General features: G+C 37.7%; 3 protein-coding genes, 1 long non-coding RNA gene and 2 pseudogenes across 16 annotated transcripts, besides 108 other annotated features; 4 read left to right on the forward strand and 2 right to left on the reverse strand.

The window, feature by feature from the left end:
- Positions 1-128: part of a mobile genetic element that runs on past the window's edge.
- A 152-nt stretch (positions 129-280) lies between these two features.
- Positions 281-1,869: a mobile genetic element.
- Positions 1,870-1,872: 3 nt separating this feature from the next.
- Positions 1,873-1,947: a mobile genetic element.
- Positions 1,948-1,982: 35 nt separating this feature from the next.
- Positions 1,983-3,078: a mobile genetic element.
- Positions 2,102-2,854: a mobile genetic element.
- Positions 3,079-3,673: 595 nt separating the features above from the next.
- Positions 3,674-4,049: a mobile genetic element.
- A 327-nt stretch (positions 4,050-4,376) lies between these two features.
- Positions 4,377-5,045: a mobile genetic element.
- Positions 5,046-5,289: a mobile genetic element.
- A 2,535-nt stretch (positions 5,290-7,824) lies between these two features.
- Positions 7,825-8,035: a mobile genetic element.
- Positions 8,036-8,099: 64 nt separating this feature from the next.
- Positions 8,100-11,988: a mobile genetic element.
- A 661-nt stretch (positions 11,989-12,649) lies between these two features.
- Positions 12,650-12,749: a mobile genetic element.
- A 251-nt stretch (positions 12,750-13,000) lies between these two features.
- Positions 13,001-13,064: a mobile genetic element.
- Positions 13,065-13,067: 3 nt separating this feature from the next.
- Positions 13,068-13,144: a mobile genetic element.
- Positions 13,145-13,319: 175 nt separating this feature from the next.
- Positions 13,320-13,371: a mobile genetic element.
- Positions 13,372-14,786: 1,415 nt separating this feature from the next.
- Positions 14,787-15,106: a mobile genetic element.
- Positions 15,107-15,202: a mobile genetic element.
- A 95-nt stretch (positions 15,203-15,297) lies between these two features.
- Positions 15,298-16,730: a mobile genetic element.
- Positions 16,731-16,995: 265 nt separating this feature from the next.
- Positions 16,996-17,143: a mobile genetic element.
- A 234-nt stretch (positions 17,144-17,377) lies between these two features.
- Positions 17,378-19,020: a mobile genetic element.
- Positions 19,021-19,418: 398 nt separating this feature from the next.
- Positions 19,419-19,694: a mobile genetic element.
- Positions 19,695-20,550: 856 nt separating this feature from the next.
- On the forward strand, positions 20,551-22,337 carry CG17883 (uncharacterized protein). Of its 4 annotated transcripts, none has more exons than NM_001042983.2 (4): positions 20,551-20,917; positions 20,976-21,760; positions 21,812-21,921; positions 21,975-22,337. In NM_001042983.2, the coding sequence occupies exons 1-4, from the start codon at positions 20,878-20,880 to the stop codon at positions 22,174-22,176; spliced, it is 1,137 nt and encodes a 378-aa protein (NP_001036448.1). In that variant the 5' UTR covers positions 20,551-20,877; the 3' UTR covers positions 22,177-22,337. The 4 variants fall into 4 exon arrangements, with proteins under 4 accessions (NP_001036448.1, NP_001260701.1, NP_001260702.1 ...); NM_001273772.1 differs by having other exon boundaries at positions 20,976-21,757; positions 21,978-22,337; NM_001273773.1 differs by having other exon boundaries at positions 20,976-21,739.
- A 2,001-nt stretch (positions 22,338-24,338) lies between these two features.
- Positions 24,339-24,895: a mobile genetic element.
- A 552-nt stretch (positions 24,896-25,447) lies between these two features.
- Positions 25,448-25,731: a mobile genetic element.
- A 181-nt stretch (positions 25,732-25,912) lies between these two features.
- Positions 25,913-26,049: a mobile genetic element.
- Positions 26,050-26,346: 297 nt separating this feature from the next.
- Positions 26,347-27,257: a mobile genetic element.
- Positions 26,759-27,181: a mobile genetic element.
- Positions 27,258-27,388: 131 nt separating the features above from the next.
- Positions 27,389-27,480: a mobile genetic element.
- Positions 27,481-29,804: 2,324 nt separating this feature from the next.
- Positions 29,805-29,932: a mobile genetic element.
- A 1,553-nt stretch (positions 29,933-31,485) lies between these two features.
- Positions 31,486-33,576: a mobile genetic element.
- Positions 31,976-32,158: a mobile genetic element.
- Positions 32,227-32,640: a mobile genetic element.
- Positions 33,577-36,225: 2,649 nt separating the features above from the next.
- Positions 36,226-36,348: a mobile genetic element.
- Positions 36,349-36,669: 321 nt separating this feature from the next.
- Positions 36,670-36,754: a mobile genetic element.
- A 411-nt stretch (positions 36,755-37,165) lies between these two features.
- Positions 37,166-38,105: a mobile genetic element.
- Positions 38,106-39,054: a mobile genetic element.
- A 459-nt stretch (positions 39,055-39,513) lies between these two features.
- Positions 39,514-39,723: a mobile genetic element.
- A 646-nt stretch (positions 39,724-40,369) lies between these two features.
- On the reverse strand, positions 40,370-77,715 carry Nipped-B. 6 transcript variants are annotated; one of them, NM_001169581.2, is made up of 24 exons: positions 77,512-77,715; positions 77,131-77,249; positions 76,878-77,049; positions 76,707-76,822; positions 76,492-76,651; positions 75,856-76,432; positions 75,546-75,783; positions 75,322-75,486; positions 70,845-71,023; positions 68,468-68,908; positions 60,799-61,473; positions 60,512-60,743; positions 49,638-49,959; positions 49,342-49,570; positions 49,087-49,281; positions 47,757-47,849; positions 47,201-47,694; positions 44,160-44,308; positions 43,817-44,104; positions 41,946-42,181; positions 41,709-41,866; positions 40,994-41,648; positions 40,777-40,944; positions 40,370-40,708 (listed from the first exon to the last, which is right to left on the reverse strand). In NM_001169581.2, exons 2-24 carry the CDS (start codon positions 77,195-77,197, stop codon positions 40,556-40,558), a joined length of 6,162 nt encoding a protein of 2,053 aa, NP_001163052.1. In that variant the 5' UTR covers positions 77,198-77,249; positions 77,512-77,715; the 3' UTR covers positions 40,370-40,555. The 6 variants fall into 6 exon arrangements, with proteins under 6 accessions (NP_001163052.1, NP_001163054.1, NP_001163053.1 ...); NM_001169583.2 differs by having other exon boundaries at positions 77,505-77,715; NM_001169582.2 differs by having other exon boundaries at positions 77,477-77,715.
- Positions 42,348-42,735: a mobile genetic element.
- Positions 44,665-45,210: a mobile genetic element.
- Positions 45,229-46,290: a mobile genetic element.
- Positions 48,125-48,713: a mobile genetic element.
- Positions 48,897-49,035: a mobile genetic element.
- Positions 50,014-50,537: a mobile genetic element.
- Positions 52,315-52,405: a mobile genetic element.
- Positions 52,416-52,492: a mobile genetic element.
- Positions 54,089-54,763: a mobile genetic element.
- Positions 55,029-55,508: a mobile genetic element.
- Positions 55,547-55,614: a mobile genetic element.
- Positions 55,872-55,926: a mobile genetic element.
- Positions 56,392-57,285: a mobile genetic element.
- Positions 56,690-57,037: a mobile genetic element.
- Positions 57,363-57,803: a mobile genetic element.
- Positions 57,804-57,991: a mobile genetic element.
- Positions 58,316-58,353: a mobile genetic element.
- Positions 58,354-58,491: a mobile genetic element.
- Positions 58,670-59,574: a mobile genetic element.
- Positions 58,871-59,411: a mobile genetic element.
- Positions 59,584-59,935: a mobile genetic element.
- Positions 61,536-63,621: a mobile genetic element.
- Positions 61,738-63,272: a mobile genetic element.
- Positions 62,975-63,048: a mobile genetic element.
- Positions 63,632-63,680: a mobile genetic element.
- Positions 63,738-64,924: a mobile genetic element.
- Positions 63,923-64,080: a mobile genetic element.
- Positions 64,081-64,214: a mobile genetic element.
- Positions 64,237-64,467: a mobile genetic element.
- Positions 65,482-68,023: a mobile genetic element.
- Positions 65,601-67,678: a mobile genetic element.
- Positions 65,663-67,249: a mobile genetic element.
- Positions 68,131-68,199: a mobile genetic element.
- Positions 68,306-68,359: a mobile genetic element.
- Positions 69,053-69,170: a mobile genetic element.
- Positions 70,331-70,462: a mobile genetic element.
- Positions 71,414-74,680: a mobile genetic element.
- Positions 71,623-71,774: a mobile genetic element.
- Positions 71,785-72,245: a mobile genetic element.
- Positions 74,761-74,864: a mobile genetic element.
- Positions 74,993-75,192: a mobile genetic element.
- A 1,421-nt stretch (positions 77,716-79,136) lies between the features above and the next one.
- Positions 79,137-79,939, reverse strand: CR40282 (annotated as a pseudogene).
- On the forward strand, positions 79,179-80,093 carry lncRNA:CR45471 (long non-coding RNA:CR45471). Its single transcript, NR_124439.1, has 2 exons — positions 79,179-79,443; positions 79,495-80,093. It is a non-coding gene; the product is annotated as a long non-coding RNA:CR45471 (long non-coding RNA).
- Positions 80,094-80,211: 118 nt separating this feature from the next.
- Positions 80,212-81,041, forward strand: CR41440 (annotated as a pseudogene).
- A 307-nt stretch (positions 81,042-81,348) lies between these two features.
- Positions 81,349-81,610: a mobile genetic element.
- Positions 81,611-84,632: a mobile genetic element.
- Positions 84,633-84,711: 79 nt separating this feature from the next.
- Positions 84,712-84,975: a mobile genetic element.
- Positions 84,976-85,955: 980 nt separating this feature from the next.
- Positions 85,956-86,947: a mobile genetic element.
- Positions 86,948-87,150: a mobile genetic element.
- A 1,170-nt stretch (positions 87,151-88,320) lies between these two features.
- Positions 88,321-88,568: a mobile genetic element.
- Positions 88,569-88,598: 30 nt separating this feature from the next.
- Positions 88,599-91,980: a mobile genetic element.
- A 469-nt stretch (positions 91,981-92,449) lies between these two features.
- Positions 92,450-92,496: a mobile genetic element.
- Positions 92,497-93,045: 549 nt separating this feature from the next.
- Positions 93,046-106,746, forward strand: conu (conundrum). 5 transcript variants are annotated; one of them, NM_001042992.2, is made up of 9 exons: positions 93,046-93,099; positions 97,920-98,084; positions 98,144-98,211; positions 103,198-103,368; positions 104,869-104,957; positions 105,014-105,286; positions 105,353-105,863; positions 105,934-106,446; positions 106,500-106,746. In NM_001042992.2, exons 2-9 carry the CDS (start codon positions 97,970-97,972, stop codon positions 106,647-106,649), a joined length of 1,890 nt encoding a protein of 629 aa, NP_001036457.1. In that variant the 5' UTR covers positions 93,046-93,099; positions 97,920-97,969; the 3' UTR covers positions 106,650-106,746. The 5 variants fall into 5 exon arrangements, with proteins under 5 accessions (NP_001036457.1, NP_001036455.2, NP_001036454.1 ...); NM_001042990.3 differs by lacking the exon at positions 93,046-93,099 and adding an exon at positions 93,103-93,163; NM_001042989.3 differs by lacking the exon at positions 93,046-93,099 and adding an exon at positions 93,163-93,335.
- Positions 93,560-93,688: a mobile genetic element.
- Positions 96,200-96,266: a mobile genetic element.
- Positions 97,200-97,275: a mobile genetic element.
- Positions 98,524-98,745: a mobile genetic element.
- Positions 99,097-100,193: a mobile genetic element.
- Positions 100,285-100,340: a mobile genetic element.
- Positions 100,611-100,733: a mobile genetic element.
- Positions 101,104-102,172: a mobile genetic element.
- Positions 103,631-104,060: a mobile genetic element.
- Positions 104,061-104,163: a mobile genetic element.
- Positions 104,394-104,449: a mobile genetic element.
- A 62-nt stretch (positions 106,747-106,808) lies between the features above and the next one.
- Positions 106,809-106,879: a mobile genetic element.
- Positions 106,880-106,963: 84 nt separating this feature from the next.
- Positions 106,964-108,238: a mobile genetic element.
- Positions 108,239-109,799: a mobile genetic element.
- Positions 109,800-110,048: 249 nt separating this feature from the next.
- Positions 110,049-110,611: a mobile genetic element.
- Positions 110,612-110,656: 45 nt separating this feature from the next.
- Positions 110,657-112,476: a mobile genetic element.
- Positions 110,698-112,188: a mobile genetic element.
- Positions 112,477-112,674: 198 nt separating the features above from the next.
- Positions 112,675-112,812: a mobile genetic element.
- Positions 112,813-113,301: 489 nt separating this feature from the next.
- Positions 113,302-113,395: a mobile genetic element.
- Positions 113,396-113,431: 36 nt separating this feature from the next.
- Positions 113,432-113,499: a mobile genetic element.
- A 320-nt stretch (positions 113,500-113,819) lies between these two features.
- Positions 113,820-118,102: a mobile genetic element.
- Positions 118,103-118,206: 104 nt separating this feature from the next.
- Positions 118,207-123,428: a mobile genetic element.
- Positions 123,429-123,546: 118 nt separating this feature from the next.
- Positions 123,547-124,105: a mobile genetic element.
- Positions 124,106-124,198: 93 nt separating this feature from the next.
- Positions 124,199-125,614: part of a mobile genetic element that runs on past the window's edge.

Here is a 125,614-nt window from a genome sequence, read left to right on the forward strand (position 1 = left end):
TTTAGATTTCTTATGCTCTTAGCGGGAGCGAGCGGAAAGAGAGCAATTTTGGCCGTTACTAAAAAATTGGCTGCATAGTGCCAAACCATTGTATGGCCGTTACGCATCTTGTTTTTCTAGTGTCTTTGATTGAACTATAAAGACAGACCTAGTTTGTTCGTTCAGTTTGGTTAATAGTTCAATTTAGTTCTTTCGTTCACGAACGACACAACACTACACAGTACATAAACACGTTTGACTTAAATACAAGTTCGTACAACTCGAAAAAGCTAGGGTATTATTCATGCTTGGCCTATTTATTGAATCTTCCCTTTTACTTAAAAGACTAACAATAAGTTTTCAAGGCATATTCTAAACTAACGAAATATCATTTTATGAAATGATTCGAGCTGTGTGGCCTAACAAATTTAACGCTGGGCTGGTTGGTCGTTCCAGTGCAGTCGACTTTGGCTGCATACTCGAATAAGTTTTCTTGCAAGAGGATTTGGATGTGAGGCTAGTTTTTCATTGTATTTTACTTTCTTCTCTGCTATTGTCTCAATGACAAGTTTTATTTGTAAGTCTCTATGTATATTCTCGTTCCGAAGATACCATGGAGCTCCAGTAATGATTCTCAGAATCCTAGACTGTGCTTGCTGTACTATGTCGATGTTGCTTCTCGATGCGTTGCCCCATAGCTCGGAGCCATAGGTCCATATGGGTTTTAAAGCGGAGTTACTTTGTACTTCAGACTTAGGGGAGAGCGAACGTTTATAAGCCTGTGTATATCCCTTGCTTTTAGTCTGAGGTGCATCGTCTTGGCTTGTGCAAAGTATAAGAATAGAGCTGTGCAGTATTCATGGTGTTCAAAGGCATTGCGAATTTGTGATGCGGTTAACCTGTTCAATGGCTCCATGTTTTGCCCGAAACCCAAATTGGTGCGATGGGAGTGTGTTGTGTGTTTTGAGGTGGGGGCTGATGTGTATCAGCAGCACTTTTTCAAATATCTTGAATAGACAAGTAAGTAAGCCTGTACGATGATGGCTGTGTTTTGTCTCTCCCAGGCTTAGGGATCATGATTATAATTGATTTCTTCCACTTTTAAGGGAAGTATCCAATTTTAGTAAGCAGATTCAACTGCACACATTGGGAGCTCAATGATCATTTTCGGGGTTATTATGTCGTAGCCAGGCGATTTTCCAGTCTGACTTTTGTTATCTCGCTTGGCCGAAATTCTACAGGATCTTGTGGTGCTAAGTCAGATGCAGTTAAAGGCGGGAGAGTAAATGAGTTAGTGGCTGGATTTGGTTGAAATCATTTTTTAAGATGATCAGCGAAGACTCTTGCTCTGTCCGTGTCACTGCGAGACCAGTTTCCGGTAGAGTTACGGAGAGGTACAACCGTTTCTGTTGGTCCTTGTACGTTCCTGTGGTCTTTCCACAACGAGTTCTTTGTGCCTGTGGGGGTGAGATTCTTGATGTACCTTAGTTGTGCGTCCGCTTCTTCTTTCTTAAGCGCTTTGGTAAGCGAGAAGCTGCTTTTAATTTACTAATTTACTCTTTGCGTTAGGTGATCTGTGCTCCTGCCACTCCCTTCGATGTCGTCGTTTTTCAAGCACAAGCAGTTCAATATCTCTACTTGTCTTGTTAAACTTTATACTGCATACATGGTTGTCTTGTGGTGTTGACGCTTTTGCTGCTGCGACAAGTATTGATTCTATATCACCAGCAAACTGATCAATGTCTTGCTAGGTTTCCATGGGGCTAGAAAAGCCGGTATGGGAACAAACATATTTTTTGTACCTCGCCCAGTTGGTCATATTGCTTGTAAGCCTTCACGGTCGCTCGATGTCTTGTAGTTGGTACAAAAGGTGAAAAGCACCGGACAGTGCTTACTGGGCCAGATTCCCTTTTTTTTTTTGGAATAAAGTCGAAAAGTTTTGTAAATTGTATTTTGAATTTAACTATACTAGTTAAAAGAAAATATTTACAATATGACAATTATTATACCCGTTACTCGTAGAGTAAAAGGGTATTCTAGATTCGTTGAAAAGTATTCAACAGGCAGAAGAACGCGTTTCCGACTATATAAAGTATATATCAAAGAGCTGCAGCAAGCCACAGGCACTCTAAGTGCACCCGCTCTTTGACACTCTATTTGCGGCAATAACAAACACCCAAGTGTTTTACCAACCGGGTGTTTTTTGTTACTTGCAAAATATCACCCGGGTGCCTGCTGCGCAATAACGCTTACAGTGAGCGACTTATTGCGCTTCAATCAAACTGCATCAGTCAGCAAATTTGAATTTCACAATGCTGTGAAATAATTTCAGTGTAAAGCTTTTATCCCAAACATATTTGAAAGCTCAAGAAAATCCTGAAGAAACGCTTCTGGCCAAGGTTGAGTAGATTAGGATTATGATTTAGAAGATCCGCCTGAATCGGGACGAGATCGTGAACAGATTCAAATCAAAGATAAGCTTGTAATAAAGTGTCTTGTAATAGTATAAGTGAAAAAGTCAATCACCGACTAAATATTGAATTTAATTTTTTTTTTTATTTTATTTATTTATTTTTATTAAATAGTTAGAATTAGTAAAAAAAAAAACAAAAAATGTTTATACTTAATTCAATTTCTGTTATTTATTATTTTAAAAAGAAAAATTATACATTTATGAATTTACATTTTGGAAACAAATAATATTAACTTATAATACAAGTATAACAAGAAAATGTCTATTTTGTGTTTTTTAAATTTTTGTAAAAAGAGTCCAAAAAGGAGTCTATATACAGATTTCGGTCATAATCTATTCGTTTTTCAGTAAGTAGCAGGTAACAGCTAAGTAAAGACTCTCCCAGCTGCTGTGCCACTGGTTTTTTTTTCACAGTTTTATTAGTATTGTAAATTTTTATTGATTTGCAAAAAAACTTTTTGCCACGCCAACTCTAACGCCCTAAAGCCGCCAAATTATTCACGCCAACACTTTTGAACTATACATTTTTTCCCATTTTATTCCCCAATATCTATCGATATCCCAGATAATTTATAAAATGTCGCGTTTGCATTCACACTAGCAGAGTAAAGGGTATCTGATAGTCGAAAGCACGTCTGCACCTATCGGCGCCCAGAAGCCAGGACTCCAGCGACTCCTCAACGACGATTGGATCGGCCCGTCCGTCATGGTTCCGGGGGACGTCGGCGTCGGAGCTCCAACGATGGGCTTTGATTTCCGACGCGGACTGGCGCCAAAAGTACAGGATATACATGACATGACACATAAGAACATCGAGTGACTTATCTGAAGTTTCTTTTCTGTTCAACTAGGGTGCGCCCAATTACGATGATATCATCTTGGTAAGTAAGACATGTGGTCCACATCAGGTCTAGTCCCCTGGAACAGTGGAACGGCATCACTCGCCACCGGAATAGGCATTTTCCTGAACCCGTGATTGCCGTGAACCCTCGATTTGCTTCTTCCAAAAGTATTTGCCACTCCCTGAAGACTGGACCGCTTAGAAAGCGCGCGTCCCTTAAAGGGTCGATGATATAATTTATCCGTGGTATTGGGTATAAATCCATCCAGAATTCCACTCACAGTCTCCCTTTGCCAGTTTTTTTCTTTTTTTTTGTAGTGCGAGTCCCATGTCCGAACTATTGGCGCTGCCCTTTATCGTACTGCTGTAATAGCGAGAATCGAGTAAATAAATATAATATAAAAAATATAATATATATAAAAATTAGAAATCTAAATTTCTATTAGAATTGATTGCTTTAAGAGCTGCAGACAGTCAAGATTGCAGATAAAAGGAAAAGTTCTATTATAGTCAGTAAGGGTCATGCAACCAATAGTTATTTCTGCAATGATTTAATGTTAGGGGTATGTAGTTTCTAGCGAATCTACTTAGAACAGTGAAGCTTAGAATATCCATTTCGGGACTATAAACTTTACCACGAATAAACTTACAAATAAAATTGGTTCCAAGCATCGTTATACGGTTAGCTAAGGAAGGTAAATTAATTAAAAGAAGTCTACTGGAATAAGGAGGTAATATAAGGTTGGCATCCCAATTCAATGAGGTCTTAGTGAACTACATATTGTGTTTTCGGACCGTCCGGGATTAGGATGTTATGAGGCAAGGTGTATCGTCCACGGGCGAGGCAACGCTCGGCCTGGGACTACCTGTACCGACCACTGACTCCACTGACCCTTACTAACACGCCCAGTTCTTGCTTTCCCTTCTGAAGGACCCTCTGCCGGCCGGAACGGGTTTAGGATGTTATAGTGCAGGGTGTATCGTCCACGGGCGAGGCAACGCTCGGCCTGGGACCACCTTTGCTGGCCACTGACTCCACTGCGCCTTTCAGACACGCCAGATCCTTCTCCTCCACTCCCGGGATCTCTACTCGCTTGTAGTGATCGTCCTTCCGTGTCCTTCGGGTTTCTTGGCGCCCGACGTTTCCACTGTTTATTATTTCCGACTTGACCGCGCGTTCTCACTCCCGAACTCCTTCCTTTAACGCTCCGACGCACTATCTTCTTCCACGTGCGATCTTGCTGTCTCACTGACTGCCTCCTACTCCTCCGCCTTCAGACTTCAGACGCTGACCGCGCGACTCGCGCCGGTACTCTCCTCGACTATCCTCGCGTACGTACTCCTCGCGTGTTGAGACTGAATGCCTCGAGCTGCACTTGCACCGCCCCTTTATAGGCCGCGGGGATCCCGGTCTTTCCCCTTTTACGCAAGGCCCGCTCGGGTGCACTGTCCAACAGTTGTACCGTTAGTTCACGGTGCGTCCTCTGTGTGCACCTCTGTGCCCTTGGTCAACTCGAGTCCAAGGCCCAGAGCGGTACCATTAGTTTATTAGTTCACGGTGCGTCTTCTTTGTGCCTGCCGACGTCCGCACCGTTACCGTTCGACCCCTGTGCCCTTGACCCGCTCGAGTCCAAGACCTAACGGGGAACCGTTAATTCACGGTCTCTCCGCTTTGCCCTGGCCACCTTGCATCGTGGCTGTTGCTAGGCCACTCCCCTACACGAGATTTGTGGGGAGTTTTAGGACTCCCCACAACACATTTCAAAAGTGTGGGCGTGGAAGTAATGAGCTTTAGAAAGTGACAGCATAGGTCAACAAACTATGTGTATCTGTATGATTAATCTCAACCGTTTAGCTTTCATAGTTCCCTAGATTTCGACAGTCATACGGACGGACAGGGTCCGATTGCATAGTCGATTCTGATCAGGAAAATATAAACTTTATATGGTCGGAAACGCTTCCTTCTATCTGTTACATACTTTTCAACGAATGTAGTTTAACCTCTTACTCTACGACAAAAAAAATAAAATTAAGGGAGATAACGGTAGATAAGGCAGGCAAACTTTTGAAAGCCAAAACCTCTCCCTTGATGCATTCAACAGCATCGTGGACGATGCAATATTCGAGGTCGCAGCAACGTCGTGGTCTGAGGGGACTTTAACGCGTGGGCACTAGATTGGCGCTCCCCCACACATCTCCCAAAGACAGATCAATTCTCGAAGCATTCGCTAAGCTGGACTTAGCCGATGCAAGGTTAATTATCACGTTCGTAAGCAGTCCAGTGGCACGCTTCTCCCGTTGGGTTGTCAAGGAGGTGTACACAGGCAGTGACCACGACGCGATCCAGGTGGAATTAGGCGCATGACCACCCGATTAGCAGTGCTACCACGCAGAAAACTAGGCCTACCGACAGGACACCATAAGTCTAGAGGAGCTCGCCGGCAGGGAGGGTGGTGGAGACATGTGACCGAAGCATGCAAATGAGGAAGACGTACCTAAGGCATCACACCCCCGTTTTCTTGTGGAGCGAGGAGATCGCGGCACAGCGCGGCACCTGCCTACGCGACAGGAGGCTCGACAAAAGAGGTCGTGGCACCACGCGTCTGGACGCATGCGATGCGATTAGAGCCAGCAAGCGTGAGTGCTTTCTGATACTCAGCAACGCAGCGGAAAGCCGGGGCGGTGCTCACAGGATGGTAGTTAAGCGCGTCCATAGCGCCATCCAGGCTCCATCCGACCCAATTGCGCTGGATAACAGCTTGAGATCCTGGCGTCGCTGGTGGGAGTCACAAAACCAAAAAGGCAAAACGCAAGGCAACCAAGGCGAAGGCGTTTCATTGTGTCGTGAAACATAAATGTGAGGCGGTGACCCTTGGCACTCCACGCGCTGCACGGTCTTTGCGAGATGTGAGAGCTTTAACCAATGGTGATAGCTAGCCCAGTTGAGTTTTTGGGAAAATGCGCGAATACGTTCGGAAGTCCACCGGCGATGATCAGTTCCATCTCCCTAGGTTAAATTTATAAAGGAAAAACTTTAATTGGTTATGCGCGAAGTAGGGGCCAGGAAATTTTGTTCAGAGCTCTGTTGTTTTTCATTCACCTGCTTTCTTTTGTTTTTGTGGCATCTTAATTATTTCCATATATATTCAATTCAATAATTAAATTTATTTAGGCGTTTTTCTTTACTTATTCATTTATTTATTTATTTTATTTAGTTATTCACATTGAATTATTTCATTAGGTATTTTACTTAGGCAAATCTATTTATTTATTAATATTAGCTATTAAAAATTGAATTAGTTAAAAGTAATGTCGACGAATGATGGCTCGGGGGCTGGGCACGGCCACCATTTGAGGTCGAAAGGTGCTTCTGTTGTCAATAGGTTCCACGTCAGGATCTTTCTCCAATGAATATAAATTATCAAGCCATTTTAAAAGAGATAGGTGAGCCGCAAGAGAGGAAAAGTCAGCGGAGTCGGCGGTAAACGCAGCTCTGGCACAAGAGCGCACACATACCGCGCATCGCAGAAGTTTGGAGTTGGGAGTTGTTGAGGGAAGAGAACCGAAACTGTTTCCTCGACATAATTCGGATGCTAACAGAATGTACCGGAGTAGACCGCCGAAATTGCCGCCCAGACAGCGTCATCGTCCACTAGTTAAGCTCTACGAATGTTGAGAGCAGCGGGATGGACGACCCGGAGTACCAGATGGCCGGAAGAAAGACCACGAGATCTTGAGGAACTTCCATGTCCGCCTATTGGAAAGAGCGATGGAGTTGTATTGGGTCCATTATCGCCAGTCCAAATAAGACACCTAAGCCCGGTTGCGCAGGACGCTGATGGAACGGTTCCGGAGTCACCAGACGAAGCACGAACGGATGCACGAGCTGCCTCAGTGCGAAGAAAAGCGAGGGGAAAGCTCCGACGATTACATCCATTCCATGCAGCAACTCGCCTAACGCCTAAAAAAACAATGCCGGCAAGGCCATTGGTAAAGGTGGCGGTGAAGGTTTTCACCATAGATAAGCTTCGTGAGGAGTGAACAGTCGATGTATACAGGACTAGTGACCACATCATCATCATCAGCGGAAACGAACAGGAAGGCAGCGAGCCATGTTTGAAATACCTACCCAATACTCCCTACATAGGTAGGGAAGCGCCGAAACACTAAGGGAAAGAAAGGCTAAACGAACTTTTTTTTCGTTTTGATCTTCGTTTCTCTAAATCGCAAGCATTGGTTTCTTACTGAACTGACCCCATGGTAAAAGAACGCCGAGCCACCAAGCGATAGAAAGCGTAAACGAAATTGAGTGGTTATGGGACTTCCTAACAATTACACTTTGTGTTTATGTTTGTTTTTACAGTATTTGACAACGGTTCTACTTCGTTTCGCATTCTGCAAATGTTTTCGGCAGTAGTGAATAATGGAAGTGTAATACATTCACATAGGGCAAGTGGCATTAAAATCGAACAACAGACTTAACATAATTGAAATAACAGAATGGTAATTATTATTAATAATTTAATATGTACAGTTTGTCAAGAAACTGTTTACACACTGTGAAATAAGTTGAATTTTTGACTTTAAAGCTAAAAATAAAGGGGTTTTTGCTTAATTAAACGCAATTTTTTTATAAAATATAATTAAACAATATTTATTTTACTTATAAATCAAAAAACAAATTAAAAATATTAAATATACAAGAAAATAAACAACAAATTCCAAGTTTACACACTTTTAAGGTACATCCCCAAACCATCAGTGACATTTTTCAAAACTTTATCGTTTATTAATTTTAATAAACTTTTAGTTTATTAATTTCTTCCACTCTAGTTCTGACGAATTTATCTTTGCTGCGCTTGTTCTGTATCCAAGCAATAGTAATTTGCGAATCACTTCATGCATGCGATGTGATCTTGTTGCTCCATATAGCCTGCACCATCGCTAATAACTTTGCTAATAAATGCGCAGCACATAATTCCAACTTTGAAATTGTTTTCCTGCTTTTTTATAGGATATACTTTGCTTTTTGCTGCTAGCAAAGTAACTCTGCCGCCTACTTTTGTATAAACAGCCGCTGCATATGCTTTCTCTGATGCATCGCAGAATCCATGTAGCTCCATACCTTTGGAGCATCCAGTCCAGCGTGAAATGCTAATTTCTTCTAAATATGATAGACCTTTAGCATCCACCATCTACCAGTTAGCTAAGTTGGATTCCAATTCAACGTCCCAAGTCATCGGTAACTTCCACAGTTCCTGAATGAAACATTTGCCTTGAATTGTTACAGGTGCCAACCATCCTAGTGGGTCGAAAATTCTGGACAACTGTGATAACACTAACCGCTTTGTTATGCGTGTTAGCATTGGGTTTTCTGCCGAATACGTTTTATTCGATTCATTCTCCTCAATGCTGATTTTTCTCCTTCTCCATCACATGTCTCAATTTCCATTGAAGTTCATAGCACTCGTTGACTGTGTCTCCACCAGCTATGAGGTCATCCATATAAAAGTCGTCTCTAATTGTTTCTGCTAAGACGCTATCCTCTTGGCAAAAGCGATCTGCCAACTCTCGTAGACATCGGACTGCTTAGAAAGGTGCTGCCGATGTGTCATAAGTTTCGGTTGTTAACTTAAACTGACTGATCGGCAATTTTGGATCATCTCTCCATTGGATATATTGGTATTCTTGGTATTTCTCAGCAACCTTAATTTGGCGATACATTTTTCAATGTCAGCTACCATAACATATTGCCACTTGCGCCATTTAATTAGAATATCGAATATATCCTTTTGAATCTTAGGACCAGCTATAATAACGTCATTTAGGCTTAGTCCATTTGTCGTCTTTGCGGATGCGTCAAAAACTACTCGTAGCTTCGTAGTTAAGCTTCCAGGCCTGATGATTGCTTGATGGGGTAAATAGTATTTACCTTGACCCGTAGTCTTTACAGATTCCATATGTCCCATCTTAAGGTATTCTTTCATGAATTCGTTGTATGCAGCCCGGTTCTTCTTTTCCATTTGCATAAGCCTTGCCATTGCTCCCAGCTTTGCAACCACAAATCTGCCTTCCTCGTTGGTGACAGTTGTTTCTTGGAATATTCTTTCGCGTTCTGCATTGTCTTTAATCGTCTCATCGGCTTCATCTTCCAATTCCCAAAAGCGTTCCAGGTCCTTTAGATTTATTGTTGTAGTGGCACTTATAATTTTTTGCTTTGCTGCTCGAGTTATATTTCCGGACACAATCCATCCAAATATGGTTTTTTGTCCCAATATTCCATTCCCGGATTTTATTTTCTCCATTATAATCAGGGGAAATAGATCCACACCTATCACCATGTCAATTCCGCTTGGCTCGTTGAATCGTGGATCTGCTAGCCTGTAGCCCTTCCACTCTTTGTTGATATCAATATCAAACTTGTTGCTGGGAAGGGCTCTATGGAGTGTTGGTAAACCCAATGCTTCCGTTGATGTTTTGAAGCTGCTTGGAATTTTTGGTTTGATCGTCAGGTGGAACCTATTTTTTGATAATTGAGTAGTCTGGGAGATACCTTCGACCTCTATAGTACTCCTTATTCTGGGAATCCTTAATATTTGTGCTGCTTCCTCTGATCAGCGTCTTCTGGGATCCACCGTCAATAAGCGTCCTCAACTCGTTGTAACCTCCAGCTTTGTTCTTCACTAAAACAACAGCTGTAGCCAATAGTGTGTCTTGGCCTTGCTTGAGGTCATTGCTGTTGATACTGCGTTTTGTGTCTTCATGAAGAAGGCTGTTGTATCCTTTGGAGCATCGATTGCATGTAATTTCCTTTCTGCAGTCGATAGCATTATGCTTTCCAAAGCATCTTAAGCACATACTGTTCTTTTGAACGAATTCTTTTCTTTTTTCGATTGATTGTGCTTTGAATTTGAGACACTTTATCATATCGTGGCCATCCCTAGAGCAAATGGCTCACGATCTAACTTGCACTTTTCTTGTAGCAAGCTGAGCGGTATTTTTGGTAATGGCATTTACTGAGTTGTATTGTTGCTCAATAAACTCCAGTACGTCTTGGACTGTATAGCTCTTGCCTTTTTTACATGCTGTACATACAGCTGTAAGGCTTCTGGCGAAAAATACTGCTAAAATTACGTCAGCAGAGCTTTCTATTTTTCCTTTTTTCTTTATGATGAATATGCTCTCAGTCGCAGTATCCAAAAACTTCCTTAAATTTTTCTCATCATGGGGCAGCAAGCACTCCAGTTCCATTAATTTGTTAAGGTGTTGGGAGAATATTTTTCTGCTATTCTCATAGCGTTTGCAGATAAGCTCCCACGCTGCTGTATAGCTAGCCGATGATCCCGTTAACCACCATTTGAGCTTTTCCTTTTAAGCAGGCTCTTAAATATCCCAGCTTCCTTGTGTTGCTGAGATCCTTCCTGTTCTCTATTAGCTCAGAGAACCGCTCGTTAAATGTTGGCCATTCCTTGGCATTTCCATTGAACGTTGGAAGGTCCACTTTTGGGAGTTCTGGCACGTCGTAGTTGGAACTTTTGAACTGTTCCAACTTCATTTGAAGTACCATCTCTAGTGCGGCAACTTCAGATTGCAGAATGTCTGCCTCATCTTGATCAAAGTCAGTTCTGTCATACTTGTTTTCAAGCAGTTTCAGTGTGTCCGTCACGTTGGACCAATGACTTTTCATCATTGCCAGCTGATTGACTAGTTCAATCTCACTTGTACTATCTAGGGTTTCGTAGATTAAGCTCATCTGTTGCCTTACCCTGTCCGCTCTTCTATCCACCAGTTGAACCAGATTATCAACTGGACTGGAGCTCCGAGCTAAAGCGGTATCAGATAATTTTGATCCGCTTGGTATATTTATTTCTTCAAGTGTTTCTACCTTTCATAGTAGTATCCATAGTTTTAATAAATATTTTATCATTAAAATATTTATGATCGCCAACTCCCAATTTTACCAGCGCATTGTTGTTAGTAGTAAATCGGACTACCAATACTTCTATTGCTGGTGTAGATGACTGTTCCTTGATGGCTTGCAGTTTTTTGCTCTGCAGCTCTTCTTGGTCTTGCATCAATTTCACAGATCTTTTCGACAACATCTTGGGAAAACAATCACTGTGACTTTTTTGTGCTTTCTGCTTGTATTCTTCGGCGTGATCCGTTGGAGGATTTTTTGATTGGTCGCCCAGTTGACCTAGCTGTGCCTCGACTCACAGCTGATTGATCAGCGAAGGAAAAGCAAGAACACAATGTTTCACCCTATAGTCCTAGTACTTTAAGGCGTGGTCTTTTATTCTGTGTTTTTTACCACTGGTGGGGGAAACAACAGAATCGCTCGAATAACCTTGCTCTTTTTACTTTGAAGCGCTGTTTTTTTCTTCTGTGTTTCTTACCATTGGCGGGGGAAACAACAGAATCACTCTTATAACCTTGCTCTTTTTACTTTGAAGCGCTAGTTTTTTCTTCTGTGTTTATTACCACTGGTGGGGGAAAACAACAGAATTTCTCGAAGTACCAAAATGTTCACACTATAAACTTGTGCGTACACTTAATGAGTTCAATTCGGGTGTTTGAATCTAACTGACTCGCTACTGCGAGGGCTTCGCCTTTTATTCATTCTAACATAGGTTCTTATCATCTAATTATATAATGCAGCGCTTGTAAGACGCAGCAGTCTGCGTTCGTAAATGCATGTCTAAACAAATATTTAGACACAGACTGACTTCCAATGAATAACGATTTCAGGGATTTTACCATTTGACGATCATTGGAGATCCACTGGAAATCCGTGTTTATTTTGGGACCGAAGTTACTCGCACTAGCCGTGACCCATCACCAAATTATAAATTCGATATTCTCTAAAATAGACGACAAAAGAACTAACAGATCGCATAAAAACTATGCAAAACTTGGAAATAAGAGCAGCTCCAGAGCTTTCAGAACAACACCAACTAACAAAGCTAAAAATTGAATCGCAAATAACCCATATGAAAAGCAGGAGACAATTCATGACACAAACTTTCCAGCAAAATCCTACTCTCCTACGACGCTTACCTTAAACACTATAGACCGAATAAACATGCCATTAGGTCAATGACCACTTTTCACCGACAAAAGCCATCCCAAGTAAAAAATTCAACTCCGGAATCATACATAAAGCTACCAACACATCCCTATCAAAATACAACAAATCCTGCGCACCCTCCAAAACTTTCAAACTACTTCCAATCCCTAAAAACTTCTATTCCCAACCTCGAATTTTTTGCACAGATGGCTCGAGGGCCAATGGAATAGTAAGCTTTAGTGTAACAACAGTAATCAGAAAAATTAAATTTCATTTTCTCCGACCCTTCTCATCAGTCCTCCTTTCAAGAGAAATAATAGCCATAAACGAAGCAGTTAAGATTGCAATAAAAACCCAGGTAAACATGCTATCTGCTCCGATTCCCTGTCCATCATAAAATCCCTCACCAATACCAACAACAACTCATACTATCCATCAACCATAAGAAACCGTGTCTTTAACCACCACTTCGCAAAAATTAAACTTGTATAGATCCCCCAGTCACATTGCCATAATACGCCTTACCAATGCCCACTACATGAACAGATCTCTTCCCAGTTTGACGTTTGTGAACGCTGTCTTGATCAATCTTCCTTTATTCGACCTTTCCGTTCAAGTACACGCTACCGAACGTATGTGTGAGTGAGCTGGATACACATTCTTATTGCTTAATGCTAGCTTATGAGAAAGAGCCAGATTGCAATAGAAAAAATTATGAAATCTCGCATTCCCACTAGTAATGGGTATCTAGATGTCGGGAAACTCGACTATAGCATTCTCCCTTGTTTAATTTTATTATTTTTATTTCAAATTTCTATCGTGGTACCATACATTTTTTGCCACTCGAACTCCTACTCACCGCCCATAAACCCCGCGACCACACTTTTGATTTCTTTTTCATATTTTTCAACATTATTTTTTTGTGCTAATTTCTATCGAAATGCCAACAAGAATAGTGTTAGTTGCGTAACAGGTAATTGATAGTCGAGAAACTCGACTATAGCGTTCTCTGTGGTTTTTCTTTTTAATTCTAAATCAGTTCTAAATCATTCCTATAACGGTTAACATAAAAATTTCACCCAAAAAAGCATCCATAGAATTATTGTATTGTATATTGCTTTAATAAAATCGCTTACTTCAAATAAGTCAACCGGGACCTCATTTTTTAATAAATATTTTTGTACACTCGCAACAGCATGTTTGGAGTATTCCTATAAATATAAGTTGAGAAATTAAACTTGCGCAATTTTGATTATTGGTTACTTGCATAGGTGTGGGACAACATTTCCTCCATTATAAAATTGTCATAAATATCCCTTGCCATTTTTTTCCGCTCATCATAACATTCTGTTTTTTCAAAGAGTTTTATCTAAATAAAACAAAAGTTAACACAAGTTTAAATATGAAAAAGATACCGTACCTGTTCAAAAAACTTAAGTTGCTGTATAGGTTCTTCTGAGTCGTTTTCACAAAAGTCTTTAAACAACAAATAGCCTGAGAATAATTTAATATAGTTAGAAATATTTTGAAATACATATGTACATGCATACTTACCCAAAACTTCGTTAAATATTTTATGAAAATTCAATTCGCCTTCTTTTTCCAAATATTTATACATAACACTTCTAACACTGAAATAAAAAATATGATGATTAACACTCAAATTAGGAAAGATAAAATCCTCGTTTGCCTACAAAAATGTTGTATGTTTTTTTAATAAGCGGTAGCAATTTAAAAAAAAATTCGAATATTCAAAGGTTTTCTACTTCCTGCCTCCCTATAATTTCGAAATCGCAAAGCTTTCGACAACGAAATTGCCACGTCGGTTATATCAGTGCGCCCGCCAGACTGAAGAGACCCATTACAATAGGATAAACCAACAATTTTCGAACCAAAATATATAATAATTTCCCGAACAGAAAATCAAAGTATCCCCCTTTATTATTAAAAAAAAAAAGACAACGATTTCTAATGCACTGGTAAAGTGAAAAAAACCAAGAGATGGAAAATTATTAGTGAAAACAAAAGGCCTAGCCGAAGCTCAAAGGCTGCTAAAACTCTCACAATTTCACGACTCCCTTTTCAACACATCAGAACACATAGCACATTAGTGTTTTCAAAGGACTAAAATATTCTAACGACCTACGTAATATCGAAAATGATGAAATATTAAAGGAAAGTATCCGATATTAAAAAAATCATGCAATTTAGAAACAATATCCTCCAATAATCCGGACTGATTATCGCTTATTAAAATATCAAACCTCCCAAGATTTTCAATGATACGAACGCGATAATTTATGGCCCCACATCACCCGACCACTTAAATACAGAAATTGCCAAAAATTCGGACACCTAACTAAATTCTGCAAAGGCCCGAAAATATGCACGATTGCACGACTGTTGCAACAATCGAAATTTTACTCAAATGACACTTCTGGGCAGTCACCTCATCTTAATGCAAAAGTTATTTGCGCAGATTTCAGGGCGTTGACTTTAATTTTTCAAAGAAGAAACCACCTTTCAATAAGGCGTAGCTCTGCTAGCAGGAGTTGTGAAGCTTCCTCTTTAAATGAGCTGTTAGCTATTGTAATATAGCTGTATCATCCGCGTATGTTGCCACAGTGCAAGCATTTGCTACCGGCATATAGGCGGTGTACAGGGTGTATAAGACAGGTCCTAAGACGCTTCCTTGTGGGACTCCAGCTTTTATAAAATGCAAAGGCGAGTATTCATTTTTTTGTTGGCGTGTGGACTCCACAATTAGTAACTAAACACAAAAATGTTGGAAGTATGAAACGGAAAATTTAAAAGTAAGGATTGAAGTTATTATTTCGAGAGCGGGCGCCACTTTTTCTTTTTTATTATTATGCTGAACTAAGCTGTAAAGAAATAAATTAATGGAAGGCAAGGGAACCTGTACTTGCTGGTGCATGTATATACAGCTGTGTTCATAAAAACAGCAGTGCTTGGGACCTGCGAGTTTAAGATAAAAAAAATCCTATGATTTAAAGTTTTAATGGGATATATTTTTTTGTAACATCATTAGGTATTTAATTTGAAACAATTCAACAAATGTTTCACTTTTATTTCTTCAATAGTTTCGAAAATATTCTTGGTTGGATAGCCTTTTTTACCCAGCACAACCTTACACCCACGCGGCATGGAGTCCACCAAGTCCTGGCAACGTTTGAGAGGAATTTTAGAACATGCATCTGCACAACTTGCCAAAGCTGAGCCTTAGATGTCCTGGAGTTCTTTGTCACATTATTGTTTTATGTCCCCCACAGGTTTTCAATCGGGTTTAAATTGAAAGATGGTGCTGGCCACGGCATTATTTTATTTTGGGTGAACCAATTCTTAGCCGATTTGCTTGTGTGTTTCGGATCATTATCCTGTTGGATTGTCCATTTGAATGGCATATTCTATTCACTAAGTATACTTACATGTGCGTTTTGGTCTATAATACCATAAAACATATGTTTTAGACTCCTACAATTGTAAAAAAAAAACAGGCCCATACCAGGATTTTAGGTCCACCATGATTGAATTACGATTTTAGGTCCACCAAAAGTCTTGAGTGTGTGTTTTGGATGGTACTCTGTGTTTGGAGGTCGACGGACATACTGTCGTGAACCAATTCGACCAAATAGCACTATTTTTGACCCATCAGTCCAAAGGATATTCCGCAATTGGGAGTCTGGCCAGTTTAGGTAGGTTTTAGCGAAGCTTAACCTTGCCTTAATATAGGGGAACCTTTCGTGGTCGTTTCCAAATTGTATTGTCGCCAATTCCCAAGTTCAGCTCAGACTTTATGTCCTTAAAGGATTCAAAACGATTGACTTTGCTGTAACGAACTATGCGTCCATCCTCCATATCTGTGGTTTTACGTATGGTACCACGGTTTTCGGGCTTCCATTGGATACCATTTTGGCAGAACATTCAAGGGTTTTTGGAATGTGCTAATATGTTTTTTCTTTCTTTCTTAGCTTAAAATTGACATTTTTCTCCTGGGAGCAGTGCTGTCCTCTAGCCACTAAAATATTTTTTTTAATGTATTGTCTTTTAAGTATACAAAATAACTTAACCACAATTTTTACACACTTTTTAGAAAATATTAATAATTTCGGGAGTATACGTTGGACAAAACCAGACACTGCTTTTCTTATGAACAGCCTAGAGGTTTTGAATTTGCTCAAGAATGTAAATAAAAATAGGATAACATGAAAAACTAACTGGGTTTTCTTGTTTTTTTATCTACACATTCCATTTTACAAAAATAAGTGGAACAAAAATTCGATTCCGAAAAGGAACATGGTATTTTGTATAGTTTAGTTTCCCTCGCACTGCTATTTCATTGAACACAGCTGAATATTCTTTAAATAGTCGGAAATGCTTCTTTCTGTCTGTTACATATGTACTTTTCGACGAATCTTTTATACCCTTTTAATCTATGAGTAACGGGTATAAATCTGTGTTGATATTTAAAAAAAATTTTATTAGTCTTGTAAAGGTATGTAAACTTGCAAGAAAGCTTTTTGCCACTCCAACTCTTACGCCCCAAAAGCAACTTTTTGACTTGCCTCGTCTAACGGTTTAAAGCCACCAACCCGGTTTCCCCACATTTTTTTTTAAATTTTAAATTTTTTTCTTGTTTTATTCCCCATATCCATCGATATCCCAGAAAAATGATAACATTTCGCGTATGCATTTACACAAGCTGAGTAACGGGTACCTGATAGTCGGGAACTCGACTACAGCAATCTCTCTTGTTTTTAATTGCACTTTTATGATAAATAATTTACAACGTAACAGTGCCAGATTTAAAAAAAATTCACAAATAGGACAGCTTGAAATTGAAGCCGTTCTGTTTGCAATGGTTTCGCAAGAGTATTTTTAAATATGTAAATATGTATACTGTTTTTTAATGTATTAACGATTTTGGTATACAAAATTATCCATCATTCCTAAGATTCCTAAGATCTTCCTAAGAATATAGTTTGTCAAAATATAGGTTGTCAAAATTAAGGGTTTTTTTGCTTAATTAAACGCAATTTTTTTTATAAAATATAATTAAAAAATATTTATTTTACTTATAAATCAAAAAACAAATTAAAAATATTAAATATACAAGAAAATAAACAACAAATTCCAAGTTTACACACTTTTGAGACTGTCAAGAAACTCTTTACACATTTTGTTTTCCTACTTTGTTTTGTTCTTTTTCTTAGAACGAACTCGATTTTTCCGTTATTTTTTGCTTTGCATTGCTTTTTACAACGCTTCTATTGAAATTTGTTGACTTTGCTTGTGAAATTTTGCTGATCAAACGTGCTTAAAGCGAATTATTAAATTTAATAAAATGCCTGGAAAGAGATTAACTTTTGAAGTTACCCAATTAATAAACTATAACCACCAGTTGGCAAAATCTTTTCCAGAATTAGTATAAATGTTTTCTGTATCCCGTAAGACCGTCTACAATGTTTTAAAAGGCTCGGAAAAAGAGGGCAGCCTTAAACCTAAGAGTGGTGGTAGGCGGAAAAATAAAATTAAAAAGCGTGTAGACCGCTTTATTATGCGAATAGTGATTGCGAACCCCCGAATCTCGGTCAGATCATTTGCTCTGGATATCAGGCAAGAATGTCACCTAACTGTGTCACACGAAACTGTGCGCCAAGTCATCCTACGCCATAGGTACTCTTCAAGAGTTGCAAGGAAAAACCCTTTGCTATCAGATGCCAATATTGAAAAGCGTCATTTATTCGCAGTGAGCATGATGGATCATGCGGAAGAGTACTGGGATGACGTCATATTTGGTGACGAAACAAAAATGATGCTCTTTTATAACGACGGGCCAAGCAGAGTATGGCGCAAACCGTTGAGTGCGCTAGAAAAACAAAATATCATTCCAACGATAAAATTTGGAAAAATGTCACTGATGGTTTGGGGCTGTATCACCAGCCGTAGAGTGGGAAAACTAGCCTTAATTGAGGGCACAATAATTGCCGTGCAATATCTAGGAATTTTAAAAAACAAATTTGAAGGCCAGTGCAGAAAAATTTGGTCTAGTTAGCAACAACAAGCCAAATTTAAAGTTTTACCAGGACATGATCAGAAACATAAAGAGTGCAATGTAATGATACGCCCCCTCAGAGTCCTGATCTGAACCCCATTGAAAATTTGTGGACCTACTTAAAGAAGAAGGTGGCAAAAAGGGACCTAAAACACAACAACAGCTTATGACTCTAATAGTCGAAGAGTGTGAAAAGATCCCGTTTGAATATGACCTGCAAAAACTTGTCCAATCCATGAAAAAAAGGCTTCAACTTGTAGCTAAAGCCAATGGGGAACATACTACATACCAAAACTTTTAAAATTTTAATAAAATAATTTAAAAATTTAGGATTAAACTTCGATTTAGTGTTTTGTGTAAAGAGTTTCTTGACAGTCTCAAAAGTGTGTAAACTTGGAATTTGTTGTTTGTTTTCTTGTATATTTAATATTTTTAATTTGTTTTTTGATTTATAAGTAAAATAAATATTGTTTAATTATATTTTATAAAAAAATTGCGTTTAATTAAGCAAAAAACCCTTTATTTTTAGCTTTAAAGTCAAAAATTCAACTTATCTTACAGTGTGTAAACAGTTTCTTGACAAACTGTATATATTTACGCAGAAAAGGCAAACTTATATTCAGCTGGCCAAAATGTCGTTTTGTAAGAAACCACAGAGCAGACAGCAACAATATAAGGCATGACGAAGCAGCAAGGACAGGAGCAAAAAAAACATACAAAAGGAAATGAAACAAACCAAGAGTTTTATGTAGGTAGAATATACAGTTAAAATTTGGACATGTTTACAAATTATCTTTATTTTCTACAGACAGATGCAATCTAAAACATAAAAATTCTGCAAATGCTGCTTTAAAACATGAATCAGTTTTTATGGCGCCTCAGGTAAGTATTATTGAATTCCTTACTAAGCATAGTTCGCAGCATTTAAATTTATTAAAATTGTAATTGTATTCAAAATTTGTAATCGACAATACAATACAATACAAATGTGAAAAAATATCAATCAATTTATCAAAGGTGCGCGTGGAAGCTTGGAAGATGTGCGGTTTGCGGACGTTAGAGTAATTCGTCTACAATCTTGCGCTGCGCCTATGTCTTTACAATCTATATGGTGAATCTCAACCCTTTAGTTTTTATAGTTCCTGAGATCTCGACGTTCATACGGACATGGCTAGATCGACTCGGCTATTGATCCTGATCAAGAACATATATACTTTATTCCGTCGACAACGCTTCCTTCTGCCTGTTTCATACTTTTCAAAAAAATTTCCATATCCTTTTACTCTACGAATAACTGGTATGAAAATAGCAATGGTGAGGAACTACTCGGAATGGATGTGCTACAAGTTAGCGTCGATGGTGGACTTTTTGAACATGGGGGAAAAACCTTATTTATTTATTTTTTCGTTATTTATTGGTGAATTCTAAAAAATTAAAATGCAAATATGTTAAGAAAAGAAAGAACTAACTATTTATGTACGACCAAGATTGTAGGACTCAAGAAAGTGCATGAAATATGCAATTGGAAAATGGCTCTCCACTCCTTGGGGAATATCTCTACTCGCAGAGCGTGTTCCAAAATGCACCCTAGAGCATCTTAAAAGACATTTCTTAAAGTACATTTAGGAAAAATGTCTAAAAAAATTACCCACAGTTTTTGAGATAATTGCATAATAGTTGGTCAACATATGAACACTCTGTGTGCAGTTGCGAATTTCGGCCCCTATCATAACTCAAATCAGCTTATTGGAACATCGCTTCCCAGTTCAACACATTATTGTCGCCAACGACGGCTACACCACGAAAATTGCAATTCGCAATTACAACAGCAATTAAAATTCTATAATTTTCATGCCATCATTAAACGAAAATGATTGCCTGATAGTTATTTTAGCACGGCATTCTGTCAGCTGCGACATATTATGTATATACATAAATGTTCAGCATATAAACTGTTTTTATGTTTCTGGTACACTTATTATTTTGCATATAAAGGTGAGTAATGGTGATAATGGTGATACATTGCAAGCTCACTATATGCATAATTCACATTCCGCTGTTCCTAAACTGTTGATAATTCTTTGAAGCTGTTTTGATGCAAATGGAATTTTAATGATTTACAGATTCGATATTTACTAGAAATTCAACATTGATGTTTCTTTAAATCTTGTGTTTCAGCAAATATTAGGGTTTTATTGTAGACGCTAAAATACATCTTTAAGATATTGGCTATTTTGTGAATAGTCTCAGTTTCGTGCATTGGGAAGCCTTTTTAAGAAATATCACGTTTTATTTGGATTTAAAATGAAAACATTGAGTGATTATAATAGCAAAAATAAATTGTGCTGACGTGCAAACACAAAGCATTTCAGCTCAAGCGTTCCGACAGCCTCCATTTTGACCGAAATAACATAATTCTTAATTGTTTTCTTATATTGAGCAATATGATCAAAAATGAACAACGTCCCCTTAATTTTGAAAAATGTATGGAAGAATAAAAATGGTCGTGAATGTTAGAATCTTACTAACATTTTATTTGTAGGTCCGGAATCTGATGATGAGCTCAAGAAACGGTTGGAGATAGAAAAATTAATTAATAAAAACATCGACAAAAATATTAGTTTTGATGTACTTGTGAAGTTATCCCTGGCGCCTTACGGATTGGTTAATGACGATTTTAGAAGGATTTTATGGCCTCAGTTGGCAGGAGTCGACATTAACCATTTAGGACAAGCTCCAACGCTCGATAAGTTCCAGTGCCATCCAGAATACAATCAAGTGGTGTTAGATGTTAATCGTTCTTTAAAACGATTTCCACCAGGAATTCCGTACGAGCAACGAATTGCACTGCAAGACCAACTTACTGTTCTGATTTTGCGAGTAATTCAAAAGTATCCTAACTTGAGGTATTATCAAGGCTACCATGACGTGGCTGTAACATTTCTGTTAGTGGTTGGCGAAGAAATCGCATTTGCAATAATGGAACAGCTCTCTACAACACATTTTTCTGAATGTATGCAGGAGACTATGGAGGCCACGCAAAGGCGACTTATGTTTATTTGGCCTATCATTAAGTTTGAAAACCCAGAACTTTATCAGTTCTTGCAAAACTCGACTGTGGGAACTTTGTTCTCTTTGCCGTGGTATTTGACTTGGTTCGGACATAGTTTAACATCTTATAGAACCGTAGTCCGCTTGTATGACTATTTCCTTGCATCGCCTATTTATACATCAATCTTTGTAACAGCAGCGATTTTACTTTATCGATCAGATGAAATTCTAAAGGAGGACTGTGATATGGCATCGGTGCATTGTCTCTTATCAGTGGTATCTTATAGCTTAAAATATTAATACATATTTTAAAAACATATTTTGTAGATACCAGAAGATTTACCATTTGAGGACCTTTTGAAAACATCCAGTTCGCTTTTAAATAAATATAGCCTAACACTTATAGAGAAAGATGTTGAAGAACTTATTTGTCAAGAGTAAGTAAAAAATTTCGTTAGTACTCTCAAAAATAATTTGTTTCTTGTAATAGAAGGAGGAAAAGGAAAACCGATGAAGCTTTAATCGTAAAAAGACGTCAACCGGCCACATCGAATAGAATTCCTATCATAACGAAATGGCTTCCAAATATTTTAACAGCAAAGCCGGTGATATTGACAACAGCAATTTCTATTGTAGTGGGTGTATGTGCCTATTATTACAATAACCAGTATTTGGCGGCAGGTATAAGCTGATTATAAAAGTAACTGAGTATATCGACATTTAAATTTGTTCCTTATACCGCGGTATAATCACATTCTCCCGAAATTCTGTGTTTTGGTGAAGACCTTATTTTAATACATTGTACAATTCTACTGTCACCAAATACTTGAAATATATATATATATATATCTTTAGATTTACTTAGTATTGTTTCAAATCTAGCGAGAAAAACAAGAGAGAATGCTATTCAGCTAGTGGGAACACAAACGCGAAATATCATTTTTCTGGGATATCGCTATATATTAGGGAATATATTAAAAAAAAAATATACAAATTGCTTAAAAGTGCGGGAGTGACCGTTTGTGGGCGTTTTGTAGGTGAAAGGATGGCCACATTGTTTTGGCATACAGATAAAAATAGGCAAGACAAACAATAAAACGAACATTTTTCAAAAGTGTGGGCTTGGCAGTTTCCCTAAGAAGTTTTTGAAAACATATTGCATTGACTTGTTTAGTCAATCTGGGTAAGCTTCAATCGTAACTCTTATAACGCGATGTTTGGTAAGAGATCTTCCGACGTTAAGAGCTCAACAGAAAACCAACGCAAGTTTGCATGCGTTGTTTCGGCTGCTCTCAAAAATTTCAGTCTACGTATGTATATGTACATCCACCGCGTTGAGGGAATACAAATTAAAATCTTACGCAAATATAGGTATCATAGGTATATATCAACCCAAATGTTGATAATATAACGAAATTGTTACAAAATTCTCGAAACCGGACGCAGCAACAAACGTTTTGAAACTTAAACCTATCCGTTTGCAATAGTTTAGTGAGACCTAAGACAACGCTCCCAAACTGTTCATGATTCAAAATTAAAGTTCTACCGAAGTGCAAAGTGTGGATACCGAAGTGCTTGGCACATGTATAATATGTTCTCCTTGTATTTTCGTACCAATTAAGGATCTTGTCAACAATTTAAATACAAAATTGGCAAGTAAACTCTAGTTATTGTTTTGTTTGAAGCATTAAACCAAGTTCTAGTTTTAAAGAAGTTTTTGATAAACTTGTTAACAAGGATTGACGTTACGGATCGTCACGAGGCTAGCTCAATAGCAACTTGATATCACTTTCCGACCTCGGAAATGGTTGCTTACCTAGGTACTGCCACTGTCACGCGTAATTGGTTACGAGAAGAGTACTGTCGGGCTTAGGGAAGTGTAACCTTCCCAGACGGTGATTACCAGGTGCTAAATTCTTAATGCGAAAGCCGTGCTTTCCGCAAGCTCATGTCCCTTTCTCGGTCCCGACAGACGCGCCGTGAAATCGCCCGGTTTACGCCGCAGGCCTTGTAGCTAGACGCCTACGAAAAGACGATCGTTGCTCAAGCTGGATGGGCTCGTTTCCACTGTCCTGCCGATCCCAGATGGTCCAGACTGCGCTGCCGTGTGCTAGAATTTTCTGTCCGCCTTCCGAAACGACAACTTGTAAACCTCACGTCTGCTCTGACCAGTCGAGCTGGCCTGCACGGTTCCTACAAAGGGCACACGCCTGGTGTACGCAAACTCCGTCGCATTCGCCCGGGGGTTCACCACAACCCCGCCATGCACGGGCCCCTCCTAGGATTGGGCCCGCCTTTTCAATCAGTATCGGACTCGCCGGGCCAGGGTCTGGTTTCGATTTGTGGCGTAGCGTAGCCGTGCTTTTTCTTAAAGGACCTTAGCTACCTCTTTCTCAATTTGGTGACTTTTGTCGTCTCGAACTTCTCGACGTATCGAACTTTTTCCTTGTTGACTTTTACGGCTATAGCTCCCTTGCCGCTTACGTTGCTTTGCCTTGTTCACTCGTATGCTCATTCTCCTCTACTGTGTCCCGGTTTCAGCGCTTGGCCTGCTTAAATAGGCCTCCTTTAACCGTTATTCCAGATCCAAAGTCCACTGTTTTACTGTTAGCGTGGTTCAAAGTCCAGCTTGATACCGATGCTTTCTATAAATCGCCGATACTCTTTGTTCTACTGTTGCCAAGATCTAATTCGTGCAGTTCCGCTCACTGCAAACCACACTCTCTTTTTTCACGCTCCAGACTTCGTTTCTCCAAACTCTCTTTCTACATGCGCTGTCTCTCCAAACAGTTTCGCACTGCCGTTACTACGCTCTGATTTATTGTTATCTAAGGCCCGCAATAGGGATCCTTTGAAATGCAACGTATGTGTTTTTTTTGCTTTGCAACCAAGGCGATACATTGGGAGCTTATCAAAGACTTCTCTACAGTTGCTTTCTTGCATGCCCTAAAACGGTGTATATGCACAAGAAGAAGGCCACGAGAAATTTGGTCTGACTAACTTTGTTGGCGCGAAGAACCAGTTGCTTGATCTGAGACCGCAACTCCTCAGCGACGACCACACTAAATCAGTGTGGGATTTTTGCCTGGCGGACAAAATCGAGGGTCGTTTAAATTCTCCTCGATCACCTTACTTTGGTGATATTTGGGAAGCTGCAGTGAAGGCAGCAAAGCATGACCTTACCAAAGACACTAGAATAATTCTTATTCTAGTTATTCTAGTGTCTTTGACCTTACCGTGATGTGAACTCCTTCAATTTTATCCTTCGATAAGCTGAGAACCCTTCTTTACCACAAGCCTGCGGTATTTAATTCTCGATCTTGATGTTTTACCTCCAGCGCTTTGCTCAGTTTTTTAAGGAAGAGTATTTAGCCTTACTAAAGCAGCGATCTAAGTGGCGCACTCCCAAGCGTAGGTAAGTTGCAAACTTCTCTAAAACAAATAAACCATAATCGTTCGAAAATATTGTACGTCTTTTTAGTTGGCAAAAATAAATAAAAAATAAATAAAATAAAAAAATAAAAAAACTTATTAGCTTAATATTATTCCCGAAGTGATTTGTGCATCAAATCAAACAAAGCAAATCATTAAAGCTTTAACTTCAATTAATTCGCTGTAACAAAAGATGCCAGGAATTCTTCTTTGCGCTCATCTTCCCGCTAGATCCGATTTTCGAGTCGGTATTTCTGCCGTTTCGTTGTTGTTGCTGTCGCCATGGCTGCTGAAAATTCGGAAAACGTTAACGTTAACGCTGATGCAAACAATGTGACATTTGTAAGGCGCATAGCACTTGCAATATATTATATAGTGGAACGATTATCGTTTTCTTTGTCATGTTCTGCAATAACTTTGCTTGACAATTTCGTTCTTCATGTGTTATTGGCGGACCCAGTCTTCAAATCCATCGCATCGTTTCTGGCAAGCTATGCGCCAGGCAGTCAGGTGGGATGTAATAGAACATCAACAGCGATCAGCTCAGCTCAGCCTACGCATACAAAGACAGCAGACAACTGTATGTATGCACACTTATGCTCATGCATTGTAAATTTGACAAAATGTGCCCTTCACCTTAGAAGTTCTTAGACTTTAAATCTAAATTATTTTTGATCATGAGTACCAGAGTATTCAGCTTGCGATGTGTGAGAAATTTATAAGGCAATGATTGTTGAGTGCTTCTGTCCGCACTTCGTGCCTCAAGATATGACTTTTGCAATAAACAGTTTTCAAATTTTTATTTATTTTATAAATGTTTATTTTCTACTACGTAATATTTCTATGAAATATTTTTTTCTTAATGTAAAGACTTCTTTTTGGAAGATTTATGTTTTAAATTACAGTAGGTATAATAATTTCCTTTGTATTTTGTTGCAATAGTAAAGTACGGAAATATAAGCGCAAATAGTAACTGCGATAAGTGGTGAAAAATAAACTCGAAGGTCATATAAAAAAGGACAGCATTACAATTGTAATGGCCTCCCCGTGTTGTTCCCTGAGTACCGATTATTATATATATAACATAAAAATAATTATTAACATAAATATAAATATGTAAACTGCACCTAATTGATACGAAATTGGCCACATCTGAACTGAAGATGTTATGCTCCTAGAAGCGTTCTTGGTCTTTGGTCTTTGTTCCTTGCCGGGCTCTGCTCGATTTTAACTGCAGCTCATAACATTCCGATTCGCAAATCAGTTTCTTCTTGTAACGAACTTATTTTCTTAGTTCTGCTCGCTACGAGTTGCAGCGGCTACTCACTGAGTTTGTGTGTTCGTCCCACCAAATTTATGATTTGTGTGATTGCCCGACGAAGGACAAAAGAGTTTCAGATAGTATTTTACATCTGACGTTGCTCCAGCTCCTGCGCGAAATTCGACATATCTACGAGTCCGGTCAGCCATAATTAATAATCCACACTGGGGTTTGTGCCGCGGTTCTGAGCGTCACGGTGTCGTTTCGGAATTCACCGAGAGATCCAGCAAATTGGTAAATAATCAGATCAGCTGCATTAGGTAAGACAGCTGATAGCGTTGCCAACCTATCGCAGTGGACAATCTGGTAAGTCTGCCGTTGCCAGATCAGCGGTGCGATCATCCAATCTGTCGCGCGTTCGATGGGCGCGAATTTTAAATTCAAATTTGAATAAATTAATTTGAATTAAAATTTAAATCTTAATCAAGAATTGAAACTAGTTATAATTCCCTCGGAGAGCTGGTGACCAACAAGCCGTAGTCCGCCCATTATATCAGTTGTGGGGGGGGGGGGGGGGTGGCGGCTCTTAAGGCCTGTGGGGCTTTCAGTGATTAGCTCAATGCGCGCGTACAGTATGGGCTCTAGGTGCTTGCCAACAATATCCAATTGATTCATTCATTTGCGGGCCCCTTGCCTTTCGGCAGAAAGACCAGCTTCATCTTTTTCCAGCGCTTGGGGAACACTCCGTCCAGCAGACACTGTTGGAATGTATCCCTGAAGACCTCAGGTCTTGCGGTGGCGGTTGATTTGACGATTACGCCCGGGTTACCATCAATGCCCGGAGCTTTGTTCGGTCTGATCCTCTTTGCTGCTTTGTTGACTTCGTCAACAGCGGGTTGCCATAACGTGTGTTGGCTTGGAAATAGCTCCGACACGATTTTAGCCAGGGCGGATAGGTCCTGCGGAGATCCTGCTCTAACGGAATTGAGTTTTTTTCCTAGCGAGAAAGGGGCTTACCCAGTTATAGATTTGAGAGTGGATTCTAGGAGTTTGGCAGACCAGGAGGCAAGAGTCGCAACGATTCCATGATTTTGACGGAATCCAAATTGATACGATGGAACTGTATTACGAGTTTGCAGGTGTGCTTTTTTTTTATAATTATGGTGGATTTTTCCCTTTGGTTGGAAAAACAGTGTTCTGATATATCGTACAGAACAGTTTGGTGGCTCCATAATCATTTTTGGAGATATTAAGTCATGGCCAGGTAAATTTTTTTGGATTAAGTTGTTCTTTGATAACTTTTTCAATTTCGTTCGGAGGAAAATTCAGTGGATCAGTCTATTGGGACGTGACTTCTTAAATGACATCCATATGCAAAAAGGGCATTCTCAGAATTGGAGGTAGAACAGGAAACTCGCAGGCAACTCAGATGTCAAACATCCTATCTTCCTGCCAAAGTCACATCGCATCACAAAAATTATTCTAGAGCGAACACTGTACAGTACATACAGCACATCAATTCATGGCTGATCACAGAGGCATTGCTATTTCAACCCTCAGAATGTGATTACACTGACCATATATGCTAAAGCAACGAACAGGACTTAACACCCGAAGATCAAAGGGATGTCTGACTGACGTCAAATCAGCCATACATCTGAAATTGGCCACGGATCTCAGCACAGAAACTTTCTTAAGATGTGATGCCTTCGTCGTTTTATGGCACTTCGAGGGAAATGCTCTTCAATCTTCAACGACAATAGCACACATTTTTTGGGTGCACAAGCGCGTTTCAGATGAAATGCATTATCTTTACGCGTCGTAGCAATATAAACATATTCATCCCCATATTCACCACATTGGGGAAGAAAATGAAAGTTACTATACACTCAGTCAAACTGCATCCTCGTCGTGTCGTAAAAAAGACGACCTTAACCTTTGAACATATGCAAGTTATCCAACCCATAAACATAGCACCCTTCCACAGTTTATAAACAAATTTCAATTCTCAATCTCGAGTTATCCAACCCATAAACATAGCACCCTTCCACAGTTTATAAACAAATTTCAATTCTCAATCTCGTCGGCATTTCCTTTGTCTTTGTTTTTGTCATTGCCTTTGCCAGCGCTTAGCTACCCGCTAAAGTAAATAACCCAAACTTAACGTAAACACAGCTTCCGCTTGGAGACCAAACCACGGCCAACTTATTACGCTTCAATCAAAAACTGCATCGATCAGCATAATTGAATTTCACAATGCAGTGGAATAATTTCAGCATAAAGCTTTTATCAAAAGTTCAGAAAGTGTCAAAGAAAAGCTTCTGGCCGAGGTTGATTGGATTAGGATTCAGAATTTGAAGATCAGTCTGATTCGGGAGGATTAAAAGAACGGTTTATAAATGTATAAATAGATAACAATAAGTGTCTTTTAATAAAGTGATAAGTTGAAAAGTTTAACACCAATAAAAATATTAAAAAATAAAAAATTATTTTTTTTAATAATTTATACCGCAAAAAGTTAATTGGCGCCCAACGTTGGGCGGCGTACTTAAAAGTTCTAAATAAATATTAACGAAAATAAGTTAATTACAAAACGGAACTCGCGCCGCCAACAACTCATATTTTTAGTGGAAAAATTAAAACATCCAAAACAATCCAACGACACCTAACTACTGTGACAGTGATCGTGAATAAACTTAATTGGAAATCAATACATGCAATAATTCAATTAAGAATTTAATATAAAAGGTGGACTGAATACTTAACACTAATTACGAGAACACAATAATAAAAAATCAGAACTCAACTACAAACACAATTAAAACAAAAAAAAAAAACAAACGTAAAAATCAACACCAAGAAGGAAGGAAGAGCTGAAGGCAACCCCCCGCCACAGCTAGATACAAAACTGAAGGAAGACCCCAATAAAAAATAATTAAGACAAACCTATTGAAGGAAGACCCCAACAGAAGATAATCAGGACAACTACATTGAAGGAAGAACTCCCACGGAAAGTATCGTGAGCAGATAAAAAATAACACTAAGCCTTTAAATAGAATCTAAAAATTAAGATCAAGATACCGAGAGTACTACAAGCTTTAAAATTAAACATTACAATATTTATTTTAAAACAATCTGGAAGGTTTAATAAATAGTTTTGAAAATTTAAAATTAATAATGGCAACCGGAGGTTCAGTACCAACCCTTTCTGCGGGCGGGATATCCAGCGCCAGTAACCTGACAATGGAATTAATAAATAGATTAATAAATGTACAGTTGAGTGAAGTGGCCAGAAAAATTGAAGGGATAGAAGGGCAGTTAACCGCTAACAGAAATGAAGTGGAAGACTATAAGATCCAAACAATTGACCGAACCATAAAATGCGAAACAACATTAGAGGTAATTAAATCCTTACCTAAGTTCACAGGTGAAATAACACAATATGTAGGCTGGAGGGAAGCTGCAGAAACCGCAATGAGTCTATATAAAATTGAAAGTGAACAATATTTTATCGCCTTAACAATACTACGTAATAAAATCATGGGAGCAGCACACGATGCTCTAACCAACCATGGTACCGTTTTAAACTTTCAAGCAATTCTTTCAAGATTGGATTTTATTTATAGCGATAAAAGACCAATCCATATACTCGAATCAGAATTAAGCATCCTTAGACAGGGACGTATGACCATTACAGAATTTTACAACGAAGTAAACAAGAAAATGACTTTACTCATAAATAAAACTATAATGACTTATGGAAAGGACAACGTTATGACCAAGGAAACAAATAAAACAATAAGAAGCAATGCTCTTAGAATTTTTATTTCTGGATTAAACGGTTCAATCTCAGAAACACTCTTCTCTCTTAACCCACCAGACTTGCCAAATGCTTTGGCAAAGTGTCAGGAACTAGAGTCTAACAAATAGGTATAATGGATTTAGGAATGAAAATAAAAATCAAGGAAACAACCTTAGATTTGCCAAATAGAATAAATAATAATTGGCCACAAAACGAGAACTTGGGAACGAACAACAATTGGAACTTTAACAATAATTCCAAAGTTCAACCACCACCAGAACCTATGGAAGTAGACAACTCCATAAGAGTTCAAAATCGTCCGTATAAAAATTATAACCGTCCTAGGAATAATAACAGCCAGTGGAATTATAATAACAACCGACACAATTTTAATAATAATTACCAAGGCACGACAGGTAAATCAGTCCGAAACACACCCCCCGATTAAACGGGAATCAACGGGAACAGTCAACCAGCCAGCTCAAAAAACAATGAGAGTAAATAATATCAACGAAGGCCATTTTTTAGATCAGCACCCTACAGAGGAATGCCTCATATAACAAGGGTAGACAGAAAAACTAAAAGACCACTTAAAATATTAATAGATACAGGAGCCACCGCGTGCTATATAAAAAAGGGTATTTACGAGAATAAAAAAGAATTATCAATACACAAAAGAGTATCTACTGTTCATGGATATTCAATCATAAAATATTATCATTTGATAAACATATTTGGGGAACAACATTTATTTTATGAAATTGAGGGTCTAGAATCTGATCTTTTAGTTGGATTCAATCTGTTAAGAAAGATTGGAGCTAAATTAGATATCGAGAAAGGAATCATGGAGTATAAGGGAAATAAAGAGAAACTCGAATATTTTGACGAGGAAAAAAATGATTTATGTTTAATTGAAGGAAAAAATATTCTTCCATTGAAGGAATATATTATCAAAAAATACTTTGATGAGCAAAAGGTATTTAAAACCGAAACGGTTATTGCTGAAGGCAGTTTATATAGTTCGGGATCTGAAAATCCTGAACACGCCGACGTTGAATTATCCGTCATTAATAAAACTAATAGTTCGGGATCTGAAAATCCTGAGCACGCAAGCGTGCTAATAAACAATATATCAGTTTGGGATCAAAAAATCCTGAACAAGCCGACGATGTTAATTCCGTCATTTTTAAATCAAATAGTTTAGGATCCACAAATCCTGAGCACGCCGTCGTTGAGTGGTCCGACAAAGAAAAAATTCATAACCTAAATATAACTTCAAATCAAATAAAAGATCTTGAAAATAAAGTTATGAATAAAATTGAAAAGGAGCATTCTAAAATAAATATACAAATTCCTTTTCGTACCGATATTCGAGGAGAAATAAATACTGACAATGACAGGGCAATTCATAGCAAACAATATCCATATGCTATATGGGTCTCAGATTTCGTTAATAATGAAATCGATAGAATGCTAAAAGAACAAATTATAAGACCAAGTAGAAGCCCTTACAATTCACCAGTCTTAGTAGTGTCCAAAAAAGGTCGAAACGAAGATGGGTCCCCAAAACATCGACTAGTTATTGACTATAAAAAATTAAACGAAAGCACAATACCTGACAGATACCCGATGCAAGATCCGTCTGTAATATTATCTAACTTAGGGAAGTCAAAATATTTCTCAATAATTGATCTGGAATCAGGATTCCACCAAATTTTAATGAAAAATTCAGATATTGAAAAAACCGCTTTCTCTATAAATAACGGAAAATTCGAATTCTTACGAATGCCATTTGGGTTAACAAACGCCCCTAGAATATTTCAAAGAGCAATGGATGACATATTGAGAGAACAAGTCGGATGATAATATCTTTATAATCTTTTCTAACACATTTGAACAACATTACACTGATTTAATTCAAATAATTAATATTTTACAAAAAGCACATTTGAAAATTTCTCTAGAAAAATCTAAATTCTTTAAATTATAGACAGCATTTCTTGGTTATATTGTTTCTCACAATGTAATTAAAACAGATCCTGAGAAAATTTCCACAATTATGAAGTATCCGATTCCACAAAACATTAGAGAGCTTCGAAGTTTTCTAGGCCTCACCGGCTACTACCGTAAATTTGTCCGAAATTATGCAAAAATTGCCAAACCTCTAACCAAATACTTAGGAGGAAATAATGGAAAAAGTTCTAGGAGAATGTCTACAAAAATTAAAATACAGTTAGATGACCCAGCTGTTGAAGCTTTTAACGAACTTAAAGATAATTTAATAGCACAAGTGGAATTAGTTCAACCTGATTATAACAAAAAATTCACTTTAACGACAGACGCATCAGATATAGCTATCGGAGCAGTTTTATCACAAGATAATAAACCAATTACTTTCATATCCAAAACATTAAATAAAACCGAACAACTTTATGCCACAAATAAAAAGGAATTGTTGGCAATAGTTTGGGCTCTTAAAAATCTCAGGAATTACTTATATGGTGTTGTTGGTATAGAAATACAAACAGACCACCAATCTTTATCATTCACAATCTCAGATAAAAACCCGAACGTGGAAATGAAAAGATGGTACTCTTTCATAGAAAGCTTCACCCCGAAAATAATATATAAACCCGGAACATCTAATGTCGTAGCCGACGCATTATCTCGAATAAAAATAAATAATATCACTAACAGCGATATAGAACAATCAAGCTCAGATCAAAATACACAGCATTCTGCCGAAAGTAGTTTTGAAAATGTAATACAAGAGACCCGAAAACCGTTAAATCAGTTTCAACAACAACTGTTATTAACAAAGGGGAGGTATACAATACATGAGTCATTGAACGTTTTTGATAAGACACGACATATAATTGAATATGACACGCCAAAAAACTTAATAGAAATACTAAGGGAGTATATATATCTAAAACCAAACATAACGGTAGGAATTCATTGCACTTTAGAAGATCTTTATCATATTCAATTACCATTAACAAATAATTTTACCAACAAATTTCTTTATACTAAAATATTTCTACAAGACGTGGAAAATAATGAAGATAAAGCTATTATAATTGAAGAGACACATAGTCGAGCTCATAGAGGTTTAGATGAAAATTACAAACAAATCAATAGATTATATTATTGGCCAAATTTATTTATCAAATTAAAAGAATACATAAAAAATTGTACAATTTGCAACGAAAATAAATACAACAGGCATCCTATTAAAATTCCTATTGGGGAAGCCCCTATTCCAACTAAAGAAGGAGAAAATTTACACATCGACATTTATTACGCGCAAAGTCTTATTTTCTTAACTTGTATTGACGCGTATTCAAAATTCCTGGTTGTAAAAGAAATACAAAACAAACTAAACATCGAGAATAAAGTAATGGAACTACTCCAACAATTTCCCCACGCCAAAGTAATTATGACTGATAATGAACCAAGCTTTACCTCTGTCCAATTTAAATCCTTTGCACAAAGATGTGGTTTAACTCTACATTTCGCAGACCCCAGACACAGTACCTCGAACGGACAAGTAGAAAGGGCACATTCAACATTAACAGAATTGGCTCGTTGTATAAAGGAAGAATTTAATCTTAATGACTATTCTGAAATAATTATTAGAGCCGCAAAAGAATTCAATCAGAGCATCCGTTCTACAACAAACCAAAAACCTTTTGATATTCTTTATAATAAAATTGATCACGAAAACATTTCAATATCATGTAGGTGAAGTTGTTTATAAAAAGAAACACGGAGAAGGAAATAAGCTATAAAATAGATTAAAAAAACAGGTTGTTAAGGAAAACTTACCTAACAAAGTTATAATTAATAATAGAAACAGAACTATTCACAAAGACAACATTAAGTTTTACCAAATACCATATATTTTTTTTTATTTTATTAAATTACAGAAAATGCATTTCTTATTACTTTTAATACCATTCGTAATGATAACCACTTCAGAAATAATTGATTACTCCAATCACGAATTTTTCCTGTTCAAAGACAAAAAGGATGTCCTTACCTATGAATCATATGCCGACTTATTCCACGTAACTAACTTAAGTTTTTATAAAGAAATAATCAATCTAGAATCAGGATATGTTAGAAAAGATACAAATATTCGGACAAAATGGGAAATTACTTACGAAATACAGATACTGAAATTAATTCTGTCACAATTGATACCAACTAGATCAAAAAGGGGAATAAATGAGTTAGGCACTGTTTGGAAATGGTTAGCTGGAACTCCGGATCACGATGATTTCATTAAAATACAGAATAAAATAAATGATTTAATTGAAAACAATAACCAACAATTAATTATTAATTCCAAATTGTTTAAGGAGATAAAATCACTTTCCGATCACTTTAAAAACATTTTTATTGATCAAGAATTGCCGTTACGAAAACATCGTTACGTTTATTAACATTTGACTTACAAAACCTTATTGATACTATCACACTAGCCAAAATTGATTTATTCAACACACAAATTTTAAATAATGAAGACATTAAAGAAATATTAGATCACGAACAACAACCTGTAATTATTGCAGACCTAATGGACATCTCCATATTCAAAATTGTATTGCATAAAGAACTCTTAATTATTTATATAAAATACCCCGTTATAACAAACAGATGCAAAATTTACTATGCCAGATCAATTTCACATAATGATGGAAAATTACTAATAAGTAATAAGGTCGCAAAATGCGAAAATACCTTTTATGAAATATCTAATTTTAAGAACGCACTTTTTAACAACTATTGTATTATAAGTAAAGATAAGACCAGTTTTACCCGTTTACTAAATGGAGAAAAATCAATTTGCCCTAAAATTCTAGAAAAAAATAAGAATATAGATATCATTCAAGAAGGTGCCATTCTAATAAATGGAAATAATATTGTGAACGATTCTCATTTAAACGGGTCATATTTAATAACATTTAACAGCACAACTACAATAAATAATATTTCATACACCAACTCAGAAAACAAAATACTTGAGTACATTACTACCAACCATTTTAAAAACCTGGAAATATCAGAATATATAAAATCCAACAATTCAGAACTTTCTCTTGACAACATTAATATTTTAAACCCATTTATTGAAATTTACAATTGTAAAATTTCAATTTCATTTATATTACTAATTTTAATCATTTTGTACATTATTACTATGTTATTATTAAAATTCAGAAATTATATATTTGTAACCAAACAAAAACGGCCAGAACTAGAAAAACCAAATATACTTCATTATTTTTTAACAGAATTGAATGAGCGTTTAAACGAAATTAATAATGAAGCGGGACGCGTCATTTTAGAAGGGGGAGAGTTATCCAACCAATAAACATAGCACCCTTCCACAGTTTATAAACAAATTTCAATTCTCAATCTCGTCGGCATTTCCTTTGTCTTTGTTTTTGTCATTGCCTTTGCCAGCGCTTAGCTACCCGCTAAAGTAAATAACCCAAACTTAACGTAAACACAGCTTCCGCTTGGAGACCAAACCACGGCCAACTTATTACGCTTCAATCAAAAACTGCATCGATCAGCATAATTGAATTTCACAATGCAGTGGAATAATTTCAGCATAAAGCTTTTATCAAAAGTTCAGAAAGTGTCAAAGAAAAGCTTCTGGCCGAGGTTGATTGGATTAGGATTCAGAATTTGAAGATCAGTCTGATTCGGGTGGATTAAAAGAACGGTTTATAAATGTATAAATAGATAACAATAAGTGTCTTGTAATAAAGTGATAAGTTGAAAAGTTTAACACCAATAAAAATATTAAAAAATAAAAAATTATTTTTTTAAATAATTTATACCGTAAAACGTTAATTTGCACACTCCTTTGGCTCAGATAGGCGCAGTGGTTAATTCTCGACCGTTACCATACCTGTCTCCAGTGTTCCAGAAGGAGATCAAAGTCATTTGCCAATTAATCGCTTGGACTATTTGAAGCATTTTAACGATTTTGGAAAAGATGGCACCAAGAATATTTAGCAATATTTATATCTGCCGATAACCTGAAACTGGTCAAGGATTTCAAACAGCCACCAGCCACTTGGCTCTTGGCACGCGTAGTTGAAACTTAGACTGGGCCAGATGGACTCGTAAGCGTTCATAAGGCTAAAGACAGCAACTGGAGAGATAACTCGTTCGATAACGAAGTTAGGATTTGTAACGTGTAACGAAATAAATTGATGGAGGGCAAGGGATCCTTTTTCGCTAAAGACATTAATGAATAAGATCAAGAATTGAGCGTGCTTGCGACAAAAGAATATAGGAGCTAGTATACAAAATCGTAGGAAGCAAATTAATATATTCGGAAGAAGACAGCGAAGTATCATTTGAATCAGGATATACTAGATTCGTTCGTTATAACAGGTTAAAGAAGCGTTTCCGACCATATAAAGAATTTATATGTCGCATCGCTGCACTAGCTGCAAGGTTATATGCATATTTTATATGCTGCCTTTGACTATCTAAGTGCAAACCCAATATGAGAATCAAAACAATGTAAAAAATTGTTAGAAGCGTTATGCTGTTGACCGTTAAATGGGCTTTTTCAGCGTGTAAAGGTAGGAGTATTGTTTTGGCGCCAAAGGAATCTGAGGTTGCGGTGCTCGACTTAGACTCCGGCTCTCGCTCGTCGACAATGGGGGTGGTGGTCTTGCGTACACAGTTCTTATCACTACTATACATTAATTATATCAAAGACAAGAATTTAGCGAGCTTGCGACAAAAGAGAATAAGTTTACGAAACCGGAAGCAAGATAATAGATAAACACAGGAAAGAACTTATAGAATTTTTCCGCCCAACCTATGATCACCTTCCTTGGAGGCGGTTCTACGGTGACCCATCAGGGATACCCTACGATCACGGGTACATCATCAGGGTTCTATTGTTTGGCTCTTAGGTAGGTAGTCATGGTTTTAATCTTCTCTTTCATAATTCTTAGCGATAGTATAGCTTAAGAACATAGGTAAAGTAGGTAAATAATTTAATATAAGCCCTACTCATCATATCTAAGAAATATTTCTAAGTGTAGCAAACGTAAGAATGCTAAGTTTGAAGATATCCAATCTCTATAATGAGATAAACTTTTTTTAATTTCCATTAATTAAGAATATATTTTGATTAACTAAAATTTTTTGATTTAAGATAAGGGGTATATAGTTTCTAGTGAATCTACTTGGAATAGAGAAGTTATGCCGATTAACCAAGTCGGGCTCTCAACTTAACCACGAATAAGCTTACAAACAAAGACTGTTCGAAGCATCGTTCTATCGATAGCTAGGGTAGGGAAATTAATTAAAAGTGATCTAAAAGGTAATATACGGTTTGCATCCCAATTTAGGCGCCGCAAGGCAAAAAGTAAGAAGTTTATTTGGACCGATTCAATGCGGTCTGAGTGGACTACGTATTGTGGACTTCAAACAGGTGATTCATACTCAAGAATCGGACGGACTAGTCATGTCAAGATCATCAAATTCCACCTTTTTATAAAACCAAGAACCCCCCTGGCCTGATTGACAATAGTCGAAATATGGTCAGAAAATTTAATTTAGGGTCCAGAAGAACACCAAGAACATCCACCCGTGTTATTGTGTCCAAAGGCCACCCACTTAGAGTGTAAGTCGCGCGTATTGGTTTGGCACGACAAAAGGTCATAACTTTACACTTGGAGCCATTTAAGTCTAATACGTTATCAGTTATAGTAAGTCCAAATGGCACGAAATATTCTTGTGCTGGAGGCATAATTTAACATCATCTGCGTACAACGTACACGCGAATGTTTTATTATTAAGGGGAGGTCGTTAATGAATAAGGTAAAAAGAAGCGGACCAAGATGGCTCCCTTGTGCGACACCTGATGTGATTTGGAGAATACAAGATAAAGAATTTTTAAAGAGGACTTGTTGCGTCCTGCCATTCAGATAGCTTGAAATCCAATTTAGAAGATCAACAGGGAAACTTAAAAGATCAAGTTTTCTTACTAGAAGGTAAGAGTCTAATGCATTACTAAAGTCAGTGTAGATGACATCTGTGTGAAGATTATTTTTGAAGCCCTGTATTACGAAAGAAGTTAGCTCAACCTAAAGAGCGAGCCCAAAAGAACCTATGAGCCACCATAATGAACGTTCATACTAACATAATCCAGCTTAATGTTTACCATTGCGCAGCTGCTCAGAACCTGCCGGCTCAGACTGCGGCGGATCGCAATATAAACATCATGCGAACCTTACGTCACTGGATGGGGACAATCATCCATAATCCTAGAAGAGTCGGGTAATGCAGCTATCAACTGTTGCGGCCCTCTCCTCGTTCAGGATCTGGCTGTCTCACCTATGCGGGTACGTCATTTGTTGACGTTACCTTTATCAGCAGAGGGCTAACACTAACTGGATGGTCTATGACGTTGTAACGCTGAGCGACCACGCTCTGATTTCCTTCTGTCTCTCCCCGGAGGGTACGTCTTGGAGGCAAGCATGGGACACCAGGAAGATCGTTGAGGACATCTCACCAAATCAATTTCCCGGTAATTCCAAATGGGGATGCTGAGAGTATGGCGGCTGACCTCAAGAATATGCTTGCTAGAATTTGCGATGCAAACTGTCTGAATGCCTCAGGGCTAAAAGAACCAGAGATAGCACACAGCACGTGGATCTCATGGAGGCTTTTAGAAGAAAACGCTTAGAATTGAAGCACGGCATTGAGGCTGCCAAAGCGCGGGCCCATAAGGAACTGCTGGGAATCGTTGACAATAGTACCTGGTCGTAACCAACAAACTAAGGAAGAGATCGGACCCTGGTGTCCTGGCTAATGTTGTAGGGGAACTATTCCCAATGCAGACGACATTATGGCGGCCAACAGCAGTATTTCCCGTGCGTCACAGAATTTGAATTCGTCGTGGCTGCCAAGTGGAGCAATTGTTGAAGCAGAGGCGGTAGGTAGACTTGACATCTTCAGTGGCCCGGTCATCGCCAAGACCGCCCTTGGTGGCCGATCCGACGAGATGGCCAACAGAGTGGGTGGCCTAAGGCTTTTTTGCGTCGGCGTATTAGTGTCCTTGTCCCCGGAAAGAATTAGAATTTACCACCGGGCAACGGTGCACTACATATGGTGGATTCTTAAATCCCCGGATTTTGTGCAGGACCTCTCTCTATAATAGTTGGACTTCTATAACTATAACCCCTTCACCCTGGACACGAAATCTTTATCTATAGTGGGCTGAGGTTTTTTATACCGGGCTAGGGCTTTCTCTGGACTACTTCGGTCATTTCTCCAATTTTGGAAGTCAATGCCCAACCGATGAACTTTGCCAATTACTGGAGTAGAATTTTCATTTGCACAATTACAACCGCTGTCGAACTGCATTTTCTTTGTTGCATTCAGTCTGACTTAAATGGGAAGTGCCCCTCCTTTTGCATCAGACTCTGGCTGTTTCATAGGTGAATTTTCAAAATCTAATGATCTTAACACAGCGGGTGTACGGAAGAGCTTGTAGAAATATGGTCCACTAAAGTCGGTGCCAGTAACTTCAAACGCATGAGATCCATCGAGACCCTCTTAGACCAATAGGACAATATTGGAATCGAGCTAAGCTAAGAGCGTGGCCATATTGATTGGCTGACCCTTCGGTGAGATGATCGGGTGGCGGCCATTGAAATCCAACGAAGAGTTCTTTAGCCGACCGACCATCTACTTTAACGATAATCTGTCGCGACTGCGGTGTCACTGTGGCTGCAGTGACACTAATTCCTAATGATTAATATCATTAGGAATATTATTATTATATTAATATCATTATTAATATTATTATTTGGAATATCATTATTATATTATGATATATATATATAAAGATTTGTAGCAATTCACGTGCGTTTTATGGATGTAATTAGTGCTTTCGGGTTCCGCCAAATAGTCGGTGGATTGAAATTTTTTGAAATTGAAGCGCAAGTGCATTCTGTGGCACCCCTGCTTATATTTTTTGCTTTTTTATGAATTATTTTAATAATTTTATTAATTTAGGTCTTAAAAAACCTAAATGCTCATTTCGTTTTATATACATGAAGTTTTCTCAAAACCACATTTATAAATTTTAAATTACTTTGAATTTATTATAATTGGACAAATCATTGGACAATAGCCAAGCGTTTTTTTTTACCTTATTTGATTGTGTATAAATATATATGGGATTGGTCTTTGTCTGTTTACCCACTCCCCACTAGTATGAAACAGAAGAGAAGAGCGACAAGACGATGGTGTTCTTAAATAATTGATCCATAAACACTTAAAAGTATTAATAATAAAAACCCACATATATATTTTTTTCTTATATAAAAACATATTGTATGGCATAGAAGAGGAATAATTATTTTATTCATCAAGTTATTACAAACTAATGCAATTCATTTTTATCTTTTTTGTTTTTGTCTTGTAATATACATGTAATTTTATTGTTGCTTAGCTTCGACTTCTTCTTATGTACTAAAAAGAAAATTTTAAATGTTATTCAATACACAAAATTATAATTGTTCACTCAGGCATATTCCGCATCACTGGTTTCATCATCCGTAGAATCAATTTTTCTTCTTTTTTTTTTAGTTCGCACAGGATTTGTTTTGCGACCACTAGGTTTTGAAGTCAACATAGATGCCTTCGCAATATGAGACATTGGGACATCAACCACATCCTAAAAAAAGAACGAGATATTTTGGAAAATAAATTCTAAGTAAGAGCGTTTTCTTGTTTGGGACTTACCGTGACTGTTAGTGAGTATCCATCACAAGCGGAGTGAGAATTTTTTGCTGAACTAGAGAATGCCACTCCATCCGAAGAAGCAGAGATATTTAACATTGTTTTGTCGCGGGATTCATCAGCATCGGAGTCTCCATCATCCGGATCCAATTTAAGCATCAGTTGCTTAAACTAAAATTAAATTAGAAAATATTGGAAAGTTATTTGTGTTGATACTTACATCAAGGTATTTAACAACAAGGTCCAATTTCTCCTCTTTAGTCAGTGTAAAATTAATGTCCGTACTCAATTTCTCTTGCGACATTTGTTTCTTTATAACATCAATAGTCGTTTTTGGGTTAAAATCATTAACACTTTTACGTGTTACGGCTTTTTCATATAATTTTTGTTCGGAAGGTGAATATCTTGAAATTTTACTGTCAGTAATCGCATACATTTCCTTCAGATGATCTTTCAGTATTAAAAGAAGCATACATGCTTGAGCAGATGTTATACATTTAATAATTTCCGTCAAATCTTCGGGCAATCTATTAAACAACACCTCTGGATCTTCTACGTCATCATCATCTTCTAAAACATCTCCTTCCTTGTCGCTTGGTTTTATATGTTCCTTGAATGTAGCAAGTAAATGTGTTCCAGCCATAGAAATTAGAAGATCTATTTGATGGATTAGATATAAAGGTTCATCTTGAACTACATATGGAAAGTAAGCCAGGTTATCTGCAATATATAACATTTGTTGTAATGATGTTTTCTGATCGTCAAACTGTTTTGTAACTGTTTGCACCAAAGCACGCCTTTGCGGTTTAGTAGTGCGAAGAAGTGTATACAGAAAATCGTTTAAAGCGGTAGTTGTATTATCTGGTCCACGACTCCTTAAATTGTATAATATTTAATAAGTATAAAGATTCAGAAATATTTTATGAATAACTTACGCATAACCTCTAATTATTTCCAGTTTCCCTCTGTTGTTTATTTGTAAAATTTTTTGTAGCTTAAAGCAAAGCTGTAGCCCGAATTGCACTTTCATATTAACAAATCCAGAGTATGTTTTATCAATATCTTTCAACAGGGCATCAGCTCGATGAGCAGACTACAAATATTTATTTAAGATTTTAGAATTAAAAACTAAGGTAAGAATTTAGAGTTAAAAAACTAAGTTTCGTACTAACCTCTATCCTATGATCAGTACTCAGGCAAATTAAATACGGAACCATTCTAACAGGGTGAACCAAACCTTGACGGAGGACAATCTGTATTACTTTGACAGCCCATAACCGAACTGTGTCATCCCGATTAAGAAAGCATTCAAGAATTTCTTCTAAATATAGTTGAATTATTCGACTTGCCATGCCAGACGAAACGTCGTTCATTTCCTTAAGATCTTCGTGTTTTGATTGTTTTTCCCCTGTAATCATTAAATATGAAAGTTTATTTATACAAAAGATTTTCTATATAATATTATTCTTAATAACGTAGAACTCCATAGATTGTAAGATTTTATTGTTTCCGTATGCGTACAGTAGATTCGTTGAAATATATGTATGTACGTAAAAAATTTACGAAACTAACATAGTTTTGGTCGGTTTTAGGGCGTTAAAGCGGGTGTGGCAAAAACTTTGTTCTTACAAATCGATATAAATTTTCAATACTAATAAAAGTGAGAAAAAATATCAACACAGTTTTGTGCGATTTGTGGGTGCTAGTGGTTGTGGCACTATGGGTCAACAAACTTGCGCTGCGTCTTTGTCTCTAGAATCTGTATGTTGAATCTCAACCTTTTTTATAGTTCCTGAGATGTTGACTTTCATACGGACAGACGGACATGACTAGATCGACACGGCTATTGATCCTGATCAAGAATACATATACTTTTTATAGTCGGATACGCTTCCTTCTGCTGTTACATACTTTTCAACGAATCTAGTATACCCCTTTACTCTACGAGTAACGGGTATAAAAATTCATTAAAAAAAACTTCACGAAAACTATCGCCGAAGAGTGGTCATTTAATAGCTGATTTATTTGATTTATGTAATTAAGTCTTAAAAAGTTTTAATGCTTGAAAATGTTAAATTTTGTATGTCAATAATATTGCCCGTCTCATTTTCTCGTCTTTAATTAGTTCTTGACTATATATATATATATATATATATATTCTTGAATATACAGACTTGGATCATTTATATCTGAATGGATAGATGAATATAAAAATCAAAAATATGTTTATTTAACAACATTTAACAAGATTAAAATTAAAATATGCCAGTAGCATATACGAATTTTATGGCTACTAGAAAATCGGTAATGGAAATTCTGCCCAAGTCATCAACAATCCTACTGTTTCCAAGGGGTATAAGGTGATCCTAAGCTTAGACACCACTGCTGTTAAGGGGAAAAAGCAGATCCGTACAGTCGAGAATTGTAAAACCCTTGCTTGACCAAATAAAAGACTAAAAAAATATTTGATTCTAATGAAAAACAAAATGTAAGTCAAAATCCTGTAATATTAAAATATTCCATCCCACAGAAAAATAGAAAAATATAAAATAGTTAAGCTATAATCTTATTGTTATTATTATCGTATTAATGTTCAATAATTTTTAATCAGAATCCCTGGAGAAGATGATCATTCCACGTCGGTTATTATACTTCTTGTTACATTTGTTATTAATTTTAAAACATGAGAGAACCATATAGTAGAAGTGGTAGAAAAAATGTTAAAATTTTGCTGGGTTGGGGCTATGCCTCTTAAATTAGCATGCTTATTTTCAACTTTATATCTCTTAAAGCTCCTGATATCGAGGCATTTAAACGGAAAGACGGACATGACCTGATCGACTGATCACAAGTATATATACTTTTTAGGGAGAAGCTCTTTTCTTCCTGTTACATCCTTTTAAACGGATCACCCTTGTACTCTACGAGTAACGGTAATAAAATTTAAGTTTTTATATTAGATTTATTGGACTTACTTATTGTTTAATAAGTCCAAGTCATGTGTCAGCGGATAAATTAAATAAAAAAAATTGAATATACTAACATTCTTTTTCCTTATTGTGCATAAACATTTCAGATTCCGTTAGATAAATCCAAATATTTCGCATGCAGATTATTTTAAAGCCGGCGTCGTTGGCTATTGAACTTAAAATTTCGCAATACAAATTTTTAAGTTCGGATCTTGTAAGGTAGCCATCGTTTAGTACACAAAATGATCCAAGCGAAATAAGTGCTTGCTTTCGAATTTCTTGATTAGTACAACGGCAGAAGAACATCAAGCAATGGAATACATCCTCACATATAGAAACAGGAAGTCCATCATTTGTTTCACCTAAAAAAAATATACATATAAAATTATCCGAAATTAATAAAAAAAATTTACATACCTAACGCAATAGGAGACTTAAAGTCGAAATATCGCATTAGTATTCCGATCGTAAACAAACTTCGCCGAAAGCTGGGAGTGTATATATTATCTACGCTGTTATTTCCTTGTATTACTTGACTTCGAGACACATCAAGAACCCGATAAAATCTACAAAAAATAAATTGATGTAAACATTTTAATAATTTTAAATAAAAACAGAAGGCACATTTCGGTTTTATAATTTCATTACTTAATTATCTACATTAATTGTAAGGATACCAAAACTATCATGGAGCATCCCCAGTCTTTAAATCATTACAGATTTTACAATTCCCTTCTTCTTATTCCTTCTTATAGTATAGTCCTTCTTATTTTATAATTTACACCAGCTTTTCATAAATGATATTAATGTTATAGATAAGTCCGTAATCGCAATACTCTATATATAAATATATATGTTGCCGGTTGCTATATATGTAATACAATAATTAAAACTTAATTTATATAATAAATGGAAGCTAAACAAGGGAGAATGCTATAGTCGAGTCGCCCGAATATCAGATACTCGTTACTCAGCTAGTGTGAATGCGTACGCGAAATTTCATTATTTTTCTGGGATATCGATAGATATTGGGGAATGAAATGAGAAAAAAATTAAAAACTGGTCCAAGGTGGGCTTTACCGGTTCGGCGGATAAAGGGAGTTAGAGTGGGCGTGGCAACATGATTTTTGGCAATTCGCTAGAAATTTAAGAAACTAATAGAATTCTGAAAAATTATACAACAATTTTTAAAAAATGCGGGCGTGGTAGTTTTTGGCTCTTTTAATTTGGGTGGCCGTGATAACATGGGTGGCCGTGGTAACATGGGTGTACCAACTTGCGCCGCGGCTTTGTCTCTAGAATCTGTATGCTGAATGTTTACCCATTAGCTTTTATAGTTCTTTAGATCTCGACTTTCATATGGACAGAGTGACATGGCTAGATCGATTGGGCTATTGAACATGATCAAGAATATATTCACTTTATATAGTCGGAAACGCTTCCTTCTGTCTGTTAAATACTTTTCAACAGCAGTATACCCTTTTACCAAAGACCCTAGAATAACAAGATGCGTAACGCCATATGATTTTTTGGCACACGATTTTTTGGCCGTGGCGCTAGAGGTGGCTCCAGGCTCTCTCGAATTTTTGTTAGAGAGCGAGAGAGCGAAGAGCGCTACAGCGAACAGCTCTTTTCAACGCACAAAGTGATAGCAGACAACTGTATGTGTGCATACGTATGCTCATGCATTGTAAATTTGACAAAATATGCCCTTCACCTTAGAAGTTCTTGGACTTTATATCTATATTATTTTTGATCAATTGGCACCATGCGAAAAATTCTTGTTTTGCATTGCCTTAACGTTATTATTATATGAAAATAGATTAGAAATAGCCAAATCTATGTACATATTATCACAAAAATAAATTTCAAAAATGACTTTATATAAGAATATTTGTCATTAGAGTTATTCAACTTGCGGCGTGTGAAAAATTAATAAGGCAATGATTGTTGAGTGCTTGTGTCCGCACTTCGTGCCTCAAGATATGAACAAAGCAAAGACACTAGAATAAATCTAGTGTCTTTGATATTACTTTTGCAATAAACAGTTATCATATTTAATTATTTAGTATATTTATTAAATCATTTGACTTAATATGATGTAACATTAACATTAAAAGTGTTTCAAAAAAAATATTTTGCTTTTAAGAAATTTTCAGATGAGAGACAAATTAGAATTAAACATAACAAATTTTAACAAACAAATTTAAAAAGCTTTAAAATTATAATAGTCAGGGCGCGAATTTTTAAAAATTATTTTATTTTATCATATTGCTACGAAATTGGCAAAAACTACCCTAATATGTACAATGTAAATTCGTTTTTTCGATCATAATTGATTTCGGCCCGAAAATCGTCTTCTAGCACAACACGCACACATATACGCGTTCTCGTCTCTTGTTTTTACTCACACAAGCGAGCAAATTATATTTTTAGATTTCTTATGCTCTCAGCGGGAGCGAGCGGAAACGGCCGTCACCAAAAAAGTGGCTGCATAGTGCCAAACCAATGTATGGCCGTTACGCATCTTGTTATTCTAGTGTCTTTGCTTTTACTCTACGAGTTACAGGTGTAAAAGGTATCATATAACGGTATATACAAAATATGATCAACACATGTTCCATAATTGTGGGCTTGACAGCTTTTTGTAGTATAAGGGCGTTAGAATGGGTGTATGTAATGATTTTCAAATTTAGATAAATATTTGAAAGACTAATAAAAAATAAACAACTATTTCAAAAGTAAAAGTTACACTCACTTTGGCCACACTGCCCAAACTGTGTTCGGCATTTCGATAGCAATTAGCAAGATAAAAAAATGTAATAAAATAAAATATTATATAAAAGTTAAGTGGGAGCGTGGCTGTTTTTAGTGTTAGATGGGGTTGACTTGCACGTATAATAAGTGGAATGCCAGAAAGATAAATAATGGGACAGACGGACAAACCCAGATCGGCACGCTTTTATAAGTATTGCTTTTATAAGAGGTATATTGAAAATTATTTGCGACATTTGGTGGCATGCGCCCGGGTGGATCAGTTTCAAAATATTGTTACAAAAATTGTTTGTATTCGTAAGTATGTATGTTAAGAATGGTTATTACAGACAAAATCGTCGTAGACTGTATTAGACATTGCCCTCGAGAAGAGAGAAATTCGTATTTGCTGAATTGAAGTTTAGTGTTAGTTAGTAATTGTATTGATATACAATGTAGTCATGCCATCAATCGGATGCTTACTTATCTTAATAATATTAAGATATCTATATTATACAGACTGAATCGTTTCTTAATATTTTATAATCGTAATTACGATCGCCGTTTTATTTTTAACCGGCCCGCACTATATTTTAAGCTAGCTCTATAATGCTGAAGATTATTGAAATAGGATTAACAAAGCATAGACAAATATTTTAAAAATTTAAAAATTAAACGTAAAAGGTATAAAGATTAATACCTACTTTTGAAAACAGTCGCGGATCAATTTAAAGTTATGTGTAATCTTATTCACAAGTGCTCCCAAGCAAGAAACACAGCTAGTAACTTCGGCTTGATTTCGTGAAACAACCAATAACATTAAATGCTCTTCCAACGATGCTAAAAAGGATTCACTGGCATTATTAACCAGAGGAACTACTTTTTCGAGAATATCTGCAACTGCACATATGAACTTGGCGGCTGTGGCAGAATGACATTTTATGTTGAGATATGGTTCAATTGTTATAGCATGCTTAACAAGCAGTTGGGGCCGCACTTTAGCCAGTAAATGAAGTGTGGTAATACAACCCAGCATTCGCGAGTTATCTGTATCTTCCAATTCAATTAGTCTGTCAACTAGTCCGTCGGCTAATTGTTGACAAGCTATCACAATATCCATTGGTGGCTCTGAGTTCTTCTTAATAAATTCTTGAACGCATCCTTCAGACCTTAGCATATTATCTCTTGGCTTAAATATCTACATTAAAGGTAAAATAAATATGAAATATAATACGTTTTCTATTTATATTTTTAGCTTACACTCATTAGAAGGCCCTCTAACCAAGTAGTTCCAGTATCATGTGCAGTATTTACCACGTCAATTATATGATTTATTTTCCTTTGTATTCCAATCTAAATAACAATTTATGGAGTAAGAATTATTTAAACGTTAATTAAATAACCATTAAGAATAAACATTAAGTAATATACTTTGTATAGCTGTAAACGATACTATCTGTACTAACAGATACCCCTTACACAAAGTGTAAGGGAGGAATTATTAGATCAATAGACATAGGTAAATTGGAAATTTATTATTATAAGTCAATAAACAAACAAAAATCGATATTTCTAAAATTGTAGTAGAAAATGGCAATAGTAATAACAAAAAAAAAATTAAAAAAAAAACTATCAGATACCAGATACTCAGCTGGTGTGAAAGCGAACGCGAAATTTCATCATTTTTCTGGGGTATCGATAGATATTGGGGAATGAAATGAGAAATTAAAAAAGAATTCAAAATTGTTCCAAAGTGTGGGCGTGACCGGTTTGAACGGTTTTAGGGCGTGGCAAAAATTTTTTTTGGAAAACCGATGAAAATTTACAAGACTAATAAAATTATGAAAAAGATCGAAAAATGGTTCAAAAATGTGGGCGTGGCAGTTTTTGGCGGTTTTAGGGCGTTAGAGTGGGCGTTGAAATTTTTTTTTTCAAATCAATAGAAATTTACAAGACTAAAAAAAATGTGAAAAAATATCAACACATTTTTTATAAGTGTGGCCGTGACAGTTTTATGCGATTTGTGGGAGCTAGAGGGGTCGTGGCAACATGGGTCAGCAAACTTACGCTGAATTTTATAGTTCCTGAGATCTCGACTTTCATACGGACAGACGGAGAAGGCTAGATAGACTCGGCTATTGATCCTGATCAAGAATATATATACTTCGCTTCGTTCGTACTTCGTGATTCGTTACATACTTTTCAACGAATCTAGTATACCCTTTTACTCTACGAGTTGAGTGCCTGTGAGTGTTAAAGTGACAACAAAATCGATAGAAATTTACAAGACTAATAAAAACAAGAAAACAGAAAACAAGAAAACAAACAGTATTTTCGATTGGTGGGCGTTACAGTGGCAACATCTGGAAACAAACAAACTTGCGATAGGGGTAGTTCCTCCTGTATGCTTTAACTTAAGCTTCTATCTTTAAGTTCGCAAGATTTCGACGTTAATACGGACGGACATTTCAAAATCGACTGGGCTAGTGATCCTGATCCAGACTATATACTTTATAAAATAGGAAACGATTTTCTTTCTCTTTTGTTAAAAATATTTTTTTAAATACTTAAAATTTTAAGTAGTACTCACTTTGTCGTTTTTAGTACAAGGTGTAAACCACATCTTCATAAAAACTTCAGTGACAAGTTTTTGTATGCCTTCTTCGTCATGAACACGTCGAATCATTTTAACGCAAATTTCGGGAATTTTTGAAAAGTCTGGATATTCTAAACAAATATCTCTCAAAATTTTAATGACCCTTTTCCGTACGGAGACACCAGTATCCTTTAAAATACATTTTTTTTTTAAATTAAACTTTTTTTTTTTTTTTTTTTTGTATATTACCAAAATACGAGTAGACAGCATATCGTAATACTGATCGATTAGATCTTGATTACTTAGAACAAATTTTCCAACCAAATCTACTGCAGCTTCTCGTACCGAAATAGCTGTGTCTAGGAATTTCTGATTAACTCCCATTTGCATATCTTTTCGTTTTAGAACCAATGGATCAACTTCCACTATGTTGGCAAGACATTTCATTGCACGTGTCCTTACTGCTATAGATGGCTCACTGTGTTATACCAGGAATGTACAATTAGTAAAACTTTAAATATATACAGCAATTAATATATACTCACTTAACAACTAATATAATTTTCTTTAAGCATCCATCAAAAGATTGACTGAAGGGCCTTTTGGTGGCCAGATATTGTGCTATTAACTGTGCGTTATTATAATCTATGTATGTTTTGATGTGTTGATTTGACGAGTGGTTTTGCTCGCCAAAAACTGAAAATGGCTTAATTTTGTTGATAAAATATTGCTTTCTTGCTTCTAAAGCCTTATAGATGTTAATATTTAGTTCGAAATCATTGCTGTCCACACAGTGAATTCTCTTTTTGTTTGTATCGGTATCACTTTCATCGCACGATCCAGAATCCGACGTATCTAAATAATCACCTTAAAAAAATAAACAAATATATTTATATTAAGCTCAATGTATTGTCAATGAACAAAAGAGATTGCTTTCCCGATCGAGTTTTCCCACTATCAGATACCCGATACTTAGCAAGTGTGAAAACGAACGCGAAATTTCATAATTTTTCTAGGATATCGATAGATGTTGGGGAATAAAATACAAAAAAAAAATACTAAAAATTGTTCCACAGTGTGTACGTGATTTGTTCGACAGATTTTGTTCGTTAGAGCGGGCGTGTCAAATTTTTTGGCATAACGATAGAAATTTACAAGACTAATAAAAAATATTACAAAATATTCAATTTTTTCAAGTTAGGACATTAGAGTGGCCGTAGCAAATCATTTTTTGGCGAATCGATAGACTCTGTCGATAGATAGAGCGTCACAGTTCTGGGCATTTTGTGTTTGTTAAAGTCAACGTGGGTCAATAAACTTGCGCTGCGTCTATGTCTCTAGAATCTGTTTGCCTTCTAGCTTTTATAGTTTCTGACATCTTGACGTTCATACGGACAGACAGGGTCCAATCGACTCGTCTATTGATCCTGATCAAGAATACATATACACTGGTCTTAGGTTAGACGCACCTTGAGTTGCATACAACTTTGCTTCATATTTATTTATCAAAGGACGATAGAAAAGAAGTGGATATGCAAAAACATTTCTTATTAGTGATACTTTTAATATAATTTTGAAATGATTATACATATTTAACCAAATTGTGTTTTTCTAACATTTTATTAAAGCTAGTCAAAATAAGGCGAATTTTTCTTGGTCATTAGAATAGACCCACGTCGGCTTATTAATTTTTAAGCACGTTTAAGAGCTGCAGTTAATGCTTCCTTGTCTTCGTATTGCTTTCCTCCTTCGTATACTTTCCGTCTCAGCCAACCGCAAGCATTTTCAATTATGTTAAGATCTGGAGAATATGGTGGACTTTACTACTCGAGAATTATGAATAGGAGCATTGTCTTGTTGAAAACTCCAAGGAATTGGTCCACAAAGATCTTTTAATTTTGTAAATACGGATTCCAACATTGTTTTGATCGCCGTTCATCTTTTGATCGATAAAAATCAAGTCAATTGTTCCATAAAATGTGATAGCACCCCACTCCATTACTCCCCTTTCTCGGCTATGCTGGCGGCTTAAATATAGCTCATCTTTCCGCAAATCGTGCTAATAATATTGAAATCCATCCGGGCCATCTAAATTAAAACGTTTTTTATAATTTTTCATCAGTGAACGCCAATCATTTAGACGAGTGACAGATTGGACATTCCACGTAATGTATTCCTTCGCGAATTAAAGCCGTTTTTCTTTGCGTATTACATTCAAGGGGGGTTTTTTCTTGATTTTTAGACGCTTCAGGTGTTCTGAATTTCTGATTGTACGCTGAAGAGTTGATAAGCTTGCTCTTACTCCGGCCAATTCCTTGATCTTAGCAGCAGACTTAGTAGAATTCGAAGCAATTCTAACAATTTGGCGTTCTGCTTGTTTTGATAGTGATTTTTTTCCTTTGAAGTTATTCCCATATGCCTCTGGATCCTTCAAATATCTGTCAATAGTTCTGTAGCTGCGATTTATCTGTTTGGCAATGTTCCGATTGGACAACCCTTGCGAGTGTAGGAAGTCTACTTTTTGACGTTCCAATAAGAGCAGTTTAACCCATTTTTTTTTTCAAATGTAGCTCGGAAACAAAAATTTATTTTTTGTTTATTTTTTTTTTTTTTTTTTTCAATACAAAAGTTTACACTTGTCCACGCAATATGATGAAAGTTAAGTTGCGTCTAATTCAATGACCAACCGAAAACACGTGTGATTTCCAAAGAAATTTGTAGAATCTTCGAATGTACCGTTATTTTTTCGCAAATCAAACAGCTGTGAGCTTTTTTTCGAACATGATTCGAACTTTGATAAGAAAAGCATTTCGGACAATGAGAACAAGCATGAAAATGAATAATTGATTTTGATTTAAAAAAAAAACATGCATCTAACCTAAGTCCAGTGGTCGGAAACGCTTCTTTTACCTGTTACATACTTTTCAACCAATAAAGTATCCCCTTTTACTATGAGAGTAACGGTTATAAAAATCAGAAATGTTACAAAGGTGATAGATTGCTCAAAACAAGCAAAAACATTATGTAATACTCATATAACAAAATGAGAAAATATTTAAAATGTTTTGGGCGTTGGGCGTTGAAAGTGGGAGTGGCTCCAGCGCTTTTGGTATACCGATAAAAATTGGCAAGACAAACAATGAAACGAATAAAAATCTAAACATTTTTGAAAAGTGTTGGCGTGACAGTTTAGGGCAGTTGAAGCCGTCTATTTCTCTAGAATCTTTATGCTTAATCTCAACCATCTAGCTTTTATAGTTCCTGACATCGAGACATGGCCACATCGGCTTTTGATCTTGATCAAGAATATACAAGGTTTAGGTTTACTAAATTCCTTGACAAGAATGTAACAGGTGAAAGAAACCGATAAATATATATAATCTTGATCAGGATTACTAGCGGGATCAGCTGGATGATTTGATTGAAGAATGTCATATCCATGAAGCTTGAAGTATGTCTGAGTGCAGAAGTGCGTTTCTCTGACCAACATAATATCAATGTGATGATTTTGAACAAACAGATCCAGCTCCAGAGGCTTGTTGGTCAGCCCATTGGAGTTCCACATGCCGATTTTAAGTTCAATTAGACTAATGGTTGAGTTTGATGAGTGGAGAGAAGATTACTTGAGCGGTTTCTGGCGCGTGTTAAGATATTAGGCCAATGATGAGAGTCATCATGGACATCATTATTTGGAACATTATGTCAAGCTGTGTGAGAAGGGCCGACATTTTTTCATCAGATCGCATGAACATTTGTTCTAATCGCTGCTGCCATCACTGATCGTAATGATATTTTAGCAGTTGATGGGATGAAATTGGGCACCGCTGAAGTTGGGCACCTTGATGTTGATGGGGTCTAATATTTGTATCCTGCATTGTTTGCTGCGTCTGCTGGTTGCGACTCCTTTGTTGTGCTTCCGGTTCCTACTTTCTATTGGGGGAAATTCGTGTAGCTGCCGGCACCTTGTCCATTGGTGCTGACCTGCTTGCTCAGAACCACCGCCAACGATCCCGTAACAAAGCGCCCTTGTAGCTAGCTGTATGATTACGCATGTGTTTCCTTATTGCTGGAAGCGGGCTCTAATTCAACAAAGACTAGGTTGAGGAAGGAGTTTTGGGAGGTGCTTTGTTTTGTCGGAACGGCTTCTAGGTCTATTGATAAAACGCACTATGTGGCCACGTAAGGTAAGGCTTGCCTTAATGTCCATTTCGTAAAAGCTCTGAGCGCATCTGGTCTGAAGAGAGGATTGAAATGGAATTATCTAAATGGCATGTGATGGAAAATTTTGTTGGGTGAACAATCTTATCTATGAGTCTAAAAATACCGTTCAGAGATTCACAATATTTGACCACAATTGGGGGGGTTTGTGAAACGGTTAAATTTTATTGCTGTCAGAGGCTTGATTTGGGCTAGAACTGTTGCTGGAGAGCCAGTTTTTCTACACTTGGTTGGTGTTGCGATTGATGTTGCTGGAGCTCATACTAACGTGGTTGTGGTTGCTGAGGCTGGTTAGATGATAAATAAAATTTGCTTCATCGTCTGTGTCCATATCCGAAAGTATCAAGAACTGATTGGCAGATATAGTTGATTTTGGGATGCTTGAATTTCTTGTGATTTTGGAATTTGAAGAGCTTGAATTGAATGTAAGCGTCTTTTATTGCTTATCAGAAAATCTTCAAAAATCATCATAACCGCTTTCCCTAACGCCTCGCTAAGGTCCGATTTGTTCGATGGCTTCATAGTGTGATACTTGAAGGCCACGCTCCCGCTGGGCATCTGTCCGCACATTTCAGGAACTTCCACTGGCTGTTGAGTGAAAAGGTTTTGCCTTCACTGGGTAACACTGAAAGTGACTGGAGGGTCACAATTCACAGAACGTGCCATTATTTTGGGCTAGTTAACGCTCGAAAATAAAACCTATTTTGTAATGTGTGAAATTTTCAACACCAACAAATTACACTAGAATACACGTATCCCAAATACTACAGAAAACAACAGAGATTGCTATAGTCGAGTTTCCCCGACTATCAGATACCCATTACTCATCTAGTGAGAATACGAATCATTTTTTTTTTTTTTTGGGATATCGATAGATATTGGGGAATAGAGTGTGTGCATTAGAGTGTGCGTGGTAAAGTTTTTTGGCAAATCGATAGACATTTACAAGACGAATAATTCGTGGGCGTATCAACATGTGTCAAAAAACTTGCGCTGTGTCTATGTCTCTAGAATATGTATGATCTTGACGTTCATCCGGACGGATCGACTCTGTTGTGATGTTATAATCGACTTTCCCTACTATCAGATACCCGTTACTCAGCTAGTGGCTATGCGAACGCGAAATTTGGTAATTTTTCTGAAATATCGGTAGACATGGTGAAAAAAAATAAAAAATGTTAAAACTGTCCCAAAGTGTGGGCGCGTCAGTATTGGGCGCTTTGTGGGCATGTCAACATGAATAAAAAAAACTTGCGTTGCGCTTATGTTTTTGGAAACTGTAAGCTTAATCTCAACTCTCTAGCTGCTTTTGTTCCTGAGAAATCGACGTTTATACGAACTCACGGACATGTCCAGATCGACTCTGCTATATATTCTGATCAAGAATATATATTTCTTATATGGTCGGAAACGCTTCCTTCTGACTGTCACATACTTTTCAACGAATCTAGTACACCCTTTTACTCTACGAGAATTCTGTTCATATCATATACTATTAACTAAATGACAGTCACAGTAACAGACAAATTATGGTGGTGGGACGCTTTTTGCTTGTCGATATTATCCTTTACTGCGTGAATGCCGATATCCCAGTGAATGTTTTAATTTCAAATATAAGTTTTGAGTTTAGTAAGTTTTAGTTTTGATTTTATGCACGACACCTTTTGGGCCAAACGCGGTCAAATGCTTGAGATACATCGAGGAATATCGTGCTGCAATATATCCGCTGTGCAGAGGTTGGACCAAGTGCGCTGCCTTGTGGGACTCTAGCTTCGATAGTGTAGTTATCGGATATCATTTTGTTGCACCTCACTGCGAGGGCTTTTTTGTAGAGGTACGACTCAAGGAGTTTATGCGTGTATCCCCAGGCAAGTGTGTTTTTGTTTTATGAATGAGACCTTTGAGCCAGGCGCGGTCGAATGCTTGAGATTCATCGAGGAATCGCGCTGAAATATTCTCTATGCTCGAAGGCTTTGCAAATTTCTGATGTTAATCTGTTAACATGTCCGTGTTCCATGTTTTTCTCTGAAACCAAATTAATGGGCTAGGATAATGTTGGGAGTCTCCATATATGGTATTATGCGCGATAGAAGACATTTTTTTAATATTTAAGACAGGTATGATAATAAAATTATTGGTCTGTAAGGTGACGGAATCGTGTGATCTTTCCCGGGCTTTGGTATCATTATGATAATAGAGACCTCCGATTCCATTGTAGAGTTTTCAGGTAACCTCAATAGCACAGTACGGAAGTAACAGTATCATTTCTGTAGTTATTAGGTCACAGCCTGGACCCTGTTTTGGTTTTCGCTGCCACATGACTTTTGTGTTCTCGTACGGCCTAAATGATGTTGGCGAAGGTTTAGTTTCAGAGTGGATTTGCGGCAGAACATAGGCAGGGTTCAGCAGGGTTTGTCTGTAATACGTCCCTTTTATAAAAGGTAATAACAGAAGTATTTTATTTATATTTTTTATACCCGTTATTCGTAGAGTATACTAGGGTAGGGTAGGGTAGGGTATACTAGATTCGTTGAAAAGTATGTAACAGCAGGCAGAAGGAAGATCTAGCCATGTCCGTCTCTCCGTATGAACGTCGAGATCTCAGGAACTATAAAACTGGAGGGTTGGGATTAGGCATACAGATTCTTGAGACAAAGACACAGAGCAAGTTTGTTGACCCATGTTGCCACGCCCACAAGCCAAAAAAACTGCCGCGCCCACACTTTTGATAAATGTGTTGATATTCTTTCACATTTTATTAGTCTTGTAAATTTCTATCGATTTGCACTCTAACGCCATAAAGCCGCAAAACCAGTCACGCCCACACTTTTGAACAATTTAAAAAAATTTTCTCATTTTATTTCTTGTTTTTAAGCTAAAAATGTTTCTGTACTTAAAATATGAATATTAGTACGCAAAAACATTATTTTGGGAACCATAATTTCATTGCATTTCATTGTTCATTTCGAGGTCGTTCAGCGAGTTTCGTTTTCCTTTCCGCCCATGTTTACTTCATTCACAGCCAAAATATAATATGGTGTACTCACTCCCCCACTGTACAACAACTTAGTGTACGCACGCGAGAACTGCAAGGGTTCTGCATTTTTTGCCACTCGACTGACAGCCAACAATTTTGGGTATAAATCTGCACGTGCAGACAAGCACCCGGTTGTGCGCGCACCCGAATCAATACGGTACTCTGCGTCGCGGGTGCCAATCACACTTGCCACTCAAAACAGAGGATAGAGAAGGCAAACAGTCAGAAAAAGGAAAAGGCCTAACAAGGGATGAGTAACAAAAACACTTATTGGTTTACCGTTAAACACATGGGTGTTTCCGAAAATACTTGGGTGTCTCGTAAACAGCCGAGTCAAAGACAATACATTTTTTTTGCATACTATTTTTTCGGAGTGGCTCTAGAGGTCCCTCCAGGCTCTCTCGGATTTTTTTTCAAGAACGAGAGAGCGGAGAGAGCTCATGCATTGCAAATTTGACAAAATGTGCTCTTCATCTTAGAAGTTCTTAGACTTTAAACCTATATTATTTTTGATCCGTTGGCACCATTTAAAAAATTATTGTTTTGCATTGCCTTAACTTTATTATTACTTAAATATAGCTTAGAAGTAGTAATAGCCGAATCCATGTACATAATGTCACATAATAAATTTCAAAAATGACTTTATATAAGTCATTAGAGTATTTAGTTTGCGGCGTGTGAAAAATTAATGTTCGAAATGGGTGGCACCCATTGAGTACATCAAAAAGCAAAAACATGTGCACGACATTTTTTTTGGGTGTTCCCTTTTACCCTTCATTCATAGACCCGTCACGCTTCCAGCCATACAAATTTTATGCGCACAAAAAATGACCTGTGGTCGATCGTTGCTTGTGCGTCCACTCACCCAAACGGTTATTGCACAGCAGGCACCGGGTGATATTTTTACTCTTACTAATAACACCACGTTGGCAAAACACCCTTTGCTGGCCACTGACTTCACTGACCCTTTCAGACACGCCATATCCTTCTCCTCCACTCCCAGGATCGCTCTTTACTTGTGGTGATCGTCCTTCCATGTCCTTCGGGCCTCTTGCCGCCCGACGCTTCCACTGTTTATTATTTCCGACTTGACCGCGCGTTCTCACTCCCGAACTCCTTCCTTTAACGCTCCGACGCACTATCTTCTTCCACGTGCGATCTTGCTGTCTCACTGACTGCCTCCTACTCCTCCGCCTTCAGACTTCAGACGCTGACCGCGCGACTCGCGCCGGTACTCTCCTCGACAATCCTCGCGTACTGACTGCCTCGAGCTGCACTTGCGCCGTCCCTTTATAGGCCGCGAGGATCCCGTTATTTCCCCTTTGCGCACGGCCCGCTCGGGTACAAGGTCCAAAAGTTGTACCGTTAGTTCACGGTGCGTCCTCTTTGTGCATGCACCGTTACCGGTCGACCTCTGCGCCCTTGGCCAACTCGAGTCCAAGGCCTAACGCGGTACAATGCATAAGCATACGTGTGCACACATACATTGCCTGCTATCACTGTATACGTCGAAAAGAGCTGTTCGCTGTAGCGCTCTCCGCTCTCTCGCTCTCGAACAAAAATTCGAGAGAGCCTGGAGCGACCTCTAAAACCACGACCAAAAAATTATGGGCCAAAAAATCGTATGCCGTTACGCATCTTGTTGGTGAAAAGAAACAGGCAGGTATAAATGCTTATAAAATATACAATAATTCATTAATTTATTTCAAGGAGAGCAAAAAGCTTTGTAAATAATATTATTTAATTTAATTACTTAAATGGTCAAAGTGGAGAAAAAAAGTAGTTGCGAACGGAATTAAAACTGTGAAAAAGTTGGCCGCTCTATTGTTTGGTTAACAGTTTACACAACTGTTTACTCTTTACAAGACATTCCGATAGCAAACATTTTGTGAAAATTGCCAAATCGAAATCGTAAAAAATTACGATTACCGGAGAGTATGCCTAAATAATACAAAAATATGGCAAAACATGTCCAGATCGACTCGGCTATTGATCCTGATCAAGAATATATATACTGGCGAAGCGTAGGAGTCATAATGTCTGCAAATCTAGTTGAGGTTCATACGGCCGGACAGGGGTACAAAGGGACATACGTTACAGGGTCTTAAATGCTTTCTGTTATATACTTTTAACTTTCATACTTTCATCGAATCAACGAATAGAATAAAAAAACAGAAAATTATTACACTATCCTCTTATAGAAAAAATAGAACAATTAAGCTATTAACTAGACAAACCCTTATATATGTAATACATTCTATATCTGCAATATTCGAGCAGGATATTTGTATACACGAGTGGTCACAAGTATTTAGACACTATTAAAACAAAGAGTTCAATTACAGTTACACGCGAATGGTATGTTTTGTCGTTTACCGTTTCCATTAGCCTTCTGCTTATAAGAAAGCTAGATAGCCAACAATTTGGGCGATGGCAAAAGTATTTAGACATCACATTTAATTAGTTCGCATGGATCTGTTGTAAACATGGGGAAAAAGGATTTGAGCGAATTTATACAAAATGAAAAAAAGTCAACTAAAAAATTATAACAAATTAATAAAAAAAATATACCCTCTCTTAGCGTCTATACCAAGCTGTGGATATAATCTATTGAAATATCCTTCCATAAGGTTTGAATTTTCAAAATCGTTTCTTCACGACTTCTAGATAAGTTTGCACGCCTTTTTTTCTTTTATATATGACCAGAGGTTTTCTATTATGTTCTATTATGTTGGTGGCTAATCCAATGTGTTCACGCAAACATCTTTCAGAAACTGCATAATCAGTTTGGCCTTATGACAGGGAGCATTATCCTGCTGAAGTATGAATTTATCAATCAATTTATCACCAGAGGGGAATGCATGATTATTAAGGACATCTAAATATTTTCGTTGATTCATGGTTGCATCAACAGGAACCAAATCTCCCAAGCCAGTGAAGGCTACGCATCCCCAAAACATAACAGACCCTCCTGAATGACTTATTCTCTGACATACTGATGCCACTTTTTTCCGATATTGATTTGGTAATCTAACAAAAAACATTTGTTTTTTTTAGCAGTGAAGAAGAAGAAATTGATATCAGTGAAAGAATGGTTCGCAGCCGTTTTAAGGAAGCCGATTTTGGAACATATGTTAGCCGAGTTATACCACTAATAGCTCCACGAAACAAGTTAAAGTGCCTCGACTTTGTCAAAAAATATAATGGTCGGCCTGCATCATTCTGGATTTAGGAGTGGGCGTTTCAAAATTTTTTTTGGCAAATCGATAGAAATTTACAAGACTAATAAAAATAAGAAAATACCAAAACATATTTTAAAAGTGGTCATTCTGGGCGTGACAACATGGGTCAACAAACTTGCACTGCGTGTTTGTCTCAAGAATTTGTACGCCTAACCCCAACCTTCCAGCTTTTTTAGTTCCCGAGATCTCGACGTTCATACGAACAGACGGATAGATTCAGATCGACTCGGCTTATGATCCTGATGAAGAATGTATATACTTTATATGGTTGAAAATGCTTATTGTCCCTATTATATACTTTCAACGAATCTTATGTACCCTTTCACTCTACTAGTAACGGGTATAATATCAGGTCGGCGAAAATATATCTTAACATCAAATGAACAACATGTCTCCATTATCCATAGTGGTTTACAAGGACAACTAAAAAAAGAGCTATTCTAGAATTAACTATAACTTACGATTTGTCTGTCGTTTTCTCTTTCATTTTATGGTGAGGCTTGAAACTTTTATTCTGATTATGATCATTTCAGGACTACCATATTAAAAATACATGGCTATTTACATTCGGACTAAATATCGGAGATGGATGAAGAAGGCACCATCAGGGAAGCATTTGAGTAACTTTAAGCACCCAAAATAATTGACATTTTACCTCAAGACCACATTGACTATTTTAAGAGTTAATAATGAAATGACAGGATTGGAAGGGACAGGATTTTAAAAGGACAAAATCCATTGTTCATGTACAAGGATATTAATTTCTTACGAAAAATAAAATGGAATTGACCGGAAAATCGGGCCAAAATTCACATAGTTAAAACATATAATGCAATATTTAACGATTACTGCATAAAAAAATATATAGAACTGTATTAATAATATCATGTTGTTTTTAATACATCTTTTGACGTAAGCTTACCATTAGTCCTCCGATTATTACGAATTTTGGACTTCCTGAAAGCCAAACCTTTTTTGCCATCATTTATCCGACGTCTTTGATATATGACATCCCGATACCATTGTGCCAAATAAAAATGTCTAGCATAGTCCCAGATTAAGTTTTCTTCTTGAGCATTTACAGCTAGAAAGTCGAGAAGAATCTTTTGCAAAAAATCCGTTCGCTGCTCCTCGGGTTCTAGATCAAATTGATCCTGTAATGTACGGTAGTAAGATATTTTTGTAAGTAAATCCGATATGGTTACTTACATTGTTTGATGTTACATCTCCCTCCTTTTCTTGCTCTAATTTGATGGATTGAATCATTGAATCAATAATGTTAACTCTACACCGAGATTCCACTGTGTCTTTTCGCAATCGAGCAGCTACTATGCCCAGGTAATCCAATGATACCAAGCGAATGCTTTGTTCTATACCCTTATCAGAAACGTAGCGAACCAGCATAGTTCCCAACAGCGAAAGCAACAATTCAGATGCAGGCCATTCAGGCTTATTCACGGTGGCCAGTAAATCATGAATAAAATTTTCAAACAGAGGTCGAAAATCAGTTTCATTAGACCGAGATTTGCATTTGTTAAGGAAAGTTGTTAAAAAATTTCCACCAATGCTGACAGCTACATCATATTTTTGTAAAACGAGTAGATCCTGACTAGGCTGAAGCAATTTTTTTCCTTCTTCATCAAAAGTATTTCCCTCTTGGGGTTTGTTACTAAATTTGCCATTATCACAAAGGGAATCTGGTAAAATCGTGGCGCATTGAATCAATTGCAATACAAGTGCTGTAACCATTTGAATATTTCCGCCATTGTTTGTGAGTTTATATGGGCGGAGATTTTTTTTTGATGAAGGTAACCGATCAATAGATGTCAAAATGTCGCCTAAGATACTGTTTCTTATTTTATCATATCTTTCCTTGCGAAAAATCTGAAATAAAATTAAATGATATCTTATAATATATTATTATAAGCAATATATTGAAGCTAGGTGCGCTGCCGTGTATTGTACGGCTCGATTCGCGAGAAGATAGACGCGGAAATATATCAATATTAGAAAGATCTAATTATGTGTTAAAAAGTAAGAATTGATTGCTTTAAGAGCGGCAGAGAGCCAAGATTACAGATAACATGATAAAGTCTGTCATAGTCAGAACAAAATACTCTGTAAGGGTCATGCAACCCGTACAATGCCCTATGGTCCAGAACTCGCTTTTTTTGGCATAAAGTCGAAATTTTTATGTAAATATATCGTCCTTTAGCAATTTTTTTCTAAGAGAAAATTGATCATATAAATAAAAAACAAAAACAAAATCGAAACTGTTAAGCAACTGATTGAGAGAAGGCACGTCCCGCCAAATTATTTTTGGACGTGGTACGATTGATAATACGCATCCATGAATTATGAATTAATAAATATGGAAAATAAAGGCCAAGGTATGTTGTTTTTAACGTATGTAGTTTATATATGTGTTGTTGTTTTGTGTAACATCCTATTTATGTGTATTTGAACAGAAAATTCTAACGTGTCCCCAGTGTTTCGTGGAGTATAACTCATTTTCTGACAATTTCTGACAAAAGTTAAAAACGTCATTTTGTACCTTTAACTATTGTCTTTGACGGTAAAGTAATACCTTTTGCCCATTTTTGCTCGTTTTTTGTAAATTTGATTTTGTATAGGCGTAGCAATCGGCAAATAAGTTATGTTTCAGATTACGTTTATTCTGCAATCAACAACAATAATCTGAAATCGAAAAAGACAGAAGAGATTGACAAAAAAATTGCTACATTTTGAATTATTCATTAAAACAAAACTGCCCGAGTGTAACAGGCAACTAGACCGAGTTACTTCCAAACATATTAAGTGGATGGCGTCTAAGATAAGAATTCTTGTTAGTGATTTTGAAAACTCCAAGACACCACAGCAAATGGGAAGCCGAAACTTATCTTATCAAAATGCAGGAGAAAGATTAAATCGGAAACTAGCATCTAATCTGGGAAGTGAAAGTGATCACGACACAAGTCTTTTTATTCATGCAGCAACGTTTCTGCTAGAAAAGAATGCAATAGGGACGTTGCCTCTGTTCTTAAAAAAACTTTAAAACACCAGAATTTCCAAGCAAGTCGAGGATGCAAATTCAATGGCAAAAACTAACTCCTCTTTCACCAGATTGAAGCTCCAGCTTGTCTTCTGGAAAACACGTTGACAAAACAGCAATATAAAAACCCTAGGCTCCCACTACATGCTTGGATCCGGTTTTTTGAATTTGATTTAATCGTATCATACAGAGCAGAGATAAAAAAGTGGCATATAAAAGGAGAGCACAAAGTTAAAATGAGTATTCGAAAAAAATATATCCAGGAGGAAATGTGAAGAGAAATGGGCCTTCGAATAAGCATGCCGAAGCAGAATGGCAGCGGAAATAGTAATATATTGTTTTATGAATTATCGCACTCTTCTTCTAGTTCTACATTATAAATTTCCGAATCTGAACAACTGGAATCATTATTATTATTATTATTATTATATATATATATATACAAATATAAATAAAAAAACAATTTTGCTGAATTCTGAGTCATACCAGTAGTTAATATGGGAGGCACGCGAGGGCGTGGTCGCACAGAATTTTGTCTGCAAACTATTTGTTTGCAAGAAAATGTTTGTATCAAGTCTGTAACTCAATTTTTAGACTTTAAGCCAAAAAAATCGAATTCTAGACCACAGTGCAATGTTACAATGATTAAAGATTAGGGGTATGTAGTTTCTAGTGAACCTACGTGGAACAGGGAAGTTCAGCCGACAAACCAAGTCTGGACTAGCAACATCGCCACGAATAAGCTTACAAATAAAAACTATTCTAAGCATTGGTCTACGGTTAGCTGGGGGAGGTAAATTAGAGAATATAAGAAAATAGAATATAAGGTTTGCAACCTATGTTAAGGGCCGTAAGCCAAACAGTAAGAAGTTTTTTTTTACCGATTCAATGCGGTACAAATGAATCACGTATTGAGGACTCCAAACAGGTGATCCATACTCAAGGATCGGACGGACTAGCGAAATGAATAAGGTTTTGGTTGTGTAGATCTCGAGATCTCAGGAACTATAGAAGCTAGAGAGTTGAGATTAAGCATACAATTTCCAGAGATATAGGCTCGTCGCAAGTTTGTTTATTCATGTAGGCACGCCCACGCCTACCTTGGGTATGGGGTGAAGCTCAATTGGTAACTTTCCTTGGTCAGTTTGCATGTTATAGAACTGTCAACGAATTTACGAACATATTTCGCCATATTTTCTAACCAATAAAATTCATACATTTTGTTCAACGTTTTTTCCCAATCAAGATGTACAATAGCCTCGACCTGATTCACTTCACCTAAATAACAAGATGCGTAACGCCATACGTTTTTTTTTTTTGGCATACCATATTTTCTGGCTGGCTCTAGAGGTAGCTCGAGACTCTGGAATTTTTGTTCAAGAGCGAGAGAGAGCTACAGCCAGCAGCCCTGTCCTACGCATACAGTGTGTGCACACGTACAGTGCCGCTCAACTGAATAGGTTTGACTATTTGTTTATTAATTTAAGCGAAATAAATTTGTATGTATGAATAGATCAGTCATTTGTTAAATAGCAAAGTTTATGATCTCTTAAATTTGTTTTTATATCATTTTGTTTTCAAAAGCATAACAAAAAATCTTTTTCTAAAATGGGCCGATTTTGAAAAAGGTCAAATCGAAGGCTATAGGGAATCTGGCTTAAAACTGTGTAATAGCCAAGAAAATCGGTCGAAGTCAAAACGTTGTGAGGGAACAAGGGTGGCCATACCAAATCCTAAATATTGCTAAAACAGTGCCTTTTATTATTTAAACTATCCAGTGCCTTGAAATTTTCCTTTATACAAATAAATGTATACTTTATTAAATAGTTTTAGCGGTCAAACCTATTCAGTTGAGCCTAAAAAATAAGATTTTTTGTTATGTTTTTGGAAAAAAAAAAAAAACTATCCATAACAGTTGAAATATCACTTGAAGTAATTGCCATGATTTTTGGAATGAACATTTAGTCACATGAAATGAAAAGCCAGCCTGTGATAAGATTTGCAATGCTGTAATCAATCTCATGAAAGATTTTTCTATTGCTTCAGCAGTAATCAAAATATAATGTATTTAAGCGATAGCATAAAAGTGGACTAGGTCTCCTAACGCTTTAATTATCGAGCGTTGGAACATTCTTCTAGTCAAAACTTCGAAATGGCCGTCAGGAGTAAGAAATGCCGTTCGCTCGATTAAATTTGGGTGTATAGGATTCTGGTGAAAGCCGCTAGCCATACCTATACACGGAAAAGTACCTTTTCCCACGGAACAGAGACTCTTACTTGGTCGTTCACCCCAACAATACTTCAAACTCGGCATTCAACTCAATTAAAATAGCCACTCCGATGGAACCTCCGACCTCGGCTTAGCACTTCGGCCGGAAATGCAATTATAGTGAAGCGCGCTGAGTGGAGCTTAACACAATTTTTTCGGGTAGATCCAGGTGGCTCCTGGTATTTTGAAAACTTTGTCTATGGTGATACATCAAGAACCATCGGATACCCCACTAGAATCTCTGTTTCTGTGTATCTCTTCCTGGTCTAGTTCGCATTGTAGCTTATGTCTTACGCTTCATTACGTACATGCACCCAAATGCTGACCCTTAATGAAAATCATAGCGCTCGCATCATGTCTTTGACAGGCACAGAGTTGATTTAATGAGGTTTGCAACTTATTATTGAAAAACAAGCCGTTCCCAACTTCTTAAATGGCCTCCGATTGTATGCAACGAGGGCATTATTAGAATTGGAGGCAGAATAGTTGCTCGCAGGCACTTCAGATGTCAAACATCCTATCTTCATGCCAAAGTCACATCGCATCACAAAAATTATTCTAGAGCGAACGCTGATTAATTGGCACCCCGTAAAATGTTCTTGTATTACATTGCCTTAATGTTATAGTTATTTGAATATAGCATAGAAATAGTAATAGTCGAGTCTATGTACACAATATCACAAAACAAATATTAACAAGAGAGAATGCTATAGTCGAGTTCCCGACTACCAGGTACCCGTTACTCAGCTATGTACAGCTGCGGTTAAAATAATAGCACTACTGCAGGTGGAAAGTTGATTTCCTTAAAAAAAATATTAAATGTTTATATTTTTTAAAATCAGATTGCATGAATAATATGTACAATATGTTGGCTCTCTGAGCAAGAAATTTTTAGTCTCTCAATGTAACGGTTCTTTTTGTTTTTGGGCACTTGTTGCAAAAGTGCGCGAAATGAGGCAACAAAAATAGCACTGACCACGAATTTGCTGAATAAAATTGATAAGAATGGATGCTTTGGGTTTTTTTTCGACAAATTTTGAAAAAAGGAGTTGTATTAAAGGTTTTAATTGAATTTTTTCCAAACGAAGTCCAAAAATTTTCTAGTTATGTGTCGCGGAAAGCATTGTACCGCCGAAAAAAAAATTTGATTAAAAACATGATCTCTGAAGGTAAAAAATACGATGAAATTGGTCGCATTGTCGGTTGTTCAAGCAAAATGATCCGCAAAGCACTACTGTTTGTCGAAAAGAAAGAAACACGGCGAAGAAAGCCCTCAATGTCCAACGTGGAGATCAAGCGCTTGGTTCGGCAAGGCAAGAAGGAGCCTTTTAAGCCGGCGACGGAACTGAAGAAGGAGCTTCAGATAGCTGAAAGCGTGGAAACTGTTCGCAAACGCTTAGGACAAAACAACCTTAATGCGTGCAGCCCAAAAAAGTCCCCCTTTTGACTGTTAAGCATGTGGCAAAGCGAATCGAATATGCCAAGATTCCCAAGGACTGGCCTGTGGAGAAGTGGCACAACATTTTGTGGTCAGATGAGACCAAAATTGTGTTGTTTGGTGGGAAAGGCTCTTGGTCTTATGTTCAGCGTCCACCACGAACTGAATATAATCCTCGCTTCACCTTTAAGGCGGTAAAGTACGGGGGATCAAACATAATGGTATGGGCGTGCTTTTCACACTATGGAGTAGGTCCGATCCATTGGATTCAAGGCATCATGGATCAGCACATTTACACAGATATCCTGGAAAATGTGATGCTGCCATATGCCGAGGATGAAATGCCGTTGGTTTGGACATTTCGACAGGATAACGACCCAAAACACACGAGCAAGAAAGCTCGAAAGGGGTTAGAGCAGAAATCGATCCGAGGAATGAACTGGCCTGCTCAGTCACCCGACTTAAATCCAATCGAAAACCTTTGGGCGGACGTGAAAAAAAAGGTTTTTGAAGCCAAACCCAATAATAACGATGATCTTTGGGGTCTGGTCAAGGATCCATGGACTTGGTGGTCACGCAACCAAATATTAAGATTCTTTAAACATAGTTCATAAGATATAATCCATTTGTTGAATTATTTTTTTATTTTTTTGGTTAGTTTTAGCAAACTACGAGAAACAGTGCTATTTTTGTTACCGCCTAAATTTGAAGGTTTTTTTTTGTTTTACCAATTATTTTTAAAATATCCATTAGATCTGTTACTAATTTTTTTATTTTGATTGAAAATCATTGTAGTATTTAAGTTTAGTGAGTAATATTATTATAAAGTGTCAGAAAATAGAGAATCGCTGGGACAAACACGCAATGTGCTTATGGTGCTATTATTGTTACCGCAACTGTATATGCGAGCGAGCCCGAAATTTCATCATTTTTCTGGGATATCGATAAATATATAAGTAAAATGGCAAAAAATTTAAAATTGTTTAAAGCGTGGCAGTGACCGGTTTGGCAGCTTTAGGGCGAGTAATAAAATTATGAATAAATATCAAACAATTTTTAAAAAATGTGGGCGTGGCAGTTTTAGGTGCTTTTAGGGCGTTAGAGTGGGTGAGTGCTTTTAGGACGACAACATGGGTCAACAACATGTATGCTTCTAGCTTTTATAGTTCCTAAGATCTCGACGTTCATACGGACATGGCTAGATAAACTCGGCTATTGACCCTGATCAATAATATATATCCTTTATATAGTCGGAAACGCTTACTTCTGCCTTTAACATACTTTTAAAAGAATCTAGTATACCCTTTTACTCTACGAGTAACGGGTATAATAATACCAATTCCAGATGGCAACTTTTTTTTATTTATAAGTTTAAATATTAATGAACTTAATATTAATGGTGTAAAAATACTGCTCTCAGTACCTTGTTGAAGTTTTTAAATTAATTTCGGCCCGAAAATCGTCTTCTAGCACGTGTACGGAAAGGTTATTTATTGTTTCTTACTTTTATTTAGTTTCTTACTCCCACCAGCAAGCAACGTCTATTTTAAGATTTTCTGCGGTCTCAAGTTAACGAGAGCGGAGGCAGGGCACTTTTGGCCGTCACCAAATAAGAGGTTGCATAGTGCAAAACCAATGTATGGCCGTTACGCATCTTGTTAGTTAAATGTCTTTGGTTAACCATTGTCTCCCAATTCTTTGTTAGTTATGACATTAAAAGACAATGATTCAGATGTGACGGTACTTAACGACTAATAAAAGCACTAATAGCACCGATGCGACATATAAATTCTTTATATGGTCGGAAATGCTTCCCTCTACCTGTTACAAACTTATCAACAAATCTAGTAATCTCTTTAACTCTACGAGTAACTGGTATAAAAAGCCTTCAAAGCCATAATTTTAAACAATTTCACTGTAACGATTCGGTGTATGAATTCTTACGATTGGAAAAGATTATAGTCGAATTTCCTGACTATCAGTTAACCGATATTAATCTTGTATGAGGGCGTTGAAAATAATTTAATTACTATACGTGTAACGAGTTATAATAGATAAAACTTAATGTAAAATATATAGGGAGGACTTCTATAATTATACTTGGAGAGTTTTTACTTACTGTGGTAACGAGTTCCAAACATACAAATTGCAACGTCTCTATGTTGTCAACAAAAAATGGTTCAATAGCCAGTGTCGACAATGGTAAAACTATAGTATCAACAAATACACATTTGTCAAAAAGTGTAACAAAAACTTTTAATAGCTCTACAGTTTTCAAGTAGAATAGCTGCATACTTCGATTTTGAGCTTGGTGTGATTTTATTTTTTTACGATGAGTTGTCCTTTTTATACTTTTTGCCGTGTAAACCGGGTCATGAAGAGGAAAAATTGTTTCACGCAGTTGAAATTGCGTAAATTTTATAATGTGTGATACGTTATCTTCTTGTAAGAACTGAAGGTCGCTTACTGTAGAATAAATGTTACATATAAGCAAGCAAGCATCCATTGCGTTAAGTAATTTTTCAATAACTTCATCATCTACAAATTCATCTTCGTCCTCCTGCAAAAATAAAATATATTAATTATTTATTTATTTAATTATTTAATTAACCCTTATATGAATGCTTATGGATAAGCAAGGGATTAAATTCTAAATTAAAAATAATTCACAACTTCGTATTTATATTTACAACATCTTTAGGCTTATCAGATACCCGTTACTCAGCTAGTGTGAAGGCAAACGGGAAATTGTATCATATATATGTACATATGGTCAGGCACGGCTTCTTCTCCCTGTTGCATTATTTCAACGAAGCTAGTAAACCCTTTCACTCTAGAAGCAACGGGAATAAACACCGCATACATAGGCGGTGTACTTGTAGTTGCGGTGGACTAATGCAGATCTCTGATTCCAATCCATGGCATCGTTTCTGGAACAGCGATGCAGGGCTCAGGAAAATATAGAGTTCGCAATGACAAGTAATACGCTAGCTAATCAGGTGTTAAGTAATAGAACAACTGATTTGCGTAGATCCGTCTTTTTTGCCACAAATCTCACACCTTCGACCTGTGCCTTCCGTAATGCTCTCAATGAAAACTGTCTGAATTGCCTGTGACGTCTGCTGCTCTTCTTGCACATGAAAACCAGTTCCTGCACTTTTAACACTTCCGATTTAAAATTCCGATTTATCCGAATCATCTTTAACTTCAGAAGACAAAGTCATACGATTGGGTTACCGGAATAGTCGATTCTAGTTTAAAGGATGATATTTTGTAAATAAATATCAATGCGATTTCCAACGTCTAAATACTCGGCCAACATCGCTGCAGTTGTTGCCGGCAATGTTATCGAATGTCGCCCTGCTTAAACGATAATTTTTGCAGCTGGAGCATACCCAAAAATCGAAATCTCACGGACCCAGAGTTTCATCGTCCTCAGCGCAGTCAACGACTTAAGGAATATTACAACCATCTAACATACTACCCTTGCTTTCACCGTTTATTGGACCGGTTCTACTTGTTCAAATCGATGGTTGGATTTCAATGACCGTCACGTCACCCAATCCTCGTACCAATGAATCACCGTGTTCCTATGCCCATTACAACTTACACTCGTATCTGCATAGTTACAACGCAATTTTGCAATATTGGGGGAGGGAATGAGCAAGGCAGTGATCCTCTTTTAATTAAGCCCATCATTAAGAATCTTCCAATTGAATGTTTCCATGAATATAATACATTTTATGCTACTGGCACAGACTTGGACCACTTTTTTACAAGCCTTAGGCGCGCACTGAGGCTTCTGTAAAATCCTACTTTTGTGTTTTGATTTGGTTCACAGCCAAGTCGATACATTTAAAGCTCATTAAGGAACTTTTTAAAAAATGTTTCGATTTTCGTCGTCATATTGATTGTCTTGCAAAGTGGCCGCGCCCATAATTTGTCCTATCTCACAAAACGGTCCCGCCCACACTTTCAAAGAATTTTAAAATTTTTTCTCATTTTATTCCCCAATAACTATGGGCATCACAGAAAAATGATTAAATTTCGCGTTCACACTAGCTGAGTTAAGGGTATGTGGTAGTGGGGGAACTCGACTATAGCATTTTCTCTTGTTTTCTTATCTCTGAAGTCTACCTTTTAAAAAAAGTACTAAAAAAAATTTTTTTGTTTTTTTTTTTATCATTGTGAAGAGAAAACAATGCTCTTCTATCGATATAAGCTTTCTGGATAAAAAAAAAATACAATATAAACATTTTTCAAAATGTAATGAAGATAACCTTTCTTTTCTCTCTACATTAAACATAGATAATAACGAACAAAGTTAACAATTAGAAGATTTACAAGTAATCAACCATCAACTGACTAACGGAGGACTCTCGCGGTCATATTTCAAATCTGTTAATCGTAATCAACCACCAATATAATAAAAAAGGTCTCATCTTGTAACACAGGGCAGTTATTAAAACAATGGTATAAGGGGTCATCATATTTACCGTTCCAGCAAAATAATTCCGGGCTAAGTACACGTTTCGCATTGCATAGTTAATAAGTAGGGTTAACTTATTTTTTGGTATTGAATCTAAAGCCTGCTTAGCTTTTAACTTGGCAACATCAGTACTCATTGAATTTAAAAGTTTTGAGGAAATGCATTCAATGGTTTCGTCTACATCCTCTGCAATAAAAGAAATTATATCCATACATTAATATCTAAATATGTTTGATAAAGTAAGTGATGTGTATAAGTTATAATAATTATAATATATAATTATATATATATATATATATATATATATATATATATAAAATTAATAATTATAATAATAATATTAATAAGAATAATAATCACTCAGCAGAAAATATAGTCGTTAGCTTAGCTCAATATTCTTGGAGATAAGAATATTGCTGTATTTAGCTTCAGATATCATAACTTCAGAAGTACAAGCTACAGTGGATTTTGGAGATCATATAATCCGATCATCACCGCGCCTACGCAACGCCCCCCACGTTGGTATTATGTAGCCAATCGACCACGCTAGACAGCGAGCCGAGTAAAAAAAACTTTTAATTGGCGCCCAATATTATATTAGATATTAGAACCTACCATAACTAAATAAATATAAATATATATCAATTGGAGCATTCGGAGACAAAACCAGCGGCAACTGGTTAACTTAAATAATAAATATTTTCTGATTTAACGAACTTACATAAAAACGAAAGAGAATGCTATAGATATCAGATACCCGTTACTAAGCTGGGCGTAACCGGCTTGGCGGCTTTAGGGCGTTATAGTGGTTATTTGGCATCGATAGAAATTTACATAACTTATAAAAATTTGAAAAAAATATGAACACGTTTTTCAAAAGAGTGGGCGTGACAGTTTTTTGCGATTTGTGGGCGATAGAGTCGTGGCAACATGGGTCAACAGATGGTGCAATTAAAAAAGCCTGGACAACAATTTCACTAAACGAAATTAAAAAATATTATGATTCCTTACCAAACCGAATGTTTGAAGTAATTAAAAACAAGGGTGGCCATACCAAATCCTAAATAATGCTAAAACAGTGCCTTTTATTATTTTAACCATCCAGTGCCTTGAAATTTTGCTTTATACTAATAAATGTATACTTTATTAAATAGTTTTAGCGGTCAAACCTATTCAGTTGAGCCAAAAAAATAAGATTTTTTGTTATGTTTTTGAAAAAAAAAAAAAAATAAATAAAAATAAAAATGATATAAAAATAAATTTAAGAGATCAGAAACTTTGCTATTTAACAAATGACTGATCTATTCATACATACAAATTTATTTCGCTTAAATCGGATTGCATATAACTAAGTTACAACGTTTCAAACCTAAACAAATAGTCAAACCAATTCAGTTGAGCGGCACTGTATAACACGTTTGGGATATTTGCAAAATTTAAATTATAAAAGTATAAGAAATATTTTGAATTTGGCCAACATTTGTTGATACTTATTAAAATCATGTTTTAAATTATAATCGGCTTCTTGTTGCTGAATTAAAATCTGCTCTTGTATTGTTTTTTTTTGAGTATGTTGCTTAAGTTCCTTAGTCACATTTAAATCTGATTTTTCAAGAACGTCAATTTTATCTTTTTCTGATGAGTTTTCCTGAAAATTTATTTGAAAGTTACATACTTTTCAACGAATCTAGTATACCCTTATAATCTACGCGTTACGGGATTAATAATCGACTTCAAGTACCCTAAAGCAAACATAGTATCCATCTTGTCAAATTTAGGAACGCGCCAGTTTTTTACAACCCTTGAGAAGCGGACAGGGAAGAAAACTGCCTTTTCGGTAGGAAATAGAAAATAAGAGTTTTGTAGTTTGCCGTTTGGCTTGAAAAATGCCCCGAGTATTTTTAAACGAAAACATGAAAAACATGTTATACCTTATTGTAACCAATGAACGGGAACTTTTGGCCATCGTTTGGGCTTTAAAGTCTCTTAGGAACTACCTGTACACTAGTCGGCATAAGTTTCACTGACAAATGTACAGCGTTTATTTTGTTAAAATACTTATACCGACTAGTGTAATACAATTTCTAAGAAAGGAGACTTTACTCGGAAGAATTCGTGATAGGGTTTATGCGGATGTTGCGAATTCAATACACTGCGTTAATTGAACTGGGTTTCATGCAAAATACTTTGCGTTTACTTTACTTTTACTTTACTTTACTTACGTTTCCAGCAATAATTTTCCGAAACACCATGAAAATTGTTAGCGACATTTTTAATAAAACCGAGAAACGGGAAATAGTATCTTTGGAGCACAACAGAACGCATGGGGAAGCTCAGGAGAATGTAAAACAAATTCTTCAATACGGCTTTTTTCCTAAGGGAGGTAGGAAAATTAACGGCTAGTTTTGTAGCTAACTGCTTGGTTTGTCAAGAAGCCCATAACAACCGCCATCCGCAAAATCAAAGCCTTGGGAAGGCTTGTAGGCGATACATGTAGGCGATACATAGCACATTGATATATTTTCCACGGACAGGAAGTACTTTTTGATATCTATCGATAAACTTTCCAAATTCGCTATTGTGCTATTGCCATTGGCTAACGAACGATAACTGATTTAGAACCTGCAATTATTCAATTAATGAACTTCTATCCCCATTCAAAGACAATATTTTGTAACAATGAATCGTCGATTAAATCCGAGTTAATCAAGTCACTTTTATCAAATCGTTTCAATGTTGAGATAGAGAACGCACCACCATTCATAGTACGTCAAACGGACAGGTAGAAAGGTTTCACAGCACGCTTTTGGAAATATCTTGATGCCTGAACCTTGAAATGAATGCCTACAGTCAACCTAATTATTTAGGCAACCACCAATAAAAGACCATTCGACATTATTCATTCAACTCCTCCCGAACTGGCAAACAAAATAGTAGAAATGGTTAATGAAGCTCAGGAAAAACAGCTAAGGTAGGAAAAACCGTCTTGGTAAAACAAAACAATCCCTTGGGAAACAAAGTTACCCCACGGTATACGGAAAAAATATTCGAAGCAGACCTCTGGACAGCAATCCTCATAAAAGGAAGGGTCGTTCATAAAGATAATTTACGCTAGCTTTACTTTTAAAGTGTTCCTTTTGTGACCATCGCCAAGTTAGCAATATACACACATGACATGAAACTAGAAACAGAGTTGGTAAAAGTTTTTCAAATAAACATTTCTTAAGTCCTACGACTTATTTAACCTTTAAACCATTTTTAATATTTTATAATCATTCATTCATGTCAGTCTCTTTAGAACAGTTCAAAGTATGCGATGAAATGCTAAACTAAAAAAAAAAACTATAAATCCACGCAACCAGAAATATTTCCCTGAAATACCATCAAAAGCGAAAACAAAACGGCATAGTCTCAGTAAACTGCACTCACCCTAATTAGATTTGAATTCCTGATAAAAAAAAATACTTATGCTATCAATACCCTTCTCTGATTCTGTTCAACTAAATAACAAGGTCAATGCGTGCAATCAACAAGCGTTTTACTAAAATCACTGAAAGAAATGTATTATTTATTATTATTACTTGATTATTGTCAAAACTGTGACTTAAAACTGTAACTACCTCCTAAGTACCTCAGTAACCTTTCAGCTAACCCATGACAAGGAGAATCAAGAGGGTTAAAGAAATACACGGATCATCCAGATGATCAAAGCTGGCATTCCTTTGATGGTTTAAACCAGTACCAAGTTGGCAAAAAATCGGAATATATTGACAAGATTTGTCACCAATAAAAACTCTGTGGACAGCCTTCGTCTTATGAAAAAGAAAATATAGTCGTAAGCCTAGCTCAATAGTATTGTGAAGTTATAGGGCAAGCTTTAGAGATAACGAAATTGCTGTATTTAGTCGATTTTAGTATGTTCCTGTTTTTTCACATATTTTTAATTTTTTAAATTTCTATCGATTTGCCAAAAACTTTTTGCCACGCCCACTCTAACGCCCTAAAGCTGTCAAACCGGTCAACCACACACTTTAGAGCAATTTAAAAAACATTTCTCATTTTATTCCCCAATATTAATTGGGGAATGCATTCAAGCTTTCGCTGCATCAATTTCGCTGCATCAATATTAATTGGGGAATGCATTCAAGCTTTCGCTGCATCTTTGTCTCTAGAATTTGAATGCTGAATATCAACCTTCTAGTTCATATATTTCCTCCAATCTCGACGTTCATACGGACAGAGTGATATGACTAGATCGAATCGGCTATTGATCCTGATCAAGGATATACATATATACTTAATATAGACGGAAACGCTTTATTCTGCCTGTAACATACTTTTCAACGGATCTAGTATACCCCTTTACTCTAAGAGTAACGGGTAAAAATATTTGTAAACATAAGTGTCAATTAATCGAACTAATTAATAATAGGTCTTAAAGTTTCATAAATATTCTCTAGCTTTAACAGAGTATTTGAACTTACCTGAGTCAAAGTTAGGAGATTCACTATCGTCTAATATTTCAATTATGTGATCCATGTTTCGAATAAATTGTTGATATGTTTGCGAACGGGTGACTTCCTCCTTCACACACTTTGTGTTCGAAAGAGGTGTAATTCTTTCGACCCGACGCATTTTAGGCTTTGAAACTATAATATAATTTTGATCAATTAATTTTTGTATAAGGAAATTATTACTCATTACTTACATATTTGTTCCGGTGGGATGTCACCAATTGATATGGCAAGTTTTCTTTTCGCGGATCGTTTTTCATCGGCTTTTATAGTAGAAAATGTATCAATAGGGATTTTGACTGTATTATTTGTACTGGAAGCACGACTCTCTAATACACATTCTTCCGCACTCGTGGGTATAATATTCAAGTTTTCATGTTGCTGCTGGCACGTTTCTTGTAGTAACCCCATGCTTCTAGCCAATTCTGGTGACTTTTGTACAAACTTTTTAATACTCTGTTGCATAAGGCGAGAATCCTCAATACTAAGGCGATTTATACATACCCGGACCTGGGACTTGCCACTTGAGGAAGTAGATGTCGATGTAGTTGTTGATACATTTTGGTTCGTTTGGTACGTTGAACTTTTATTAATAATATGTAAGCTGGTATTTTCTAACACCTGTTGTCGATTTAAAATGCTGACGTCAAGAATTTGTGATTTTTTTTTTTTTAAATATTCAATTGAAGAGTGGTGTGCTTGAGTTGGTTCTGATTCAGTGAAAGGTGGACTTTGTACATATAACATGTTTGGGATATTTACAGAATTTAAATTAAAATTTGACGGCTCTTGGGGAAAAGTATCAGAAATATTTTGAATTTGACCAACATTTGTTGATACTTGGTTTAAATCATGTTTTAAATTATAATTGGCTTCTTGTTGCTGAATAAAAAACTGTTCTTGTATTGATTGCACCGTACTTCTTTCTGGTGTGTTAGACTTTTTTTTTAGAGTATTTTGTGAAAGTATCTTAGTCACATTTAAATCTGAATTTTCAATAACGTCAATTTTATCTTTTTCTGTTGCATTTTCCTTAAAATTTATTTGTGAAAATTCTTCTAAGATTTCTTTTGAGGTCATACTAAAACAGAAAAATGCATTAAATATAAGGCTTGTAGAATAATAAAATATATACGCCACCTAGTAAGCTGATTGAAGCAGGCTTGAGCGTCTTGCAATTGATGTTCATTTGAAATCGACAAATTTGTTGGTGATGCATAACATTCCGGTATTGAATAGGAATCAATTTGCATTTTCTTTGCCTCTAATCGAGCATTAGCAGTATGTTGGTCCGGAGAGTCTGTGGATGAAATTCATGTAATACACAAATGGTTGCTTTTATTATTAAAACATACGTATTTTTATGGAAGTGTTAAAAACCGCTGGGCGAAAATGATATATTCCCTGGAGAAGCTCAGGATAAGTACTACAGTTAGTTGCTGTGTCTTGAACTGGGCAATGTATTAACTCTCTAAAATACAAGTTATTTTAATAAAGCAAAACATACAATCAATTAAACAACTAACATATTATCGGAGTTTGTTCTCTCAATGGCAGTTACCAATTGTCGAACTAGATTTTCGTTTCGCATAGAAAGTAAATTGCTAGACTCGTTAGCTACCAAAGCATGGAACAATAAAGATTTATTTAAGGACGCAGCACTCTGGAGCGAATCCGCCACTGGTAGCTCGCTTAGCACTTGCATTTAAACGAGAAAAATATTAAAAGTTTTTAAACTTGTACATACACATTATATTTTCTTGCACAGAAAATACTTACAATCAGAAGTGCTGGTTAAACCAGCTAATGTTGTTACAGGTACGGTTGGGTTGTCACGTTCCCCCATATTAAATGTAAGGATAATCCGATAGATTACAACACAACTTTGATTCTAGGAGCTAAAAAAAATAAATCTATTATTCATTACGCTACAACCAAACATTATTTCATCAACATGATAAACAATGTAATTGGAAACAATGTTTATATGAATATATTAAAATATATGGATGTTGTCCAGCTGTATTATAAGTCACTTTATGTACTATCTTATCTTTTTAGTTTATAAATTAAAAATCTATTAGATAAATCCCTTTAAATTGATTTATAATAAACAACTACTTACGTAGTTAAAAAAATTGCGGTAGCATTACCATTTACCGTTATGTTATTGCGATCAACAATTATTAACGAATTGCCACAGTTCAATATAAACGAATTACTCCGGTTCTCCTTTGCGTTTTAATTAAATACCAACTTATACATTTACAATAATAAGTACTTGTAATTTTTTAGTTTGCGAAATAGTGTTTGAAGAATATGGCCGACCTGTAGGATAGTGTGGCCGCGCTAAACTTAATAAAAAAATACCTTTTCAGACCGAAACGTTAATACTTCATATATAATACTCCTTTCCAGACTATGTAGTTACACACCAACTCAATAAAACGTAGAGAGCTTGGATGTTTGAAAGATATTTCTAAAAGAAAAATGTTTTATTGCAATTTAGGGCATTACCGACTTGAAGCTACTTCTCCTGTCCCGATACTTATTTCAATAAATGTTAACAGTGAAAACGAGTCGATAAAAAGGTCTTCATTAGGAAATGCCGTTCAAAACGGCAAAACAACCGATATCGCATAATCTCTTTTTCCATATGAAATGCGTATGCTTACAAGATATGAATATTCAAGGATGTGCAATTGTATGCGAATAAATCGATTTTGTTTTAGTTCATTTCTTCCAGATCATGGATCTTGGGAAAACAAATTATTGATATATGATATATGATTACCTTACCTTTTTGTGCAATTATACGTAAAATTATTTTCTACAGGCTTAAAACAAATTTGCGTCTTGGTAAAGTCAATTGTCCTTCTCATACATGAGAAATATTTTGTGAATTAATAATTCAACGATTGAAGAACAATTGGCAATAAATGTGGAGCTCGTAGCCGGTACCTGCAGAGCTCGATCAATCGAATTATAGTCGAAAAGCGCCACATAGCGTCGTTTTATTGAGCATGTTTGCTCACTTACTAAAAACTTACCTTACATTGAGTGTGCGAGAGTGTGAAAAAAATTGGCCTAAAAAAATTGCTTACAAAGCGCGCACATACCGGTTCACAAAGGGAGACTAAATGAGTCGGTAGGCGGATTCGGCGGAGGTGGGCACCCAATTTACGGCCACCAAATATAAATGCATAATCAGCCTTTCCACGCTTACCAAAGGCTTAGGGCATACTCAACGTATATATCGTATATGCATACGTATTCTTTTTCTCTCCCCTGCTGCAAAACAGCAATACTGTGAGGGGTCTTAAAACTCACAATAAGTCCAGGAGAACAGAGCAGAAAGCAGTAATGCGGGAGGAGTCAGGTCAAACGCTGAAGATTGGACCTTGGACCCCGGTAAAGCGGAGAGACCGGCCAAGGGCACAGAGGTCGAACGGTAAAGGTGTTTACTGGACACGTGGACCTTGGACTCTAGCGAGCCGTGCGTAACGGGAAAATAAAACAGCCTATAGACGGCAGCAGCGCCTCTGGACCAGGCAGCTAAAGCATGTAGTGAGTAATAAGTGCACGAGGGTAGTCGAGCAGTGTATGGGCGGGAGTCTCAAAGTCAGGACGCGGACGCGTGGGTCCGTCAAGTGAAAACACAATTCAGGAGCAAAGTTCAGTGTGGGAACAGAAATTTTCTTAAACTAGACCCAGTTGGTATTATTGTTTGTAATAGAGCTGGAAAACCATCGATGGAACTATCGATACTATCGATGGTTTTAAGTATCGGTGTGAGATTTCTTCCGCAAAATCACCCGCAAAATGACATTCGGTGCGAATCGTGGCGACCCTTTCGCATCGATCCGTCCAGGGCGCGTTTAGCTTTCTCGGCATTGGGATGATAGTCGACCTTTAGGAATTTAAAGTTCTTATCCAGGTTCGAGAAGATCTCGCTAATCGTATGGCTCGTATGGCTTGAACGTCTCGCGTAGCTCAGCGTCGGTGATGTCATTGGTCAGGTTGCCCACATAGAGACGATTTCGATGGGAGAACTTCGTCTCCGTGGGCACTTCCACTGTTTCCAGTTCAAAGGTGGGCCCAGAAATCCTGCGAAACCGATGTTAAATGATGAAGTCTTCACAGCCGCGCGGACCACCATCTCCATCGCTACCACCACCCATATTGGTGCTGTTCATCGTGCCACCTGCACCTCCGCCAGGGCGTGGACCACGCTACTACCGACTACGGTTTCGGTTGTCTGCTGGTTCTGCGGGCTTCCGGAGAAACCGCCACCTTGATTGTTACCAGCATTGCGACCTCTGAATCCTTGACCACTTCCCTGAATTCCGGCTCCTCCTTGATTTCCTTGGCCTCCTTTATTGCCTGCTCCTCCTTGATTTCCTAATCCTCCTTGATTTCCTTGACCATGGACTTGATTTTGATTTTGGTTTTGTCCTTGCCGTTGATTTGGGCCCTTGTTGGCGTTCTGATTCGCTTGATTTTGGCCAGCAGCTGCAGTGGCCGGTTCATTGTTCTTAGCAAGTGCATTGGACCCGTCCGCCTTTGATGTTTCGTTATGGCGCTTTTGCTATATTTGTGTTATACATTTAAATAAATACAATATGCAATTGATATGTGAGCCACATCTGCAGTGCCGTCATTTCAATCCAGTTACACCATTTTAATACAAACTGAACTGATATAACATCGATTGAATCGGCTCTGCAGGCGTGCCCCCCTATTTAACTCCCCCCCCCCCCCAAATGTGAAGAATACCTAATATTTGTATACAATTAAGTGCCCGGGATAATCTAATCAACTTTATCGAATTTAGATAACTTACATTTGAATTGTTGATAGAGGGCCAGCATCACCGTCGACGATCGTGGCAAGCATATTGGCGAGGGCATAGTTGAGTTTGCCAAGAAGTCATCGGCCAGCGCCTGCCGGATGGATGTGCAATGAGAAGTGCTTCTTTCTGACTGCTTCCCTCAGACCGTGTCTGGTTGATCCGATGGAGGTGAACGACAACACAGAGAAGGAGTTCATCATCAAAAGATGCCCGACTTCAACCAGGATCGTAGCATTGGTCCGCGCTTCGCCGATCCCAATTCGTTTGAGCACGAGTTCGGGTCGCGATGGAAGCAGCTGGACAATTTGCTCAAAACCAAGCGGACGCACTCAATCGCGAACGGAAAATGGAGGAGGACAAGTTGGAGTACGCACGCTATGAGCAAGAAACTGAACTGTTGGGTCAAGGTCAGTATATGTCACGATTTAGGCGGGTTTTCCAAATGCCAACACCATTTTAACAATTTGCATATTTGATGCCCGATAAATCGAAGTGCATAAATGGTAAGGGTAACATATTTAAATTGATCCTTTGCACAAATTAAAACGAATCCAATTCGCTTTGCGTGTTCCTCAAACAAGTTCTTAACAACTAATGATATTTTATGCATTCACAAAGTATTTGATTCGCATTGAATGCTTATTGGATGGTAAGAATGTCATTTTTACTTTTTAAATTAAATATTCATAAATTTATCTCTTTTCAGGCAAACAGTGAGAGTCTGAAGCCAATAACCAAACTTTGTAAAAAGTACCTGTGCATTTCGGCCGGTTCAACAGAATCTGAAAGAACCTTCAGTAAAGCTGGTCAGATTGTATCTGACCGCAAAGCATCGCTTATACCAAAAGTAGTAGACATGCTACTTTATCTTTATCTTTTTCTGATTTACTTCCTTACATTTTATTTGTGAGAGTTATTCTAAAAATTTCGTAGGACTAAAATAGAAAAATAAAAGGAGAAAGGAGGGGCGTGGCCACAGTGTTTTTGGTATACCGATAAAAGGAAAGAAAAACCATAAAACGAAGAAAAATCGAATTATTTATCATAAGTGGTTGTGGCAGTTATGATCGGTTTTTGGGCGTTAGAGCGGGCATGGCAAAATGTGTCAACAAACTTGCGCTGCTTAATAAGTTCTTCATAAGTATTCTTTGTTTTAGTAAAGTTATAGATAAATAATGATATTCGTGGTTTATCGGTAAATCTATGGTTTCGGTTTGAAAGATTAAGTAGCCGTTTTTGGCCTGGATAGGGGTTACTTCTAGGTATTGTGTGTTAATTGTCGATAGGAGGCATAACATTAGCATCATGCTCGAGAGTAGTCCTGGAATTATCGTTATTATATTTACTTTTATTATTTTCTTTTTCTTTATAAACTTAGACTTACAGTGTATTCTACCTCTATTTGCTTCCTAGCGTCTCCTTCGCTAGTGCCTTAAAATCGGGAATTAAATCTGTGAATCCGCTAACACAAAAGTCGACTTCTACTCGGGAAGAACAGAAAATAACTACCTTGAACGAACAAACGCAGCATATATCAACTGGCATTGAAACGATGATGATCTCACTCCAGCAAACCCTAAAAGAGTTTATGACATTCATGCAAACCACAATGCAAGAGCTTATGCGAAACCAAAACATGCTGATACAGCTTCTTCTGTCATCCAAATCAATATAATGTCTCCACTTCAAATATCTATGTGGAACGCGAATGGCGTTTCACGGCATAAAAACGAACTTGCCCAGTTCTTATTCGAAAAAAATATTGACGTCATGCTCCTCTCCGAGACACATCTAACAGCACAACTTCCATATCCCAGGATACTTATTCTACGCCACAAGCCATCCGGACGGCAAAGCCCATGGGGGCACTGGTATACTTATCAGAAGTCGCATCAAACACCACCTTTATAACAGAACTGAATTGGACTACCTGCAATCCACTTCCATAAGCATGCAATCCAGCAGCGGCCCCGTCACTCTGGCCGCAGTCTACTGCCCGCCTCGTTTTGTAGTTTCTGAGGACCAATTCTTGGAATTTTTCAACTCACTCGGTGAGCGATTCATAGCGGCCGGTGACTACAATGCCAAGCATACGCACTGGGGATCACGTCTTTTGACCCCAAAGGGCAAACAACTTTACAACGCGCTCATTAAGCCGCGAAACATGCTCGATCATGTGACTCCGGGTAGGCCTACATACTGGCCAGCAGATCCAAATAAGCTACCGGATCTCATTGACTCCGCAATAACAAGAAAGATTCCAAGAAATAATATTACGGCCGAGTCACTTGCAGAACTATCATCTGATCCAGTTCTACTTACTCTCTGGCACCGACCACATATAACTGAGCGGCCCTACAGGCTGACAGGCAACAGGACCAACTGGGCAAGGTACGCGAAATATGTTTGTACTCACATGGAACCAACTCAAACAGTATTCACCGACGAGGATGTTGATCGCCTGGTCAAATCGATAGAGGAAACACTTGTTGCTGCAGCCAAGGCCTCTACACCTCCAGACACACACAAAATGACAAATCATAGCAAGACAAATCGTGAAATCGAACAGCTAGTACTTGAAAAACGAAGACTAAGAAGAGAATGGCAGAATCATAGATCCCCAACGGCTAAAGAACATCTAAAAATAGCAACACGTAAACTAACCAGGGCACTTAAGCTTGAGGAAACCAACGCCCAGCATCTATATATCAAACAACTATCGCCCACCAGCAAAAGGAACCCTTTGTGGAAAGCACACAAAAGCATACACCCACCGGCAGAAACAGTCGTTCCACTGCGAGGTCCCTCTGGAAGCTGGACACGCAGCGACGAAGATAGAGCTAATGCGTTCGCCGATCACCTTCAGAAAGTATTCCTACCAAATCCTGCTAGCAACTCATTTCTCCTCCGTGTAGTAACTAAAGGCTTGCCCCCTATAAATCCAGTAACATTCAGCCAAAGTGAGATAGCATCTATCATAAAAGATCTTAAGCCCAAAAAATCACCTGGACATGACTTGGTGACACCAAAAATGATCATAGAACTCCCACCGTGTGCGGTTCTGACCTTATGCCATCTCTTCAACGCTATTACGAAACTTGGATACTATCCCCAAAGGTGGAAAAAATCTGTTATAGTAATGATTCCCAAGCCAGGCAAAGACAAAACGCAACCCTCATCCTACAGACCAATCAGTCTCCTAACGTGTCTCTCGAAACTGTTTGAAAAAGGCGAAATACAATACCATCGCATCAGTTTGGCTTTCGCAAAAATCAAGGAACGATCGAACAGGTCAATCGCATCACAAACGAAATTCGTACCGCTTTTGAGCACCGGGAATACTGTTCAGCTATATTCTTAGATGTTGCACAAGCATTTGACCGAGTCTGGCTGGAAGGACTAATGTACAAAATAACAAAACTGCTTCCCCAGAACACGCACAAATTGTTCGAATCTTATCTCTTCAAAAGAGTGTTCTCAACCAGGTGTAACAGTTCGACTTCACACGACCGCGTTATCAATGCTGGAGTCCCCCAAGGTAGTGTACTGGGCCCCGTTCTTTACGCCCTATTCACTGCAGACATGCCTACAAACTATCAGCTCACAACCTCTACGTTTGCTGACGATACCGCAATACTTAGCCGATCTAGATGCCCAGCAAAGGCAACAGAGCAACTTGCCTGCCATCTTAAAATAGTGGAAAGATGGTTTGCGGACTGGCGCATTAAGATAAACGAGACCAAAAGCAGACATGTAACCTTCACACTGAACAGACAAACCTGCCCACCCTGTACCCTGAACAATACATTTATCCCACAAGCAGACGTAGTAACATATCTCGGCGTTCACCTAGATAGACGCCTCACCTGGCGGCGACATATAGAATCTAAGAGGACTCATATGAAGCTTAAAGCAGCCAATCTTCGCTGGTTTATTAATTACAACTCTCCCCTTAGTCTGGAATACAAAGTACTCCTCTACAATACCGTGCTGAAACCCCTCTGGACATACGGCTGTGAACTATGGGGAAACGCTTCAAAAACCAACATTGAAATCATACAGCGAGCTCAGTCCACGATTCTGCGAACTATCACTGGGGCACCATGGTCCCTACGCAGCGAAAGCATCCATAGAGACCTCCACATAAATCTTGTCAATGAGGAAATTCAGATGAAAAAAAGTAAACATCAAGCAAAGCTCGCCGCACACGAAAATCCTCTCGCGAAGTCGCTTACGCGAGTCTACAGTCAGAGCCGACTGAAGCGCAAAGATTCTCCAGCCCAGCAAAGAAATCCTAGGGCCGTCTCTAACTAATACAATTACTTCATATTGTAATTAATATAAGTTATATAATAAGATTTGAATAATTATTGTTAGTCTCACAAGAAGAGAAGATCCAATAAATAACGCAATAAGTTTAAAAACAAAAAAAAAATTGCTTCTTTGTTTGTCTTAAATTTCCTGTCTTTTTGAATGGGCTATTCGTTTTTGATCTAACTAGAGCGTTATGGACAGCATAAGTGGTAACTACAGATAAGTACGATTGCAGCGGCCTACTGCCGAAGGCGGTCATAGGCCTCAAACATAGATTTAAGAATAAAACTCACCTGCATTTACCAACGCAGACTGCGGCGTCTTACAAGCGCTGCATTATATAATTAGATGATAAAAACCTATGTAAGAATGAATAAAAGGCGAAGCCCTCCCAGCAGCGATTTAGTTAGATTCAAATCGAACTCATTAAGTGTACGCACAAGTTTATAGTGTGAACATCCAGTGATCATTACATACACAAAACCAAACAACCATACCCACATTTTAGAGTAGAACTTGATCGCTAAAAAAATTAAGTTAATGCAGTTAAGGCAGTTGTCTTAGCTATGCCTTTTAAAACAAAAAATGATGGTGATAAAAACTGTGATATGTGAGTGTGTATGTACATACGATCTCTAACGAACAGATAAACAGAAAAAGGTAAAAAAAAAAAACGAATTAATTTAACATAAACGAGAAAATCTTACAATTCTGGTGGTCGCAGATGTGACCATGCGCACACTACCTAGGATGCCCGAAGCACTTGCGGACATCACCCATTATCAACACGTCGGTGTCGCTCCAGACGACTAGGACAGCTCCTACAGGAACATTCAGTCAAACATTTCGGTATGCTTTCTTGTTCTATTACACATATGTACATATAATTGTAGTTTAATTCTAACATTCTTTAATTTTCGTATTTCCCTCATCAGGCAGCGATCACCATTGATCTTCGATCGTCCAATGAACGTGGCCCTCCGTGCGCTCAGCTATTTGAAGGTTTGGAACTGACGGTGGTATCGGGATCGCCTCAGGCAGATAGTGACTCCCTAGTGATCGAGCAAGTTCCCAAAATATAGGTAAATTTTCATCGGCGAGGTTACGGCAGGTTGGCTCCACGAAATTTTTATTTTCCCAACCTTCAATGAAAGATTACCCGGGCCCTTTATTTTGGCACCGTGGCTATTCTAGGGACAAATTTAAAAATAAATACATTCGCGTGAAACTAAACTTTCGATTGAGTTATGATTTGAATTTAATTCATATTTTTGATGGTTGGATACTCTTCTGTGTGCAAAGTAACTTTTTGCGATAGAAATTATTTAATAAAAATAATTTATTATTTTTTTTTTTATTTTTAAATTTTAATATCTTTATTGGTGTTAAACTTTTCAACTTATCACTTTATTACAAGAAACTTATTCTTATCTATTGATATGGCGGTTCATCCCACCAGGGGCTCCACATATGGGGGTTTGTGGGAAGCAGGGGTGAAAAGCTTCAAAACCCTGTTCCTTAAATCGACGTCAGTCCGCAAATATACATTTGAAGAGCTGGCGACGCTTCTCGCTAAGATTGAGGCTTGCCTCAACTCTAGACCCCTCTCCCCTATGTCCGAAGATCCCTCAGATTTGCTGGCCCTCACACCAGGCCATTTCCTTATTGGAGGGCCGTTGCTTTCCACGGCGGAACCCGAGATAAAGGGCGAAGCCAAGTCGATAATAAATCGATGGCAACACCTCAAGGCACAACATCAGCAGTTTAGTGCACGGTGGAAAGAGGAGTATCTTAAAGAACTCCATAAACGAAACAAATGGCAATTTCCGACCAGGAACCTCCAAGCCGACGATATGGTAGTTGTCAAGGAGGACAATCTACCACCGAACGAATGGCGGCTCGGCAGAATCGTTTCTGCCTTTCCAGGAGCCGACGACCGTATTCGAGTCGTTGAGATCCGTACGTCTCGCGGCACAATAAAACGCCCTGTCCACAAAGTTATTCTGCTACCGATGGAGGACAAAGAGTCCTCCGTTCCTAGGGATTAGGGCACTTCCCCCATTCCGGGGCCCAAATAGTAGTCGGCTCATACTAAGCTTTTTCATTTCTTTTATTGGCAGACTTACTCACTTCCTCCAATAATGGCTCCTCGTCCTCGTGCCACCCAGTCGTTGGAGAGCAGACGTACTCGAGGTATTAAATCCTACCGCTGCCGAGTCTGCTCTGGAATCCATCCTCTTCGAAAGTGCAAGAGGTTCCACAAACTGAGCGCTGAAAAGCGCCTTCGGGCAGTACTTATTAATAAGTATTGCTCGAACTGCCTCGCCCATCAGCACTCAGGAGGAGACTGCCGCAGCCAAGAGGGATGCAAGAAGTGTGGAGGAGACCACCACACTCTACTCCACATACACGAGGTCCTCCCCGCTCCGACTTGTAAATTAAGACTAACTTAAACCTAACATTGGAAATACCGCGGGACCGCGGAGTGGTGAAGACCTTGCGGGAAGGGAGGAGAGCGAGAGGAGAGAAGGAGAGCGCGAGCAGCGGTGCTTGCGAGCCGTGGAGGAGTTTTGAGTACAAGTATTGGCCGCTTACACTGCCGCTCAACTGTTTGCGCCCTTCTGGCGTGAACACATTTGTAAACCGTTCTTTTAATCCTCCCGAATCACACTGATCTTCAAATTCTAAGTCCTAATCCAATCAACCTCGGCCAGAAGCTTTTCTTTGAAACTTTCTGAACTTTCAATAAAAACTTTATGCTGCAATTTTTCCACTGCATTGTGAAATTCAATTATACTGATCGATGCAGTTTTTGATTGAAGCGCAATAAGTTGGCCGTGGCTTGGTCTCGGAAGAGGAAGCTGTGTTTACGTTAAGTTTGGGTTGTTTATATTAGGGAGTAGCTAAGCGCTGGCAAAGGCAATGACAAAAACAAAGACAATGGAAATGCCGACGAAATTGAGAATTGAAATTTGTTTATAAACTGTGGAAGGGTGCTATGTTTATGGGTTGGATAACTTGGACATATACTTAAATTTTTTTAGCGATCAATTTCTACTATTAAATGTATGTATGGTTGTTTGTTTTGTTTTTGATATGATCACTGGGCCCACAGTGAGTTTAATCCCTTTACCTACAATTTTAAGGCTCTTTTACGCTCTTAATTTTGTTTACGTAAACGTTTTTTTTATCTAGATTCAATTTTTGTTTGTATTCTTTGTTTCAATGAGGTTTGCTTTGGTTAGTTTTAGTGGTAGTTTTAACATAGTGTCTAGGAAAGGAAATTGTTTAGAGCACTGTGCCTCTGGTGGGTTGCTTTCTGAGAGGCACGCGCCGTATTTTGCGGATTGACTAGACATGAGATATTTGTGAGAAGAAGCCGCGCATTTTTTTAAGTTCCAGTATTTAAGAAAACTGTAAGTATTTCCGAATTCAATTCAATTCGGACTGTCCACGGAATCTACGGGAGCTAAGGGAGGTTGCCCTGGAAGACTCCTATTCCAAATAACGCTGCCCTTCTTCCGCTCGGCTATTCGAAGGTTCGGAACGGACTCACCGGCGGCATTGAATCGCCTCGGGAAAAGTAAGTATCCAAAATGTAGATGAATTTTGGCGCCGAGGTTACGGCAGATTGGCTCCACGGAACATTTATTTGCTCAACTTTTTTTTTTTAATTTTACCCAGGCTCTTTACGTCGGCACCCCGGCTATTCTAGGGAAAGTTGTAAGCAATAAATACCTTCTCGTGAAACTAAACTTTTAAACTTACTGTTTTTAATCATTCCACACACAGATATTTAATTTCAACCACCAACCTTTTCGAACTAACTTCCACTGTAATACAGAGGGCTTCAAAAATAATCTTCAAACATTGACTTTAGTAAAAATTTGACTCTAAATTGGATTTTAGGTAATTTGAATGGCGGGACGCAACGGGTCCTATTTAAAAGTTCTCTTTCTTGTATTCTCTGATCCGGTGTCAAGGGAGCCACCTTGGTCCGCTTCTTTTTACCATATTTATTAACGACCTTTCCCCTGAGTAATAAAACATTTTTTTTTTTTCGTGTACTTATTTTTATCCTTTTTTTCCCGCACGGGTCCCACGGCCACACCTCCCGCCCAACCGAGCGAGGGGCGCTGTCGTTCATCATACGGCTCGATTCGTGAGAAGATAGACGCGATATAGAAAAGAGAACAGAAACGAGGAAATTAATATAATGTAAAATAACTATATTAAATATTAGTGCTAATAGGATCTAATTATGTAATAAAAAAGTTAAAATTGATTGCTTGAGAGCGGCAGAGAGTCAAGATTACAGATAATAGGATAAAGTCTTTATAGTCAGAACATGCAACTCATAGTTAGATTTAAGATAAGGGGTATATAGTTTCTAGTGAATCTACTTGGAACCGAGAAGTTAAGCCGACTAATCCAGTCGGGACTCTCAACATCACCACGAATAAGCTTACAAAAAAAGACTGTTCAAGCATAGTTCTACGGTTAGCTAGGGACGGTAAATTAATTAAAAGTAGTCTACTGGAATAAGGCGGTAATATACGGTTTGCATTCCAATTTAGGCGCCGCAAGGCAAAAATTAAGAAGTTTTTTTGGACCGATTCAATGCGGTGGACTAGGTATTGTGAACTCCAAAGAGGTTATCCATACTCAAGAATCGGACGGACTAACGAAATTTTTAGTCATGTAAGGATCATCAAATTCCTTGGACCATCTTTTTATAAAAACCAAGTCATATGGTCAGAAAATTTTAGTTTAGGGTCCAGAAGAACACCAAGATCATCAACCAGTGTTGTGCTGGAGGCATAACAACATGATGTACAAAGGTGCTGCAAATGAGGAGTGATAACATTTTCTAAAAGTTTTGGGATAGCCAACAATTTAGAGATTCCTCTGTAATTGCTTGCATCCAGTTTGCTACCTTTTTTATGAAGAGGAATCACAAAGGACTCCTTCCATATATGAGGGATCTGTAAAGATTCCAGAGATAAGGTAAACAGTTTCAGTACAGGCTTGCACAAGGCTTCCGCACAGAATCTGAGCACTCAGCCAGGGATTCCATCGGAACCTGGCGAATAGACCGGTTTAACACGATAAAGATCGTTAAGCAGTAAGCTTTCGGTTATAGTGGGGCAAAATATTAGATTCGACTTAGATACCGCATTAGAGTATGCCTGTTCGGAATGAGGTTAATTTGAATATGTTGTTTGAAAAAACTTGGCGAATAGATCGGCTATTGCCTGATCCGATGTTACCGTAGTGTTTTCAAAAAATAGAGAGAAAGGGTAAAAACTTGTTTTTCGCTAACTGTTAACGAAATTATAAAATTGTTTCGGATCCTGTGCGAACTGGAATTTACAACGGCTTAAATTATTCCTGTACACTGAGCATTAAGCACAGTAAAGTTTAGCCGAGCGCTTAAATATTTATAAAGGATGGACTGAGAAACGGTATTTATAAATTTTGTCTGGAGACTGGAGTTTACATTTCTTAGGTGTGTCAACTCTTTATTAAACCAAGGAGATTTAGAGATTGACGGATGGTACATCGGAACACAAGAGTCGAAAATGATTTAATTGCGGTAGAAAACATATTAATTGCATCCGTCATTATGTTGCAGTAGTAAAGATCGGACCAATTAAAGCCAGCTATAAAATTGTTTAGCCTCCGAAAATTTGTCTTGCGAAAACAGGGAATTCGGTTTGTTGACTTCTCTGAATTTACTTTTAATGTCGATTGCCACCTCTTATGTAGAATGATATGGATCTCCAGGTTAAGTAAGAGGTGCTACCCTGGACAGAAACACACTTTCAGGACTACTTGTTACAAGACATAGATCCAACAGTCGACCAAGAGAGTTTCGAATATAATTAACTTGCGACAATGATAAGTCGAGCAAGCCGTTAATAAAGTCATGTTGCGCTAAAGAGAGAAGGGTATTCGTTTGTTTTTCTGGGACCACATTGTGCCAGGTATATTAAAATCACCTAGAACTACCAATAGCGGACAGATGATTCTGATTCTGATAGATATAACCGCAATTGAGACTCCACCTCCCCGTCTGAAGGGACGGTCATACCTATATATAGTGTACATACCTGGGAAGACTTCGGAGTTAAGTATCTCCGGCTTTAACCAAGTCTCTGTGAACACTATTATATGGGATGCAAATGGACTATCACAATACAATTTGGTTAGTTTGCAATGCAAGCCTCTAACATTTTGATAGAAGATAGTAGGATTCGTTGTTAGTTTTTTTGAAGAAGAGGAAGAAGATAAAGAGGCGGATGGTGCAGTGGTCTGGCGCTTTTTTCCTATTTTTGATCTTAGCTTCGAACTCTTATATCACCATCCAATCCGGCCAAAAATCACCCGATCATATGGTCGAAAAAAGCTCGTTTGGGACAGTTACCTTGAAAGATGATATGTCCCTAGCGTAAGAGAAGTTAAATTTTTCCACTTTTATATTATCGGCTTTTGTTTTGTCTTGTATATAAGACAATACATCAGACGATGTTTGATCAGGGGATTTCGGAATTTTTAGAAATCACAGGGTGGGGTCCCACCACAACAGATTGATCGGATTACACCGAATTTTTTTTAGCTGCCGATCTTAGCAACATATGAGGATTTGCTGCGATTGACAGCTGCTCAGTTGTGGAGTCCTGTTGATCATTTTCCCGTGGTTGCGGCTTTTTTGCGCTTTGGAGATTCATCTTATATCTAAAGACCATTAAACTGTGAATTAAGCACGGAAAGAAGATCATCGACTCGGCGAAAACTATCTCTAGCTACGCCAAAACTGTTGATAAGTTCTTTCCAAGCCACATTTAGTTTGGCGCATAAACAATTTCATCTCGTTCGCAACCACAAGGCAAGCATCACAACAGTAATTTTAATTTTTACCCTTCGCTAGGTCATCGCTTGTTCGGCCATTAAAACCAGCGCACTTAGTATGCACCATTCTATCACATAGCCAACAAAACAATTTTTGGTGCTCAGGTTTTATAACCTGGCAACAATTTTTATAAAAGCAGACAACATTTACGGTTTCCATGTTTATCTAAAATCAGACCACTGTGCACGAAAACACAAGATCAAAACATTCTAGCGAGGTGTTAAAAGAACCGCAAGAGAGCAGTCTGCACGCTGAGAAATTTAGATTTTGTGTGGGCGCATGCAAAAAACCACACCGAACAGCACTGCGAACAACGTACAAAAGGGAGAGTAAACATAACACAAGGACGAAAAATGCAAAATACTTTGTATATTTGTTTAAACTACTGCACAAATCACAAAAGAATCACTCGCGAAGCGAACGGAATCTTTAATAATTATGTTTAAAATATATGATAATTAAAGAAGATTATTAAAAACCACGGCTTGTTTGACAAACACAAAATAAAAATCGGAGCGCAACTAACACGACCGTTCGCTTTGAAAGCTAATTTCAGAGGGACCTTTTCCCAGGGCCCTTTATGTTGGGACCTCTGTAATTTTAAGTCAAAAAAAAAAAAATTAAAAACTTTTTTATAGCTGTACTATGCAATTATCACAAAAACTGTGGATAATTTTTTTTAATTTTCCTGAAATATCCTTTAAGGTTGTCTAGCGTTCATTTTGGAACACCTTTTGAGAATGGCGATATTCCCTAAAAAGTTGGGTGCCTATTTTTAAATTGCATATTGTAATACTTTTTTGGGTCCTTCAAACTTTTGTCGTAAATAGATAGTTAGATCATTCTTTTCATAACATTCTTTTTTTTAAATTCACCTATAAGTAAAGACTAAAAGAACAAGTAAATAAGAACGTTCCCATGTTAAAAATTCTGCCGTTCCGCCAACGCAACTAACTCATCTGCGCTATTTTGACGCAAATTCCTTTACCACCGTATACATTATATGTATTCATGATCTAGTCAGTCCGTGTATACTTCGAGATCTGGGGAAATATAAAAGCTAGAAAAACAACATATTTCAGAAAGTTCTCGCGTCCATTCGAAAGGTCAACTAAAATTAAAAAATTATTAAATTAAATTAAATTATGTTTCGGTTCTTTTTAATTTAATTTCTATTGATATGCTTAAAAAAACTTGTCTAAGCCCGGAAAACTGACAAAGCTGCCATGACCAAACTTTACAATCATTTGGTTTTTAACACCGTTTGTTAGTGATATATTTTCACCGATCTATTTTTTCTATGATCTATTTTGAGACTAACAACTTTACAAACTTGCACTGCTACAAGATTGCGAAATTGTATGGCTAAACTGTCAAACTGTCCTTGGATCCAAGATCAAGATCCAAGATCAAGAACGAAAATTAATTTGCCTTTAATAAATATATAATATATTTAATATATATACATTTCCATCTGAGTAAAAAAAAAATGCAGTATCGTGCATATTTACGCAGAACGTCACAAATCGACTTTGAAAATTGTGTAAGGTTGAAGTTAATATGAATAAATCTCAATTCATTCGATTCATACATCAGCAGTTTACACAAACATCTTGATATTTGCCTTAGTAAATCTTTAGTGTATAGGTGAAATATACTGAATTTCTGTGTAAGTCCATTTAAAAATGCATACATATGTAATGCATGCATACATATATGGAAAAGTAAAATCAGTAAGAAAAGGAGGTACCATCTGCTACCCAGTTGATGATTTTTTGTTGATGAAACTAGTAGTTTTGCACATAAGCTGTGTCTAATTTACTTAACTTTTTATAATTAAAAAAAGTGTTTGTTTATTTTAATATGAAAAAACAACTAGATATGCGTGTTGTCATGGGTTCTTAGGTTCGTACATAGAATGTATGTTAATATGTCCATCCATTAACTTACTTATGTATGTATGTTCCGAGACCTGTAATGTAAATTGATATTTATTTAATATTTATATTGACGTGGACCATTTTATGATTAACTTAGCATCGGCAGTTCAACGTTTTTCATGGAATTCTCATACAGTGGCTCGCAGCTTATTTCTTTCAGTTGAAATCAAATCTAATTTTTTTTACGCACTTGTTTGAGTAAATTAAGGCATACGCAAGAAAGTGAGTATGTGTGCATATTTGTGGAAAAAGACGATTTTCAACCAGGTATCAATTTTCATCTTAAAAATTAATTTATTTAGAGATTAAAGGAATTTTGCATAAATAAGGGCATTCAACTGGGCCAATCAAGTTTTTTATATTGAAATAATCTATTGAAACTCAAACCTGTATAAAAACAGCCCTACCAGCATCAAATTAAAATGAGCACATAAAAATTAAAAGTTCGTAAATAATTCCTATTTTACTATTTTGGCAAAATTTAGCACAATTACTTTATATTTTGTTCTTATTATTTTATTATTACTATTTTCTAAAATATGAATGTCACATTTAGTCAAATTTACAAAGCATGAGCTTATACTACGTCTGCCTGCACACTGCCTACACACTGTAAGCGTTCTTGAGAGGTCCCCATACGGACGTGGAATTTGAGTGGAATATGTTCCGACACGTTATTTCATAACTCCACATAAGTTTCAAAAGTATTCAAGTCTTGTCCTGTAAGAACCCTATGAGGCCTATGGATGCATTCCTTGAAAGGCTTTTATATGTATTTCGAGTATTCGAGAATGTTTACAGACATGCATATGTGGGAATGGTCATCCTAGCTAATATAACGATGACTAGGCGAAGCTAACGACGCGGCGAGCCTTCAAAAGGCAGAGAACGATTTCGGGAGCTAAACGGAAAAATCCATGGAAGGAAAATGTTTTTACGACGACGAAGTAGAAGACGTGCCGGAGAACGACTATCTCGCCAAAACCCCTTAAACAAATATCCAATCAAGGATCAGTAAACACATCACAAAAAAAAAAGAACTCAGTCTCACATAATTTGGGGCTCAACAATTAATATACAACAAAATTAAACCAAAATAACAGAGTGTAAAAAGGTAGTAAAAGTGTTAAAAACAAGAATTAAAATATAATGAAAATAAAGAAAGAAATAAAGTATCGCAAGAGTTAGCAAATCCGGATCCGGAAAACATTGTACTCGATAACAGAAAACGCTTGCGAGAATTTCGAGGCTACGCTTACGACGAGTCAAATCGTCAAATCGACAGAAATTAATTTCTTCGCAGACAAATTATCTGATATGGATCTCGCGATAATTTGCAAAAACTGCAACAGGATAAGACCGACTTGACAAAACACATATATTGCAACAAAGAAACATGTTAGTCGAACCAAATTTGGCGAGGAAATGACTAACACGAAAGCGAAGAGTATGAAACGGACAATGAAATCGGCGAAGAAACTCAGGAAGATACTGACAATATCAAGCTAAAGTTAAGGGACTGCAAAATATATCTCGTCGGGTTTAGTAAATCAGACAAAAATAAGATCAAATCATCAGGATCGTTTGAGCAGAAACTCTCAATAGGCAGAATATGCCGAATTTTTAAAAAATTTTCTCGTATTAGAATCGCACCTCCTCGACTAATAAATGGTGTTTGATAAAGAGTTTTGCAAACAAGCTCAAGTTACAGTAAACAGTGAAGAAGTGAAAATTACAAAACCTATCACATCAGAAGGTGATATAAGTTCAAATCTCAAAATTTATATCGAAGATATAAATACATACGGTATGCCGAAATACATACGGTCCTGCAGATTTTCTTATGCCGAACGTTACATTTTTGACAATAAAACCGAACAATGGCTTGAAGACGGCATCATGGAAACATCCGAGTAGAGCCGTTAATATACATCGTTAGTCACTCACAACTGACAATTTCAATTTCTGAGAATACCTTTTCGGTCTTTCAAATTCGCCAAGTGTGATCCAACTTCATGTAAACGCTATCTTCAGGGATTTAACCACAAAGGAGTAGCTATACATTACGTGAAACTTCATCCACTCAGCAAAGATAAGCAACCGCTTCAAACCTACCATATAAATTTCCTTGGACTTCTAGAGTCAACGCAAAAGCAGTATAAACAGTTTTACCAGAAATCGACAGTTTCACAAAATTCTGCTGGCTCTATCTAAATCCAAACACCCAAATCAACATCTTATATTTTGCAAGACTTCAAGATCAAAGCAACATTTTTGGAAATAGAGAGGTTGAGAGGGTGAACTCAAAAGCTTCAGTTTTTTCAAAACTTGCAATTGACGACCCACTACATTGGCATAAATTGTCAGTGGCGTACCAGAAGTCATCAACTCAATGTTTGTTTGAAGCAAAAAAAGGGCAGGAAGATGAGCCTAAAATTGAATATAAGGATTCAGCAGATGCTAGAGGATAAAATGATAGAATTCAAGCAAAGAGACGTTTTCTCCAGATTCAAAACGAGAAGAAAAAGAGATACAATCTACGACGAGGACCATCCTAAAAGTACAAAGTCGGCGACATAGTTGCTATTAAAAGATCTCAGTTTTCATAAATTTAAAACTGAAACAATAGCCAATCTAAATAATTAAGGATCAGCAAGCACATCATAATCAGGCATGCTCTGCTTATCTTAATTTTTTTTTCGATTTCGATTTTATTTTCAATGTTCCGATGTTACATGTACTGCACTTTGATTGGGTGTACTAACCGTGGTGATTTATTTTGTTTATCTGTATTTTATATGTATGACTGCATTGGGAATAGTAAATAATAATGTTAAACAAGAGAGAACGCTATAGTCGACTTGCCCGACTATCAGATACCCGTTACTTAGCTAGTCCAAGTGAGACGTACAGTTTCAACCTTTTTAAGAAATTTCGGTAGAAATCGGGACAACAAAGTTAATATATTAGGGCTGTTTTTAGGCGCCAGAGTGGGCGTGGAGAAAATGTTTTCGGCAAATTTTTTCAAAAGCGTGGGCGTGGCCGTTTTCGGAGGTTGTGGACATGGCACATCAATAGAAATTTACAAGACTAATAATTCTATTTAACATTAGAGCATTCCATAGGGCATTTCCAGTAAAGCCGTCTACAAGTATCTTTGTTGAGATGCAGAGAATCGAGTTCTGAAATCCTTTGCGGCGAACGCACTTGGGATTATAGCAGCCGGACACTCTTGTCCATCTGGGCAAAAAAAAGGTAACGGTTCTTATCAGGACCTCTTTCTTATCCTCAAAGAGAGAGGAAATCAGTAAAAAAAAAAAAAAAACAATAAGATTGATCGATTTTCGTTCAATATCAAAATACAGAACCTATGAAGAATCGGAGCCATGCAGGGGGCGCCATTCTGATGACGAGCAGTGTGTGTGGGTACATGTATGAATGTTAAAAAAAATGTTCAGATTCAAAATCTTAAAAAGAGGACATTGTAGAATTTAAATATAACTTAAACAGATGCTAGTAATTCTGAAGAGACTGCTTGTAGACCAAGACTGGGTTTGACTTGTACTGGAGTATGCACTATGGCAAAAATTTGTGCAATCGGTATCCTTAGGATTTTTATATTCCTTAAAATATCCAAAGAATACATCTGAAAGTGAAAAAGATAATTTTTTGACAGCGATAGAAACACATAGTGAGTAACATACTTTTAAACGAGTTTATTATAACGTTATATAACTATTATAATGACATCGCTTTATCAATGAAGAAAAAGTTCCAATTGATTTTGCAACGAATACCATTGTTATACCCGTCAGTATAGTCATTTCCGTCCGTCTGTCCGTATGAACGCCTCTATCTCAGGAACTAGCTAGATTGTTGAGATTAAACTTAAATTTTAGAGACAAGTTTATTTCCAAATGGCCCCCGTCTGTCCGTAGGGGCTTAAGATTGAGCGTTTAGATTCCGGAGAAAAGCCGCCCAAAACGGCAACTATTTTTCTATTGGTCTGTACATTTCTATCGATTTTCTAAATAAGTTTACTCCGCCCAAAAAAATGTATAAATTTTGTTATATATTATTCTTTTCCCCATTTCTATCGAAGTACAAGAAATATGGTCATTTTACTCTATGAATTTAAATTTGGCATCGAGGATAAGAAAGAAATGGATAGCGACTTAATTGCAGAGCGAAAAGAACTCTAAGCCAAAGGTGCAAGCGCGAGAGTACAAGATAGTGTGATTGCGAGGGGGGATATTTTAAATAACAAAAGATAATCGCATAGCTGAGGTTCCATAAAGCTTAATTGTGTCTCCAATGTTGGCATGTTTACAAATAACAAATTTAGGAAGGGCTTGCGGCTGCGAGAATCTACATTCACATTTGAACTACCACTAGCTGAAGCATGTGTACTTAAAAGTCAGGGATCTCTACTTTTACGTTCTCTTTTGTTTTTTTTTTTTTTAAATAATTTTTATAAAAAGTATAAAAATGTTTGACAAAAATAATAGTTCCCATAGAGTCTATCGAAAATCACATCACATTTTTACAGGTATTTTCTCCCATGGATACGAGAAAATTTGTTATAAAGAGACGTTTAAAATGAACAGCAATACAGATCTCCATCATTCAGATGATCAGGACTTTTCGGAATTTCTCAATGAGTATTATCTGCAAAGCAATTCCCAAAGTATCGAACCTGAAGCAAGTTACGAAGGTTTGTATAACAAAAATTATGTGAAAGTCAATAATATTTTCTTTTGAAATTTAATTTAGATGGAGAAATGGAAGCAGAGTGGCTAGTTTCTGCTGGTTATCCAGAATTGACAAAACCGTTTGAACAAGTAAGTTTATCTTATAAAATAAATTAATAATTATTATTAGTTTCACTGCAGTGTACTGGTTTTGGCAAAGCTTTAATTAAATTGTATCAACGTTGAAAAATTCTTGTTATATTTTTAGCATCATTACTGAATCGCCCTTACACTTCTATTATCTGTAATCTTTTAAATCAAATAAATCATTAAGAAAAGAGCGGCCAAAGTGTAAAATATACACTGCGCGTCACCAGGATAGCGCCCCTTTACCAACAATTTTTGATTTGAGATATTTAGAAAATTGTTAGGCTTTGGAATTTTTTTGCCATAAAAGTTGAAGTCCTCTTTGTGCACGCACCGTTACCGGTCGACCTCTTCGCCCTTGGACAGCTGGAGTCCAAGGTCCAGAGCGACACCGTTAGTTCACGGTCTCTCCGCTTTGCCGGGGTCCAAGGTCCATATATCAACCGTTTGCCCTGACCGCCCTTGATTCCTCCTGCATCGCGGCTGTTGTTAGGCCACCCCCCTGCACGAGATTTGTGGGGAGTTTTAAGAGTCCTCTCAACATAAATATTTAAAGTATAAATATTTTTAAAGGAAATTAGTGAGTGGATTCTCCTTTGGACTGCACACATTCGTCTGGGAAGTGAATCATAAATTTTTTATAGGTAATCCAAAGTAATCGTAGACCAACCGAGTTTTATTCCAGAGATCGATTCCCCTTGAGTAGCATATTCTTTACCACCCTCGAATACCTTCCCATATCTATGAATAAGTAAATTGTATACTGCCTTTGACCCCTGTAGACTTTTTAAATGCTATATTTGTTTACTGTCTATTGGTATATTAAAACAAATATAAAAAAATATCTTAATATTCACTTTATTGTACCCGTTAATCGTAGAGTAAAAGCAAAGACACTAGAATAACAAGATGCGTAACGCCATACGATTTTTTGGCACACGATTTTTTCGCCGTGGCTCTAGAGGTGGCTCCAGGCTCTCTCGAATTTTTGTTAGAGAGCGAGAGAGCGGAGAGTGCTACAGCGAACAGCTCTTTTCATCGCATAAAGTGATAGCAGACAACTGTATGTGTGCACACGTATGCTCATGCATTGTAAATTTCACAAAATATGCCCTTCACCTTAGAAGTTCTTTGACTTTAAATCTATATTATTTTTGATCAATTGGCACCATGCGAAAAATTCTTGTTTTGCATTGCCTTAACGTTATTATTATATGAAAATAGATTAGAAATAGCCAAATCTATGTACATATTATCACAAAAATAAATTTCAAAAATGACTTTATATAAGAATATTTGTCATTAGAGTATTCAACTTGCGGCGTGTGAAAAATTAATAAGGCAATGATTGTTGAGTGCTTGTGTCCGTACTTCGTGCTTCAAGATATGAACAAAGCAAAGACACTAGAATAATTCTAGTGTCTTTGATATGACTTTTGCAATAAACAGTTATCATATTTAATTATTTACTATATTTATTATGTCATTTGACTTAATATGATGTAACATTAACATTAAAAGTGTTTAAAAAAAAAAAATATTTCGCTTTTAAAAAATTGTCAGATGAGAGACAAATTAGAATTAAACATAAATATAAATGTGTAAACGGTAGCTAATTCGAGCGGCGATTTTAACAAACAAATTTAAAAAGCTTTAAAATTATAATAGTCAGTTAAAAATTATTTTATTTTATCATATTGCTACGAAATTGGCAAAAACTACCCTAATATGTACAATGTAAATTCGTTTTTTCGATCAGAATTGATTTCGGCCCGAAAATCGTCTTCTAGCACAACACGCAGACATATACGCGTTCTCGTCTCTTGTTTTTAATCACACAAGCAAGCAAATTCTATTTTTAGATTTCTTATGCTCTCAGCGGGAGCGAGCGGAAAGAGAGCAATTTTGGCCGTCACTAAAAAATTGGCTGCATAGTGCCAAACCAATGTATGGCCGTTACGCATCTTGTTATTCTAGTGTCTTTGGTAAAAGGGTATACTACGTGTGGACCAGCCCGTCCATCTGTCCGTCCGTGTGAACGATAAAATCTCAGAAAATATGAAAACTAGAAACCACAAACCGGCCAAAACTGCAACGCCGACACTTTAAAAAAATTTTTGAATTTTTTTCATTTCTATTGATTTGCCAAAAAAATGTTTGTCATGGCCACTCTAACGCCCACAAGCTTCCCAAAACTATAACATTTTTGTTATGTTATATATATATACCCGCATTTCCACTAGCGGGTATCTGACAGTCGCATTCCTTCCTTTTATTTATCTAATTTATTTTAAACGTTCTTAAGTCTTGAAAATATTAAAAGCACAATTTTTGAAATAAATAGGTTTAGCAAAATAACTTAATAAATAAATAGATCAACAATTTACAATTTTATAAACATAAAAAAGAGAGAGTGCTATAGTCGACTTCCCCGACTACCAGATACCTGTTACTCAGCAAGTGTGAATGCGAATGCGAAATTTCATAATTTTTTTAGTATATCGATAGACTTTGGAATAAAATGAATGGGCGTGGCAAAAAGCGATTATATAATTATAAAAACATATTTAACCAATTTTCAGATGTGGGCGTGGCAGTTTTCGGCGGTTTGTGGGCGTGGCAAAATGTTTTTGACCAATTGATAAAAAACATGAAAAAATAACAAAACATTTATCAAAACTGTGGGCGTAGCGGTTTTGGGCGGTTTGTGGGCTTTAGAGTGGTCAATTGCTCACGAAATTTTCTTAATTTTTGTAAACCATACTTTAAAAATTCTCAAATTTTTTTTATCCTGGCCGTGGAAAGTATCTCTGTTTCATTGACGGTAGTTATAACCTTTCATCTAAGGATAAAAAGGCTACATATATTGTTCACTACGGTCACCGTCCGTATCAGACATTCCAGGGCTGCTCAGAGTCTACACCACAAACAAGCAGGTGACGCAGAATAATAGGGTAAAAAGTCAAGGAGCAGTCCAATAGCCAACCCCTCCGCTTATGGGGCACACTTGAAAACCGAGACCCTGGCGACCGAGCTGGAGCGGTATATTTCTCACCGGTGAAACTTCCCCCTTCACAACCTCCCGCATTAGACCAAGGTGCGTGGTCTGCGCGTATTCTTGAAAAGACAGGCAGCTTATAAAAAATCCCATTCTGCGTCTGAGGCGCATCGGCCGGCAGCATAACCAACACCTGGCGGAAGGTATAAATTCGCACACCTGGCAGGAGTATGAAATGCACAACCTAAGCACAAAACATAAATACTCCAGGTGGCAACCATATATGTGGAAATCCAACCTCGGAGGCCATACCAATCATTCCCCCAATTCCGCAAACGGGGGCACTTCTAACGAAGATCAATAAGGAGGACCATAATTCTTGCAATGAAGAACGCATTTTCCATATAGGAGCTTCAATTGAAGCTACGCGTAAGGCTGCGGGAGGCGGAATCAATGGATCCAAACGCACTGCAACAATGAATGCTAGCCACCAGACCACCCCTACAGGCCCCCCTAGCTATGAGGAACCGAGTAACGACAAAGTCGGTGCCAAACCGAAGGATAGCACGGCTCAGTCCGCTCTAAAAGCATAGCGTCCACAAAGCGCTTCACCCTTCGCCACTACAGCGGGCAAAAAGTCACATGTTAGGCTGCAACAGCAACGCTGATTATCAGCCCATCAGCTGGGCAACCGGAAAGAGAGGTGCTTTCGTTGCTCACAAGAGGCCAGGCCGCCGGGCTCAGGGATATTGGAGAAAATGTAACCAAGGTTAAGATCCAAGGCAGATATCCCAACCGATGTGGTGGCACTCAAGAGCTTTCGAGTATCCCAAAATGGAGGGAAGGGTGCTCTAATATTAAGCGGACCCGCTGGTTAAGCGTGGCAAGCAAAGGGTAGGAATCCTACCGTAGGATGATCCCAATGCCGGGTCAAGGAGCTGGAGCCTCGCCAAAGGTGATTCAAATTTGTGAAATGAAATGAGGTTACGCTTCTTGTTATTATAATGTCTTTGACTGAACCCCGTTCAGAAAATGACAGTTTTACAAAAAAGTTGTCATTGCTTCAACTTGGAGATTTCCTTTAAAATACATGTGTTCTGTTTCTCTAGATTTTCAAGAGTCTGAAATCTATCCAATCTGATAACGAGCTGGCTGATCCGTTTAGATGTGCGGTAACACAAAGCTTTCCCATTCTTATGCTAAGACATTATAAATTGATTTGCTCAGCACATAAGCCTTTTCTTTGCTGTTTCTTCAGATTGCCTTCAATACCTTTGATACGCAGTGCAGTAGCTTATAGTCTAGTCGAGTTTCAACGACATCTTTGATTCCATGTTTTCAGAAATCAAATTTATTTTTAATAGTCCGAAATCTAGTCAATCTGATGATGACCCGGTTGATCCGTTGTGATGTGCGTTATCAAAAAGGCTTCCAGTTCTTATGCAAAGACATTACAAATTGATTTGAACAGCACACTCACAATTTTTCTGCACTCCTTTGATGTGATGCTAATCGAGGAGGAGAGTACTTTAACAATGCTACCGACATCAGTCATTCACTATGTCGTTTTTTAAATTTTTTAGTATTTAAAATCATTAATAAAAATTAAGTTTTAATTGTTCTAGACTTTTGAATAATTTTTTCGTCACTTTGCATTTTAAAAAGGATGTAATATGGGTTTTGAGACTTTCATATGTTTATTGAATTTTTATATTGAAATTTTTAACTGGACCAATTTATAAAAAAACATCTTTTAAAATAAGAAATAGTTTCTTTTATACCCAGTTAACGGGTACCTCGGGTATCCATTAACTTGTTCAGCAAAATTGACAACTTTGGCTTTTTCGATCTATAATTGATGTCCACATTTAAAATTACTAACAGATAAAGCTTACAACAATTTAAAATATCAGTTACTTAATAATGTGTGCAAGATAGTTAGTAAATTAGGATTACAGACTTCATTATTAATTTATTTATTTATCTTTTAGGGGTTAGAGGTTTCTAAAAAGGACTTGGAACCCATACTGACTACTTTATCGAAGCCCCATGCTGAAGCGATTGTACAACTAGTAAGGACTTTAAACAAAACAGTACGGGTGCGCACAAAAAGTCGGCCAAAACGGAAACCTGATATAAGGGATGTATTTCGCGAATTTGATGTAAGTAGATATATTCTAGTAGTATACCCTTTACCCCTAGAGTAAAGTCCGTTCGTGTCTGGCTGTATAAATTTAAAATAAGTTAAGCACGCAGATTCTAGTGACCCCAACGTTGATTTCTTCGGTAAACCTGTGCTTATGTACCTCTGCAGTAATGATATATTTGGTAGGATCTGATGTATAGAGAATAACGAGACTTATCGTCTTCCCACCTTCATAGTGAACGGTCGTGTTTTTTTTCTGAGTTCCGAATTTGTGTTTGTAGAGGAATCTCCAAAGCGCAAGGAAGTCGCTGTTGGTAAGCTGCATAAGGGGAACGCCCTGCAACCACTGGGAAATGATCAACAGCACTCCAGAGCTGTCAATCGAAGCAAATCCTCAAATGTTGCTAAGATCATCAGCCAAAAAAGATTTGGTGCAATTCAATTAATCCGTTGTGGAGTGATTTCAGCTTGGAATTGCTAACGATTCCAAATAGTCTTCACTGGTTTTTCTACAAGTGATTCCAGCTGTCCCGATTAGCGTACCATCACAAATGAATATTAAGTCCGGACTACCGGCACAGGTTGGCCCTTCAGAAATACAATCTACAGGGCTAATACCCGGTGGTTCTACTAAAATTTTCGTTTCTCGGCTTTCCCCGGATCAAACATCATCTGATGTATTGTCTTATATACAAGACAAAACAAGAGAGAATGCTATAGTCGAGTTCCCAGACTATCAGATACCCGTAACTCAGTGTGAATGCGAACGAGAAATTTCATAATTTTTCTGGGATAATGATAGATATTGGGGAATAAAATGAGGAAATATTCAATAATTGTTCAAAAGTGTGGGCGTGACCGGTTCTTCAGCTTTAGGGCGTTAGAGTGGGCGTTGCAAAATTTTTGTTGGATAATCGATTGAAATTTTCAAGACTATTAAAATTATAAAAAAGTGTGGACTTGGCAGTTTTGTGCGGTTTGTGGGAGTTACGGTGGGCGTGGCAACAACAAACTTGCTCTGCTCTGTCTTTGTCCCTGGAATCTGTATGCTGAATCTCAACCTTTTTCCTTTTATAGTTCCTGATATCTCGACGTTCTTGATCCTGATCAAGGATATATATACTTTATATACTTCGGAAACACTTCCTTCTGCCTGTTACATACTCTTCTCTACTTAGTAAAAGATAAATTTATAGATCGCAATTTCACTAGCTGAATAACTTCACTTTAGCTTTATCTTAGCTTTTTAATAATATATTCGGTATAGTCCAGTTTTTGACAATATATAAAATATTTACTTCCTGCAGTAATTAATACAAATTGAAGAGTTTATTTATTGATAAGATGCAAAAGAATAAGTGGGGAGACTAGATGATAATAATCAAATAGAATTCATAGCTTAATTGCTTTTGATCAATCATTTTTAAGGTTTTTGTTATGTAACCTTAACATTTTGTATACCTATTGTCATTTAATAATACTAATTTTATGCAAAATTTAATTTGTTTACTAAAAGGAACAAGGGACAGTTACACGCTCACGAAGTGCCACTCCGGATTCCCTGGACTCTTTACAAATCGATGAAGCTTGGACCAACAATTCTTTGTATGTATTTTCCAATCGCTTAAGCCCCGTTTCCTTACTTTAAATTTATTCAATAGACCGACTTTTGTAAATGTATATGAAAAAAATACCGAAACTGCCATACAATGTGTAGAACAATCAAACGAAATATATTTAAAACAAAACCTGCGACGAACCCCTAGCGCCCCGCCTAAAAGCGGCACCTATGCGGATATATTTCGTGGTTCGCAAGTGCGATGTGATATACCTTTGTACTCGGCGGATGGTGTAGAATTGCTTGGATATTCACGGATTGGCACCATACAATTTCCTCGGAACCGATCCGTCTCTGATCCATTTTGTTCTATTGGGTATGTTATTTTTAATAATTTGAGGACTCCTAAGGGGTTTGCCTTTCTAAAGTTATGTGTTTTCAGTCGATCAAAGGAGTCAAGAAGTGAAAATGATGCACGATCACAAAAGAAAAAATCGAGTGAAGTGCTGTCAGCCTCAGAGAATGAATGCGGTCGCCTTTTACCGATGCCCTACAATGTCCTGAGCTTTGAAAGTATTTGTCGAGATTCTTCTAGTCTTGATAGCTGCGAAGTCCTAGATACCTGTGATATCCCTTCAACGCTATTCACAGATGTCGTATTAATAAGCGAAACTGACATGAAACGTTTACAGACAATACTTTGGTTAGAGTTAGCCACAATATTTGATCGCAACAAAGTTTCTTTAGATAAAAGAAAACCTTTTAAGCGTCGTCGCAAAGAAGAGGGTAATCTTTTTGGGGTATCTATAAACGCTCTTATTCGTCGGGATCAGCAAGTTACTGGCACTGACTCATCTTTGGTCCCACTATTTTTGGAAAAGCTAATTGGCGAACTTCTGCGACGTGGCTCTAGAGAAGAAGGATTACTTCGAATAGGTGGTCATAAACAAAAGGTTATAATAATAAATAATGTTAATAATGAAAATAATTGGTAATACAATTTTAACAATTTTCTATTTTCAGACTGAATTACTTTATAATGAATTAGAATCAACATTTTATCAAAATCCAGATAATCTAGATAACCTCTTTCGCACAGCTACTGTTCATGAACTTAGTTCGTTGCTAAAACGATGGCTGCGCGAACTTCCTCAACCTTTGCTTACTAATGAGCTTATACAACTGTTTTATCAATGTCACACACTTCCATCAATAGATCAAATGAATGCACTATCGATTTTATGTCACCTGCTTCCGCCTGAAAATAGAAACACATTACGTTCATTATTAAGCTTTTTTAATATTATAATTAATTTAAAAGATATAAACAAAATGAATGTGCATAACGTAGCAACAATAATGGCACCGTCAATGTTTCCACCACGTTATATACATCCGAGTGACAATAACAGCATTGCAGAACAAGTAAGAATGGCCGCTCAGTGTTGCCGTTTGACGAATATTTTAATCCTACGTGGCGAAAAACTTTTCCAAGTACCAAACAATTTAATTGTGGAGTCACAGAAAACAATGATGGTATGTGTTATTCTTGAGTTTTTAATTAACCGTAAATATATATGTTTCCATAGGGTAAGAAAGGATGGCATCGGCATCGGAATTCAAATGAAATTACGGCAAAACCAAGCGGAAAGGCGAGCAATGTCGGCGTTGGACACGACTCTACAGTTATAAATAAATACTCAACCAATTTAAAGCATTTACATCCATTTGTTATTTAAACAAACGGCTTCTAACGGTGCTTAAGTTGTATTATATGTTGATAAAATATTTACCTATTATTAAAGAAAATATAAAGAATATCCTCTATAAACCGTCAAATTGAAAAAAATGTTCAATTTCAAACCAATTTCAAATGTTCAGATTCAAACCAAAAATTAAGTGAAGCTCAACTGAATAGTTTTGAAAACCCTTTCTAACATTTTTTTTGTTCCTTTTCAAATTTTTGATCTTTCGAACTGCTTCAAACTCTACCTATTTTGCTGGTAAAATTATGGAAGAATATATATATTATATAGCATATATATATATATATATATACAGCTGTGTTCAGAAAAATAGCAGTGCTTTGGACTTGAGAGTTTAAGATAAAAAATTCCTATGATTTACACTTTTAATGGGAAATTTTTTTTTTATATCATTAGGTATTTAATTTCAAACAATTTAACAAATGTTTCACTTTTATTTCTTCAATAGTTTCGAAAATATAGATTAAAACAACATAATAGGCAGAAATTCTGGTGTTCAATGAAATAGCAGTGCTATGAAAAAATAGTAACAAAATTAATCTTGACTTAGAACGAACTTAGCCTTAGACGTCGGGGACTGCTTCGACACATATTGTTTAATGTCCCCCTACAGGTTTTCAATCGGGTTTAAATCGGAAGATGGTGCTTGCCACGGCATTGCATCTATTCTATTTTGGGTGAACCTATTCTTAGCCGATTTGCATCTACGTTTCGGATCATTATCCTGTTGGAATGTCCATTTTAAGGGCATATTATATTCAGAATATCACAGTAAGACATCACTAAGTATATTTACATATGCGTTTTGGTCTATAATACCATAAATCATATGTTATGGACTCATACCATTGTAAAAAAAACAAGCCCATACCAGGATTTTAGGTCCACCGTGATTGAAAGTCTTCAGTGGGTGTTTTGGGTGGTACTCCGTGTTTGGAGGTCGTCATATATACTGTAGTGAACCCGTTCCACCAAATTGCACGATTTTTGACCCATCAGTCCAAAGGATATTACGCCATTTGAAGACTGGCCAGTTTAGGTAGGTTTTAGCGAAGCTTAACCTTGCCTAAATATGCCTTGGGCTAAGTAGGGGAACCTTTCGTGAACTCCTCGCACTGAAATTTTGATTTAGTAGTCGTCTCCGAATAGTAACGTCACTGATTCCCAAGTTCAGCTCAGACATTATGTCCCTAGAGGATGCAAAAGGATAGGCTTTGCTCTAACGAACCATGCGTCGATCCTCTATCTCTGTGGTTTTACGTTTGGTACCACGGTTTTCGGGCTTCCATTCATATTTAATGGTATTGGATACCATTTTGGCAGCACATTCAAGAGTTTTTTGAATGTCCTTATATGCTTTTCCTTCCTTTATAAGCTTAAGAATTAACATTCTTTTCTCCTGGGAGCAGTGCTGTTTTCCACCCACTAAAATATAATTTAAAATTTCTTTTTTTTAATTTATTGCCCTTTTAAATATACGAATTAACTTAACCAAACTCACTTTTTAGAAAATAATGATCATTTCGGAACTCTACATTGGTCAAAACCAGGCACTGCCTATTGGGGAATAAAAGGCGCCACACGGTTAACTTTATTAGACGAACGAATATAATCGTCCCACGGGCCGTAAACGCTTTTCATTGCAATTTGCAGACGCTCGCAATGGTACAGAATGAGAAAGTCCGGAGGTTCCCAGCCACAAAGTTCTGGCAGCGCAAGAAAATGTAAAGCAGGTATTGTCAGAATACTATTTCCCCAAAATGGCCATGCTGGCCAACGAAATCGTGCAGAACTGCATGACTTGTGCGAACGAGCCGTCGTTGAAGTCGCACACGATCGTGTCCATGCTCTGTAACAATTTTGGTGTACGCATTATAAACGCACCACCACTGCACCGTACCTCCAACGGACAGGTGGAGCGTTTCCACAGCACGTGGCTGGAGCTAGCTAGGTGCATAAAGATAGACAAGGGTATACGGTCGAAATAGTAATGTTGGTCTCTACCCAATATAATGGGTCGATCCACTCGGTCATCAACAGGAGACCGGCTGATAACGTCCTAACGCACCCTGATGAGTCACAGGCAGAGACCCGTAATAGGACCCAGAAAGCTTAAACCGCGCTAAGGGTCAGAGAAAACGCATCGCGGTAGAATAGGGTATTCGATGTTGCCGAAAAGGTGTTGGTAAAATCCAACCGAAGACTCGGCGAATAGCTCACGCCGTTGTGCGAGGATAGAACTGTAGAAGTGGACATGGGGACCACGGTCCTTATTGAGGGGAGGGTGGTTAACAAGGACCATTTAAAATGCCGCGCTCATCAGCGAAGTCCGTGTAGCGCTTAATTTTAAATTTTTTAGCCACTTGGTAGATCTAAGCTTAGCACCATCCGCGCATATTATATTCTTAAGCATTTTTCTTATTATTGGTGTTGGGTTCCCCAACAGAACAGAAAAATCAACCATTTAAAAATTCTCATGCGAACAATAGGCAAATACAAGTCAATAACAAAATTCAGCGTCAAATGAATAAACTAACTGCCACTTTATCCTCATGACAGCAAAAGAGTCGCAAATTGACACCGATCATTTGTATGAAACATTGCTCGCGAGAAATAGAATGCTCATGAAGGAGCTTTAAAATTTAATGTTGGTTGTGACACTTGCAAAAATTTACATTGTTAGCCCGAATATTCTTGATCACGCAGATTTAAGCCAAACTGAGCGGCTGAAGGAGCCCACCAACACCCCCATTGGGGACCTCATGTCCGTATCGTCCGTAAAGGTTCTGCAATCCAATAACGCATTACACTTTATAATCAAATTTCCGGTAATTAAGTTGCCTGTAAGAAAATAGCAGCCAGGATCCAATCACCTATGTAGATGAGGGGATCGTCATCATCAACGATAGGTCCGCCAAGGTACAAGTGGAAGTAGTTAACTTAAGTTATCGCCGCTACGGCGAGTATGTGAAAAACGGCAACAACAACATTATGTCGGATGTCGTTACGTAGCCGGCAAACACTGCTTATTTGCGTGGCCGCTACGAATATGAAACCGCAACAATGTGTTTCGTTTTAATTTTAGCTCTTAATTTTAATTCTTGTATTCGTATATTTAATTCTTTTCTACCCTCATAAGCAGCAACACTTGCTCTGCTCAATAAAGAGTTTTCTAAAAGTTACTCCGTCGTGGATTTATTGTGAAGCCACCGGCTTGCGGAAACCGACGTAAAATACTATAAACATAACATAACCGACAAATCCATTTTGTGCCTTGTGCACGACTCCATGAGAGGCCATGAGAGATGTTGATCATGCGCATTATTCAGAACGTGGCGTACTAACTGCACTGGGACCCAAAGTTTATTTATTATTTAATCTAACCTAATTTAATTATTTTCCCTAAGTTAAATGAGTTAGGTGCGCGTTTAAATTTTCGTAGTAAATTTGGCAAGAAAAGTTTATTTAAATTCGTTTCGATTCGAAATTCGTACATATGTGTTTGTATATTTTCCAAGTGTTCGTGGAAAATGCCATGCTTTTATTTCAGCTCACCTGCGCCGGAGATAGATCTTTCGCCGAGGATTAAAATTTGAGTGAGTTTTTTTTTTAATTAAAATTGAAACTGGAAATGGCACAACAAGAGAAATTACGAAGAGTAGTCAACGTAATAACAACAGTTTTTTTCAACTATACAACGGCACAAATCATGGAGGCTAAATAGCCAAAGTAAATAAATTTAAAACAATTTTATTTATTTTGTTAGAACTTTAATTTAAGATCAACTATTAAATATTATATTAAATTATATTATATTAAATTAAAATCTAACCGAATTAACTCGCAGCCCACTCTCATACATTTTTTTTGTCATGATTAAGGAAAAGAAGCTGATTTGAAAAAAAAAATATAATAATTTATGAAACAAGAATATATTATATAATTATATACTAATTAATTATATTATACCAAAAAACGTATGTAGTAGGCTAGAGGTACACATACATAAGTTCAGTTAATACAGTATAATTCGCTTAGCTGCCTCGAGTACTTTGCACAATGCCTCGATGCAGGTAACTTAAAAATGCAGCTAACTTAATTTTTTTTTTTAAGGAAAAATAAAGAATTTATTTCTTTATAACAATGTTAAACATAAAAGGAACTGATAATTTCATTCTTAATGATAAGTAAGATCGACATATAAATTTAAGTGATGGTGAATTGATTAAAACACTTTTTAAAACTAACTTAAAAATAGTCAGTAATTTTTTTTTGCAATACAGCTGAGTTTATATGTAAATTAAACAGCTTGTCTTCCATAGAATTCAAGTTTTGCAAAAACTCATCATTATTGTTTCGCATAAAAATGGACTTTAAAGCCTTAATTGCTGCAAACCCATCCTTAAAAGTAGGACGCTCAGTATCGTCCACATCTTCATCACTATGGCTTTCTTCGTTATCGCTGGTTTTTGCATCTTGAACTAAAGAGCGCACGATTTCATCATCATCTAATTGACCATGGCAAGCCTCATCTGCATCAACATTGGCATATTCATTCCAATTAATATTCGATACAATGTCAACTTCTACGCATTGTTTGTCTTTTTGCTTTCCACAAGTAAAAAATGTCGCATTCGGCATTGCTTTATAAAAGAGTGCAGTTTCGTCAGCGTTAAAAATGTCTTCTGGGTTATAACCTTTAAGCAATCCTGGCAAAATATCATTTTTGTACTCATTTGCTGATACGGAATCATTTGTAGCAGTTTCGCCGTGTATTTTGCCATACTTTATATTGTGGCGCTTGCGCCAGCGCCAAAGCCAGCTGGCGTCAGGTTCAAAGGCGTCGTTAAATTTTTGGCAAAATTCTTTCGCTTTTGCTAATATGACGTGCCGGTCAAGAATTACGTTCTTTGATTCCTGCTGTCCGAACCAAATGTATAAGGCTTCTTCTACTAAGTCGTGCGCTCCTTTTCTTTGACGCTTTCTTTTTAAACCTGACGCGGCCACAGCTTCATGAATTTCATTTGTTTTTTGTAAAATGCGGTTGACTGTGGATCTGTCGCATTTGAACTTGGCACAAATTTCCTTTTTGTCCACTTTGTTGGTCACTAACTCGATTATTTGAAGCTTTTCCTTTAGTGTTAGTCCAACGACACGCTTTGTTTTACCCATTTTAATAACTTTGTGTCATAAGAAACAAAAACACAAAAATCACGATCAAAGCAAAAACAAAAACGGACATGCGCAGATACTGAAACGAGTTGGCATTCTTGCCATCTTTTAGATATGCAAAAATGATTCATAGATGGCGCAGCTAACTTTGATGATATTCATTGAAATTGGCAAAAAAAACAGCTGATATGATGCACTTAAGTTAAAAAGGCTGTTATCTGCGATGCAGCAAACGTATGAATTTTCGTACAAATTTTCTATTCACACAAAAAAATGGAAAAATAATGCAGATATCTTGCCGATGCAGCTAACTATCGATGCAGCTAAGCGAATTATACTGTAATAGCAACATAGTATATAAACATGAAGTACTTGTTCGCTTTCGGGTGGCATTCTCTCTGTTTCGCAATATCGGCCCTGTAGCAACAAGCATAGAGGCAGATCGCAAACGGAGAGGGAGTCAGTCGAATGCTAAAGCTGAACACGGGAAGTAACAAATAAATCAAAGAGTCCAATTCCTGCCTTTGTGTGTTTTAGTTAACTAAGAGGATATATAATACCCCTACAATATCAGAAGTGGGCCGATCACGAGCCAAAGAGAAAAAAAAAATGAATATAAGCAATGCATTAGATAGAAAATGAGTCGATCATTTTTCGTCAATTTTTTGAAGAACAAGACAAAACCCACCTCCCGCTTTCGCTGAGTGCAGGGCGAGAGGCGTGCTAATCGCTGTTTGACACAAGTTAAATGCTGATAAGGGCCTTAGCTGTCCGCTGTGAACTTTATGGATTGCAGACGTTCGAACGCAGCGAATGCTAGTCCTTAAACATTATGTATGATGGGATATCGAGCAACAGCAAGCCCAGAGGCGCAGAGCTGCACTGCTTCGCTTAGGACGTTGCGGTGAGAGCCGTTGCCAAAACAATACCGGAAGTCCAGGATCATCGAGTGGCTCGCGAAGTAGAAGTAGTCCTGTTGAGCAACAGAAAGACCATTGAGAGCATGCAGGGAGTGTAGAAATCGTTTCAGAAACTCTGCAGTATCTGGATGTCCTAGCAGACCGTAGACCAATATATGCCAGCAGGAAAGCGGAAATGACAGTTGCAGCTCTGACAAGAATTATGCCCAACTCAGATTGCAGGCCAGGTTAGATTGATTAGGTTACAAAGGTAACGCTGCTTTATCGTATTTGGCTTTAGAAACATATCGGATGACGCAGCGCATGCCTTTACGCCCATTGACCTGCAGATGAAGGGCCAATATCAGCTCGAGAAAGGGTTAGCCAGATAGAGATCCGACAGTGTAATCGAGAAGGGCTTAGCCAGATAGAGATCCGATAGTGGATTTGATGAGTCAGAGAAGGGCTTATTCTTTCCCTTACGGAATGGGCGGAGTGTGAGCGCAAAATGGTGGACTACCACATGACCCAGTTCCTCATGGTCTTGCGGTAATGCTTGCTTGAAAGTTTCTGATTTTTTGTCCCTGTAGAGTGGTCCGAATTAAACTAAGTAATGGAAACAAATGTGGTCTGCTTCCAAAACAAATTCCGTCAGGAATTTGCGATAAAGTGGTGAACATCAAGAACTATCAAGAACACGGTCATATTAAAGCTTACTGCACCTTGATCTCAATCAGTGTCGTCTCTAGCGAAAAAAACAAGAAAGATAGCTCAGTCATGTTATGCAGCAACTGTTGAGAGGAACACACAACCAATTGGTGAGGTATTTTAAAAACAGACTTTATACAGTATGGCATCCTCTACCAACCTTTATATAAGCCCTAGCAATTGTTTTGTTAGCGTTCTAAAATCAGCAGCTAACTACTACAGTTAACCCCATGGTTTTTCATACAGTGCAAACATAAATGTACAGGACGACCTGTAGCCACAGTCAACAGACTTACAGCCGAGAATATAAAGACTATAAAGAATATTTGCAGTTCACCGCAATAAGTCTCCGGTTTTCTCAGGGTTAGTATATAGTACAACATAGTATAAAACATTAAGTCATTGTTCGCTTTCGGGAGGCATTCTCTCTGTTTCGCAACATCGGCTCTGTAGCAACAAGCTTAGAGGCAGATCGCGAACGGAGAGGGAGTCAGTCGAATGCTAAAGCTGAACACGTGAAGTATCAAATAAACCAAAGAGGCCAACTCCTGCGTTTGTGTTTTATTTAAATAGGAGGATATATAGTACCCCTACATTATCAGAAGTGGGCCGATCACGAGTCAGAGAAAAAAAAAAATTAATAGAAGCAATGCATCGACGGCGCAATTAAAAGGATGGTTGAGTGAAGTAAAAGAACAAACCACGGGAACAAAAAGAGATTTGAAATTTTGCGTTTGAATAATTTAACAAACGAAAAGCGAAATCAATTGAAATTATCATTAAAAAGCGCGGAAGAAGATTTCGACGCAAGCGGCAATAATAATGTTCAAAAAGGAAAAAGAAATAACGGAAAAGACGGAGAGCATAAAGACGACGAAAGTGACAGCGAAGCTGGAGATAGCAACGAAGACGGCGATGAGAAGAGCACTGTGCCCAACGACAAAAGTAACGGCGAACATGACGACAAAAGCGGGATACGCAGTTACAAGAACAACAGTGCAGACGGCGCCCGCAACAACAACAGCGGCGACGGGAATAGCGACGAAAACGAAGTTTGCGACAGCGAAGACGGCGGCGGTGAGAAAATGAACAAAGAATGTGGCAAGAATTAACGAAATACAGTGGGACAAGCTGTGCAAAATATGGATTTATTATTGCTTATGGCAACCGAGGCAGTAAATGAATTTTCGGGAGATACATGTGCGCGCAAATGGATCTTACAGGTGAAAAACATAGCCAGCGTTTATGGAATAAAGGAACCGTATATAAAGATGTTGATTGTCAGTAAGATAAAAGGAAAAGCATGCATGTGGTTGCATGCAGATCCAGAACGTGTATTGCTACCAACGGAGCAGTTGGCGGCTGAGCTAATATCAATGTTTGGTGAGAGGAAGTCGAAGTTAGAAACAAGGCGAAAATTTGAGGAACGAAAGTGGACAGCGAGCGAAAGCTTTGTTGCTTATGCAGACGATAAGGTGATGCTTGCACATGGAATAAAAATGGATAAGGAAGAATTGGTGGCGCTCCTCATTGAAGGTATTCCGAATCAAATGCTACGTAACCAAGCCCGTATCCAATGCTTTGAACATATCTAGCACATAAAGAAGGCATTTGCGGAAGTGAAACTACCGAAAGTGGATGAAGCAGGCAAGAAGGTGGCATCGGTGAACAATAATAGCAGCACACTCTTGCGTTGTTTCAATTGTAATTCGAAGGGACACTGAGCCAAAGAGTGCAGGAAGCCAAAGCGCGAAAAAGGGTCATGCTATGCCTGTGGTGAGATGGGGCACTTTGCAGCAAAGTGCCTGAAAAACAAGAATGGGGATGAAAACAATTACGTAAGATATTTTGAAATTAATTTTATGAACAATGCTAAATCAAAATTTATTACAGCATGCCTCATAGACACGGGAAGCCCCATTTCGTTCATAAAAATTAGTAAAGTACCCAAAGATGTTATTGGAGTACCAGTTTTAAGTTCATTTTACGGATTAAACAAAAGTCCCTTGAAAACATATGGAAAAATATTGTGTTACATTATGAAAAATTTGAATAAAATAAACTTTAATTTAATAATGGTGGCAAACGAGTCTATGAATCATGATGTAGTATTGGGAAGAGATTTTATGGAAGCATGTAATTTAATCTTGAATCTGGACACCTTGAAAATGATTACAGTGGATAAAATTGAAAGTCGATGTAACAAGAAAAGCGATAAAATGTTAAAGGAAGAAAATATGTACAACAACAATAAAACAGTTAGCGATAGTGTTAGTCAAGGTAGTAGTAAAAGTCAAATGAGTAGTGACACGGTTAAAAATAAATTAGAGAAAGCTGTCAATGCTGAAATAAGCAAAGTGGAGAGGGAAATGTTTGAAATTAATGTAATAGATGACTCAATTGATTACAAAATAGGTGATCAGGTGGATCATAGTATAAAATGTATAGTATGTATAGTATGTAGTATAAAATTTATTGAGTTTGTAGAAAACTGTTATGTTAATAAAGAAAGACCGAATGAACCGGAGATTCGGTGTGAAATACAATTAAGATTAAATGACCTAAAGCCGTTTAGTTGTTCTCCTAGAAGATTAGCATATTCTGAAAAAGAAAAGCTGCAGATTATCTTAGATGAATATCTAAAAAACGGAATTATTAAACCGAGTGATTCAGAGTATGCATCTCCGATAGTGTTAGTGAAAAAGAAAACAGGAGACCTAAGATTATGTGTTGATTACAGAAAACTTAACAAAACAATGGTCAAAGATCATTATCCTTTACCATTAATCATGATGATCTGTTGGATAGATTAGTAAATAAAACGATATTCTCGAAGTTAGATCTTAAACATGGATACTTTCATGTTTTTGTTAATAAGGAATCAATGAAATATACATCTTTTATGACGCCTTTAGGACAGTTTGAATTTTTAAGGATGCCAATGGTGCTGAAAAATGCACCGGCGGTCTTTCAGAAATTTATTAATAGAATTTTCGAGGATATGATAAGGCAGGATAAAGTTATTATATATATGGATGACATTATGATAGCTAGCAAAGGAATTAAGGAACATATGGAAGTACTTAGGGAAGTTTTTGACAGGTTGACGAGGAACAAATTAGAGCTGAGAATGGATAAATGTGAGTTTCTGCAATCGAGTGTACAATATTTAGGATTTTTAATAACAAGTTAGGGAATACAGGCCAATGACAAGGGAATAGAAGCAATTAGAGATTTTCCAGTACCAGATAAGGAGCATGGTGTCAGAAGCTTTTTAGGATTGTGTTCATATTTTAGAAGATTTATTAAGGGTTTTTCAACGATTGCAAAACCTTTATATGACTTATTAAAGAAAGACAAAGAATTTTCGTTTGAAGAAAAAGAGTTAGAATGTTTTGAGACACTTAAGAAAAAGTTAGTGGAAGCTCCAGTGTTAGGGTTATATTGTTATAAGGATGAAATAGAGTTACATACAGATGCAAGTGCACACGGTTTTGGTGCAGTGTTATTGCAAAAGACCACAACAAAGGATGAGGCCAAATATCATAGTTTTGAACTTGAAACATTGGCCATCGTGTATGCATTAAGAAGATTTAGAATCTATGTACAGGGAAAGAGATTTAAAATTGTTACGGATTGCAACGCATTAAGTCTAGCGTTAAATAAAGTAGAATTAAACCCTAGGATTGCGAGGTGGGCATTAGAACTATTAGAGTACGATTTCGAGGTAGTTCATAAAGCAGGAAAGCATATGCAACATTGCATTGGGATGCAGTTATTGAAGACGTAGAATTTTCTCTGAATAATACCCAACAAAGAAGTGTAGCGCAATCTCCCAGCAAGATGTTGTTTGGAATTGAACAAAAGGGAAAAGTTGTTGATGAATTAAGACAAAAATTAGAAGAGTTAGATAATGTTAGTGAAATTAGAGACTTGAAAGAAATTAGAAGAAAAGGATCGGAATCGCAATTAAAAGCACAGAGGGATAATGAAAAAAGATATAATAATAAGAAAAAAGAAAGTACGCAGTACAAAGTAGGAGATTACATTATGGTTAAGAATTTCGATAGTACAGGAGGAGTTGCTAGAAAGCTAATACCTAAACATAAGGGTCCATATGAAATAGAGAAGGTATTGAAAAATGATAGGTTTTTAATTAAAGATGTTGAAGGTTTTCAATTAGCGCGAAATCCATATCAAGGTGTCTGGAGTAGTCAAAATATTAAACATTGGATAGGGAGTAGAAAGTAGTAAGTAGTAAGAAAAGTACAAAAAAAAAAAAAAAAAAAAATTTAACAAATAGCGGCTAAGAACAATGTAATAGTTATAAGTTGGAAATTTCGACAAGATCAGGTGATCTTAAATGTCAGGATGGTCGAATTGTAGTAGGCTAGAGGTACACATACATAAGTTCGGTTCATAATAGCAACATAGTATATAAACATGAAGTACTTGTTCGCTTTCGGGTGGCATTCTCTCTGTTTCGCAATATCGGCCCTGTAGCAACAAGCATAGAGGCAGATCGCAAACGGAGAGGGAGTCAGTCGAATGCTAAAGCTGAACACGGGAAGTAACAAATAAATCAAAGAGTCCAATTCCTGCCTTTGTGTGTTTTAGTTAACTAAGAGGATATATAATACCCCTACACGTATATATCGAAAAATTTAAATAAATGATGTGTTCTTTTTCTTCTTTTAGCAACTAGTCCTCTTAGCATATATTGAATTATAACTTTCCTATACAACTTTTATGGACACCACGCCAGTAGGTACCACACGGGGATTAACGCGCCACCAACGGTGGCACGCGCCGCAGTTGTGACACACTACTGGAAGTGCAACTACACTCTCCACGCGAGGGCGGCTGGAAACAGGCACTTAGTTAGGCCACGTCTCTGCTAAGAGTGCTTGCTAATCGTAGTTGGGCTGGAGCTGGTAACTCTCAAAAATTTCCACATCTCCGGGCCAGACTGAAGTGTCATTCGACCCGTGCCGAGAGTCTGCCAGGCTGAGGGCCCGGGAATCAACTAGCCCAGTCGCTAACGGACAGTCCGGGCAAGTGGCGTCCGCCCGGTCTAGTTAGCCTGACCCGCGTACTGCGGATCTCTGCCCGGGTGGACCGTTAATTTCTCTGCAACTCATGGGAACTATGAACCATAGACCCAAAAATATTAAAATACCGCAGGCCTTGACTGCGGGTGGTCTCCTTGACGGAGAGCGGCCTACTTCGGTGGTAACACCAAAAAATGCTCATAATCGGAGTGCGCCAACGGCACAAGCACGCCCAGTTGCGGGAGGGAAGAATCGGGCAGCCACACCGAATCACTCGAATGTAGTCCAAGCCGGGCAAGCGGTACGGGCTAAAACCCCATTACCGCAACTTGGTCAGCCTGGGGCCCGGGATGACCCTAACCTTAAGGGGCTGAGCGGGGCCAGAACGAAGTGGTATCTTCGTTACCTTCAGCAGGGCAAGTCACCCGCAGAAGCTTTGTCTCTGGCCAAGACATCGCAGCCGCTAGAGCAAAGGCCCAACTCTGCTTCGAAGCGGGCAAACTCCCCCCTGACGCCTCCGACGGAAAACCTAAGAGGCAGAAGGTGGAGAAGAGCAGGCCACTGACTGCTCCCTTCGATGGCCCCAGTACCTCAAGGGCTGCAAAGGCAACTGAAGTACTCAAGCCATCATATGCGGCCGTAACTGGGGCCATTAAAGTTGCGGTCGTACCAGAGGATTACCCCAAAGCCGTCCTCAGCAGTGAGAACCTCTCACAGCTCGAGGACGCACGACTGGAAGAGATAGGTAGATAACCAGAGAGGACCGGTTGGGATTCTCCAATTAAGTTTGGAGGAATCCACTTCAGGGTGGGTCAACTGATAGTGGACTGCCGCAACGCAACCACTGCTGAGTGGCTGCAATTAGCAGTCCCCAGCCTCAGTAAGTGGAGCGGTGTCTCCCTGGAGGTAAAGATGGGCGACGACTTGCCATCGTCACACCACATCACCATCTTCTGCCCTAGGACAGGAGACAAGACAACAAAGTGGATCATGGAATTGATCAAAAAACAGAATGACTTGGACACTGAGAACTGGCGTCTTATATCAAGGAAGAATGAGGGTGGTGGCTCGTTCCTCAGCCTGGGCATTGATGACAACTCATGTGCCAAGATCTTTTCTAGCGACCACAAGCTGAGCTTCAGGTTTGGAGACATCTCAGTTTGTGGTCTAAAGAAGGCTAAGGCGATCAAAGCCGGCACAAGACGGGTCGAGACTCCTCGAAATCTACCAGTCTCCGCGGAGAAGGAGAAGCCCAATAAACTCTCCGAATCCAGCGAGGATCTGGCGGATGATGAGGATCTCGATGCGATCGTCATCAAGATGGGGATCAGACCCCGATATCCTCTCAAGAGCTAGGCATGGAACTAGACCTGCTGAGTAAGAAATAAGCGGTACCGGCGGACGCTGATCTGGGCATCTCCAGATCAGTAACGCCGACGATGGACCCGATCATCTAATGGTCGGGAGTACAGGGATAGCTCAGGTGAACATCCATCGCGTCAAGGCGGCCTCGGCCGTGCTGGCAAGGATGTTCACCAAGCAACATCTTGAGCTAGCCCTGTACAGGAACCCTGGTATAACCAGGGAATAAAAGGACTGTACGTGAAGAACGCCAAGGTAATTTGGGATCAACGGGCTTCTAGCCCTAGAGCCTGTATCCTCGCATGTAGAAGTATTAATTATTATATACTTACAGAATTTCTCACGAGGGACTGTGTACCGATCGTGGTAGAAGATGTGGGAGCAGTCAAGAAGACTGTGGTGGTACGGCATACTTTGCCGGTGACGAGGCGTGCCCACCTCCCGAAATCACTGCACTGGCTGAGCACTGTAAGAGGATGCACTCACCCATCATCACCAAAGAGGTGAGTCGGCAATGTTCTGACATTTGTTACTAGGGTAAGATCTGAGGTTCTGGACATTACACTTTCCAGCAGATCAGAGGCTCCGCATATAAGCGACTGGCACGTATCTCCTGAGGAGTCAATGTCAGATGACAGAATTATTCGTTTTAACATGGGACTAAATCTAGAATGTAGCGAGCGTAAGCGCAATCCTAGGAATACGAACTGGAAAGGGTTCAATGCCTCTTTACTGCGAGATCCAGTTACTAGGGTAACCGGGAAACTCCTTACCACTCTAGAACTGGAGGCCGCCGTAGAAGATATTTACTCGTGTCTTATTAACGCATTCAGAGAAAACTGCTCCCTTGGCCGAGCCAAGAGGGATAAAGATGCTCCATGGTGGAACGACCGATTGGAGAAATTGCGGAAAGCGACTAAGCGTCTCTTTAACAAAGGAAAAAGAGAAGGGAACTGGGATGCCTACCGGAATAAACTGACCATGTATAACCATGAGATCAGGAAAGCCAAACGAAGGAATCATAGAACTTTCTGTGAGGCAATAGTAAACACAGCAATCTGAAAGGAGTGCCAGAATCAAATCACTAGAGCTACTACTGGCAACTCACTTTCCGGGAAGCACGCTTCAAACGGATGGGAATACCCCGGTAACGGCACAAAGTAGACCGCGTTCTACTGATTGGGCCAAAGCAAATTCAATAGTAACAACGGAGATATTAAGATGGGCAATTGGTACATTCCAGCCCTACAAATCTCCTGGTCCTGATGGCATTCAGCCAATCCTGCTTCAACGAGCGCTAAGTTAGCTCGCAGCGCTGATCAGCAGCATAGCTTTGGGACACATACCTACTGCCAGGAGTTTGGCAAAAGTGGTCTTCATTCCGAAAGCTGGAAAGAAAGACATCACTGATTCAAAGTCGTTCAGACCCATCAGCTTCATCGTTTTTGCTAAAAATGTTGGAAAATCTAGTGGATGTCAGCATTAGAAGCACTCTGCTTGTGGAGCATCCTCTCCAATGGACGCAGCACGCCTACAGGGCGTGCAGATCAACTGATACTGCCCTATATCACCTGAAAAGCCTTATTGAGGATTCACTGACTCATAAGGAAGTGGCGTTATGTGCCTTCTTAGACATACAGGGTGCTTTCGACAATGCCTCCCATGAGGCTGTCAACGCATCCCTGGCAAGAAGAGGACTAGATACGACAATCAGCAGATGGATCAAATCACAACTAGCATCTAGCGAGCCATGGCCACTATAGGAGGACAGTCGTCCACAGTATCTACCACAAGGCGTTGCCCCCAAGGGGGTGTCCTCTCGCCTCTCCTGTGGAGCTTTCTGGTAGACGAGTCTGTTTGGACAGACTGACCCGCAGGGGTATACTTTGCCAAGGCTATGCTGACGATATTGTCATTATAGCTAGAGGTAAATATGAGGAAACACTCTGCGATATTATTCAACTGGGCCTCAATATAACCAGCGAATGGTGCAAGAAAGTATGCCTGAGCCTAAATCCTAGCAAAACTGTTATTGTTCCTTTCACAAATAGGTACAAGCTACAGAGAATGAAGGCAATAACCCTGTCAGAATGTCCCATAGAGGCCAGCCAAGAAGTTAAGTATCTTGGGATAACCCTTGACTCCAAACTTAGATTCAAAACTCATGTCGATAACACAATTGATAAGTACACCAGAGCACTTTTCACGTGTATAAACATTGCTGGTAAGTCGTGGGGAACCCATCCACGCATAATAAGATGGCTGTACCTCATGGTAGTCAGACCCATACTAACTTAAGGGGCCTGGGGTGATAGAGCACGCCTTAGCACCACTAAGGTGAAACTCCATAAGCTGCAAATGCATGACCTGCGTATGCATGACAGGAGCAATGCGTACCTGTCCCACTGCAGCCCTAGAAGTACTTATGGAGGTGACGCCGATTCATATCGTCATTGAAATGAAGAGGAAAGCCACCCTAATAAGAATTGAGGGAGCAGGAAATGGCTGCAACCTCACAAGTAAGGATGCTGAAAACCTAAAACGGGATATCCCTTTGCTAATGCAACAAAGGGATGAGATGCCAGCTGAGCACAGGTTCGCTCAGAACTTCAGCACTCATTTCAGTAATAAAAACAGTTGGACAACCCTGGGGAAAGTACACCCTATGAAACCACAAACAATAAAGTGGTATACAGACGGATCCCTCACCAACGAAGGAAGTGGGCTGGGGGTTGTAGGCCCCAGGTTGAAATACCACGAATCGATGGGCAGATACACCAGTATTTTTGAAGCTGAAGTCTGTGGTATTGGACGCTGTGCGGAGTTTAATCTGATAGTCAAGCATCCATAAAGGCGCTCAGCAAAGCTAAAATAACATTTAATCTAGATGTGAGGACAGCCCTGACCAGCCCTATGAGGCCTATGAGCTGTCAGCAAACTCACAATAAGGTGGGTCCTGGGACACAACAACATCCCGGGAAATGAGCTAGCGGACAACCTCGCCAAGAAAGGGGCAGAGAACCCTCTAACTGGGCCCGAACAGTTCTGTGGTGTTGGTCACCACAGAGTACTGGGCTTTTTTAGTCAATAGAGGAAGAAAAACGTCTGTCCTTCTGGGAACACCAACCAGGACTTTGGCAGTCTAAGATTCTCCTCCGTGAATGTAACCATAAAAGATTCAAGACCTTAATGACACATGGGAAAAAACACCGTGCGCATTTTAACTGGCCTTCTTACGGGGCACTGCCGACTTCGCATTTGCATAAGATTGGCATTGCAGACAGTGAACTCTGTCGCTTCTGCTGCATGGAGGAGGAGAGCTCTGCACATATTATATGTGACTGCATGGCGCTTTCCATCAGGAGGAACAGACTCCTGGGCATGTATGTAGTCCCACGGGAAACAATTGCAGCCCTGAACCCCAATAAAATTCTGGCATTTATACAGTGCATTGGACTTCAATGGGATCTTTATAGGGGTATTACAATAGATCAGACTGGGTCGCAGTATACATATAAACCAATTAAGTGGGTTTATATGTATACTGCGACCTGATCTATATATAACTTTTATACATTTTTTGTCTAATGTCTTATATTTCTTTTTATTTATTAAATTTTTTTCAATTTATTAAGTTCTTATAAATATTGCTATTAATTATTAGTCACCAAAATGAATCGTTTTTTGAATCGCCTTGTTTATGGATTGTTAGATTCAGGCGCGTCGTTGTTGTATTGGTTGTAATAATTTTATTGGATGAGAGTTAAATATGCGATAGAATGCAGGAGTTTCAAGTCGATAAAAGAAGAAGATGCGACCGCAGACGGTAATTCCCAGCAAATAAGAGGACGTGGAATACGGTGATGTCAAGAAGCTTTTGAAATTGTATGTCCTACCATCCCTTAAACAATGAAGTTGTGGCAGATCAGCGGATATTCCGAAGGTGACAAACTAAGTTAGCGAATGTAATCAATTGTTTTCCATCATTTAGTCAGGAAAGATTAAGAAAGAAAAATTTAGTTTCTCACTCGATTGATGTGGGAATAGCTAGATTGGTAAGGCACGGCATTTCCCCGTCTCCCCCGCTGTCGAAAAAGCGAATGGGGTAATAGAAGAGTCTTAGAGTGCTTGGTCTTCTCCAATCGTAATGGTAACTAAGCCAGGTAAAGTGAGAATTTGACTTGAGGGTCGCAAGGTCAATAATTTTACAGAGGATTCATATCCGTTACCCAAAATATTTAAATGGCAGAGCGACAACGACGAAGACCTAACTGATTTGAAATGGCAGAGAGTAAAATCAAAGCAAAAAGAGACCAAGCCAAGCCTATCCCGAAGTTCAAAGAAAAAAGAATTCCCTGGACAATTCATCAAGCACCAGAGCAAATAAATTCGCTCTTTTAAGCGACGAATTGTCCGACAAAACAGGAAACAAATATAACAAAAACGAATATCCCGAAATGGTAAATGAAGACAGCGCAACTGATTCTGCTAAGCCCCCACCTATCATTCTGTCTGACGTCAATGATATAAGTGAAGTCAAAAGGTCATGTTGTTAGAAACATAAGTAATATTAAAAGCCGTGCGACCAAAACGCCACTGAACATGTTTTATGTAGATATTGAACCTAACAACAAAAACCGAGACATATATAATGTAGAACACATAAGTAACGCTATTGTCAATATAGAGCCTCCCCGAAAAACCTATGAAATCGTTCAATGCTATCGCTGCCAGGATTTCGGACTTACTCTTCTCGACACCCAAGCAACATCTGCCCGAAAAATACAGAACAACCAGCAAAATGTGCCAACTGCTACGAAGAACACGCCGCCAGCTACAAAGGGTGTAGAACTTATCAGAAACTCTTGTCAAAAAAATCAGCAACCAATCTATTAAACGTGTTTACAGCGAAGAGGTTTATTGGTAACTGAATTCAAATTATGTATACTTGCTGCACACAGGCAGCGTCAAAATATGCAAACAAAGAGTGATCGCCGATTAGTACCGAAATCACTCAAAAAGGAATTAACCGTTGCTCGCAGGCAACTTGAGTGTTTGAGTACACAAGTTTCTTATATACATACATCGTTGTTCATTATACATATATGTTCATTATATATTCAACACAATCGAAAATCCATGAATAGCAATAGAGACCAGAGAAAAATAATTTAGGAATCCAGCAATCGTTTGCTCCGCCTAACAAGCCAACATATACCGAACAAAGTAACGATTATCAATCCTATGCCCAAATTGCTGCAGGAAATAGCAAAACAAACACATCACTGGAGGGAATAGAGCAACTATTAGAAAAACAGTGTGAACATACTAATAATTTACTTATCATGATAATGTTACTTGTAAACAAATTATGCAAGTAAATCTTAACCTAGGAATATGGAATGCCAATGGGCTCTCCAGCCATGTAAATAAAATATCCATCTTTATTAAAACGAATGAAATTGATATTATGTTAATTTCCGAGACACACTTCACCAGCAAATCATATATAAAGGTTGTTGGATATGCTATAATTAGAGCTGACCCCAACCTTCGGGCAGAGCTCATGGTGGCGCAGCTCTTTTAATTAAACAAGGCCTAAAATTTCAAATTATGGACAGCATTAGAGAAAATGCTATGCAGGCTGCCACGGTCAAGATCAAATGTATGCATGCGGACGTATCTGTAACAGCAATTTATCTTCCCCCAAGATTTGCTCTCAAAGAAGCAGATTTTAAGAACTTTT

The sequence above is a fragment of the Drosophila melanogaster genome, chromosome 2R (assembly GCF_000001215.4).
Source record: "Drosophila melanogaster chromosome 2R".
NCBI classification, from domain to species: Eukaryota; Metazoa; Arthropoda; class Insecta; order Diptera; family Drosophilidae; genus Drosophila; species Drosophila melanogaster.

Coding starts and splice junctions, on each gene's coding strand:
- CG17883 (NM_001042983.2), top strand. CDS start 20,878: ATGATCAAAAATGAACAACGTCCCCTTAATTTTGAAAAAT. Junction 20,918..20,975: donor TCCCCTTAATTTTGAAAAAT/GTATGGAAGAAT, acceptor TTTTATTTGTAG/GTCCGGAATCTGATGATGAG. Junction 21,922..21,974: donor GAAGAACTTATTTGTCAAGA/GTAAGTAAAAAA, acceptor TTCTTGTAATAG/AAGGAGGAAAAGGAAAACCG.
- Nipped-B (NM_001042986.3), bottom strand. CDS start 77,197: ATGGGGGAACGTGACAACCCAACCGTACCTGTAACAACATTAGCTGGT. Junction 49,960..60,511: donor TAATAATCGGAGGACTAATG/GTAAGCTTACGT, acceptor TATTTTTTTAAG/GTGATTATTTAGATACGTCG. Junction 44,309..47,200: donor ATCCGCGACTGTTTTCAAAA/GTAGGTATTAAT, acceptor TATTTTTTGTAG/ATTTTATCGGGTTCTTGATG.
- conu (NM_001042992.2), top strand. CDS start 97,970: ATGAACAGCAATACAGATCTCCATCATTCAGATGATCAGGACTTTTCG. Junction 98,085..98,143: donor ACCTGAAGCAAGTTACGAAG/GTTTGTATAACA, acceptor AATTTAATTTAG/ATGGAGAAATGGAAGCAGAG. Junction 106,447..106,499: donor AGTCACAGAAAACAATGATG/GTATGTGTTATT, acceptor ATGTTTCCATAG/GGTAAGAAAGGATGGCATCG.